The 118595-nt window shown below is 39.2% G+C and overlaps 3 protein-coding genes across 5 annotated transcripts; 2 read left to right on the top strand and 1 right to left on the bottom strand.

Moving 5' to 3' along the window:
- The first annotated feature begins 2587 nt into the window (after window positions 1-2587).
- Window positions 2588-25128, top strand: LOC117434706 (ETS homologous factor-like). 2 transcript variants are annotated; one of them, XM_034057325.3, is made up of 9 exons: window positions 2588-2722; window positions 12942-13050; window positions 13617-13865; window positions 14206-14259; window positions 15742-15804; window positions 15902-15970; window positions 17298-17354; window positions 18741-18936; window positions 20087-25128. In XM_034057325.3, exons 2-9 carry the CDS (start codon window positions 12951-12953, stop codon window positions 20184-20186), a joined length of 888 nt encoding a protein of 295 aa, XP_033913216.2. In that variant the 5' UTR covers window positions 2588-2722; window positions 12942-12950; the 3' UTR covers window positions 20187-25128. The 2 variants fall into 2 exon arrangements, with proteins under 2 accessions (XP_033913216.2, XP_058859235.1); XM_059003252.1 differs by lacking the exon at window positions 15742-15804.
- A 30759-nt stretch (window positions 25129-55887) lies between these two features.
- On the bottom strand, window positions 55888-67335 carry apip (APAF1 interacting protein). Its single transcript, XM_034057247.3, has 7 exons — window positions 67049-67335; window positions 65846-65946; window positions 62330-62378; window positions 59895-60012; window positions 58651-58786; window positions 57793-57960; window positions 55888-56451 (listed from the first exon to the last, which is right to left on the bottom strand). The coding sequence occupies exons 1-7, from the start codon at window positions 67103-67105 to the stop codon at window positions 56352-56354; spliced, it is 729 nt and encodes a 242-aa protein (XP_033913138.3). The 5' UTR covers window positions 67106-67335; the 3' UTR covers window positions 55888-56351.
- A 31-nt stretch (window positions 67336-67366) lies between these two features.
- Window positions 67367-117093, top strand: LOC117435071 (pyruvate dehydrogenase protein X component, mitochondrial-like). 2 transcript variants are annotated; one of them, XM_059002755.1, is made up of 12 exons: window positions 67367-67475; window positions 67718-67886; window positions 73602-73685; window positions 79929-80029; window positions 88492-88685; window positions 90242-90340; window positions 92687-92873; window positions 96902-97049; window positions 98354-98412; window positions 105243-105401; window positions 112984-113048; window positions 114858-117093. In XM_059002755.1, the coding sequence occupies exons 2-12, from the start codon at window positions 67757-67759 to the stop codon at window positions 115120-115122; spliced, it is 1491 nt and encodes a 496-aa protein (XP_058858738.1). In that variant the 5' UTR covers window positions 67367-67475; window positions 67718-67756; the 3' UTR covers window positions 115123-117093. The 2 variants fall into 2 exon arrangements, with proteins under 2 accessions (XP_058858738.1, XP_033913877.1); XM_034057986.2 differs by lacking the exon at window positions 67367-67475 and having other exon boundaries at window positions 67639-67886.
- The last annotated feature ends 1502 nt before the right edge of the window (window positions 117094-118595 follow it).

The raw sequence follows: 118595 nt of genomic DNA, 5'->3' as shown, positions 1-118595 counted from the left end.
TTGCTGTCACATTTTCTGGATAAAAACCCCACTGTTGAAGGATCATTGGTCAGGCTGTGAATCTGAAGGAAAATGAAGACCAAAGAGCATTCTACAAAAGTTAGAGATAAAGTAATACAAATGCATAGATTAGGGAAAGGGTACAAAATAATATCCAAGTGTTTGGATATCCCAGTGAGCACAGTTGGATCAATAATCAGGAAGTGGAAGCTGCATCACACCACCCAGGCACTGCCAAGAAAAGGCCATCCCTCAAAACTCAGCGCTCAAACAAGAAGGAGACTTGTGAGAGAAGCCACAGAGAGGCCAACAATCACTTTGAAGGAACTACAGAGTTCAGTGGCTGGGAGTGGAGTAATGGTGCACCAGTCAACCATATCAAGAGCTCTGCATAACACTGGCCTGTATGGGAGAGTGGCAAGAAAGAAGCCGTTACTCAAAAAGTACCATCTGAAAGCACGTCTGGAGTTTGCCAGAAAGCATGAGAGTGACCCAGCTGCGATGTGGGAAAGGTTTTGTGGTCAGATGAGACCAAGATAGAAAAGTAGTTTGTTCGGTATGGCAATATATAACTATATATTTTTTTAAAATATAAAAATAAACTGTTCTCTTATAAGAAATATACATTTTTTCAATGTATATACAACAGTGGGTTATTTCTTTGTGTGGAAAATAACAGGCTAAAGCTTTTAGACACACAGAATGGCTGTTGAAGACAAGACAAAGGCTACCACATGATAATCTTTTAGGAATTTATTAGGAAATTCTATTTTCATATTGAAATGATGAGTCTCTCTAAAAAGAGTTTAACAGGCATCTCGCTGTCATCAATTTCTTCCCCTTCGTTGTCCTCCTCTCGGCGAGATTGTGGAAATCTGTATATCACTTGTCATCTTTGCCTCAGTCAGTTCACCACTTGAAGGCAAATCATCGTCAGCAGTGACATAGTCCATATTGGTCATGTCTTCCATGTTAAGATATGAAAATAGAAGTGGATGGGAGAGGGTAGAAGTGGTCCAAGATGGGGTGATGGTAGGGGAAGGAGGAGAACAGTTTCTGGAGAAAATCAGGTCCAGTTGGCAGTCAGCGTTGTCCGGGGGAGAGTTGAGGAGAGAAGGAATTGAGAAGGGAGGAAGCCAGCAACCTGTGGAGCTGGAGAGATGAATGTTAAAATCACCTAAAAGAATGCTAGGAATAGAGGTGGTGATAGAAGAGAGGAAGAAGTCAAGCTCTTCAAGAAAGTGAGCAGGGGGAGCAGGGTGCGATAGAGAGCAATAAGAAGCAGACGACAGGGAGAGTGCAGTTCGAAGGCGTGACACTTACAGGTGCTGACAGAGAGGGAGGAGTTCAAGGATGGTGAAAGTAGGAAGCCAGTTCCCTGGCCTCGTCTTGAGGAGCGGGGAGAGTGAGAGAGGAAATAGAGATAGGAGAGCAGCTGGGGTAGCAGTGTTCTCAGGGGTGATCCATGTTTCTGTAAGAGCCAGAAAGTCGACAGAGAGCTGTGAGGTGTAGGCAGAGATGAAGTCAGGACTGGGATAAGAGAAAGCCTGGGATAGGAGCGAAAGTCATAGTGGAGAGAGTGGACAAACTAGCAGTTAGAAGGTAGCAGAGGCAGGGAGCAGTGTAGTACACAGTGGAAGAAAAGGCAGAGGTTATGGGTTGGAAAGAGCCTGTGTTTTGGCAGGGAACTTTTATAGGTCAATGGTAAGTGCAGCTGCCCTCACTTGTGAGAATCCACACAGTCAGCAGAAATTAACTTTGGAACGTTAGCTTAATAGCACACTAACCTCAAAGCTCACAAAGCAAACAACAGTAAAATCAACAGCCTAGCCTTAATGGCACAGTAAGCCTAGTCACAGCTAGAATTAAAATCAAGTTACACAGTCAATCCTAATCACAGCTAGAATTAAAAAGTTACTTGAACCCAGCTTGCAGATCGACTACACAGCTGTTTTGCTACCGGAACTTTATTATAGACCAATGGTAAGTGCAGTTGCCCTCACCTAGCAGCAATTATGACAGTTATGCACATACATGCACGCATATCCAAATTGCTCTCTCATTAACATACCCCCCACAGACACACAGACACACACACACACTGCCCACTCACACTATGTATTACTTGTATAAACTCCTATTTGCAGCACCAAGTGCACAGCTAAACACTAACAGCTCATACATACACATATGACACCTTCAAGGCATTCAGGAAGGTACACTTTCACTCTCACACACAAATGTATTCAAATTCAAACACACCCATACATTAATATGCTTTGCTAGAACATTCCCAAGAGACTGGAAACAATTATTAATTTTGAAGTCTTTCCAGATTATGGACATTCATATTAAAAGCTGAAAGGTGCTGCAGTTTTTTTAGTTTAAAAGAAGGAATGTTTATATGCTAGAGGCTTAAAGATGGCTGTGGTTCCTGAGATGTGTCGCTGCAGAGCTGTTAGATAGGGTGCAGGGAGCTTGAACTGTGCTATGCAAATCGTTGCAGGCACTAAACCTGTGTATGAAGCCAATAAGATAAGCAGGAAGTACACGTGGAAAATTCACCATTGGCTGCTGAATCGGGGACAGCACCCTAGAGCTACAACTGGTAATACTTTCAGCTCCTCACCTGTTGCTCACAGAATTCAGTTCAAGTACATTTGAAAACCTGTTGATCTGTAAATTATATCAATACAACAGTGGATCTGAATCTTAACTGGAGGTAAGATTTTTCCTTATAGTCCATTATTGTAAAGATGATTGTTTTCTTTGTTGCCAGACAATGGGTTTTCAGTTTGTTTTATATGATGGTTTACAGGTATGCTGTGCTTCTCAGACAGTTAAAAGTAGAATGAAAAGGCAATGGGATGTCTAAGGTGGCACTTGGTGAAACAAATCTTTTCAGAAAAGCACATCGTTTTATAATTATTTGGTAATTATTACCAAATCAATAGTAGATCTTTCTTTATTTTTTAAGTATGGCATGTATCACTCTAAATGAACTTTGAGGATATCCTTTAGGATTATAGAAACTAGTACATCCTTTTTCAAGTGAAACTATACTACAAGCCACAAGATTTAATGCAATAACAATAACATTACATTCAAAAGAAATACTCAGTACTAGATCCCTATAAAATAAATATTAAATGCTTCACTTAAAAAACAAACAAACAAGGAATTCTGATCACTTTGCCTCAATGCCTGCGGACAGTATAAATTCAATTCAGTCAGCTTTATTAACATTTTTAACTTCGGATGGACAGGACAGGATAAGTAAAAGATTATTATGTTTAAAGTCATATTTCAGTTTGGTTTGGACATTGAATGTAGTAATTTCATTCTAGATAAAAGTAAACTGTAATAGTCCAGTTATTACGTAATATTAAATACATTCTTTGACCATAATAATAATACAATTACTGTAAAATGAGAGATCGATCAAAAGCGTTTACTTGTTATCACAAATATATTGGGATACAAAAAACACCCATTCAAAGCAGATTTATAATGCCTGAATATTTTATAATTTTAACAATAACATGGCTTTTCTAAATCACCTATATAAATAGAACACATTATATCATGTCTCAGTCATTTGAAACATGCTGGCAAAAAATAGCACAAAATTACATAAAACAGATTCCAACATTTAAAACTAGTATTCCATGGAAAACCTATTTTAACATAAACCTGCTTATGAACAAGAATCCTCTTGTTTTGTATGTGCTTGCTTCTTTGAAATTAAAAATACAATATTGCGCTGAACAATAGTGATACGGGTTTGTTTAAGAAATGGTGTATAAAGAAAAGTATTTCCTACAGTAAAACTACACAACCTTGAGAAGACATGTTGTATTATTTTTCAGTTTATAGTCACTATTGTATTATTATTTGCTGTTTAGTGGTTATATTCATAGCAAATTAGGAAAAACTGAATGTCTGTCTTTTGATATAAACTGAATGCAGATTGTTATCCTCCTGTTGGGTAGCTTTGGGTATTGAGTTGAAAAAGGTTTCATTAACTGCAAAATTGGTATTAAAAAAGTCCTTGACAAAACATTCATTAAAAACAATGTGAATATGACTCAGTAGCTTGTGTCAACCTTATCAATGAACTTCAAAGATAGGCCTTTTACGAGCAGTTACTAAGTTGGTGGTAGTTGGGGAAAAGGACAGGCACAGAGTTCATGAATTCTATATAGTATTTTGTAAAGATAAAGGATTTTTATTTTTCAGATTTTAGTTTTGTCTCATCCTAACTCAAGGGTGTTTGCATAAATGCCCTTGAAAAAAGCTTTAAAATCATTGTAGCAATTGTACTACAGTTTTATGCATCTGAAACTCCATTGCGTATGTACTATATGTTTTTCTATTTTGTACACCGTTATAAACCAGCAAATATCCCTTGTTTCTTATGTGCTCCTGATAAATTCAACAAAGCGATGGATGGCAGGGAACTCACTTTAATCAAATTACGTAAATCTCAAGCATATTTTAGGGACTTCCAATAGCAGCTTAAATCGTCAATTGAATGCTTTGTTTCTTATTCGACCCTCGATAAACAATATGTCCAGTGATCAGCAAGGAAAGGATTTATATCTTAGCTTGATCCACTACATTCCAGCTGTGCATCACAGTTTATTGTAGTAGTGTTGTCTAGTCTTTTTATATAATGTAGGAGGCTGTGTGGTCCAGTGGTTAAAGAAAAGGGCTTGTAACCAGGAGGTCCCCGGTTCAAATCCCACCTCAGCCACTGACTCATTGTGTGACCCTGAGCAAGTCACTTAACCTCCTTGTGCTCCGTCTTTCGGGTGAGACGTAGTTGTAAGTGACTCTGCAGCTGATGCATAGTTCACACACCCTAGTCTCTGTAAGTCGCCTTGGATAAAGGCGTCTGCTAAATAAACAAATAAAAATAATAATAATGTATAGCATGAGTTTTCTGACTGAAACTTTGCTCTGGATTGTCTTGCACATCAAAAAATATAAATTATGGATACAATTTCAATTGAATGTGTATGTTCTCAAAACGGTTTTTCTGTGGATAAATATTAACTTTCTTTCTTTCTGCAGAGGTTGATCTCTAAAATGACGTTTTTGTTCCATGTGAATGCACTACATGAATTATAGTACAAAGAAGCTAGTTGTTCAACTTGTACCAAGAGTAAACTGTGGTACTATATTAATGCAGTGTCAATAGTGGGTCACGTGAGTCATACGTTGTGCATTCATGATAGGCTTTCCACAATAGATAGTAACAGTTTTATAGTTGTAGTTATAAACTAAATTAGACTGAACAATCATTTTGCATCGCTCAAAAGGCACCTTTGGCACATGTTTGAGAAGTATGTTTGTTTTCAGCTAAAACCCAAATTAAAATGGCATAACTCTACAAACCAGAACCTGTCTAACCTGGAATTCAACTGCATTTGTTCATCATCCTGTACCTAAAACCAATGTTAGCTCAACTGTGAACTTAAGCATTGAGTGTTTTTTCCTTTACTATATTAACCAAGTTGCGTTTTCAAAAGCGAAATCAAGACATTGCCTATAGACAAGTGCAGAATGCCAGTGTAGCTTACCCAGAACCGTGTCTGCTGCACAACACTCTACGACTTGAAAGATCATTTGCACTTAATATTGAAGAAGCAGAATACCCTTCAGAAGAGAGTACAACCCAAAGACAAAAGGAACATCACAAGAAACCTGCTGAAAACAATGTGCAGCTGCAGTATTGAACTAGACACGACTCTGTTTATTGAGAAAATAAACCTTGAAATCACGACAGTATATCCTTTGTTAGATTTATACAGTCTAGAGCAAGATAAAAATGAGAGGACTGCAGTGTCTTATGTTTTATTTTTTACTTTTGATTTTAACAGTATGGTACAGAGAAGTCTGTATGTTCACTGTGGCACAGTGTGAGTTTATTAATGTGATTGTTTCACAACATTTTTTAAACTGAATATTCCATTGAAATGTACAAGATATATTATTACTGAATGGCATCTGCAGTAGAGACATTCCTATTTACCTAATGCAAAAAGTAAAAGTAACCCTGGAGTGTTTTCAAGGATCCCAATATTTTTTTTTCATTTTAAAATATACCATTTTACAGTATTCCTATAAACCACCATTCCTATGTGTACTGTTGTATACAGACAGCACAGCAGACTACACAATATGAGTGTGGTGTTTTTACATTAGAAAGAGTGGCATGCGAGAAACAGAAAGTAATAAGAATTTACAATGAGAGAATGGACCAAATTCTGGGGAAGCATTTTCTCAATTTGTGGTTGATAATACATACTGTAAGCAACGTTTAGAAAATGGTGCCAGGGAGCTGTATAACTAATACTGAAGGATTGAGCATTTACTTCAAACAACACAGCACTTGCCTGAGTCACAACAGGGTAAAATATAGGATTCAAATACCAAATGTGTACAGAAGCAGAACAGGCCAACTAAGCCTTTGTTCTTCTAACAGCAATCAGATAGTATGGGGAAGCAATTCAAAAGTGAAACAAAATACTTTATCTATTTATGAGTACAAATTGAGAGAGGTTGTGCAATGCACTGGCAGTGTTGGGGAGCAACACAATTACACGTAACACATTACTGTAATCTAATTACATGTAACTGTAACTTGTAACTGTAATGGTTCCTTTTTCAGACAGGTAACGAACTGTGGGAACACGTTACTTATTATGTGAATAAATAGCGTACTTTTAGTTACAAAAAAAAGAACTATGGATATTGCATAACGTGGAAATCAGAAAATGCTTAAACACTGTAAGTCAAACCTTACATGTCATATGTACTCACTTTTTATATAATCTTGCTAGAAAATAGCATCAGAGGAGAGAGTGAATGGGTTTAATAGCTGGATCTTCAAAGAATGTTTCCAGCTGCAGACTGAACCAAGAAAAATATCTCTTTAAATGTAAACTGTACCTGAGAAGTAACTTTTTTTTTTTTCAAAGTAATAAGTTACTGTAACTAGTTACAATTAAGCAATAGAACCCGAAGAAGAGGGGTTTACCGTCTGCAAAAGTAATAATGTGGACTTATGTTTGACAAGTGTTGTGGAAGAATGGCTGGGAAATGTCTACTCCATGTCTTTAAGAAAGCATATTGAATCTGCAGCCCTGTAAAACACGCATGAAGCAAGAAAACTAATCTTTTTACAAGTGTGCTGTTTAGCACACACCCTTATCTGCAGGTAGCCTAATTCATCGGATCTTTGGGCATTGCCCTGCTATTAGATTTAACAATGTGTTGCTTTTTGCAGGTATTCAGTGAGTGAATTGACCTTCAGACATTATCAGACAACTTATGGGCTGAAAGTCATTTGATTAGCATTTGTTTTAGAAAGAAAATGATGTTGACGACAAATTTGAAGTAAATCTGGCCCATGGTGTTAAACATGTGGAAAACATAAAGTGATTAACAAATAACTGTTCAAAGTGTCTTTTCTAATCCAACAGTAAGATATGTACTTGGTAATATAGTTGAGCACATCCAGCAATCTTAAAATAGGTTGTCCTAGGTCAGGGATTTGTAATTTAACAGTGCACTGAAGGAGTGTTGCAAGGTTGTTGAATTTGATCAAATCTCAAACATTTCCATTAAAGACAATAATTTATGAGGCAAAACATCCCCATTAATATAATAATTGGTTCAAAGGCAATACAACTCCCATCAAACTCTTCAAAAGAACAGACAACAGTGGCTAGTGTTACAATCCAGTGACGTTCTCAGTCCACCACTATATGCAAATAAGTGTAGCTGAAGCTTTCATTTACATAGTTAAAATACAAACCTGACCATCACAATACATTGTATTTCCATATGGAGATTATTGAAATTGTAAAAAAAAAGAAGAGTTACTCAAATATATATAGGACTTTCTGACACTAGGAAATAACTTTTCAGGCACATTACATGGGTGATGATGTCTATTTATTGTGTTACAGTAATTCAAAATAAATGTAGCAGATACTGCTGCTGTACCCACATAACTTACATACAAGTTTATATATTTTTGCATATAAATATTTCTAATTTTTGTATGAATTCCACCTTTTTTGGATTATACCCAAATGTTCTATAGACAGACCCGGTCAGTGCACCCAGATCCACATTGCGAATGAGGACCCTAAACAGCATTTAAATCTTATTTTAGATTAAAAAGCAGTAAAGACTAATAAAAAAATCTACTCTATGTTGAAGAAGCAAAACATGTAGTAAAACTGTAAGATTCAAGTACCAAATGTGGGGTATTAAACAAGGCCAGGACTGCTTCGAAAAAGCCTTGGTGTTGCAATAGACCCTTTGCTCACAGCTACTAGGAAGTATGGAGAAATAACACAATGCTTGCTCATATAGTCAGAAGCGTAGAGTACAAATCTTGAGAGGTTATGATGAGGAGGAAACTCAGGATAAAGCCAGTCAGGACTGCAAGTCACCTTTTAACCTTTTTTCTCTCAACTGCAACTTGTAAGGAACTGATTAAATAATACGCACTTGAATGCAAATAAAAACAAAAATCAACAGTACATGCATAAAGCTATACATGAATCCTATTTGCCCTTTCATCATTGTTCATGATGGAGGACAGTTTGTATTTAATGTGATGTTCACATAGGCTCTGCATGTATACACTGTGCATTTGGAACAACATTAGAAATAAGGGTATTGTCCAAACATGTATATTCACATTGAAAAGGGATCCATGTACAAACAAAAATAATTTCAGTACAACTATGGCTGTGTTAAAAACATAAGGCTTCATTTCTTAAAGCTTTGTCTTCTAAACGCATTTAATAGAAGTCCACAGCGCTCCCTGCTGTATCCATATTGTATTTTACATTTTCTGATGCCACTTGGTGGACTTTTGGTTGTCTGAGCAGCCAATATCGACTTACCTCCTATAAAATGTAATAACACTTGTGGTGCTTCAACACAAACGCACAACTTCGTGGAAGTTTAAGAAAGCTGTACAATATCAGTAGTCGCTCAAGGCCAAATTAGAACTCAGACATAAACATTGAAATGTGCCCTCCCGTATTTTAATATTAATTTGGTAATTTGCATTTGGAAGGAGAATCTTTCAGACAACTACATGGAAACACACACAACCCAAAAGTACTACCAAAATAGACTGTTAACCCTAACCAATACTTTAGGCAAAGTACAGAAACCAGGACCAGAGGAGATATATTCAGTAGTAATACATTATTAAGTCTATTAGGGTAAATTGATTCGCACAGAAATGTGATAGAGCTAGTATTTCTTCAGTTATCAGAACTGGAAGATTCTGAAAAGAAGCAAAATGCACTCTAGTGTTGCTTTGGCTGTGTGCTTGGGGTCATTGTCCTGCTGGAAGGTGAATCTCTGTCCCAGTCTTAGGTCTTTTGCAGACTGAAGCAGGTATTCCTCAAGGATTTGTCTGTATTCAGCTCCATCCATTTTGCCCTCTACCCTAACAAACTTGCCAGTCCCTGCCGATGAAAAGCATCCCCATAGCATGGTGCTGCCACAACCATGCTTCACAGTAGGGATGGTGTTACCTGGGTGATGCGCTGTGTTGGGTTTGCGCCAGACATAACGCTTTGCATTTAGGCTAAATAGTTCAATTTTTGTTTCATCGGACCACAGAATCTTTTGCCACATCTTTTCAGAGTCTCCCACATGCCTTCCAGGCGGGATTTTACATGGGCTTTTTTCAGAAATGGCTTCCTTCTTGCCATTCTTCCATACAGGCCAGATTTGTGGAGTATGTGAGCTATTGTTGACACATGGACAGTTTCTTCCATCTCAGCCATGGAACGCAGTAGGTCTTTCAGAGATGTCATTGGCCTCTTGCTGGCTTCTCTGACCAATGCCCGTCTTACCCGTCTGCTCAGTTTGGGAGGACGGCCTGCTCTAAGCAGATTCTGGGTGGTGCCTTATACCTTCCACTTCTTAATGATCGACTTGACTGTGCTCCAAGGGATATTCAATGCCTTTGAAATCTTTTTATACCCCTCCCCTGATCTGTGCCTTTCCACAACTTAATCCCAGAGTTGTTTTGAAAGCTCCTCGGTCTTCATGGTAGTATCTTTGCTTTGAATGCACTTCCCAACTGTGGTACCTTACAGAGACAGGTGTATTTAATCTGAAATCAGGTGAACCACTTTTATTGCACACAGATAGACTCCATTTAACTTATTGTGTGAATTCTGAAGGCAATTGGTTGCACCTGAGCTTATTTAGTGTCATAGCCAAGGGGGTGAATACTTATCTAATGAAGACTTTTCAGGTTGTTTTTTCACCCCCCACCCATTTTTTCACACATTGAAAGTGTTGAGTAGGTTGTGTAAATCAAAGGAAACAAAATCCCATTTAAATGCATCAAGATTTCAGGTTGTAACACAACAAACTGTGAAAACGTTTGTATGTATGTATGTAAATATATACAGTGCATTTTTGCATATTTTTGACACTGAATGTTATCAGATCTTCAACCAAAACCTAATATTAGATAAAAGGGCCCCTGAGTGAACAAATAACACAAAAATTTGATACATATTTCATTTATTTATTAAAGAAAGTTATGCAACACCCAATGCCCCCGTGTGAAAAAGTAATCGCCCCCTTAGACTCAATAACTGGTTACGCCATCTTTAGCAATAACTGCAACCAAACTATAAATTTCTTGTTCTTCAACCATTGTGATGTAGACTTGCTTGTGTGTTTCGGATCCTTGTCTTGCTGCATGACCCAGCTGCGCTTCAGCTTCAGCTCATGGAAGGATGGCCTGAAATTCTCCTGTAGAATTCTAAGATACAGAGCAGAATTCATGGTTCCTTCAGGTCCTGATGCAGCAAAGCATCCCCAAACCATGACACTACCACCACCATGCTTGACCGTTGGTATGAGGTTCTTACTGTAGAATGCAGTGTTTGGTTTTCGCCAGACATAACGGTGCCCATGTCGACCAAAAAGTTCCACTTTTGACTCATCTGTCCATAGAACATTGTTCCAGAACTCTTGAGGATCATCCAGGTGCTTTTTGGCAAACTTGAGATGAGCATTCATGTTTTTCTTAGTGAGCAATGGTTTCCGCCTTGCTACTCTGCCATGAATCCCATTTTTGCCCAGTGTCTTTCTGATGGTGGAGTCATGAACACTGACCTTAGCCAAGGCAAGAGAGGCCTGTAGAGCCCTGGATGTTGTTCTAGGGTTCTTTGTGACTTCCTGGACGATTTTACACCTTGCTCTTGGAGAGATTTTGGCAGGACGGCCACTCCTGGGAAGATTCACTACTGTCCCAAACTTTCTCCATTTGGACAATATGGCTCTGACTGTGGTTCGGTGGAGCCCCTGAGCCTTAGAAATGGCTTTGTAACCCTTTCCAGACTGATAGGCATCAGCAATTTTTTTCTGGAGGTATTCAGGATTTTCTTTTGGTCGTGGCATGATGTGCCTCTAGAACCTGTGTGCTGACAACTTCACTCTGATGGTAAGGGCCAAAGTTAGTCAGATTTATATTGGGCAGGGCTGGCCCAAATCAGGCCTGGTTCTTAACCAAAGTACTCAAACAGCTGACCCTAATTATCCCTTTAATTGGGTTGAGTTAACTAGGGGGGGCAATAACTTTTTCACACCTGAAGATTGCATGTTTGATTACCTTGCACACCAAACAAATGAAAGAAGCATCAAACTTTGGTGTCATTTTTTCTCTCAGACTCCCTCTATACACTACTACAACCCACAAAAAAATCTGACCAAATACAATGTGAAAAATGTGCAAAAATGCAGAAAATCAGACAGGGGGCAAATACTTTTTCACAGCACTGTATATATATATATATATATATATATATATATATATATATATATATATATATATATATATATATTAAGAATATATATAGTTGATTAAGAATCTGTATGAATACCCATTCAAAAACACATGATTTTAATTAATGCAAGAACAGTGAAAGATACGATCATGCCCCGCTTGAGTAATGAAGATCGTCTGGTTGCTATCGGAATGATATGAGAGAAGTTGCCTAGAGAAGGAGATGTTCTGCTTCAACAATCAGCAGACTAGTCCAGAGAAACCATGAAACCAGCTCTGTGAGGGACAGGCCAGGTCCTGGAAGGCAAAGGGTCACTATACAGGCCCAGGACTGTTATGCTGACTGTTGCGTTGTTCAAGCCAACCACTGGGGCGGTGGAAGTGTGATGATCCAAAAGCCAATCCGGATGTGTCGATTTTCCAGCAGGACAATGCAAGGCCATACAGTGCTAGGATTACAATCAACAAATCTAATGAATCTATTAAGTGTATTTGAGTGTTTTGAACACCTGCATCATACCAATCTAATTTGGTTTATCTTTCTGCAGTATTTGCTACTGGCTTCTGGCCAGACAGGTTTGGAAAGATATTTGTCACCCCATAGCATGAGAAAATGTGTTACATGGTCACATAGTTGGAATAATACATTCTTTGACATTGTATATTTAAGATAAATAACTAATAACTACAAGTTCATGGTTCTTCATGTTAGTTAATTTTTTCTCTTTCAGCGAGCATCAGTGAAACTCATTAAAACAAGTCACCAACCTGGTCTACTTTTTATTCAAACAAAGTTGTTTATCTATCAGAGGTGAAACACCTGCAGTACGCTTTTATTTTTAAAATTAGGGGAAAAGCACAATACAGAATTTGAAGCTATCAGACTCCTTTATGAAAACATTTCAAAATAAATTGTGGAATGTAAAATCTTCAGAAAACAAGGCCATTGTGACAATTACACTTTAGTCACTGAATTTGAAAAACAAAGCAGTACCCTAATAACAGCATGCAATCTCGTCTAAAAAGTAGAATGTCTCCACATATAGGAGTTACATGCTGTCATACTGTATTCACTCCTTTGTCTCTCAAGCTCTGGACCATGGTCAGGCAAACCGGCTGCACTATGAGCATCTCTTCAAGTGTCAGCACACAGAGCCAGCTGCCTGCCGCGTGGAGTACACACTACACCAGCACTGATGGTAAACCCTGCTTAAAACATGCACTGTTGTAACCTACCTGTAGGGCCAAACATTTGATCAAAAGGAAAGAGGCATTACGCACCAGAGGTGGATAGTCAGAAAAACTATGGGCATAATCGGAAATTCCAATACTACAGTATGATATGCACAGGAGCAGAAGAGGGCAGAATTTATCAAGAATGAAATAATCAATGCTACTAGAGAAAAAATAGGAATACTGACTAACGGTATAAAAAACGCTTTAGCTACACCACAGAATACCCACATGAACGTATAACGAGACACATTAAAGAAGACAAAAAAAGTTAAAGAAAAATGGAGCTAAAGGGGTAGATAAATCTCTGGTGTTGCCTCATTATACATCAACACATTTGTTAGCTTTTTTCTAATTCCAGTTGTTTAAATTGTAATAATTCCATAATTTTTAAATTGATTATGTTAAACAATAAGTAGGTTTGTAACATTACTGGTGTGTTTCACAAAAATGGTGCCCTGGACTAAAAAGCTGCCTGGTAGCTCTTTTACTAGACTGGATACTGATTGGTACTGACTTTCCTCCTGACTAGGGTCTACAGCAGGGATCCTGGGGAGGATGTGGCAGGAAACCCATCCTCAGTTGTGGTCCAAGTTCCAGGTGTGGGAGTGGCTGCAGCAAACCTTCGACGTTCACCAGCTGGATGCCACCTGCATCCCCTTTCAGAACTTTGACATTGACGGAGGCCAGCTGTGCACCATGAGCCTGCAGGACTTCACCCGGGCTGCCGGTAGCATGGGCCAGATACTCTACCACAGTCTGACCGAGCTCAAGTGGAATGGTACGGTAGAAGGACCTTGTTGATTTGTCAAACTGTCTCTCTTTTTTATGATGCTGTGCTGCACCTGAATTTGTGTGGATAGGGAAACACAGCCTAAAATCAACCCTCAGTATCTAAGTTTGTCAGATCTGCTGTTATAACTATCAGAACCTCTAACCTACAGTAGATGCAGCTTTTATACTCTACAGAATGAAAAGGTATCTGTTATGGGAAGCACATTTACACAACAGGTGTATGCAAGTCAGGTAAAGGACACTAACACGAGTATGCTACAGATGTTCATTGACTAGGGATGTAGTTGCTTTGTTTCTCTGATATTTATATTTTTTTTCACATTCAGGTCATTGTGGAAATGAACTCTTTTCACCAGTGGATATTAAAACAGAAATTGATGGTAAGTAAATAGATTTGAATCTGATTTGGACTCAAGTCAGGATTTCCACCGCTAGTCAGTGATTAACACAGTTTGGCAATTGTTTGAAGGGAAGTCCTGGTCATCCAGATTTATTGGCTTGTGTAAATGTAATTGTGGTTCATTTCTAATCATTATTATTATTATTATTATTATTATTATTATTATTATTATTTATTTCTTAGCAGACGCCCTTATCCAGGGCGACTTACAATCGTAAGCAAATTCATTAAGTGATACAAGTAATACAATAAGACCTAAATACACAAAATGTTATGTAACTGAAACATACTTATTGGAAAGTAATGTTCATGACTAGGTACCAATAATTGTTTACAAAGCATTTTATAATGCTTAACGGGTACTGAAAAATAAAATATTCACAAATGTACATAATCAATTGAAATAATTATGCACAAGGATTGAAAGAGCTGTCAAGGTCTGAGGCGTGAATAGAGTTAGAAATAATAAAACAAGATTTTGTTCTGGTTCTGCAGCAACCGCTCAGATAGGAAAAGCAACTGTACGTGTCATTATAACCCTAATATAATCTAAATGCAGCATTTCAGGTCATTATCTGCCAAGGAAGGTCTGCTGGCTTAAACAAAAAACCTACTCATATTAAATTAAATCCTAACATACAAATCTGCCACAACTGTAGCCTAAATGAATTTGAAACTCAAAGTAAGAATGATGGATTACAAAGTTCAGAGTCCTGAGATAGGAGAAGATTTGGAAATAGATCATCAGGGAGCTTTTTTCCTCCAGTACCGGTAACCCAATGTGGTGCTGAGGAAGTGAGAGCAACTTGTCAAATAATAGCTTTTCTAATGGCTCTTCACTTTGCATGTATATTGAAAGTAAAATGTGTGCTTCGTGTTTCACCGTTTATATAGCAGAAACACAGTGAAAAGCAAAGTCAGAAACTTTCTTCAGCTCTTTTTAGTTGTGTAAAGTAATGTCATCTCAGTTGCCAAAAAGAGCATATGACATAATAGGCTTTGATTTACAAAAAAGCTTTTGACAGCTTGCTGTATGAGAGTCTAATCCTTCATTTGAAAACAGTGGTAATACACGGAAGTACAAGTAGATATATGTACTCAGTGTAATGCCCGGATCGATGCCAGGGCCCTTGCTGGTTTGTTTCTACATTAGTGAACTAGATCAGGGGATAATTAGCAAACTTATAACATTTGCATTTTTTTTATCCAAAACAAACACTATTGACAGGTAAATCTATACGAAACTAGGAATAGTTTAGGATTGATTATTTTTAGGTTATAGATGGAAGCTTTTTTCACAGCACAGACATTGTGAATTTTATACAGTGTTTAATTTTTCAAGAAACACATTAAACTCTTTAAAAATGATGCAAGATTTCAACTGGAATAAGATATATATTTTTAGCTTTAAATAACGACTTATATTGTGTAATTTCATATGCGTTTTTGTGTGTCTGTTCAGAACTACCATGTATGCTGCATCCCTTTAAGGAAGACAGCTGTTTCTATGACTGTACAAACACAGGTAGGGGAGTTACTGAGGTATACTGTAATAACAAGGAAGCCAAATATTTACTGTTACATCTGCCTTTTCTAAAAAAAAATGTTTGATTCAATTGCAGATCTCTTAGACATCAAAGCGCCCTATCAGGCTTCAATGGGTCAAAGCACATCGAATCCAGTTACTCAGGGTAAGGACAGTAAAAACCAGGCTGAGGTAAACATGGACAAGAGTGGTGTGTGCTTTGAGAATTAAGAAAATAAGACAAATATATTAATGTCTGTTACTGATAAAAAACAAACAAACACAAAAAAAAAAAACATTTTCAATTCCCAAAAAAGATGAGCTTTACTTTTGTGGGTTTTTTTCACATATTTTTTGGCCCATGTGCAGCGTTGGCCGAATGTTCCCTGTGGATAATTTAAATGCTTGGGGAATTTATTTATTTATTTTATTATGCCAGGATCGGTGCCAGGGCCCTTGCTGGCTTGTTTCTACATTGATGAACTAGATCAGTGGATAATTAGCAAACATAACATTTGCAGATGTAACACAGCCTGGAGGGGTGACACGTTTTCAGTTAATCATGAAACCCAATGGGATTGAAACCTTGATGTTCTATTAAAGTAATTACATCATGTCCCTTGTCCTGCTTGTGTGGGATTGCCAAAGGAGCATATGTGGTATCTATCCTTGAGTTATACTGATCAACAGCTCACATGTGCGTAAAACAAACAATACCCTGCACAAGCCCAATAAAAAGTGTTTTTTTTGTATCCAAAACAAACACTATTGACAGGTAAATCTATACGAAACTAGGACTAGTTTAGGATTGATCATTTTAAAGTTATAGGTTTAAACTTTATTCACAGCACAGACACCAAAGTTAAACATTGTGAATTGTATACAATGTTTATTTTTTGCCATCTGGAAGTCACCAGACTTGATGTATACAATTGGTATCCCAAATACCCCAGGACAGAGGCAGTGTGGGGGAGCAGAATACAACCTGGCTACAGACATGAAAGTGCACTATCAAGATGTTATTGGCTGCACGACATTAGTGGCACAAATAATGAGGATGTCTTTTACTCTGCATGTCTGGATTGGAGTTTCACACCCAACAGACTATTCACACTTGCCATCTGGAAAGAGGTGCTCTGCAGTATACTGCCTTGCATGCTTACGTTGGTAAACACCTAGGGTGATTTCCTGCAACTGCTCATTAGACAGGTTGGGCAAGCTATCATCATCCATTGACACCCATGGTGTCTGTTTTGTGAGGAGATGATATAAATAATTTTCAACAAATCAGCGTCATCAGTGTTTAAATTCAGACTAGTATCTGTTTGTCATTTAGAGATTATTCTGTATTTGTGCCAACATTTTACTGTTAATTGCAAAAGTAATGGATGCAGTTCATCTGAACCAAAATAACCATTCCATAATATGAATTTATAAAAAGGAAGCCTGGTTTTACTGTTGCATGAATTTGACACACTTTTCTCTGCTCCCAGTTCCAGAAGTGAAGAGGAAACTCAACAGACCACAGGAAGGGCAGTTTAAAAAACATAGTATGTTTTCTTTTTTTGTTTTTGTTTGATTAAAGCATGATAATATTAAAAGAAAGGATAGAACACTTGCAGGGCCAATTAAAAATTATTTTTTTGATAAATGTTACTGCAAAAAAATGATTTAAGTATATCTGGGTGCCATCAGTATAAAAGTGAAAAGCTTTTCATCTGACCAATGGCGACATACTGGCATCCATCTGAAATTAAAACCACGTCAATGCATCACCAGAAAGATAGAAATTAAAACCATGTCAACGCATCACCAGAAAGGCCAGTAAAAGCATCAGCACTTTGTGACAACTGATGGCCATCATCAATATATATTGCAGCATCCAGGTCAAGCAAGACCAAGGCTTCTAACTAGATGGTAACTTTACAAGTAAAGTTGTGGGGCTTGCTTTATTGGGAAAGTGGTCAAAGTAGCTGATTTGTGTCAAAAGTCACATTGTTTACTAATTGTCTCATGCTTAGAATGTGCTATCATTTGAATTCAACAGTGGGAAGTAGCCTACTGAAAGAAGTTGATGCGGTTACTAAAACAGCTGTACCTCTTGATTGGTAGACGCCATTTCTGTTTTGATTTCATATTTGAATAGCTGAGAAGTAGACGAAGATTTCATTTACTCTAAGTATTTGTCTAACTTGTTGGGAAAGTGGTCAAAACGGCAGTTATTTCTAAAAGTTCACAGAAAACGTAGTTGGTGCAGTTACTAAAAGAGGTGTACCTCTTGATTGGTAAAAGTTATTTCTGTTTTGATTTCAGATTTGAATAGCAGAGTAGAGGAAAATTCCATATAACTTTTTGTCTTACTTGTTGGGAAAGTGGTCAAAGTAGCTGATTTGTGGCAAAAGTTACATCGTTTACAATAAATAGAATGTTGGAAATCTGGGAGTTTTTAAACAATGGGAGCTTTAGAATGTTGAAAAAAGTCCCATTAAAGTGAATGACGATGGACAAAAAAGGACAAAAAGCTTAATAGTTTAAAAAGTATAAAATATATCAAAAAGTTGTATACAAGCACACTATTCCAGACCGGTCAACACGTTTTAAAGTTTGAATGGCGTTTCTAGCTTAAAGTGTAAGAGGAGTAGCGTGAAGAAGAAGAAGAAGAAGAAGAAGAAGAAGAATGTTGAAGATTTAAAGTGGGGACTCTTGCTTCGCAAGCCCCACTAATTAGAATCCGTAACCAGGAAAAGATCATTCCATACTCTTAGGAGAGTTGTCTCAATAATATATTAGGTCCTAAATCCAGACAGAAACTTCTCCAAACTATTGCATCTGTTCAGATGGTCAAAATGAAGGTTTAGCAACAAACTGAGGATTTGATATTGGTTGACAGGAGGGCTGTTATTATAACAATGTTTTCTTCATCTGTCCCCTCCCAGACCCACGAGGGACACACCTATGGGAGTTCATCAGAGACATCCTTTTGAATCCAGAACGGAACCCAGATCTGATAAATTGGGAGGATCGTACAGAGGGGATCTTCCGCTTCCTCAAATCAGAGGCTGTTGCTCAGCTCTGGGGCAAGAAGAAAAACAACAGCAGCATGACGTATGAGAAGTTGAGCCGAGCAATGAGGTAGGGGTCTTTGAAACACTCAGAGGCTACTTTGTGGAGCTATTAATGTGTGATTACATGCGCAGCTGACCTATTGCCATTGACTTGATGAACTTCCATTAAATGTGTTAATTTATTAAGACCATGGACTACATTGAGACAAGAGCTTTCTATCGCACTGTGTTATGTCAATTGTATGAATGGTCCCATCTTAACAACACAGTGCATCTTATATTACTGGTACTTTGTTGCTATTACAGTTATTTTGTAGCAGGGTTCTGAAAAATACAGCATTACACGCCCCCACGTGTTGCTACAACTGTTTAAATAACGTACCTGTAATTTTTCTTTTTTTCATTGTTAACATCCTGACAACTTTTTCCACTTATAACTTTAAAGTTTGTTTCAAAGCTCTTTTCAAAATGTCTGCTCCAGTGCACTGATAGTGTAAGGATTATTGCCCACATTGTCAAACACAGCAATAACGATCCATGATGTGGTATGGAACAGAAAAGCCAGAGCACTTGATTTTTTAAAAAATTTTAATCGCTCTTCCTGCAGTGATTTAGAGGGCAGATCTCAAACCCCACTAGAGCGGACATTTTGAAAAGGGCTTTGAAACAGACTTTAAAGTTATAAACGTAAAAAGTTGTCAGGATGTTAACAATCAAAAGAAAAATTACAGGAACGTTATTTAAACAGTTGTAGCAACAGTTGTAGCAAGAAAAGGGCTTGTAACCAGGAGGTCCCTGGTTCAAATCCCACCTCCAGCCACTGACTCATTGTGTGACCCTAAGCAAGTCACTTAACCTCCTTGTGCTCCGTCTTTCGGGTGAGACATAATTGTAAGTGACTCTGCAGCTGATGCATAGTTCACACACCCTAGTCTCTGTAAGTCCCCTTGGATAAAGGCGTCTGCTAAATAAACAAATAATAATAATAACGTGGGGACGTAAACGCTATATTTTTCAGAACCCTGCTACTTACTCTTTAAGACAATTGTGCCGATGGCCAAAGATATTGCAGGGCTGTGACCTTGATTACAATTTTTAAAAAAATAGATACATATAAAACCATTAACAAATCTTTCTACTCAGAATGATGTAAAAGTGGCTTACTGTTCTGTATTGTCCTAAGTGTCGGTCACTCACATGTTTCTTAACCTCCGCAGGTACTATTATAAGCGGGAGATTCTTGAACGTGTGGATGGAAGGAGGCTTGTCTACAAATTTGGGAGGAATGCACGGGGGTGGAGGGAATCTGACAAGTAATATAGCAAGTTATGCCTTCATTTGTTACGATATTAAGATGTAAAAAAATAGATATTTTATTTATAACCTTGGTATCATGCAGCTATTTGTTAATATGAAGAAGCCTTACTTGCTTTTTTTGAGATTTTTTTTACTTGTGTTTATAGGCAAATTATTATTCAAGTGTGAAACTTGGCCCAGTTGACTGTATTGATCCAAGTGTAAAACAGAATGCCACACTCTGCTCAAGTTACAAAATCCTCCAGTGATGGCAGTCTGGGTAATACGTAATATGAGCATTCCATAGTAAGCGCTCACCGCCATCTCTACATTGACCACATTTCACAGTTGAAGTTTTTCTCCATTGGAATTTTCACTTTACAAATCACTGTTAGTTTTCCTTGCTCTTGGTCTTACTTGACCAGTGATTACATTACATGTTTGTTTTCTAAGTATGAGAACACACATTTCTAGTTTGTTTTGTATGACTTGGACAAGCTGGAATCTAGGTCACCTGCCAGTATAATCTGCATGTACTGACCACTGTCTGATGTCTCCTCCTTACATTTGAATAACCTGCCTTCGGTCTGCTAAACAGGACCTTATCTGTTTTACTAGCTGGCCCACTCCTCCTTATTTGCTAGGTTGAATGAACTTTAATGTTGGTTGTTATGCTGTTTTGAAAACAACTGTTATAGCATGAATTTTCCTTTTAAAAAATATATGTGCTATCAGATTTTATATTAAAACTATTAGAGGTGTGCCAATAGTTCATGTATTTTATGAGTAATTCCCTTTAAGAAGTTTCAGGTTATTAGGATTTTATATAAATGAATTAAAACATCCCTCGGTTGGCCTTTACACAATTATTTAGTACCAATGACAAAAAATCTGACACGTGATTTTATATATATATATATATATATATATATATATATATATATACCCTGTAATTTGTTTTATAAGTTAATACGTCAAGCGTAGGGTCTCTTATTGTATAAAGGCTGCTACACAACAGACGTGATGCGACAAGCGAAACTGTGCAACGATGCGACAAAATTAATTGACCCTATACTTTTGATAAGTATCTTTCACACCACAGGCGACAATATGACAGACGACGCGGGGGCAACACTGCAGCGACGCAAAATAAATAGAATTGAATCGTATTTTTGGCGATTTGTTGTGCGACAACTAGGAAATTGACTAATCAGAGAACAGATCCAGCAGGGTGAAGCAGTATCCAAAATGACACAGTAAAAAATAATACTTGCCGTGGAATAAGCCTGTTATGTAGGATTTATTGCCATATATGTTGCAATGAGTGTATGGTCATGTCGCAGCGAAAGTATCTTGTCGCCCAGTGAAAAATCTTATCGCGTCTGGAGTGTGGGGGGCCTTAAGAGATGTTATGGTCCTGGCGAGAAGACTGGGAAGCTGAGCAGTTCTGGTTGCCCTTATGGAAATGTAATATATACAAAATATATTTTTGAAAATATGTTAAGTAGAAAATACACATTTTAAAATATATGTTACAATATACTGCTGTGTTTTCCTGGTAAATATATTGCTATATGTTGTAACATATAACAATATGTTTTAAAATATGCACATTATTGTCATTTTAAGATATACATATATTCGCAACATATATATATTTTTTTTAAATATGCAAATTATATATCAATATAAATACAAATATATTGCAGTAAATATATTGCAATATATTTGTATTTATATTGATATAAATATATTACAGTATACGGCAATATATATTTAGAACATCAGTATTGCAATTTACACCTTGTTTGTTTTTACTCAGTTTCAGGGAATACAGCTTCTTTTCATCCTGAGACTGATGTATTTATCTTGTAGCCACTACAATATATTTTATATATATATATTATTTTAAAGGTAAACAAATGACATTCTCAAATATACGTATATACTTAAATTTCTTATATGATTTTACACAACTGAAAATGTATTTGGAAAAACATACAAACTGTAAATATATTCTCAAGCATATTTTAAATATAATATAGGAAAACATATTTTGTACTGCATATATTTTCCAGTATACTGAAACATATGTCAACATATTTCCCCAATATTTTGCAGTATATTTAATTTCCATACTGTTCAAAATTTACCCTAAGAGATGCCTTACTCACGACATTTAAATCACTTATTGTAAATCACACAAATGAAGACTGTACTCAGGAATAGCTTTAAAATGAAAAAATATTTTTTCTTTTTGTAAAACTTTTATTCACCCCTCCCCCTGTCATGAAATGGTTCTGTCCCTGACTCATGCATGTAGGGTGCTGAGTCCTAGTGAGGGTTTTTATTAGAAACAAAACTGCAGTGGGAGAAATGTGAGAAATATTTTCATCAAAGTCCATCAAAATTTAGAAAGAGTGAAGTTAATAGGATGGTCCATATTACAAAACGTACCAGGTATGTGTGTCTTTTTTGATTTGTTTAGATTTTTGAAAACTGGAATTAGATGTGGCGTTCTATGCACTGGATGACATCTGTTCACAAGATAAGATGTACTGGAATTTTGGCAAATACTTCACTGTGATTGGTTGATTTCTGATATGTGGTTTGTAATAGTTTTTTAAGACAAATTGCACTATCCCTTTAAATAGTTTGTACAGTGCTAAATGATATTGAAGCCGACAGAGAACACTTTTAAACACAGTATAATACAATAGTTGTTTTGTGGGAGATGTTTGTAAGAAAAGCTTCTTTGTTTACAAATATAAAATGTCCATGATCTTGTCTGTCTTGCAGCACAAGCAGAAACAAAAAGTTTAGAGGCTCAATACATTCAATCAAAGTAGCAAAAAGTTAAACACATTTGACTCTTTTATGTCTGATATGAATCAGTATAATGTTAGTGGATGAATTAACAGTAAGTGCTCCCATGTCTCTTGTGTATGAATACATACAATACAGTGAGGTGCATACTTTACAATTAGACTATTCAATAGAAGAGATAGGATTTCCCTTGTAATAGTTTCCGATGAGCCGCCATGTTTCTACTGTGCATATACCTTGATTTACCATGGTTTTTATCAAGATTAAGAATATGTACTGTATTTATATTGTGTGTAAAATACTTTCACTATGATGCTTTCACTAGAATTTAAAACAATAAATCAATTATTTTACCACGATTCATCATAGCCATAGTTCCAAACAGTCTGTCATACAATATAAAAGCAACACTAAAAGTAAGGCTAGTCCCCTCATACCCATGTTAGTATTAAATAATAGTTATCATCGTTTCTTTTGGTACTTTTTATAACTCACATATCTGAAATGTTAATCCCAGCACACTGTAGGTTCCCATATTAAATATTTTGACAGCATTGGAAACTATTAGAAGGCTATCACTGGAACTGGCCATGGACTGAAGGGAAATCCAAACATGGAGGAATCTATTAAAGTACTTTCTACATCTGCAATTGTACTTGTACGCAATCACTGTACTTTGGATAAATGTCAAACCCTAAGTTGCTTTTGCATGTGTCTTGTCTCAGCACATGAGTTGGAGAGACACTGTCTGGCATTAGTGTACATTTCTGAAAATGTCTTTCATTCCTGTGTCACATTTCCACAAGTACTGGATGTGCATCCTGGTCATGTCAAGAATGAATCATTCTCACAAGCATCATCTTTATAGAAGTTCACTTCCTTCAGGAACTTGATAGTACCCCACATAAGCCCACATACCGTCCTGCAGCATTGCATGCGAGTGTAAGGTTCAGGTCAAGTCTTGGCAGAAACAAGTCTGCATATATTGAACTCTCTTTTTGGATTTCTGGGCATTTTAAAGTAATTGTAGCTTACAAAATAATTTAATAAATGTAACCTGATTTGCACTTCAAATAGCTACACAGCTCTCAAATGTGCAATTTTGATGAAAATACACTCTAGCAAGCATGTGTTTTTAATTTGAAAACATGATATCTGGCACTACTTTGGGTTAGACAGCTTTCAGTTTCTATGCATTATTCTCTTGGGTCATATGGTCTCAGCAGTTCCTTCTGAGTCAAAACATGTCAGTAAATATGGGGAAGCAGCTGGTTAGTTAATGACAAGAAAGAAGCCATTAAAAGGTTGGGAATTGAATCCTTTAGGTGAAATGACCAAGACAGTGCACCTAAAATCATGGCTTGAGTTTCTTTCAGAACTTAGCATTTGAGACAGATACAGATCTGGAATGGGTTACCTAGTCATGTTGTTGAAGCTTTAAGACCCAGCTTGACAAAGTTTTGAGGCCTCCATTAGTAAATGTGCTTATATTTGTATATTCTTATATTTGTATGTTCTTATGTAATGTAATGACTGGAAGTACACAACTTGTAATAGTTATGGAATTATTCTGTTATTGCTTCATATTTTTGAAACCATGCCCAGATAAAGTATCCCATTCTGTCTTAATACTTTCAGAAAACGAAACATTTTTCATTTGTATACAGTGTATCTATTAAACCTAAGTTTGAATGCTAGAACCCTTGTTATCTCTGTTAGTGTGACCAAACCTATTCATTGCAAAGCCCATACAAAGGTACAATATTACTTTTGAAAATATGAAAAATATGTGATATTGTAAAGATAAAAAATATGCACATGTAGAGAGTACAACGTATTCCTTTAAATGGATGTACACAATAAACGCCAGGCTATAACTCACATGTAACCTATTTGAAATCTCCAGAAATGGCTGTTAATGTAAAGTGTGGTATTAGATTGACATGGCTTCTGGGCTGGGATTATGCACAGGTCCTTTCTAACTCTGTGAGGGCACTGCAATGATGGGATGGTGGGGAATTTGCTTTTTTTTTTTTTTTTTGGTAGCGATTTTTTTTTGTGAGAAATGTGAATGCTAAAAAAAAAGATTAAAAAAGGACTTGAAACTTATTTAATTTTCAATAAAACATATATTTTAAGTGTTCTTGTGGTGTAGTCTGACTTTTTTCATATAACGTGGTGTTGTATTTCATAAGCCTGTTCCCAGACAGTGTTTACCCATGATTCTTATTTCCTCATCTCAGATAACTTTAAATGTATTGTTATCATTCAACAACCACCCCCAGATTGAGGCGGCTGTACGTGCCTCCCCTCTTTCATCATAAACTATATATTTTGCCCTTCTACTTTTGCTCAGTTTATACACACTATTATTCTGTTTTGATATGGTTTTGCCTTGAAATGATTTAAAATGAAATAAAAAATGGAAAGGGATTCAGAGGATGCCAGAGGGGCCACATTGATAGAAAAGCACCCTACATGAACACGTGGTCTGCACTGTACAATAGCTAACGTTAGCAGCTTAAGATGGCGTGACTGCAGCAGAAGCTACTGGGCAGTTATGGAGACGACAAAAAACATAAGTTAAATATAGGCTAGGTAGTTGTTAGTTTAGTTTGTTTTTATTCTCTGTTAATTAAATTCTATTCATTGAAAAAAAGCGAGAGAATCAGACCGGTGTAACGTCAATTTTTGCTACCCCGTCAAAATTTGTTACTGGTAGCAAAACATGTCGCAAATAAGCATCACATTTTGCTACCTTGTTAAACTCTGCTACCTAGTCAAAATCTGATACATATACCAAAATGTCATCTAAAGCTATAAACATTATTTTTTTGGTCTAGTTAAAACAATTCAGCAATTCATCTTGGTGGTTATATAGAGAGTAGTTTAAAAAGATAAAAAATATATATATATAGCTGAACTAAAATAATGTTCATACCTTGGAAGTTCTATGTATGAAGGTACCAACATTTCATGGGTGTAATGTCAAAATATCATACTTTTTCATCTCCACCTTGCCGCATTAGTGACTTAAGTTAGAATTAAGGGTGGTGGAATCTATGACTGGCACTCTCTCATATAGCACATACAAGCTTTTCTACTAGCAGCTGTCTGTATTTAATATGAATTAGTTACACATTAGTTACAGAAGACGTATGTATTGGTTTTTGATGAGCGTCCTTGGTCTGCAAGGAAAACAAATCTGGCCATGCGCTGTGCAAGGGGAAAATAGTTTAAGTTAGCAGTTTAATGTTGCTGCTGGGCCATGAACGGGTTTAAGTTAAACACCAACCATAAATAAAATGTTACTGTTATTAAGCACTGGTAATAATCTGAAGCAGTTGTATTTCAGAATAACAGAAGCCCGTTTTTACTTTAGTGAAGTAAGCTCCAATGTTTTTTTTTTCATTATTGAAATGAATGTTCAGCTTTCATATTGAAGCTTGTTGTGTACTAATAAAACCAATTAGTGTAGGAAATTGTTTGGATCGTTTAAGATGTTTTTCAAGTCAAGTAAGCGTATCTGAGTATAAAGACAAGCCTTTGTGTAAAGATGTTGGGGGGTTTTGATGAAAATAAATAGCAAATATTTATAACATTTAATTTTTTAATTTTCTGTAAAAATACACTCGGTGAGAGTCATTGTTTGAGGACTCAAACTTAAGCAACTCAAGTTTGTCAACCATGTTCTGTTAACAGGAAAGTACGACATGAAAAAGTGTAAAAGATGTAGCTATTTTTTTATGAAATGCAATGAAAAAAATACTATTAAAGTCAAAAACATGTTTAACATAATGTGTACATCTTTCATATAGAAACATGTGAGATCTATATTGTTAATTTCAATCTAACTATAATATTGCAGGCTTGCAATCCTAAGGACTGTCTTGTTTAAAAACTCTAAATATTTGCTGACATAGGAAAGAAAACCATATTTTGCCCCTAGCCAGCTGTAGGGATGATGTCAGCATTGCAGACGTACTTGGTCATCCAATGGGACCAGTTCCTGTCTTGCTGGTCATTTTTCCAACCCCGAAGCAGTTGTGGTTAATTCAAAATTAGTCACTGCTCTTTATAGCAACAGGAGGAAGGAGGCAGGTGTACAATGCTACATGCTATCCATGGTAATTGCCTATTCAATGTAAGAGGTGTTGAAGGAAGGGTTGTTTTAAAGAGGCCATGCAGATGCATTGTTAGAGCATTTTCTCTTTCCTGTTGAAAATCTCTTCTGAAATGTTTGCAAAAAAACAAAGTCTTGGTGGATCTGCCAGTATTACCTTGCTCTTGTCATTTCTATTCTGTAAATAAAGGTTAAGAGAAACAATATTTTTTTATTTTATTTCCTGAGTAAACTTTAGTCAACACGAAGGAAAGAAGTAATAAAAAGGTCATTATTTGTATGCAAAACAAGCAAATTATAAGAAAGAGAATCTTTGAGAGGCTAGAGACATCATCACATTAACCATAACCTACAGTAGCAGTAAACTCTTAAGCAGAAAGGTACTGTAAGTGAATGATTCATGATGTATTTCAAAAGAAGAAAACAAAGGTCATGCAGATATTCTAACAGTAGCTTTTGCTTGGGAAATCCCCACAATGCACATGAAAAAAGCACCTTTTAAACCTGCCATGTTTGTATACAAAGACAGCTTTATTGCTTTACCTGGATCTATGCCTTTGGGGTGTGTGTTAATACCAGTATCCCTTTTCAAATGCAGAAACTATGGACAACCTTCTCATATTGTCATAGATGTTTAAAATCCCTGGAAGAAATCATATTATATATAACCAGAGTCTGAAGTCAATTATTAAACAATTTGTGCATGATGTTTTTTTTTTGTCTTTCGTGCGGTACTTTGTCAAAGGCTTTTTCAAAATATCAGTAGATTATGTCATATGCAATGTCCTTGTTGACTCTAGTAGTCACCTCCTGAAAGAAATCTAGTAAATGAGTTAATGATTTCCATTACACGAGAGTAGATGTTAAAACTTCATGCTGATTTGAACTTGGCTCTCACCAAGATAAGCACCAACTAAGACGCAGCTTTACAGTAAACTAATGTGATCCATCTGTGTCTCCAGCCATTTGCGTTTCCTTCCATATGATGATGTAGATATCCTTCTGTCTGGTGTTAATGGCTGAAGTGTAATGCTGGCTCCAGGGATCAGCTTATTTTGCCTCCCTGGCGCATCAGCACACACAACGGCTGCGATGCTGGCTCCGGGGATCAACCACAGTGCGGCCTCCCCAGCGCATCAGCATGACAACCATCTGGACTGAGCTAAGTAGGGTACATCTCTGGGGTTTTCAAGTGGGCACCTTCCATCCTCAGTGTTTCGTCGACTAGCCCACGACACCTCAAGAGGGCTCGACGGTGATTCTGGCGTCCCAGCATCACCCCCCTCCGTCCCCCACTCAACTCAGCCCAGCTTACTTACCCGTACATCAGCGTTTCTTTCTTTCTACTGTGCTTGAGATCCCCAGCCAGAATCTTTCCGTCTCGACCACAGCCAGTTGCTGCTCCTCTCTGCTGCTTCAGATAAGCAAATAAGATCTACCCTTCCTATGCTGGCTGTCTCCTATAATGTTGTTACTATATAAATATTCCTCCATTTTGGTCATTATTGTAGTTTCCATGGTTTTACATATGATTGATGTAAAACTTATAGGCCTGTAGTTCACAGGGTCAAGTTTATCTCCCCTTTTAGACATAGGAACAATATTGCCAATGTTCCAATCCAGTGAAATGGCTCCTTTATTTATAGATTTCACTGGGCGTGAGCTGGGGTGAAGGATAAGGCAGAAGAAGCAGCAAGAAGCAGTTAGTAGGACAGAATGTGGTCACTGACTGAGGGCGACGATGCCTCACATCCCAGGGGCAGAGGACCCAGCAACCGAAACGGGATAGAAAAGATGGTCCCTGACTGAGGGCGACGATGCCGACCATCTCAGGGGCGAAGGGCCCAGCGACCGAAGACATGATAGAAAAGGGGCACTGACTGGGGGCGACAATGCCGCCATCCCAGGGGCAGAGGACCCAGTGACCGAAAACACATATGAGGGTTATGACTCGGAAAGCGCCCCTCGATAGGAGATGAGAGAGGTACCCAGCATCTGAGGCTTCTGTGCTCGTAAAACCCCTGATTGGCCGAGACGTCACGCTGCCTGGGACCTGAAAATAAGGACAAAGCATTGAGGTTAGTATAGGACTCAGCACGAGTGACCACGTCCTGAAGAGAGGCAGAATGGAACAGAGCCTCGAGTGAAATAAGATGACCGCAGGAGCTGCGACAGGACAGAGTTTGGCCGGGGGTCCGCTCTGACTCACGTGGTGAGAACCCCCCTGAAGGTAAGGGAGGCGGATGCCTAGCCCTGAAGTCGGGGAAGTGAGACTCACTTGCCCCCCAAAGGATGGACCCCCGGCACCTCACAAAAATTCCCGCACCGTGAGACAAACAAAAGACAGCACATGCCGACGCATAGCATAAACAAAAGACCAGAAGGACGAACAGGAAAAACAGAGGGAGATTAGTAATTGTTGGTAAGATGTGACTATGTGTATACCTGCCGCTTGGTGGAGAGGAAAAAAACCCTTGAGGCCGATTAGGGGAAAACCTCTGGTGGCCCCGCCGGACAGGTAGCCCCCACTCCGGGCATGCTAGCGATTTTAAAATGGGCTGCAGCTATATCGGAAGGAGATGAATGAACATAGGAATCTACTGCAGAAGAGGACCAGCGGCTCATGGTCTTGATCAGGCTGTGGTTGATGCTGGCTCCTGCAGCAGAGGTAGCTGCACCTATACGAAATGAATGGGGAGAATACAGCTGAGGAGGGAGGCCTGCTCTGGAAAGGAGGGTGGAGAGGTGGGCTGAGAACCAGTGACGAGTGATAATGGAGTGAGAGGAATCGATGAATAGAGGGTCCTTGGAGGGGGTAGAGTAGAGGAGGGAGGCTTGCTCTGGATGGTAGAGAGGTGAGTTGAGAACCAGCGATGAGTGATGATAGGAGCGAGAGGAATCAATGAACTGAGGGTCTAGGGGGCGGGGGGGGGGGGGGTTAAGGTTTCTTGCTGGGGAGATACCTTGATGTTGAAAAGAAGGGGCAGATAGGGGACTCTACTTGACAGCTGAATGAACTAACCATGCTGAAATTGATCCATCTTGGAGGTACGACCGAATGATGAAGTAAATTAGAAGCAGAAGAAACTGCGAGATCTGAGGAGACTGAAGGCGGCTGAGATGCAGATGAGATACCTTGACGTTGAAAAGAATGCAAACGGAGAATGTTCATTGATGTAGACATGCGGGAAGGTGAGGCAGAATGGAAGGCTCTTAAGAATCAGCTGTTAGGCAGATGGTCTCCATGAGGAGATCTTTGTAGGGGGTCAAGCAAACTTTCCGAAGAGTAGAGATGAGTGAATGGAGAATGTCTGTTGATATGGGCAGGAGGGAAGGTGCAGCGGGGGGGGGGGGGTCTTTTGAAGATTCCGCGAAGAGTCAGACGAACTACTGGTATGGAGAGAATGGTGGGAAGAGAAAAAATCCCTACCGTTGACGATGAAAGCCATGATCTGGTTTGATTGAAGAAATAGGATGAATCTGATTCTGGCACAGAACGTTTAAAAGACTGACCAAGCTGTAGAATATGAAGCTTTTGAAGGAGGGAGAGGGCTGCGGATATGAAATGCTGAGCAGATTGAAGGAGGTTGCTGAGAGTAGGATTCAGTCAAATAGCAGCTGTTGACGCTGGGGAGTCTGGGGGGTGGGGGTGCACGCAGCAGACGGGACCAGCTGACGGAACTTGGATACTAAAAGTGGAGGCAGAAGGGGAACTGGAACTGACAGTTGAGGTAGCAGCTAGAACTGAATGAACGTGTGTAAATCGACTGCTGGGGAAGCTCAGCATGCTTTGTGCTCCATTTTCTGGAATGGAGGGCAGAGATGAGATGTTGACTATCCTATGTCAGTTAATACGGGATCGATCTGCGGTCTGCTACTATCATGTCTGCTTGAAATGGAAAAGGTGAACTCACATTGAGAGACTGGGTTTCACAATTCCAGTTATTCTCCTAGTAGTGGAACTCCTTAACTCATAAACAAGACAGATTTCCAGTCTTACACCGCGTCTCTCACCATGTATTAATGCTGTAATATTTGAGAGGATATGTGAACATATGAATAGATTGCTAAGAAAATCAAGCACCTCGTATTTTTGATTAGATGGGGATTAGCATTAGCCTTGACTGCAGAATGCTTCCACGAACTGCGTATTGGAGGAAAGCGGAAGCGTTGGAAGATCTGGAGTAGTGCAGGTACAGATTTAGACTGTAAACTAAAGCAACTTGCATGCTATAATAGTGAGTAGATCTGAAGAGGGAGCAGAGATCTGCTGCAGTGAGGAGCAATTAACAGTAGAGGACGGGATCTGCTGAACGGTGCAGAGATCTGAGGAAGTAAACAAAGAAGTGCTGTCAATAATGAGCAGTAGTCTGCTGTAGAGAGAGAGAGAGAGAGAGATCTGTTATTGTGAATGGTGGATTGCCATTGGTAGAGTGTGGTGGTCTGATGCAGAACGCAGAGATCTGCTGAAGCTCACCCAATGAGGGCATTGCCATGGTAACCATGGTCTGTGAGGCGCCAGTGGAAAAGTTACAGTACAATAGTGTAGTTGGAGAACGTTGCGACCAGTCAAGTCACGAGCCACCACTGGTTGAAAATGGAGTTTGTAATGGGCTGGATACGTCTTTAAAAAGGTTGAATGTAGCTGATGGAGGTCCAGGGCAGGATCTTCTGATGGAACGGGAATTGTGCTGGCTCTGTGGGAGCAGGGGAGGGGCGTCTGATTGCAGGCGAGGAGTAAAGAGAGATTCCGTAGACAAAACTTCATGGTAGAATTAAATAGTTAATGATGTTTGTGTACATTCTGTTAACTTGGGTAGCGTGTAAATCTTCCTTTGTAAATATTTGTATGAAATATTGATTAAGTACATCTGTGATTTGTTTGTCTTTAGTCACTAAATTACCACTGCTGTCACGTAGACTACTGACTTCCTCTTTAGTTTCCTTTTAGCATTAACATATTGATAAACCCTTCTGGATTAAGTTTATTATCTACCGCTACTTGCCTCTCCAATTCCCTTTTCGCTCTCCTAGTCTGTTTCTTTTGGTCTCTACAGGCCTTTCTATTCTCTATTAGTGAGGCTGCTCCCTTTAATTTAATAGAAAGATATACTTTTCTTTTGTTTTTAATACCCATCTTAATTAAGGTGACCATACGGCTCCGTGTTCAGTGGGATAGTTTGGGACAGATCAGGCATTTCAACTCGCAGCCCAATGCATTCTGGTATGCTTTACCTGTCTCAGGTACCATTCTTACCTTTAAGAGAAGCAGGACTACGCTTACCCGAATGCATTGGGTTGTGAGTTGAAAAGCCTGAACTACCCCAAACTGTCCCGCTGAACACAGATCGATTTACCCATCGTGGTTTATTTTTCTTAATTTTACCTTTTCTTATTTTTTGGGATACATTTATTCTGCATTTCTAGCATTGTGTCCCTAAATGTATACCAGTTGTTTTCAGCTTCATTATCTATTAGTATTCTATCCCAGTCTATGTTTAGATGCTCCTGTTACATTCATTTTGTAGTCTGCTCTCTTGGAATCGCATGCCATTGTCTTTGATTTATGTACTGCCCTTAATGTATTTGCCACAAACTTTATCATATTATGGTCACTTATTCCTAATGGCTCTATTGCTTACTGTATTAAGTTGTGTATCCTTGCTTTGTTGTTTGTTAATACAAAATCTATACATGAATTGTATCTAGTCGGGGCATTCACCAGTGATAAGCAACAATTTTGTGACTCTGCATAGGTTTCACAGACTCCGGTTAGCACTGATCTTGGACTACCTAATGTTACCTTGGGTAAGGAAGATTAGTGCTAACTGAAGTCTGTGAAACCACCCCATAGTCAAAGCACCTTAACAGAGACTTATCGAAAAATAAATAAAAAAAACAAACAAACATTAAAAATCACAAACATCAAATAAAACATAAAGGACATTAAACCAAATACGAGAATACAATTAGAATCTATTCACACAATTAAACCAAATAAGAGAATATAATTAGAATCTATTCACACAATTAAACCAAATAAGAGAATATAATTAGAATCCATTTACACAACATTAAAGATTGCCGTTTTTGGACTGTTTATGTGCATATTAAATAAATTGGCAAAATAGTTATTGTTTAAATGTTCACTACACAATATGCAAGAAATATCAGTGAATTAATGTTCAGAGTTGTTTCTCTCTTACAGAAATTGTTAATGGGTTTACAATACAGAAACTGTAATCTGATGTATCCAGCAAAAGAACTATGAACCAAGTAGTTCATTTTTTTTTTTTACTGTTAATCAAAGATGAAATGCTTTATTATCTCCAGACATAAAGCCATTCTTTGCATTGTGACTGCAGCTGATTTGCATAGCACTTGTCTAGATGACAATCTAAGGTCTTGACAGTCCGCAGGTGTTTATATTCACTGTTCTGATTTGGTGATAGAATGTAAATGCAGTTCATTTCTGATAAAGTGAAATGTCAGGGAAGAACGGCTCTGTGTTGTTCATCAGATTGGTCAGCCAGAACAATCTGAGGCAAAGAGTTATCAGCTCTGGTATAGTTTCACTGATAGAAGGCAGGGGAAGTGGGTACACCACAATGACATTGCTCCACGGATTGAGTGCACTACAGTCAATGAGACAGACTGACTAATGGGACATGTCCCAGGCAGTTTGGATTTGCCCCCGCCATTCAGTTCCTGGAGGTACCATGTGAGAAAGGAGGGATCCAGGGTGAGCTGTTGAGGGAGCAGAATCAGCAACCAGCAGGCAGAATACAGTGAGAGGCCAGTGAGGGACCTTCCAGCACGCTTCACAGACTACATAGTGGGGGAGGACGGGGGCAGACTAAGGGGGAGGGTTGTAAAGGGGACTGCACATATAACCCAGTGCACAACAGGAACCCACGTAAGGGAAAAACGGAAAATAAAAGCAGAGGACTGGGATTAGTAGGCTGTTCAGTGTAGTTGTTGTTATAAGTGTTAATAAACCCAGTTCAAGTTATCTGTCTACCATGTGCATTCATGGAGAGAGGAAGTAACCTAACAGCATTACAGTAACAACATTTAGCAAGTTTCTATGGGGATGCCAGTCTGTACATCCATGCATCCGTATGTCACTTACATTTTTGCATATATCTGGATAATCGCTTATCATATTGTCATGAAACTTGGTCATTTTTATTCTTAACTGTTGATCAACCTTTTCATTATAATAGTAGCTCTAATTTTGAATTTACAGCCATGGCAGGTGATGTATCTTACTGACTGTAACAGGGCGAGTGCCCTGCACGTGTATTTAGTGTGGATATAATTTGTATGGGGAAATGGGTTTATTTTGTGTCGTTTTGGGAGTTGATTTTGTTTGATTGAATTATTGTTTACAGACGGGCGACTGTAACGCCATGCCAGAGGGGAGCGGCGTATACTCGGGAGGAGAGGGTCCGCATTGCAGGAATGACAGCTACGCAACCCTGAGACTGCAAGCGCTGCTTGTGAAGGCAATGCCCAGCCAAGGCCGTATGAAGCAGCAGGAGTCGTTGTATAAATACTGGCTCATGAGTAGGTTAGTTAGGGGATTGTGATCCCATGTGATGTATAGCGAGGGTTACGTAGTGTAGCCGGTTCCTGGAGCGGGACGCCTCGTTTTAAGGCAAGCGCTCGCCCTCTGGGGCACCTTTTATTTGTAGTTTTTGTACTGTGTTTTATTTTGCCTTTTGTACAGCTTGCTGTATGTGTCCTCTGTGCGTTACCATGGCTGGTAACGTCACATGACCGCCTTTACTTTATTTTCTGTTTGTTTGTTAATAAATCCTGCGAGGAAGACCCGGTCACACTGACATACTTGTTTTAATGTGTTTTAATTCATTTTTCACTTTGACCAGTTAATACACAACCACGCTTTGTTGCCTTTACGACACAGAACAAGTCCAGAACTTGCTGTTTAGTATCAGACATAATTTGCCAACACAAAACTGCTGTAAGTACCATAAAACATAAATGTTTACCATAACGTGTGTCATTCATATAAAAAGATGTGAGACCTATGACATGACACCTGCTATATCACTTCTAGACTTTAAACCAATTATTATTTGGTTGCTTTGGCCAAAAACCAACTGGGCATCTAAAACTCCAGAATTCACTCCCTACTTTCAGTATTTTCTGTTTTCTACATGTTAACCACTCCCTAATCCATGTGCATGCATTTCCTTGAATCCCTACTGTGTTCAGTTTGAGAATTAATCTTTTATGCGGGACTTTGTCAAAAGCTTTCTGGAAATCTAAATAAACCATGTCATATGCTTTGCAGTTATCCATTGTCGATGTTGCATCCTCAAAAAAGTCAAGCAGGTTAGTTAGACATGATCTCCCTTTCCTAAAACAATGCTGACTGTCTCCCAGGATATTGTTGCCATATAGGTAATTTTCCATTTTGGATCCTATTATAGTTTCCATAAGTTTCCATATAATAGAAGTCAGGCTTATTGGTCTGTAGTTACCTGGTTGGGTTTTGTCTCCCTTTTTGTGGATCGGTATTATGTTTGCAATTCTCCAGTCTGTTGGTACAACCCCTGTGTCAAAATTTCTTTCATTTCTTTGAGTACTATTAGGAGGATCTCATCCAGCCCAGGGGATTTGTTTATTTTAAGAGCTCCTAGTCCCTTTAACACTTCTGCCTCTGTTATGCTAAAGTTATTTAAAACTGGATAGGAACAGGTCGACATGTGGGGCATGTTGCCCGTATCCTCCTTTGTAAAAACTTGTGAAAAGTAATCATTTAATATATTTGCTATTTTTTTCTCTTCATCTATGATTTTGCCATTTGTATCTCTTAGACATTTTACCTCCTCTTTGAATGTTCTCTTGCTGTTTTAATATTGGAAAAACTTTTTGGAATTGGTTTTAGCTCCCTTAGCAATGCTCATTTCTATCTCTCTCTTGGCCTTTCTAACTTCTTTTTTGACGGATATTGAATTAATGATAGTGGACATTAGCATACCTCTCGAGTACAGAGCATGCTCTTTAGATGAAAGAGCAAACATTAGCCTTTGAACCCTGTGGTGGTTTACAATTTGTGAGTAGCCCTTGTCTTTCAATGCAATTGGCTGAGATGCCAATTTGTTACAACTTTGTATATCTTTTTGTGTAATTAAAAAAAAAATGAAACTATGTATGGTTGATAGAAATTATTTAAATTATCTTCATTCGTCTTTAAAAAAAAGTGATGATACATTACAGTTTTTGTTTAGTTTGCAACGAGTTGGGAGTATTAATCTCTGTTTATGGTATATAGGTGTTAAAATTGAGGTATAACCCCAAGGCGTGAAATTCCAGATTTTAAAATAACGTAATGTGCCTTCGCTTTGCATATCTTAATTATGGAAATATTTTGAAATTAGATTTCGATGACAGATTAGGAAAACTGTTAGGCAAATCTGGCCAGGTAGTCTGTTATCTTTCTGGAAACACAGAACTGCTTTCCCTAACTGACCTTCCCTTCTGCAAATAACAGTTGCCCATCTGATCCTCAAACTTTAAGGTCTCCTCCTTTAAACAAATAGGTAGTTTATTAAAAGAAGGACTGTCAGCTGTAACATTGATACAATGCAATTTTCTTTGACCAATTTTCTTTAAACTCGAGAATTAAATTTATTTTGATTACAAACAGCCATTTTGTTTCTTCCATACTTTAAATACAAATCGACCTACAATAAGTATCACACACTAGCATGCTTTATGAAGAATTCCCCTGCTATACTGCTTTTAACCCACTTGTTTGCTTATGAATTTACATCCATTGTAGGTAAGGCACTTTCTTTTATAACATATTTAAACGATACAACTCTGTTGAATTTCTACATAAACTGTTAAAATGTAGTAAAGGGAAATAAATATTGCAAAGAAAATCAATAAATGGTATCACCAAGACAAAGGATAAGTCAAGTAGAGCTTATTTGGAGCCACTGTAATGATCAGCCATCTCTGTGTAGCGGACAATGTTTGATGCAGTGTCGTTGTGGATTCTGTCACAGGACAGTGTTGTTTGATGCAGTGTCATTGTGGATTCTGTCACAGGACAGTGTTGTTTGATGCAGTGTCGTTGTGGATTCTGTCACAGGACAGTGTTGTTTGATGCAGTGTCGTTGTGGATTCTGTCACAGGACAGTGTTTGATACAGTGTTTGATCATTTCTGATGCTGGCTTGCCAAAACGAGGAATAAGATTTCTTTCCCCAGTCAGAGGAGATTGTCACCCTTCTTACTACAGTGAGTGCAGGGAGACGGAAAACTACTAATAGCCGGTGTCGTGGCCCAGACATCAGCCTATTTTCTACCTGGCCAGGAGGTTTTGCAGCAATCTGCTATTGATGTATCAATTCCAGTCCAGATCTAGATAATGTAAAAGCCCACCTACAGCCTATGTAAAGGGAATTATAGATGGAATTGTGTTGTGTTTGGTTGTGCTGTGTTTGTTACTGTTCATGATGGGTGTGTGTGTGAGTGTCGTGCGGTGTGGATTGTTGGTGTTGCCGTAGGTGAGTGGGCATGCTGGTTTACGGCAGAGAGATACGATGCTGGAGTTAGAAAAACACATGAATAAAGCGTACTGTTAGTTTACTGTAACACGTTGTTCGAGTCGTTTGTTTTTTTACAATACAACATTGGCGACAAGGATGGCTGAAGTTTCACTTTCACCCCCGCCGGTCTCCCTGGCTCTACCTGGCGAGCCGCCTGTTCCCTGGACTCGCTGGCTTTCGTCTTTCCAGACGTACCTGCTTGCTCTCGGTCTGGCTGATGTGAGCGATGCCCGCAAGTGTGCCCTGCTGCTGCACTGCCTGGGGACTGAGGGACAGCGCGTCTTTTCAACTTTGGGACCGGCTGACACATACGCTGAAGCTGTCGCTGCACTCCAGGGGCATTTTGCCGCCACACAGAGCGTCCTCCTCCGGCGTTTCAACTTCAGACAGCGGGGCCAGCGGCCGGGTGAGTCCATTCTCCAATATACAGCTGCATTGCGTGAATTGGCGCTGCCATGTAAATTCGGAGCACTGTATGACGAAATGATTCGGGACTTACTTATTGAGAAAACCTCCAGTGCGCAAGTGCGTGAGAGACTGTTACTCGAATCTGATGAGTTAACTTTGGCTAAAGCCATTCAATTAGCGTGCCAAGTAGAGTCTGCTGTTGCCTGTGCTGCTAAAATTACTGGGGCTCACTCTGTTGCTATAACTACTGAACTTACAGTGCAGAAAGTTCAGCCTGCCTTACTGCAACAGGACACAGAACCTGGTTTCCCTGTCCAACAAGCGCAGCAACTTCCTGCTCGTTTTAGGCAGCGTTGTGGAAACTGTGGGTCCAACAGGCATGAGTCCAGAGCCCCTGACTGCCCAGCACGGGGGAAAACCTGCAGAAACTGTAATAAATTGAACCACTTTGCCAGGTGGTGTCGGTCCACCCCAGCAGCAGCACCAGCACCAGCTACAATCCACACTGTGCTCTCCAACCCTACTGGCTTTAAGACTTGTGCCGTATACCTCAGGGATGTCTGCCTTCCCCTGCTCTTGGACACTGGGGCCAAGGTATCTCTGCTTAATTTCGACACCTACAAACAGTTTTTCTCGCACCTGCCCCTTCAGCGCCCCTCCACCACTCTGAGTGGCTATGGACATACTAGAATCGAAGTCCTGGGCTCCCTCCAGCTGCCAGTGCGCTATGGCACCAGGGCTCTGCCAGCCTTCCCATTCCACGTCACACGCAAGGGGGCCAACCTCCTGGGTCTTGACCTCTTCATGGGGCTCGGTTTCTCATTGACCGACAACTCCGGCACGGAGATCCTACTGGTTGCCTCCCCCCAGCAACGCCAGTGGCCGGCGCTGTTTGATGGCTTGGGGTGCCTCTCCGCCTTCACTCACCAACCCAAGGTCGACCCTGCGGTGACCCCAGTGATCCAGCCACTGCGCCGCATTCCCCTCGCCCTGCGGGATGAAGTGTCGACTGAACTGAAGGCCCTACTGGATTCTGGGATTATTGAGCCCATCAACGCTTCACCCTGGATATCAAACCTGGTGATAGCAAAGAAGAAGTCGGGGGGGCTCCGCATCTGTGTGGATCTGTGAACACGGCCATCATCCCGGACAAATACCCGCTTCCAACAGTGGAGGAGCTCACCACCCACTTTTACGGTTCCACAGTTTTTAGTAAACTGGACTTACGCCAGGGCTACCTCCAGGTACCCTTACACCCTAGCAGCAGGGACCTCACTGCTTTTCTTACACACGCTGGTGTTTTCCGCTACACCCGCATGCCCTTCGTTCTGAGCTCGGCACCCAGCTGCTTTCAAAAGATCATGTCCTCCATCTTCGCCGGCGTCCCGGGCGTGTCTCTCTATCTTGATGACATTGTGGTGCACGGCCCCAACGCCTCTACCCATGATGAGCGCCTCTGCCAGGTGTTCCGCATGCTGGCCAAGCACAACCTCACGCTCAACGAGGAGAAGTGCGTCTTTTCCGTGCCGGAAATCGAGTTTGTGGGGTTCCGGCTGTCGGCACACGGCATCTTCCCATTGCAGTCTAATGTAGACGCGATCCACCGCATTCCGGAGCCCACATCGGCTGCACAGCTCGCCTCCTTCTTGGGAATGACTGCGTACTACCTCCGCTTCCTGCCGCAGTACTCAGCCACAACACCACCCCTGCGTCAGCTGCTTAAGAAGGAGGCTCCCTGGATCTGGACTGTTGACTGCCGGGAGGCAGTGCGCCTGCTGAAGCGCCAGCTCACCACTGCACCCATCCTGGCACACTTTGACCTCGCAAGCCCAACCTTGGTCACCTGTGACGCCTCTGCCTCGGCGCTGGGTGCTGTCCTCTCTCAACTCCAGAATGGAACAGAGAGGCCTATTGCTTTCGCCTCTCGAGCATTGAGCTCTACCGAGCAGAAGTACTCGGTTGGGGAGCGTGAGGCGCTGGCGTGTGTCTGGGCATGTGAACGCTGGCACATGTACCTCTATGGCCGGGCGTTCACGCTCCGCACGGACCACCAGGCTCTCACAGCCTTGATGTCCACCTCAGGCACAGGACACAGACCGCTCCGGCTGTACAGGTGGGCGGGTCGTCTGCAACAGTACAACTTTAAGCTCCAGTTCACCCCGGGCCGTGACAACGTGGTAGCAGACCTTCTCTCCAGAGCCGTCATCGCTCCTGACCCTGCCGGCCAGCTGGCAGACACGGAAGATGACCTGATTCAGCTGTTGCACACTCCTCTCCAGGCTGTAGTTTCCCGCCTTGAGCTCCAGCAGGCATCGGCCGAGGACCCCCTATTCCGTACCCTGCGCTCCTACATCACAGGTGGCTGGCCTACCCGGGTGCCTGACGAGCTAGCACCATTCACCCGGATCAAGGAGGAGCTGTCGTGCTGGAATGACACTTGTGTGGCCCGGGGTCACTGCACAGTAGTGCCGAGTGCTCTGCGGGCACGAGTGCTGGCTATGGCACACGAGGGACACCTGGGCATCGTCAGATTGAAGCAGCGATGTCGGGACCTCGTTTGGTGGCGTGGTATTGACCACGATGTTGAGGTGATGGTCAGGGACTGTACTGCCTGCCTACTCAGCGGGAAAACCGGACAGCCGGCTCCACCACCCCTGCAACCACTGACCTGGCCGTCCAAACCATGGGAACACCTGCAGATGGACATCTGTGGGGAAATCCATGGCGTACCCCACCACCAGCGCTTTCTCGTGGTCATCTATGACCTCCATTCCAAATGGCCTGAAGTCTTCCCAGTGGGCTCAGTCACCTCCCAAACCATAATCAACATCTTAGACACTGTCATCGCCTGCTGGGGGCTGCCTCGGGCCATTACCACTGATAATGGGCCACAGTTCGTCTCTGCCGAGTTCTCCACTTTCCTCAAGAATAGGGAATCAAGCACATCCGCACAGCTGTCTACCACCCACAGGCCAACGGGGGGGTCGAGCGGTTTAATCAAACCCTCAAGAACGGTATCCGAGCGCATCTGGCCCAAGGCTGCGCATTCCAAACAGCTCTTCTTCAGACCCTCCTGCATTACAGAGCGACCCAACATACTACCACAGGGGTTTCGCCAGCGCTGCTAATGTTGGGGCGAGAGCTACAATTGCCATTGGATAGGCTGCGCCCACCCCAGGCTCGCCCTCATGCACCCGCTGCTCACACCAGGGTCCGCCAGCACCAGCGCCGCATGAAGCAGCAGTTCGATAGAGCACGCAGAGTGAAACCGCCTGACATAAGCGCCTCGGACTGGGTCAGAGCTAAACGGCCCCACCGGGGAGACAAGCTCCAGTCCTTCTGGTCCTCCCCGCTTCGTGTCAGCCACCGGCTGGGACCAGCTACGTTCCAGCTCCAGGACGGGTCTCGTTGGCACGCTAGCCGGCTGCGCAAAGTGCCGCCTCCTGGATCTCAGCCAGTACCCTTTGGCCATCATGGAACCGGGTTCTGGCCGTCCAGTGCAGATGCTGTGACCGATGGAGGGGGCCCCGCACCGGTTGGGCCGGCAGCACGGCCCAGCCGGGCTCGCCAGTGTCCGGGCTACCTGCAGGACTTTGTGACCTCCTTCCACACCTGAAACTCTGTGCGGGGGAAGGGGGGGGAAATGTTGTGTTTGGTTGTGCTGTGTTTGTTACTGTTCATGATGGGTGTGTGTGTGGGTGTCGTGCGGTGTGGATTGTTGGTGTTGCCGTAGGTGAGTGGGCGTGCTGGTTTACGGCAGAGAGATACGATGCTGGAGTTAGAAAAACACATGAATAAAGCGTACTGTTAGTTTACTGTAACACGTTGTTCGAGTCGTTTGTTTTTTTACAATACAACAAATTTAAGCCACTGTTCTTGTGGATACAGGCTCTAGTGTGTCTATTATTAGTGCTGATTATCATATGCCAGTTCCTGCTTTGCGTAAACAGGCCGTAAATTAACACTACATACTAGCTAGAGCTGTCAACGACCACGTGTTAGACACATCGGGCACAGTTAGTATTACTGTTTGCTTGGGTCAGGACAGCTGGCAGCATGAGGTCTCAGTAGTTTGTGATGCTAGTCAGGCAGTGCTTTTAGTCGGGACGTTTTGTTAAAAGTCATGCTATTTTGGACACTAGAATTCTGTTCTTCAGCTATGGGACAAGGTTATACCTTTTCTTAGATGTCCAGAGTTGGCACCGGAATGTAATGTGTCAGTATTATCTACAGTGACTATGCCAGCATTAAGTGAAGGCGTTGTGCCTGTGTGTGTGTGTCACAAAGACGGCCGGAGTGGGTGGTGTCAGACCAGAGCCAGGAAATAAACAACAGAGACTTGGGGTTTTGGTGAGGCTGAGCGCGAACACGCGCTCAGCATTTAATAATTAACAGACAGAACAGAAAATAAAAGGTTTTAAACAACAAAACACAGCACACGGCACTTGAGGCCAAAATAAATAGATGAACAAAACGGACTAGACAGACAAACAAACACGGTGAGCAGATAACAATATTTACGTTCTTTTATATTTACTTTACTCCTTCTCTCTCCCGTTCTCCACTCACCGAACACCCAACCCCGAGTGACAGAAATGTGCATCTATATATACTGTTGTGCTGGGATTCAATTACTAATTAATTATTCACTTGAATCCCAGCACGTGAATTAATTCTGTGCAACCCCGTGCTCACATATTACATTTAACCAGCACGTGAAGTGATTTGTGCCCTCCTCGTGCCTAAATATAAATCTACACTTATTAAATCACACGTGAAACACAGACCCGTTTATATCCCGTGTACCAATCTATACACCAACATTAACACACGCACGCAACATACAACACATAACACACAATTGAACACAGGGGCGGGGCACATTGCCACAGTGTGGAACCACCGAGTGCAGCTGACAAGCCACTAGACAAATACATTGGTCTGCTGGAACCAAATCCAAGTAACTGTAGAGCTTGTTGTTGCCCGCACCCTTGCAGCAGTGGAAGGAGGTGTTATTATTATTATTATTATTATTTATTTCTTAGCAGACGCCCTTATCCAGGGCGACTTACAATCGCAAGCAAATACAAATACATTCAAGTGTTACAATACAAGTCATACAATAAGAACAAGAAATACAATAATTCTCAAGTGTGACAAACCACAATTCAATAATACAGCAGATAATAGTGAAAGTTACATCAGGATATGATTAAGTAGTGATAGTTACATCAGGATATGATTAAGTACAAAATACTACAGATTAAACACTTGGCAGATTACAATATTCTGAGGTACAGGATTAAATGCAGTAAAATAGGGGGCAGATAAGAGCAAAATAAAGCATATTTAAATGAAGGGTGATAGTGTCCCAGGATACAACAGAGGAGTTCTACAGGTGCTGTTTGAAGAGGTGAGTCTTAAGGAGGCGCCGGAATGTGGTCAGGGACTGGGCAGTCCTGACATCTGTAGGAAGGTCGTTCCACCACTGCGGAGCAAGGGTGGAGAAGGAGCGGGCTCGGGAGGCAGGGGAGCGTAGCGGAGGTAGAGCCAGTCTTCTAGTGCAGGCGGAGCGGAGAGGTCGAGTGGGGGTGTAGGGAGAGATGAGGGTCTGGAGGTAGCTGGGTGCAGTCTGATCAAGGCATCTGTAGGCTAGTACAAGAGTCTTGAACTGGATGCGAGCGGTGATCGGGAGCCAGTGGAGCGAGCGGAGTAGTGGAGTAGCGTGGGCGAAGCGAGGTAGAGAGAACACCAGGCGAGCAGCAGAGTTCTGGATGAGCTGGAGCGGACGGGTGGCGGACGCAGGGAGGCCAGCCAGGAGGGAGTTGCAGTAGTCTAGGCGGGAGAGTACCAGGGCCTGGACCAGGAGCTGGGTAGCATAGTTGGTGAGGAAGGGTCGGATTCTTCGGATGTTGCTCAGGAAGAATCTGCAAGTGCGTGCCAGAGTGGAGATGTGCTGGGAATAAGAGAGGCAGGGGTCCAGGGTGACTCCAAGGTTCTTAGCTGAGGAAGAGGGAGAGAGTGTGGTAGATTCCAGAGGAACAGAGATAGAGAGATCAGAGGAGGGGGAGGAGGAGGGAAAGAAAAGGAGGTCAGATTTAGAGAGGTTGAGTTTGAGGTGATGCGAGTGCATCCAGGAGGAAATAGCAGACAGACAGGTAGAGATACGGGAGGAGATGGTGGAGTCAGAGGTGGGGAAGGAGAGGAAAATCTGAGCATCATCAGCATAGAAATGGTATGAGAAACCATAGGATGCGATGAGGGGGCCCAGGGAGCGGGTGTAGAGAGAGAACAGGAGAGGACCCAAGACTGACCCTTGGGGGACTCCAGTCAAGAGAGGGTGAGGTGTGGAGGTTGCTCCACGCCAGGTTACCTGGTAAGTGCGGTTGGAGAGGTAGGAGGAGAACCAGGCCAGAGCAGTGCCAGAGATCCCCAGGTCAGCAAGAGATGATAGTAGAATAGAGTGATCAACAGTGTCAAAGGCAGCAGAGAGGTCGAGGAGAATTAGGACAGAGGAGAGAGAGGCAGCTCGGGCACACTTAAGTGAGTTGGTGACAGACAGAAGGGCGGTTTCAGTGGAGTGAGCAGAGCGGAAGCCAGATTGGAGAGGGTCAAGCAGAGAGTGGTTGGACAGGAAAGCAGAGAGCTGGCGGTGTACAGTCCGCTCGAGGGTTTTGGAGAGGAAGGGTAGGAGGGAGACAGGACGGTAGCTCTGGAGGGAGGTGGGGTCGAGGGTAGGTTTTTTGAGGAGGGGAGTGATCGAGGCTTTTTTGAAGGCAGAGGGGAAGATGCCAGAAAGTAGAGAGGTGTTGAGGAGGGAGGAGATGAAGGGGAGTAGAGCAGGAGCAGCAGCTTGAAAGAGGTGAGTGGGGAGGGGGTCCAAGGCACACGTGGTGGGTTTGTGACCCTGGAGCAGGGAGGAGAGGTCAGAGTCTGAGAGGGGCAAGAAGGTGGAGAGGGAGGGCGAGTTAGTAGGGGATGTAGTGGGTGTAGGGGTTGGAGCAGGAGGGGGTGCGGGGGAGGGAGAGGTGTTAAAGAGTTTGCGGATATCTGAGATTTTAGAAGAGAAGAAGGAGGCAAAGTCGTCAGGGGAGATAGAGGAGGGAGGAGGAGGGGGGGGAGGGTTTAGGAGGGAGGAGAAGGTAGAGAATAGTTTACGTGGGTTGTTAGTGGAGGCTTGGATTACAGATTGGAAATAAGCACATTTAGCAGAGGAGAGAGTAGAGGAGAAGGAGGAGAGAAGAGTGCGGTAAAGGTCTAGGGCAGCAGGGAGTTTGGTTCTCTTCCATTTCTTTTCAGCAGATCGCAGTGTGATTCTTGCCGAGCGGAGCACAGAGGAGAGCCAGGGATGGGGAGGGGAGGGGCGAGCGGGTCGGGAGGTGAGGGGACAGAGGGAGTCGAGGGAGGAGGTGAGTGAGGAGAAGAGGGTGGAGGTAGCAGAGTCTACGGAGAGTTGTGAAAAGGAGTCGATAGGAGGGAGGTGAGAGAGAGCAGTGGAGGCAAGGACAGAGGGGGAGAGAGAGCGGAGGTTACGGCGAGAGGTGACAGTGGGGGTAGGAGGAGCAGGGAGAGGGGGGAGAGACAGAGAAAAAGAGATGAAATAGTGATCAGAGAGGTCCAGGGGGGTGACAGAGAGGTTGGAGGGGCAGCAGGCCCTGGAGAAGGTGAGGTCCAGTTGACGGCCAGCTTTGTGGGTAGGAGGAGACGGAGAGAGACAGAAGTCGAAGGAGTGAAGGAGAGGGAGGAATCCAGCAGAGTGGCTGGGGTTGGAGAGATGGATGTTGAAGTCACCCAACAGGACAGTCGGGGTAGACAGAGAGGGGAGGGAGGAGAGTAGATAGTCGAGTTCATCCAGAAAGTGAGTGAGAGGCCCAGGGGGGCGGTACAAAACAATGAGCAGGAGTTGACAGGGAGAGGTTAGTTGGACTGCATGAAATTCAAAGGTAGTGACAGAGAGGGAGGTGAGATCAGAGGGGACAGAAAAGAGTAAGGAGGGAGAGAGGAGAAGACCCGTCCCACCTCCCCGTCCGGTGAGACGCGGGGTATTGTCACCAGGTGTTGTCACAGCACACCTAATGAATCCTACAAACAGTCCGCGGAAAACCAACAAGGTATGCCCATTGCCTCGTATCGATGATAAGCTTGATTCTTTGTCAGGTTCAGCCTAGTACAGCTCCTTAGATTTTTCGAATGGCTATTGGCAAGTGGAGGTGTCTGAAGAAGACCATATTAACTACAGGATGAGGACTGTATTGGTTCAGAATGATGCACATGGGCCTCATCAATGCACCTGCAACGTTCCAGCAAATGATGAAACTTGAACTGAGGGGTCTTCCGTGACACGTATGTATGGTGTATCTTGATGACATCCTTATATATAGTAAGACTTTTGAAAATCATCTGCATCATCTGAATGAAATTCTCCAGAATGCAAGCCAGTGGACTGAAGCTCAACCCCAAGAAATGTTTTCTAGCTTGTGACCATGTGGTGTTTCTTGATCATGTTGCTTCTCAGCAGGGCGTCCAGCTGATCCTCGTCACACACGGAGAGTGAGAGAATGGCCTACACCTCACTCACCTACTATCATCCGGTCAATAGCAGGGTATGGTGAAGGACTGCAGTGACTAAAATGTTCCCTCTTGTCATAACAAGTTTTGGAGGGTTCACAATATACATGGGCCCGTCTTTCACGCAAACATTTCGCATCTAATTTCAAGTTGTCTACTTTAGCTGTAAGACCTTTCACAGCTTGTAAAATAAGCTTTTCTCTGTCACAGCACAGGCGGTAGGCCTCTCAGCTCCCATTCCCATAGACACTACTGACTGAGTCATGCTAGGGAGGGGATTAGACATTTTAAGAGCCTCACAAGCATGTTCACAGCGACTGGCAACACAAATTGCTTCTTCCAAATGTGTTGCTCCCGTTTCATAGCATTTAGATTGCAAAGCAGGGTCCAAGCCAGCAATAAAGCACCTACATTTCTATCCATGTTGTGCATTTACATCATAATCAGGGAAAGCCTCCAATACAAGGCTGCTGATGTCTGCTGCATATACTGTGCCTCTAAACTGTCAGTAGATTGACGTGGACGGGCATTACTGCAGGTCTAAAAGTAGGTTATAAATGTTTTTGTCCAAAAGCTTCTTTTAATTTCTGTTTCACTCGCTTATAGTCCGATTGGATTAATACAGTCACACTATCCCAGAGTAGCAATGATGCATCCTCTAAACGGATGGGTAGTAATGTGTCATTGTTATCCAAATTGCGAAATTAATTGCAAAGTTATCCAAATTTGTCTCGTTAAGGCATGTATTGCTACTTCATACTGTCTCACCCAGCTCGAGAAAGCTTGCTTGCCACCTGCCCCTGGTTGAAAACCCCTAATGTAGTGTATTGAAAAAGGCCAAGGATATATATATATATATATATATATATATATATATATATATATATATATATATATATATATTGATGATTTTAAATGCTTCGACCTTTAGTTTTAGTTTCTAAATACATATTTCAAAATTACATGAATCGTCTGAGGCTAGATTTCAAAGCACATATATATCAATGAAAAGGAGGCCTAATAGCAAAATATTTTGTGTTTTGATGTTATTATACTGTTTTGATCTCTATTATTATTATTATTATTATTATTATTATTTATTTCTTAGCAGACACCCTTATCCAGGGCGACTTACAATCGTGAGCAAATACATTTCAGAATCACAGTACAAGTAATAATACAATTAAGAGCAAGATAAATACAATGACTTCGGTTCAAGCAAGTACAAGTGTGACAAAATACAATTCAATAACACAGCAGATAACAGTGTCAGTGATAGTTACATCAGGATATGATTAATTACAAAATACTACAGATTAAACACTTGGCAGATTACAGTACTCTGAAGTACATGATTAAATGCAGTAAAATAGGGGGCAGATAAGAGCAAATAAAGCGCATTTTAAGGAAGGGTGATAGTGTCCCAGGGGAAAAACAGAGGAGTTCTACAGGTGCTGTCTGAAGAGGTGAGACTTAAGGAGGCGCCGGAATGTGGTCAGGGACTGGGCGGTCCTGACATCTGTAGGAAGGTCATTCCACCACTGGATTTCATTTATAATATCAAAAGTTCATACTTAAACCATGGCAATGAATACATTTATAGCGTAATTAAGCATACAGACAATTTAATTCAATTAAACGCTGACACATATCTCAAAATAATGCATAATTCGGCATGACAGCACCACGTCATCACGTGACACCACTAGTTGCTGGATTCCTAGGCAGGCCCCCCCAACAAAGGATCCCAGTGTACAATGGTGAAAAAAAGAGCTGCATGCAACCATCAAATGATTATTTTCTATTATCAACTGTTAATATAAATATTTAGTTTTCTAGAAAAACAAATGTCAAGCCAGCCTTAAAAAGCCTTAGTAACAAACAATGTGTAAAAAAGAGTTAGTTGTTTCAGTTAGGTGACACACTGTGTTACGTTTCTGTTACAGCGAACCAGTTATTACACCATTGATAACAACAGAAGACGTGATTGGTTGTGACTAAAACACCAGATGGGTAGGTTTTATATTGCATTGCTGAAACCCATTAAATTTCTCCCATAAAATTTGAATGAATACAAATAGTTGACAAAGTACTGTTGAGGAAAACAACGGTACTGGAATTCTGCATTTTTAAAAAGGATTTACATCTATGATTCAATTAAATGTACCTATACATTCAATAACAGTGTGCATTTCAAAGCTGCAGTGCAGTGCATACATAGCCTATAGTAAATAAAATAGGCTATTTGAGGCTGCTTTATGTATATAATACTAAGCATTGTAGAGATTTTCTGAAGACTAATAAACTAATTTCAATACAATGTAAGTAGAAAAAGATGTACCATACTGTAACCAAGGTTATCCATAACTAATAAACACTCAATAGCACTGAATTGAGAAATACTAAAGGAAACTCATATTAAATGACAAAGTTTCAACAAACACTTTTTTTTGTAATTACATTTATATTATTCATCTTTTAGCTTTAAGACTGATATATTGACATGTATTGATGTGATCTACCTAAGATCACGGAGACACTTCTTGTTATTGATGTCAACACAATGGTGACAAATGACTGTGTACGGTAAATTAGACACACCACATCCCAAATTAAAACAACAAAAACAACTAGACACCTTTTTTTTTTTTTTTACCTGTACAAGAAACTCTGCTGTGGTTTACGCCTAGCTTATACAAAGACAAAAGAGTAATACAACACCCACACAGATCTCACAAAACACCAAAAACCAAAACAAGGATATGCTAGCCAGGTTTTTAAACAGAAAATAATTATAATAATTGGCTTTAAAGCAAATCTGGAGATTGTGAGACTGAGAAGTTAACGAAAAAAGATGCACAGGATGAAAAAAATGAAACAGGCACAGAAGTACACAGGATGGATTTTGGTTAAAGACATTAAATCCACAAGTAAATTGTTACATATGCAAAATGTGGACATTTTAATGAACATGTCTGACAAGTGAGTGGGTGGTTAATTAGTAGTGCTGCCACTGGTCATTTCTGAGCTTTGAAAGTCGAGTACATGTGTAGAAACTTGAAATCTGTTTTGAATGCAAGTAACCATTAGAATGATCCTTTTTGGCACATTGCTTGGTTATCCAATAATACATGTTTTGGAGTTCCCATGAGGCTGTTGCTAATAGAATACTGTTCAATGCAATCCTGACAAAGGTGGTGGGCAAATGTCAAGAAAAGCATCAGTAAAAACTGTAAATAAAAATTGTGAATGGCCCAATGTCTCAAATACAATACAGCCCTGTTTAAACATACCACCTGAAAACAGTGTTAACTCTCAAACCATAATTTGGTTTGTCTGGACTTGAAGCTATTTGTTTGAAAACTGGTTTTGCCAGAGTATCTGTTCTGTCAGTTCCTTGGAAATGGACACTTGGCACAAGTCATAAAGATTTGGCAGCCTCTTGGCATGCCATAAAACTGGTTTTAAACCAGGCAAAAGTAATTACACAAAAAGATGTTTCGCTGTTATTTCATCCCACCATACTAGTATTGCATTCCACTTGCTAAGGTCATATCTAGTTTCAGAAGCAGTGAAAAACATAAACTCTCAATTCCTATTGAACTGTTGTTCTTAACTATAATCTATTCTCCTAGGGGTTTTTTATGAAGGAGTTTTATTAGATGTAACCAATGGCATGCTCAGAAACAAAATCAGCACCTCTGCTTCAAACTTCAATAATAACGCAGGATATCAAATGTACCGGTGTGTATAATTCTTAAAACAGGGAGTTTAGCTTTATTTAAAATATTAACAGATATGCAAGGTCTCACTCATTCAAAACTTTCCAATCTCCTTTTTAACAGAGTTACTCCTAAAAGAAAGGAAATGATAATGTATTTTAATGGAATATCACAAATGACCTTGAAATCTCTGTATTCATTAAAAGTTACTGATTTTGAGTGCCACTCATAATATATATATTTCATCAAGGGTTTCTGTGACGTCATAAATTACGATACTGAAGGTCGAGTCATTTATAAATTGTCACAGAATATTTAGAATATTTATACAAGAATAGGGTGTTGAGTAACTAATATGAACAGTTATCTATAAGACTTTTTTTTCCTAGTTCAAATAACAAACAAGCACAAATCTACTTGCTCATATTTTATAAGACTTATAATTTTAGCCCAGTTCACTTCTGGCAAAACTATCAAAATACATTTTTAATTGTGTTTCCCCTTAGAAAAGTTTCCTACAGAAATGTGTAATAAGTCATAGTAAAAGCATGGTAAAGCATAGGAAAGTATTGTAAATCCCAGAGAGGTATGGTAAAGCATATTAAAAACATGGCAAACTATGGTAAAACAATTGTACACATATGTATGTAAATATATTGATATATTACATTTCTTACACTTTAGAGCATGTAGTATTCAGAGACTTTCACCCACATGTACTGGTATGTGCATAGGAAGAATATAAAGCACAATGAAATGCCAGCCAGTCTTTGTGAGAAATAATGCCGGGTTGTTTATTAACACACTGGAATGTCTCTAGATCAGTATCTTATTGCAGCACAATACAAAACAACCCTGAAGATATATGATCCAGCCTGCTAAATGTTAGTAGATGGATTTTCTGTGCAATAATTAATGGTAAACTAAGAGAGAGGTTTATACAGGGGCAGCCTTATTAAAGGGCATTCCCCACTGTTTTTACAGTACTATGGGTCTGTGGTTCAACATGTACCTTTATAGACTCCCTGTGATTCGGAATATGAGAGTTCTGTCAATGGCAAATCTCAGGCAAATTGCCCCCCCCCCCATCCCCACCCCCACAGTAAATGCTCTGTATTACATTGGCAATTTCCCCATTGTTTGGGTTACCAGATGTCAGGCAGAGCAGCGAGAGGTTGCAAGCATCCAAATCCACCTGCTTAAAACGTAATGTATTTTTAATGACGATCTACAATTATTTCTTCCTCTTTGTCATAGTAGTAATAAACTCAATATAAAAGTAGCAATACGTATATTACACAATATGGCAAATTTAAACTAATTAGGACACAAATTATACACCCGGGAGTGTACTGAAATTAGCTAGCTTCTTAAAAAAAATAAAAAAATAAAATAATAATAATAATAATAATAATAATAATACTAAGAGTTAGAGGATGGGTATTTAAATAACCATTAAAATAGCCTATATTTTAATTAGTCTTACCAATTATTTAACAATGTGTCCTGGGTTTGAGCTTTGAAAATCTAGTCACTCTACCCATTGTGGAAAAACTGGGCCCAATGAGCTAAAGTGTCAGCAGTTGCTACTCTATACAACAGCTGTTACCATGGAACACACACTGTATGCTAATTGAACAGTATAGCTGTCCAGTTGTTAACAGAATGTGTGGTCGGTCTACTTATATGTTTTAAAATGGGTAACCCAACAGTACCTAACTAGAAGTGAAATATCTTTCTTACAAAACTGTTTCCTGTTTTAGAGTAAATTATAGGCCTGTCTGTTTTCAGTCTCGCCATATTTTGTTTGCTCCAAAGAACTTGTATGCTGCTTATTTAGAGAAAGAAGTAAACTTTAAGGTTTGGCAGTAAGATTTTAGTTTGAGGTTTACCTAAAAGTTTGATTAAGTTTCTTAAAGGTTTACCTAAAACGGTGTGATTAAATGTTTGAAATTAACAGAACTAAAAAGGAATCATGCACAAGGCTATCCCTATGTTCTAAAATTGGCTATTGTGTTCAACACAATTATACTGTAAATAAATTATATTCAGGGTGGCTGGAGCCACTGTGGTTGTGAGGCTGTTTTATTTTGAAGCATTTACTTTGAAGTCAATTACTGCTTTGATGTGTGGTGATGATGTCATTAACATATGTGAAAGAATAACAAAGTTATCTACAGAGGGTGTATGGAACAGAATTACGTGATTAGATTATATACAGTTTTGAGTGAGTTGGCATTTACGATTTATTTCGTTTATTTTTTATAGCTCTTTAATCATATTTGCATTTTGAATATGTAGGATACTGATGGTATTCATGTGTGTCATTTTTCTGTAGTGCAGTCTTACAAAAATGAAAACAAATATCTTTTTGTTCTGGGAAGAGGGAAATTATTTTAGATAGGTGTGAATAGGAAGAGCATTTTGGCCAGCTGCCTGTCACCTAAAACTGTCTGAGATAAGATATTAAAATAGAATTTTAAAAAATAACTCATTTCTACTACTGTCAATGGTCTCTTTGTGATACTCATGTTGAACATTCTCAGAAAGATCCTACTTTGTTCTTATATAATGGAGCTGAAAGCCATCAATATGGATACAATGTTAAGGATCACATGTGTTCTGTTGTAGTATGTCTTTTTTTTATACTGTATCTGGGAGGCATACCTGAAAACATGTCATAAGAGCAGAAGAAAATGTATGAACGAGAGGAGGGCATTTAGCTCATCCGGTTCCTAGTTGGTGATTGATCTCAGGACTTCGTCAAGTTGGGTCTTTTACTCCTTTTAAAAGTTTAGCACATTACATTTACACAGTACTTTTGCATTTTTCCCCTGGGTACACTATGCATTTACCATGGTTTGCCATGTTTTTTTTTTAATATACTTTACCATACTTCTCTGGGATTTACAATGCTTACCTATACTTTACCATGCTTTGACTGCTTTATAACACTGCTATGCTTTTACTATTGGGAACTTTTCATAAAGGACAACATTATTACACTGCAGACAACATAAGGAGAATGAAAGTAATTTGAGCTCTTTAGCATTCAATGTTTCAAAAGCACCTCTGTGCCACAGTGCTCTTATCTTATGGCAAAAAAAGGCATTTGGTTGTTATTAAAAGTGATTTTCCAGCCATATTATTGATGGCAGCGCTATGCAACCAAGTCTTTGTTCCTACCAGGTCCTTAATTATTTAAGTGATTTTTTATTGGATTCATTAAAAAATGAAAGAACTGGAGTGAGAGAGTCAAGTTTGCCTACCTATATAATTAACTAATGTTGCTTCATAAAGTTGAATGAAACATGTTGAATAATGTTATGTTAACATACTGAATTACAAACCGCTTTATAGTTTTCCATATACTTAATGAAAAACTTTGAAAAATGTTACATTTCGAAATTCAACATGAAATACTGTACTACTGTGATGGTTCTGGTCGACTTTTGCAATACCATTTAGCAGTTTGATTACATTATGTTCATATATTTTTTTTTATTATGTCTCAATCTTAAAATTCTAGGTGATGCAAAATTGTTGGCCAGAGCTGTAGATGAGGGAAGAAAATGGATTTGAGAAAATACTGCAGGGTTGCCTCCTGGCTCAGGGAGAGCTACCCTCTCGGAGGTAAGACTGAACTGATCGGCCTCCAAGGCTGGGAAGCAAGCCTACTTCCCCAAGGGGAAAATGAAAAGAAAATGGATTTGAGAAAATACTGCAGGGTTGCCTCCTGGCTCAGGGAGAGCCGTCCTCTCGGATCTCGAACCGATCGGCCTACGAGGCTGGCAGCATGTATGCTGCCCCCAGGGGGAATGATAGAGAGATTGTTAAGATAAATTTGGCCCGGGTGTCCCCTCTGGCTCTCAGAGAACCTTCCTGTCAGAGGTTGAGGCCTGCTCGGCTGGGCCTAAGGTTGGGAAGTGAACGACACTTGCCCCCAAAAGAGGACCCCCAGCTCCCCGCACCTATGCCACCAATACAAAATAAAAAGAAAGGTTAGTGACAATCAATACTGGAAGATTGTTATTTTTTAATATATAATTAAGGACTAATCTCACTGCTCAGCAGAGAGGAAGCCCCCCCCCCCTGCCCCTTGTGGTGGTCCAGGCGGAGAGATAGCCCCCACTCCGGGCATGCTAGCAATGTTCTGTTTGGCCGAACAGATATCTGCGAGTGACTGGTATCTGATAAGGCACTGGTTAACGTTTACTTTGTTGCCAAATTTTTCTTCATAACATAGTCAGTCTTATACAAATGCACACAAAAAAACACCAAGAGCAACACCTAACTGATAGCGCTCATCAGTCGACACTTCATGCCTTTTTTTTGATAGACACAAACTGTTTCGTTCCAACTAATGATACAAAATATATTTGTCCTGTAGTAAACTATATGCATTTGTTTAAATGTAAAGAATAACTAAATGTACATTATTAAAACACTGCTCTTTAATTCACCGTTAGTTTTCTTTCTTTTTTCTCGCACTCGTAATGTGCTGTCATAGGCAAACGTGAAACCCAGTTTATCTGTGTATATATATGTGAAAACAAGCAATGTGATTGGTCAAGCAAGGTTCCAGCTGACCGTATACTGGACGGATACGAGCCTTGTCACATAGTCTAAATCACTGCGCTGCCTCACAGAATTTAATGTACCGGTAGCCATCTTGTTTACAGTTACAGATGTACAGTAACTATAAAACAGAATGACCAATTACCACCAAAAGTAGTAAGTAGACATGCTGATTTGGATGAAGAACAATTAAATGAACTGAAAGGTAGCAAAACAGAAAAAAATATGTTTATATTCACTCATCCCGACTTCATTTAATGTATTTTTCAAATAATGTATTTTTAGTGGTTTGTAAACGCTACAGAAAAACACAAAAGAACACCTGCACATTATCCACACCTCTCCGAGACGGACCTTGAAAAATTACTGAAATCCGAGACGCCGGTATTATTATTTTTTTACTCCTGTTCTGCTGAAACAACAGCAACGTCTTGCACTCAGAAAAGAAAATAATTCAGTGCCGTCTCAACTCCGCCTCCTGGTGGATCTTTTCAATGGCAATGTACAATTCAATATTTACTTACTTTTGCATGTTTCAAGTAAATCAATTTACTCAGCTTAACTTAGTGTGTAGTTCAAAGTTATAATGGGACTACTTTTGTGGTGCCTTTATTGGCGTAAGGATATTTAATAATTATTATTTATTTATTTTACCTCGAATATATTTACTTCTCAGGGGTTGGAGGCATACAGACACCCTAATGGGCATTACTGCACACACACACACACACATATATATATATATAGACACACACACACACACACACACACAATCAACCTCAGTTAACTCGACACCCCACAGGGTTGCCATTTAGTACTGACTTATCCAAGGTGTCGAGTTAACCACGGGTGCACATGAGTCATGGCATTAACATGCATATAAATAACAGAACTCACACATTTACAGTATCACAGTATTTACAAGTTTATTTTTAGTTAAATGTCCTTATGAAAACGGTCGAAAGAACTGCAATGAATGAATCAATTACAGTATACAGTACTGTACAAACTCGGTACAACTCGTACAGTTCAATTGAAATAAGAATTAATAAAATAACTACAACATTATTTTTACGAAAACAATCCAACCACAAACTGTTGACTATACTTTTAGGGATTGGCTTGTACTGTCTAATTTGATGGCTTAAATAGCAAAAAAAGTTAACAAATGTACATTATACAGAATTAACTCTGTGAACATAAACAACAATAAACAAACAGTTTCACACAGAAATCAAACATTGCCGAGTTATCCATTAGCCTTTTTACCTGTGCCGACCTCTAACATTATATATATTAGGTGACAGACTGAAGCTGTTAAAATCAATGTGTTTCAGCGTTTCATTTTTGTTTCAAGGTTACACCCTCCCATTTCATACGATTCCTTTCTCCTCGGCAGGGAGCTGGGATGGGTCCAGACCACACTGCTTCATCTGGACAGCAATATCAAAGAGGTAGTCGTAGCATTCACACCTGTGGGGAAAATAAACAGGCAGGGGTGCTCGTATTAAATTAATGGGACACTAGGCTACATGTTGCTAGAAAATGTAGAACGAAATCTGTTGCTTCTGCTTTCATGGAACACCTTTCTAATTTATTCAACTTGTAGAAACTGTACAAAGAAATTTTGAAGTCAACAAAATATATATATTTTGTTTTAAAACTTAGAGAATGATCACTGGTGTATACTGTTTTGCTAAAATGACACATTCTTCTTAATTTTTCCCAAACTGTTTTCTTTAAACTTTAAAAAGATCAGAAAAATAGCATTCAGCCAGGAAACATTAACAAAAAAACACTAACTGCCCCTTCCTACAGTGCTAGACACAACAACCTTTACCCAGCATCAATGATTAATATTAAGGTTATGTAAATATATTTTTTCTAGCCAAAATCATGTAAACCCAGACATATTTATATTTATGCACCCCCAAAACACCATACTACCCAATATTGAAACTGCTTGCCACAAAAAACAACTCAATTGATCTATTTACTACCGCTAGAAAACAAAACAAGAATAATTTCACACGGAAGCCTTTATTAATTTAACTGAAGCATCTGTGTTAGTTTCTACTGGAACAGAAATATAAATGTTCTCTCTCTGTCATACTTTAAATGAATGTTTTATCGTATCCTTTGAGACATACTGACTGTTGCCTTATCAGGTTTCTTTTGTTTACCTTCAATTATTTGAACCGCAGTGCATTTACAGCTAAAATTTAGATGGCTTTAAATTATGGTATTGTTAATAGAGACCAGCAAAGTGTATCCTAGTTAACTATAACTTTTACATCCATACATCTATACAATACCCACCTTGGAAAAAAACGATCAGGAGACTTTCCCTGACGACATCCTACACTGGCTTCTCCGCAATTTTTTTTCAGCCTTTTGCCAGCGAGATAGCCAGTCACGTGACTTTTCTCGTAACTTTCATTGGTTGACTAATCCTATGATGTAATGTTGCTTAGACAAAATCAACTTTACTTTGATAAAGTTGCCTGAAACTTGTAGTTTGCCCATCACTTTCTACCCTTTCAACAGTTTTCGGCAACATGTAGACTAGTGTCCCCTCAGCTTTAGATTAATGGGACACAAGGCTAGACATTGGCTATTTGTTTACTCTTGTAACAAGGAAATGGTAGGGGAAAGTACAAGGGAGAACTTTACTGACACGTTCACAGTTTAGAGTTTTGCAGTCCTGAAACAGCAACCTGACAACACTGCCAACCTGTACGCTGAGTTTAATTTAGATGCCTGGCTGAAAACACTGCACCAGCAATATGCACCCCAGCCCACATGTATACTCACATGGTCTTGGCCTTCTCCCAGGACTCCCCCCAGACGTATACCCCGTGGCGTCGGACCAGTACTGCACAGGACTCTGGGTACTGGTCCATTGCTCGTGCCATCCTGTCCTTCAGATCCCTCTCCTCAGGGGTGTTCTCGATGATGGGGACCACCAGGGTGTCATCGTACCTGGCAAAGAGAGAGAGACCGAGACAGAGATTGACAGAAGAAAAAAATCCCTAATATTTCTCGTCACAGACTGAAAAACAAGCAGCTTGTGGAAAAGAAAAAAATGTAATTTTCTTTTGTACTTCAGTGTGGGTATGTACTTTGTTGCACAAGTTTAATAACTGACTACACTGTCTCAATTTCCAACTGTGTCATCTGGTCCTAGTATCTGAGCTGTGCTTTAAATAGTGACTATGGTAAAGTGATCAAGTGCTGTCTAACCGCGGCATTATAAAACCTCAACATTAACTTGCTTGATTTGTACTTCACACTTTTGACTACATAGCCGAGCATTCTGTTAGCCTCCCCACACTGACTGGTTGCTGTCAGTGACAAGTCTACTGCAACACCAAGGTCATTCTTATAGCAGGCTTGTTCTAGTTCAGTACCCAACTATTTGGTATCTGAATCCTCATTTTTGTGACTGGCATGCATGGGTGGGTAGGGTTCTATATGACAAACCTCACAAGTTATTGAGAGCACCAGAATCTGGGGGTATATGGCGGCATTGTTCATCTGTATGGGGATATGCATACAGTGAATGTAAGTTGTGTTAATCTACTCTTTAATGTCCCTGACAGTCCTCATTTTGTATTCATAGCAGTGGCGTGGACGAATGTCACTGACATGCTTGTTTCTAGGTTCCTGTACCTGTAGCTGGTCCCCGAGCTGCCCTTACGAATGCCCTTGATCATCTCCTGGTGAGTGATGCGGAACTCCTTCCCAGGGAAGAGCAAAGTGGCCATCACGGCTGCCTTCGAGTGGGTGTGGATCACTGCACCAGCCCCTGGGGGAGGAGGGGAGAACCTCAGAGAACTTCACCAAGATGCAGACTAGCTCTCTGATATTGCGGCATCAAAGTAACCTACATAAGCCTGCTAGGCGTGCACCTCACCCTTATTCCAAGACTGGATCGGATACAATTCTGCTATATACTCTCTGCATTAACCCGGTCTATGATATAAAATTGATGTGCGCCCATTTTAAGTTTCTCTGCACCCTTACCCCAAACCTCTCCACCATTGTCTTGTTTCTGAATTAGGACTAAGGCGGCTCAATATGAGAATTGTTTGGTGGATGAAAAAGTTTAATTATGGAGAAACAAAATAAAATATCAGTAATTTACCTCACTTTCATTTTGTGCATTTCAATTTACCAAACTGAACACTGAATGAGTACAGTACTATAAGACAGTGTTCCCTCATTATAAGGTGAAACAGGTTATTAAGGCATGGTCCTGGCTCCCATTTGCCTTATTATGCTATTACACTAGCAGTTGTATTCTTGTTATAAGGCGGAACACAAACTGCACGTTCTCTTGCCTATGGCTCCCGACTATAGTGCTATAAAAGGGGAACACTGCAGTTAAGAAAACTGCCATCAAAAAATGACTTCTATGGGGCTCCCGAGTGGCGCATCCAGTAAAAGCACTCGCTAGAGTGCAGGATGCGCTCTATAGCCTGGACGTCGCAGGTTCGAGTCCAGGCTATTCCACAGCCGACTGTGGACGGGAGCTCCCAGGGGGCGGCGCTCAATTGACCGAGCGTTGTCCGGGGGTGGGAGGGTTAGGTCGGCCAGGGTGTCCTCGGCTCACCGCGCTGCCCAGAGCTGCGTTGTCCTCCGACGCTGTAGCTCTGAGGCGGCTGCACGGTGAGTCTGCAGAGTGTAAAGAAGCGGCCGGCTGACGGCACACGCTTTGGAGGACAGCGTGTGTTCATCTTCGCCCCTCCCGAGTCAGCTCAGGGGTGGTAGCGGTGAGCTGAGCCTAAAAATAATTGGGCATTTCAAATTGGGGAGAAAATAATAAAAACTAATTGGCAATGACTAAATTTATATATATAAAAAAAAAAGACTTCTACTTCCTGAAACAATTCCCCAAGGTTGTTCTAGCCTACCTCTCATGGTGTAGGCGTTCATAAACAGGGGAGTGCACTGGCTCTTCTTCAGCTTCTTACAGGCCGGAGGGCAGCTGATATCCCGTTCCTCCACATCACATACAAACATGTCTTCAGGCTGGAGAGACAGAAAAAAACAATAAAAAGAAAAAATATACAAAGAAAACGTTAGATTATTATCATAACCCTGGTTCTCTGAAGCAGAAATGTAACCATTACCAAATGGGATATATCTCTGTGGCAGGGTGCCCCGCCCCTGTGTGTATTTTGTGTTTTATGTTGTCTGTTATATGTATTATTGTAGTGGTGCACAGAGTGTGGGTTATGTAGCACAGGTGATGTAAAATGTATAATTGTATTTAGACATGGGGATTGCACAATCACTTCACGTGCAGATTAAAATGGGTATTTGTATGGGGGCATGGGAAGTGCGCAATTAGTCCACGTGCAGTCTGTGCCGAGATTCAAATGAGAATGATTGATTAGCTGTATAAAAGAATGAATCTTTTTGGGTGTTCGTGAGTGGGGAACGGGAGAGAGAGAGAGGAGAAAAATAATTATAAAATCATAACAATTGCTACGCGTGTTGGGAGTAGAAACAGCACGGTACTTGTTCTGTATCTGATCGTTTGTTTCGTTCACTGTTTGTTTGTCTGTCTGCCTGTTTGTTTGGCCAATGTGCCGTTTGTTTTGTGTAAGTGTTTTGTGTCTTAAACCTTTTATTTTGTTCATTTAATAAACGCGCAAGCTGCGCATTTATCATTTCACTCGCAGTACTGTGTTCTTCCGGGTCTGACAGCACCCCTACAGCAATCCTTGTCACAATCTCTTGTAGCCCGAATTACCTGAGCACTTATGTCAAAACTGCTCCTTTAAGAGCCCTGTATGCGTCAGGCATTATCTCCGCTCCCAGGAGAATAAAGACTGATGCATAGGACTCAGTGGCATTTTTCTATTTCAGGGAACCAGGGTTATGATAATGCTGCTGTTTAGACAGGGCAAGTCTGTGGAACTCAGATCCGAAGCAAACAACAATTGCTCGGACTGCCGCCAACTCTGTGTGCAGACAACATAATACGCCTCTGCCCTAACTGAACAGAGCTTATGAGCTTTCTCTCCCTGTCAGACTGGAAAGGAGATGGATGGAAGGCCTCCAATTCCACTGACTGGTTGATATGGAAAGCAGAAATGCTTTTAGGGAGGAAAATAGTTACAGGAAAGAGAAAGCGAGTGCTTACAACTGGAAAAAAAGTTGGAAATACAAACCAGTAAGCTTGAAGCTATGGAGTGCTTTCAGAGAGGATCGGACTAGCTGGAACAGCAACCCGAAACCGATCCGACTCAACTTTTGCTTGTTTGGTCTATGATAGCAATGGCAGCTAAAAAGAGTACTTTCAAACAAACTCGCATTCAAGACTTTGTTGGGCCAACACTAAGTAGTGCACATTTAATTTCTATTGTAACTTCGGTTTTCTACTTTCCTGCTTTTTTTTATATTGTTTGGAAAATGGACACTAAATGTATGGGGAAATATTGAAGGGCAATTCTCATACCTCCCATTAAATTTGCATTGTGCGACACTAGCTCTAGCATTCAGAGACATTTCTTTACAGTTTGTTACATATTTTGACTCGTAGACATTTGGCTCATTTAGCAATGTGTGTTTAAATTGTACCAAACTGGTGTTTTTTCTTTTTTTCTTTTTTTAAATGAAAATTAGTATTACAATAGTCCTAAACTGCAACAGGCCGGGATTCAAACATAAAGCAGTAAACCTAATTTTGCCGATCACAAAACACGCTCTCATCTTAAAATCTACAAATAATTCCTCAATTGTAAAACATTAGATGAAGCTCTGATCCGACTCTGAAGCAAGATCAAAGTAGGATCAGAAGCCGAAACTGAGCTCAGGATCAGCGCTGATCCCTTTAGTACAACCCAATATATCACAGGAGCAAGATGGGAGCCTGGATCCAGGATCGGATCCCTTTACCACCACCAGCCCCTGGGGCGGAGACGCCTGACGCGTACGGGGCTCTTAAAGGAGCAGCTTTGATAGTAGTGCTCAGGTAATTCGGGCTATAAGAGATATATCCCATTCGGTAATGGTAACATTTTGTACTTGAAAGGGAAACACACAGAACTTACATCATTTTGTAAACAAAAACAAAGTATCCCTGGGTGCATAGTGTAAAGGGATGCTGCTTGCTGATTAAATAGTTTGAAGTTAAATGCTTAAGTGTTTATTCCTTTGTTTAATGAATTGTATCAATGTGGATACTGTGATAATGGACTTTGCTAAGCTTCAGACTTAGGAGTTTCTGATACACACAAAAAAATTTCACTTTGAAAAAAGAATATAAAGATTTGCCTATGCTTGTCCTAGAGAGACTGTGATGTCATAAAATATGAGAAGCCAAGCTATCCCCTCCTACCTGGATCCTCTCCTTCTGCACTCCTGAAGGGGCGATGAAGATCTGATCTCTATAAAAAAAAAAAAAAAAAAAAAAAAAAAAAAAAAAAAAAAAAGATAGTAGCAATTACTGTTACAGAAGAAATGTCTAGTATAGGAGACAAGAAAGTGAAACATTATGTTAGAATAAGAACCTTCTTTAGTTTAAAATTAAGCACAAACTCAAATTTTATTTTAAAAATAAAGTTTTTACGCTTTTTGGTGCTAAATTGCAAACAATTCAACATTTGACAGGTACAGTTTAGATCTTTGCTTGGTTTTGATAATTGAATATGGAATATAAATTAAAAAATGTGCATTGGCTTCCTGGTGCCTAATCAATTTATGTATTGTCAGAAGCTTTTAATAGAATATTAACAACACATCTTGTTTATACTGTAAATTAGAGGTAGCACCTAATAGTCGAAAACTCAACTAGTTGAATAGAAAAGTGGCAATCGACATCAGGAACTGGTAGTCCACTAGTAATGTTTTTGTGTGTTGAAAGTGAATACTAGTAATGAACTAGAAATGCCAGTATTTTATTTATATTCAGCTGTTTGAATTGAAATGGAAAGTAATTGAAGTGTGTGGTTTTAGATGGACAGTGCAGTTGCGGTTACACATACAGTAAAAGGCATTTTAGAACACTAATAAATAGTTTTAAAAAATTCCAAGCAGTTTTAAAATAAACAGCAAAGTGTTACAAACCTGTACGTACACATCGAGCACTAGATATTTTCAAATATGATTTATTAAAATATTTCATTTAAGTGGTGACTATTTGACGCTGGCAAAAAAGTATTCTTTCTGCCCCTACGTAATTAGAAATTAACCACTGGCAGTTGCAATGTAAATTCCCTTATATTTTCACTCAATTTTCTCACAAAAATGCCACATTTATAAACTGGAAAACCGTTGGAATGTTTTACTTTACGGTTACAGCATGCAAGTTGAGAACAGTATAGAATAGCAGGCTATGACACAGATAAAAAAAAGACTTGTTTTTCTTCTAATAAATGTAATAAGTAGTACAGCTCAGGTTTCATGCTCAGTAAGTTTTGTAGTTTGATTGTAAATAACTTGTATTGGTCAGAAACAAAGATACACGGAGATTCCAACTGCCACAGAGCCTATGGATTAATACTTCTAAAAAGGAAATAGACATTCTAACAGATTGATTGAACACAGATTGATTGAACTGATCTGTTGAGTTAATCTGTGCCTTATCTCCCAATTCCTGCCACTTTGGCTGCACTCACCAACATCTGGTTTGTGTGAAACAGGAGAGTATGCAAAGGCAAGGGGGTTCACAAGGAGAGGGATGGCTTTGATTGCTCTTTTTATAGAACAGTGTTTAAAAATCCAAGCTGTCCCCTATCTGCAAGTGCCTGCTCTTATTTAAAATGATCAGAGCTCCAAATGCATGGGCCACTCTGAGGTTAATCTGTTTTTTTGGCCAGACGAAATGCACTTTTACAGATATCAAAAGAAGCTTCAATAGTTGAAATATATACGGTATAACAGATGGGAAAAAAAAAAAAACAGTACAGTGTATTGAGATCTGACCACATGGTCACATGGACTGGTACACAAAGGCTCACAATCAACTGATCTGTTTTAAAACTGAAGGCCACAGATTCAGATTGCTTGGGAATGGTAATCATCTTCTAGCAAGCCAACATGTGTTTGTAAGTTATTACTAGCCAAGGTTATACCACTGGTAGACAGCAAAGGTCCCGGTTTTCCTTTTTTTATCTCTAAACACAGAGAACACAGCACCCCCTCTTCAACACAACAATGTGGGTTCTGCTAGAGAGGCTCCTGGCTACTCTCTGAATTTGTGATCTTTTGTTCCACATTAGGTGACTGTGCTACAGAAGGCCAAGATGGCAACACAATCTAGAATTAAATGGTCCCTAATTAAACAAATGGCCAGTTTTTTTATGCTTTTTGACAGTCAATTGAAGCATACATTTAGACTATAACAACAATTATCAATGGCTACTGTTCAGCAAGGCTTGATTAGGTAAAGGTTGCACTACACTAAAGTCAGTTAATATACTGTTTTTATTATTAAGTACAGTATTTGAAATAATTCCACTAATTTATATACATATTTTTTGCCAGCCCTACAAAATCATTTATCAAACACTTTATGTGAAGAGTAACTTTTCACCGCACGAATGAACTGTATCACTTTGCTTCTTGGCTCTTGTGTAGTTGTGGCGTTTCAATACGTTTTGTGTTGAGATCTTGCTGGCAGTGTTGGCGTATGAAGGAGTACAGGAAAGCATGCGTGTGTAAATGTGTAGACAGATGACGATGGGCTGGGTGGTAATTGTGTTAGGTCACTTTTCTCAGAAGATTAGTGCAGAGTGAGTACTAGATTCAGTTACTGTCTCACCTTTAGGGACCATAGTGTTTCTGAATGTATTATTAAACTAGAATCATGTATTACGGTATCTGCAGCCATTACCTTAAATGAAAACCAGTGCAGGCTTATAGAGATGGTCCCCATATATTAGTCTAATAAGTGCACTTTAAGTTATTAGATGAAAGTCTAATGCAATCTGTGGGTGAATATTGATACAAAACCAAAGCTAGAATCATGTTCACAATGTAGTATGTGACAGTTAAATAGTTAAATGAAATGTACAATGAAAATTATAGTAATACTTATCACCTAGTCATACTAGATACTACTTCATAGAACACTGATTCTATCCAAGTAACACTAAATGTATATGCATTATATTGTTATTTTATAATTATATATTTTCCTCATTGAAATGTATTTTACTATACCGTAAAAATACTAATGGTACTCTTAAAAGGCAATTCACAGATTTATTTCAAATGCAACAGTACCAAGTTCATACCTAACTCTTTAATTCTACAAAAATGCTTGTTTCTAACAATGTTTACAAGCAGATCTAAATTTAATAACTGGAATAACTTCACATGCTGTTAGGCTGTGTGGTCCAGTGTTTAAAGAAAAGGGCTTGTAACAAGAAGATCCCTGGTTCAAATCCCAGCTCACTCACTGTGTGACCCTGAGCAAGTCACTTAACCTCCTTGTGCTCTATCTTTCAGGTGAGACGTTGTTGTAAGTGACTCTGCAGCTGATGCATAGTTCACATACGCTAGTCTCTGCAAGTCGCCTTGGATAAAGGCGTCTGCTAAATAAACAAATAATAATAATATTATAAAATCATGCTACAGCAAATTCAAGAAATTTCAATCAGCAAAAAAAGTAATTGTGGAAACACTTCAGTTGCTTAGCATTTATAGAATGATTCTTCATGAAAGGCAATGGATATACCTAGTGAGTACACATTTCTTTACGACAAATTATTCCTTATTAACATATGTGATAACATCATGTTGACCTTATCTGTTTGGAAAGCGTTCTTAAATTCCTGGGATCAAGAATCATGCATTACTGGCAGGAGTGTGGTCTGTACGCCCTTGTGGTTTCTAGTTCTTTGCCACTCACCCATGCTTGAGGCTGATGCCTCCTCCAGTGCCCGTCACCCAGCCCAGCTGGTAGAACTGCCTGCAGAGCTCAGGGATCAGTGTGCGGGGATGCAGTTTATCCTGTTTGAAAGTTTGAAAGTTAAACTGAAACAACAGTCTACCTAGCTACCTCTACCATGCTATCCGACGAAAGCAAAAGCCGCAACGTTGTAGCGAATTATTAAAATAGTGAGTTTTCAGTTTATCAGTTACTTTTCTTCTCTCTCACAATATGTATGTATACAAACAGAATCCCTGCACATGTTTGAATTGACATACACTAGGGGCAGTGTGTTACAGGGAGGAAGAGTAATGATTTAACTCTGGCATGCAGTACTTCACAGAGCTGTATTGAAGCAACAGAGGTGGCATGTGCCTGAAACAGAAAAAAATAAAGTGAATCTAAACAAGAAAAATGTCCTTAAAAAGTTTCTCTTTAATTTAAAAATACATAATATACCAAATGTTTAGACAAGGGCTGATTTTACGTGTTTTATGTTTTTTATTCACTGGGATCACATAGTAATGAAAGACAAAGTTAAAATAAATTACAGTACAATACACATTTATTTTTCTATAGTGCCCTTCACACCATGGCACCCCAGAGTGCTTGAAAGAATCCATGGTTTCAACCTGCCTAACCCTTTAAGGTAAAAGCGACATGTGAGTCCCACAAATACAAACGATGATAACTTTCTTATTTTTGCAATGAGGTGCACGAAACAGGTTTAAAATGTACTGACAGGTTTTACCTGATAAACCAAATCGTCAGTTTCCTTGTGATACTTGTCACTCTCAAATGTATTTTAAGAAGAAACCATTTGAACAACCACTCAATTCCTTGTGTACAATGATCAAATTCTCACGTGTACTTTTGTTAATGTTGCAAAACAGAAAACTTGCAAACTTTACCCCAAATTTATTCAAGACAAAAAGCTTTATTTTTTATTTTGGTCCCGTGCCAAAGTTGACGAAGAGCATGAATAAAGCATGCAGCAGGTATCACATTGCTGTCTGGTCTTGGCAGTCGTGTCATGTTGTTAGTCTGTGAAAATGCAACTACCATCTTACCTATTTTGTATACTATGTTCTTTATATTTTGTTAAGCAATAATAATAATAATAATAATAATAATAATAATAATAATAATAATAATAATAATACTTCTTACATATTACAGTACCTCATAATGTTCTGTGTGGTGATCAGGACAGTCCCCATTGCATGCAGAAGAGGTCATGGTGAGTGTTGTGTTACTACAGTGCAGCCTAGGCAGACTAAACTATCACTACTGAACTTTTTACCTCTCTGACCAAACACACACGACTACGACTATTTTACGACTGACGTAAACACGTCACTGAAGCCTATTCACTTTTGTTAAACACACTGTAAATTATGGGTCCGGTTGTAACAATATCCAGCCTGCCAGTTCAGTCTACCCTCTTTCCCAGTACAGTAAACCAGCTATGGGACAGCAAAATGCTAAGGCGACGGTATGAAGAAAGGGCCGCTTCAGGCAGTCTGTATTGGGACCGTCAATACACTTGTCGCTGTTGCAAATGACACACACCCACCAGTTTTCTTGAACTCGCTTGTACTTGAACAAGGTGAACGAATTCGAGAGTCGTGATGATTATTTGTAATAGAAAAAGCTTTTGGCATTTAAAAAATAGTTGTGTGCCCCCGTTTCTTGTTATTAAAACCACTGCCACATCTCGAAGCTTTATTATTATTATTTTATTTCAAATGGGTCTCAGAAAATACAATGCAATTATAATTTCATAGTACTGTCTGTCATGTATTGACGAGTTATAAAAATATTTCTTACGATCGGGCCCGTACTTTTCAGGCGGTATTGGGGCAGCCCTTACTCTAGGAGGACACGAACATGGCGGCCTCCTTGAGACTGGGGCATCGGGGGATCCTGAACGGGATAAAATTAATTCGACCATGTAAAGGAATACCGCAGAATCACCATGGACATTACAGACTTTTTTTTCAGTCACAGTCTCTGTTTGGTAAGTGATGATAAAAAAAAAGGTTGGCTGCATTGTGTACTGCCTGTGTTACTAGCTACTATCACATCTAGTTTACCTTATTTACACCCATTATTTATTTATTTATTTATTTATTTATTTATTTAATAAAATAAAGTTTACGCCGTGACTGTTCATTGATATATTTATTCCTCGTTATTGCATGTTGTTCTGGAAGTACACATTATTACGGTGTGCATATAGGTCATAGAGCTAAGTGTGCCAGTAGTACTGTTAGCGAGTACACAGTAACTGTCATGTGTATCCTGTCTGTATATAACTACAACGAAAGGCCAATAATCTGGGCGCTTTTTAAATATAATACAGAATAATATGCATTTAATGAAGATGACACGAGTTTCTATGTTGATACATTATGAAATGTAGTACTTGTATTGACTTGAAATTGTTGACCCGAAGGTTGTTTGAGGTGACTACTGTAGATATGTGATGACTGCCTTGGAATTAAATAACATTTTGAGACCAAATTATTATCTGGGGCCCAACCAAGAACAGAGGTTGTATTGCTTCACATATGTTATAACTGTCAATAATAATTGGTAGGTTTAATAGAGGGACCCCAGATATTTTCAATTTAGAGACATTGCATTGAAATTTGAGTTCTGGTTTTACTGGGACGTTATACACACCAGGGTGCTTCTCCGTGTTTTTCCATTTCCACCCCTCTCCATGAACCATTTGAGAACTTCTTGACTGCAGGCAGAGGAATCGGGCACTGTGGTTCTTCATTTCCCAGTTGCATGCAAACCCTCCCACTAACAATCTTTTAAAGTACATTCAATCTTTGCTCTAGTCTAGGGCACAGTTTCCTAATGTATAGTCCATGAGTAAATCCCTTAGAAATGTATTACACAACTTCCAATACCCACACAGCCAATCTGTTAATGAGCTACAGGTAGCACTTTATCTCAATTCACAAACTATGCATCAAAAATGTATTATACAAAATACCCTAGGTTGTCATCTTTTCTGTATATTATGAAAAGGCTGTGTGGTCCAGTGGTTAAAGAAAAGGGCTTGTAACCAGGAGGTCTCCGGTTCAAATCCCACCTCAGCCACTGACTCATTGTGTGACCCTGAGCAAGTCACTTAACCTCCTTGTGCTCCGTCTTTCGGGTGAGACGTAATTGTAAGTGACTTTGTAGCTGATGCATAGTTCACACACCCTAGTCTCTGTAAGTCGCCTTGGATAAAGGTGTCTGCTAAATAAACTAATAATAATGAAAAATGAATATTTTTTTTAAAACTTTTTTTCTGAGAGTAATAGTCTTAACAGTAAGCATAAACTACTGGTACGGTACCTGTAGTTGTGCTGCAGTTTTTAGCATCATGGTGGTTGTGAGAAAAAACCCTAAACACAGAGATGGTTCCCTTGTTGGAAAAGGTGTACTAGTGTCTAGGGTTTGGAAGCATGCTGCCCAGCTAATCATGTGACAAGTGGTTCTTTCTTATTTGGTAAAAATATTGCCATTTCATCAGGTTGGGTGGCCCTAATAAAGAAGCTACATCATACAATTAGATAGCAGCACAGTATTTAGTTATTACACTGGAAAAACAGTGGAAATTGTTAATCAATTCACATTGACTTTACCCCTTTCCATTAAAAAATAAAACCCACTACAAATAAAAAATATATATACATTTTCCAGTGCAGCTGGGCAATGTCCCTCCTTCCTGCCTTGTATATATCATTGATTCATTCTGAATAGTTTAAACCCACCCCAACTACTGAGTGGCAGCACATTCCCACATTTCTATTGGAGACTCTGCTTTTGAGATTTAAAACGAGATTACAGTTAGGAATGGAGGGTTGTTAGCAGGGTTTAAAGATTTATTACAGTTAAGATACAGAGGATTTAAAACGAAATTGCAAATTGTGGCAAAATGTAAAAAAATGCCTACACACAACAATCCCAGAAGAATGTGTCCGTGACCATAAGGATTTCATTGTGGAACACAGCAAAGGAAAGAGGTACAACTCAAGTGTGCAAGTACTGTCGAGTTATTACTATACATATTTTGACAGTAAAAAAAAAAAAAACGCTCAATCATTTTGGAAAATAACTGAAAGCACTCATTTCATACAGTATATCAAAAACAAAAGCCCCGAAAAAAAACAATTTACATAACTTGAAAATAGCTAAAAATAAGCACCGAAAAATAAAACGAATAAACACTGAAAAACAGCTTCCTTTCCGTAATTATGTAACCTTTCTACGGACCACCTGAATGGAGCAAGCGGACCAGAGATTGAGAACCACTGCTCTAAAGGACACAATTTTTCTTGTATGATACTTAAGATTGAACTTCCAAGGTAAGGTAGAGATGAAGTTACAAGAAAGATATTTTTACTGTTTTACTGCAATGATTCGACAGTACAATAAAATAAGATGCATTTGGGTACAAACAAATTTGAATAATAAACATTTTAATTTAGCACTAAACAAGATGGCTTAATCTTCAGTTACAATTTTCTACTTACTTGTGATACTACAGTATATGGATTGGAATTCCATCTCTACAGTTAATGTTTCTGCCAGTTGCCTCATAATTCCTTCCTTCCTACTATCCAAGCAGTGTTGCCCTTAGCTGTCAGCAGGGGGCAGCAGAACACACTGTCTCCCTTGCTAAGTGGAGAAGGCCATGTTCTGGTAAACTGGGCAGGCTGAGTTTTGAGTTGATTTGAGATGTGTGTGTCTGTACTCCGGGAGGAGGAAGGGGGTGGTAGATGTACATACAGTTACTGCATACATGCAAGCAGTTCATGGAAAACAACACAGACTCCATGTTTTCTAGTTCTGGTCCAACAGCACTGTCAGTTGTTTTCTGTGATTGGTAGTGATGACAGTTATGAGTGTTTTAGTTTCCACTCATCTCTGAACGGACTGCTACTCTGAAGCTGATCTCCTGACTACCAGCATTGTGATTTTCTTTATTTTTTTATTCACGTATTCTCGTTCAAATTTCCAGCATTTTGTTATATTGAAGACTGTGTGATATTATTTTTCCCACAACCCCCCTTGCCCAAAAAAACAATTTTAACTACTCCATAAAAGGTTAATGAAAATGACCCCTATGCCTAGCAGTATAGAACAAGAGTGGCATCAGATATTTATGACATGTATTCATTCTTAGAGGTCAAAGGCTTTCACCTTTTAGTTTTTGCACTTTCACATTGCTAAACTGGGAGAGCATAGCAACCCCCCCCCCCCCCCCTCCCCCATTTCCAGTCACTAATAGTTTTTGCTATAGACTTTGCTATACACATTTGAATAAACACACGCTTCAGCCTTCCTCCTGCCAATTACCAGTCTTGCCAGTGACGCTACCCTTTCACAGTTTATAATGCATAAAGGTAAATGGTTGCCTGCACAGGGCTGGCTGAAGATCTGAAGCAGCTTGCATGAAAAAAAATCTATATGGACTGCATGGCACAATATATTTTGTATTTTATGCCATATTTTGACCCTTTGAATAATGTACAGTCTTCTTGTTTGCTGCATTAATAGAAACAAACAAAGCTGGGTACAATGTTAATTCAAATATTTCAAAAAAGTACTATCTTTTTTTTTATATAATGGTCAATGGACAGGTGTTTTTATTAGCGTTGTAGTGTCATTGATCTACTTACAAACACATGCCACATTTTATTTATGAATGGATTAGACATACACTACCGGTCAAAAGTTTTAGAACACCTCAATTTTTCCAGTTTTTATTGAAATTTACGCAGTTTAATGTCTCAATGTACTCTGAAATTAAAGCATAGAACAAATAAACAATTGGAGATAAAAAAAGAAATCATGGAATCGTTTTGTTTAACAAAATTTAATCTAAATTTATGACTCATCAAAGTAGCCACCTTTTGCAGATATAACAGCCGAACACACTCGTGGCATTCTTTCTACAATGGAAATCAAATATTGTTCGGAAAGTTCTTCCCAACACTGTTGCAGAAGTTCCCACAAATGTGTTGCACTTGTAGGTTGATTTGCTTTCACCCTTCTGTCCAGTTCATCCCAAACCAGCTCGATGGAGTTTAAGTCTGGAGACTACTGGCCATTCCATAATTTGATGCCTACCGTCTTGTTCTTTTCTTCTAAGGTAGTTCTGACATAGCCTGGAGGTATGTTTTGGGTCATTATCGTGCTGTAGGATGAACCCCTGACCAACTAGGCGTATACCAGAGGGTATTGCATGGCGCTGCAAAATGCTGTGGTAGCAGTTTTGGTTCAGGGTGCCACTCACTCTGTGCAAGTCGCCGACTCTGGATCCAGCAAAAGAGCCCCAGACCATCACGCTTCCTCCTCCATGTTTGACAGTTGGTGTCACACACCGAGGAACCATCCTTTCGCCTACTCGATGGCGTACAAAAACCCAGCGTGATGACCCGAAGATTTCAAATTTTGATTCATCGGTCCATAAGACCACCTTCCAGTCTTCAGTAGTCCACTGGCGGTGCTTCATGGCCCAGGCAAGCCTCTTTTTCTTATTTTGCCATCTTAGCAATGGCTTTCTTACTGCCACTCGACCTGTCAAACCTGCAGCTCGAAGTCTTCTCTTCACAGTTGAAACTGAGACTTGCTTACTTCGACCAGTGTTAAGCTGTGCTTGAAGCTGTTGTCGTGTGAGCTGCCTATCACTTGTCTTCTGATTCTGTTGTGGCTTTGGGTCTGCCAGACCTCTTCCTGTCAGAGTTTCCTCCAGTTTCCAAGTGCCTTTTGATGGTGTAGGAAACTGTACTCACTGACACCTTGGCTTTCTTTGCAATTTCTCTAAAGGAAAGACCAACACTTTTAAGGGTTATAATGGTCTGTCTGTCTTCCTTTGTTAATTGCCTTTTTCTCGCCATTATGAGAGCAATATACTACTTCCTGCAGTACAATACTGTCCAAATAATGCTTAAGAGGGTGTAGTAACACAGTCTGTTCCAACACTGCTTTTATACAGACAGAGGGTTTGTAAGTAATCAACAAAAGTTGGGACACCTGTAGGAATTGTTAGCATCAACTTTCAAGGCTTAATTTACTTCCATTGCTTAAGAACAGTTGTAAATTGTTAACCCATTACTTGTTCCCTGAAAAAGGCCTTTTTGTATAACTCTGAAATGTACATTATTTTTTAGATTTTGGTAACCTAAACTTTTTTTTTTTTTTTTTAACCTCTGGCAGTTTACCGCTTGCCTTTGTACCATTTCAGGTTATTCACTGGACTTGAACTGCTTAAATTTCAATAAAAACTGGAAAAATGGGGGTGTTCTAAAACTTTTGACCGGTAGTGTATGTGCAACAACATTTATATATTGTTCAGTTGAAATAATTATGGCATGTCTGTTATACCCTAAGTAAATATGAAGCCAGTTTATAAATGTTATTGATTCCAAAAAAGTCTGAAAGTACAATTTGAAGCCACAGATGGTAACTTAATGGCTCCAACTTGGATTGTCAGGATTACTATAAAACCCTCAGCCGGGCACACAGCGTCTCTTTCAGACTGCCTTGCCTCTTCTCTTTGTAATACAATAGACTATCAACTTGATATTCTCTTAGCATCCATAATCATCTATGTATATAGCAGATGCTGTGTACTTCAGCATAGCCATAACTGGCTACATGTAGTATGTCTGTCTCTGTTTCTTGTATTGAGGTATGTCTCTCGTTCCCTTCTGTGTTCCAGGAGCAGCTCCGATGAAGGTGATGATGCCAGCCCTCTCCCCCACCATGGAAGAGGGCAGAGTCCTCAAGTGGTTGAAGAAGGAGGGTAAGGGAGCTGTTGGATTGGTCTGGAAACAAACCTTGCATGTTGCACAAACCACACAGTGGTAGCCAAAACCAGCTATAAAAATGTCGAAATATGGCGTTGTTATCTGTTAAAATAAAAGTGAACACACAAGTATCATCTAACGGAAAGTCATGATTCCAACACACTGCTAGTTCATTTTTCAATCTGGGTAATGGATGAAAACTGGACCAATACAAAACTGTCAGAACTTAACTAAATCAATGAGAAACATCTTACAAACTATACCACACAATTTAAGTATGAAAACTCAAAATGTAATTTAAATCGGGTTACTTTTAAGGCAGTCCAAATGTAAAGCACCCTTGTTATGTATAATACAGGTGGAAAGTCTGACAGAAAACTGTGAGAGTATCACTCCCCATTTAAGAACAAATGTAAGCATGAACATTTCAGAAAACATTTATAAAGAAAATTCTGAACACCGACATTTTGATGAACAGAGGCCACTATTGCAAACTGACCGATACTGATGGAAGCAGAACAAAATGGATTAAATTGCAGATAAAAAAAATAAATAAAAAATTAGGAATTCAGTTTCACTTTTGACATGCTGTCACTTACGTGATTGCCCAGTTTGAACATGTTCAATAAAAGAAAACAAGAAAGTAAGGGAATAATAGTTACTGTGCCATTATTACAAGATTTTTCCAGTGCCCCCCCCCGTTTGTGTCCATGCTTTCTCAGGTTAATAATATACGTGCATTACCGTACTGTGATGTTTTGACACACTGATGCATATATTAACAAATACAACATGGACAGGAATGTATAATCATTTGATACACAGTAGTGAATCGTTATAGCTAGAAGTGTACAAGCACTGTACCAGTAGTACACATGCATATGCATGCTGCAGATCATTTCACATTCTTGCTGGACTGATCATCTGCTGTGCGCGTAAAGGTTGTGTGTAAGCATTTTTTATACAGCCTGCTACATTGAGTTTAGTTCAGTAATTATAACGCCTCCCATTTGAACGAGCTTGAATAGTGAACTCCAAACCATGTGCAGTTTAGCAACACTCTGGCAAAATGTACGATTGTCTTTAAGTCCTCAGCGCTTCCTGTTTTTTATTAATGTATTTTCTGCACTCTTTTGCCACCTGGTGGCACGACTAATGAAGCTCAGCGGATTTAAAATAGTCAGAAAAAAACACGATTGCAAAGCTGCGACAATTTTGCATCACGACAGGTGAAAAAAGCTTGTTTTGGCTACCACTGTATCTGTAGTATAAATGATAAATCACAAAATAAATACACTCATTGATTTTCACCCCCCTGCCGAGGTCTGCAGTGCATATTTGTTTTACGAATCACTCAAGAAAGTAAGTGAGGCAAGGTTATGATTTTATATATTTTGTTTTAAATATAGCTGTTGCAGAACAGTAAATAAGAAACATCAATAAATAAATACCATGAACATAATTCATAAATATTGCATTTAAATAACATTGTACTGAAGTACATTGTACATTATAATTAATAAAGCTTTAGTTTTAAGTAGTACATTAAACATTGTCATGTAACATTTTCATAGAACTGTCCATCTGACTTTCTCACTGCGGCATAGAATTCTCGGAGGAGTCCGTTGAGTTTGTGAACGTTTTATATATTTACATCGTCGAGTTGGAAATGTTTGAATTTTAGGAAGTCAGAAAGCATTGAAAGCGAAGTTTTAATGACGAATTTAGTGTTTGCAGCATCTTTGTTTTGTAGTATATTTTGTAATTAATTTTCTGTTACGTCATAAAATCACATACCAATCTTTACCCAGGGCCCGACTGTTCTATTTATTTATTCTATATATATATATATATATATATATATATATATATATATATATATATATATATATATATATATATATAAATAAAAAAACGTTTAAAGTGTTCTGTAATTTTTAGGTCGCGTTAACGCAAAATTTTGGGAAAGGGACACAGACATGCATTTTCATGGTAATGTATTACACTGCAGCAAAATGACTGTTAAATTAAATTAAATTAAATTAAATTAAATTAAATTAAATTAAATTAAATTTAAAAAACAACAACAACAAAAAAACACTGTTCAGCAGTCCTGTAGGTAGTAACAATAAGCCTCATTTGGCGCAATACGCAGCAATATTAAGGCTATTTACTTTTAGGCCCTGTCCACACTACATAACCGATTTTGAGAACCGTACTCAAACATTTTAATGAATCCAGCTCAAAGCCTCCACACTAAAGTACCGTTTCATGTTTATTCGGGTGTAATGCGTACACTATTACTATTAAAATTGTTCGGTTACAGTTCCTTGCAGCGCAATAAACAGTGGAAATTAATATGATAGTATCCCACCATGCACTGTATTTTAATTTAAAATAGTATTATGCCCCATATTAACATAGGTCCATATTGCTAAGAAACAAAACAATTATTTTGGAAAAAGTAAATATGAACACACACACACAAGTAGGGCTTGAAGTTTTGGGGTTTTATTTTTAATAAGGTGACATCCCTTTAAACAAATTGCTTTTAACTTCATGTCAATTCTGGTCCCATTTAATTTTATTTCCAACAGAGCTGACAAATTATGTGAATCGTTCATCCCTGATCCTACTTTTAACTTGCATTTAATTTTTGCAGTCGTCTGATTTAAATTTAACGTTGTGCTTTTGTTATTTTCCCCACTAGTTTAACAGGGATGTTTTTTTACCATAAAAATTAATACCTAGTGCGGAGTGTACACTGATAGCAAGTCAGTTGTCAATGGGAAGTGAACTTAGTTGTTCACACTACACTGCAAAGCCCCCCTCCCCCCCCCCCGCCCCCCCCATATAACAGTCTCAGTGTGAACACAGCATGTAACTCCCATGCCCCACAATAATAACACTGTAAAATGTCCTGTTCTAGTTCAAAAAGCTTGAAGATTCTCTTCCATTCCCAAGTTTTGTCAGCAATAGTGACATCTTCACAGCTCTAAGGACATTGCACCACCTTCAGTGACAGTCTCTGATAATATGCTAAAACAAATGGATATTTTAAGCTTTCAGACATTGATACTTGATTGCAGAGTAGAGCAGAAATCCCGCAGAGGTGTGCAACCTTTTTAGATAAGTCGTATTGATTACTAGGTAAGTAGTATGTTACCAAGCTGAAGAACATTCCTGAAAGTGGTACAAATCACAGAATGACCCTACCCCTACAAAATGTATTCTTTATTGTGCATATAGTGTAATTTAAGTTTAAACCGTATAACAAGCTGCCATTGTCATATTTACAGAGAGAGAGAGATTCATCTTAGATTGCGGGCCCTTATTTTAGTTTGAAGGTAAAAGTTGAGCTAACTGTCCAACTAACTTGATTCAGCTGTGGGTGCTTTCTGTCAGAGCAGAGACAGACTGTTGCTTCCTGCTATGGGACTCCACTTTAGGCGGATAGCTCATGTTGGGCTTTTTAATTTCGTTAGGTTTTTCGCAGTTTAGTTTTAGTTTTGGGTTTTTGTGGGAATTTCTATTATTGTGTACAGATATGGCGGTATTTTATTAGTCTTGTATTGTTAGAAATGATTCCAGGGTATTTTGTTAATGGCAGGAGTGATCCAGACTGAGTAGGTCATGCAGCTGGCTACAGTTTAAACTGTATATTAATGGGAGTACTATACCCAGGACGAGAGGTGAGTGTTGGACTTCACAGTGTAGCTTTATTTAATTAATTTTTTTTGTATTTCTCACTCTAGGGAAATAACTAAGGAATCAATATTCATTAATATTTCAGCTACAGGACTGACCTTGCCATAATTAGGCTTCTCCGGGAGCTTGTATTTCTAGTCCATCGCCGCCCCTGCAATTGCTAATATCTCATAAACCATTTCATCTAGCAACGTATATTTTCAGTGTTATGGAAACTCCTCAAGCAAAATCTAATGGCATTCTTCACTTTGACCTGTGACCTACGTTTTATATAAACCCTGTAAGCTAAATCTTTGACCTCTGGCCTAATAAGGCTGTCATATTGACGTCTTGTGACCTTTTTAGGGTTCTGCTATGTAGGGACTGTACACTTTGAGTTATTGTCTTAAATTAGTTGCAGCTAACAAAATATTTTTATAAAATCTCTGCCGTGCACATCCATTCTATATACAGGTCTCAAATGTGCAAACATGTATTTTATTTTTAAATATGATATTTGGTACTACACTAGGTTATAATCCATGCTTTTAGACTCTTGCACTTCTTTGATCATTTCACCAGCCTGCAAAGTTTGCAAGAAAAGCATTACGTTACCTTTGCTGTTTCTCACGCTGTCTGAATTGCAGCATTATCTTTGTAACATAGTGCCGACTCTTGACATTTTAATCACCCATGATTGGTTATAAGTCAGCTGGGCAATATATCTCTCAACATTTACTCGGGAGTGTTCGCCAGGAGAAAAAAATAAGATGTCTACTAAGAATCCCAGTGTATCCCCTCTACTACAATGCTGTTTTTCTGTTCCCACAATACTCCACTAGTTTCAATCAGAGCACCAGCTTTGTTGCAGGAGGGAGCATGAACTAGATACACTGCAATGTGTAGAAGAAATAAATGTATTTCACTAGGCATAGGTTCCTGAGTAAAAGCTGAAAAAAAAGTAGTTCCCTATTTTATTTACCTATGATGTGTGAGTAAAATAAATCTATATGATAATACTATTTAATTAGAAATATGTTTTCCACATATAGAAACTATTTAAACTTAGATAAAAATACCTACACCACATAATAAATAATTTGCATGTGATGCAAGGAAATTCATTCATTCATTACTAAAGGAAATAGCAAAACCGAGTGTCGCTCTCCTCCACTGTCAAGGTGGCAGTGTTACAGGGGAAGGTCACAGTTTGAAATACCTGACAGGCAGATTCTGAATATTTCACATTCTGGGGCTGCTGTGGACTGCTGCTTGAGTGTGTGGTGTAGTATTTGTAACTGCAGAGGGTGGTGTTGCCTGCAACATTATATCTGTCAGTGGTGGCGTCCGATATCGGATGTTATGCTAGTGGGCTCTCAGAACCAACTAAAACATGTGGGATTACTTGAGTTAGACTTTAGCAGTCTCTCATTTGAACTAGAAATGAGAAATTTTGGGGTCATCTTTGACCCTGATCTATCATTCGAGACTCATATTAGGAAAGTTACTAAAGTATCCTTTTATCATTTGAGAAATATGGCTAAACTTAGACCTATTTCTACCTGATGCTGAAAGACTAATTGCTTAAGTGTTTGGTACTGATACTGGGGCTTGGGAGCCGTAAAACTGCCTGGCAGGTCTAGCTGTAATGCACTTTTCTTTGGTATACCAAAACGTGTGGTGTCTTGCTAAATTATGGAATGCTCTGCCTTCTTCTGTCAGGGAAGCTGGGACTCTACAAAATAGATTTTTTATCTCTGTTTTCCTGTTTTTACAATCAAAACTGCATTTTTTTTTTTTAAATTCCAAATGTATTAATTTTTGTAGACTCTTAATTGTTATATTTCTACAAACTACTTTTTTCTTAGTTTTCCTAATTGCACAATTAAAACCACATTTTTATTTATTTTTATTAAAATTACCACTGCCTCCACTGCACTGCTAATATCTTGTAAACCATTTAAGCTGTCAACTTTAATTTTTTTATGCTGTTGAAACTAACGGCACCCTGCTGCCATATTGAGGTTATGTGACTTCTGAAGTTACAACAGCATAGTTCTAGTTTAGTTCATTTTGTTCATGCTAAATAATCTAGTGTTAACAGTCAAATTCCTACAATAAATGCACTTTGTATTTGCATTAAACTCTTTTTAGGTGGTGTTAGTGACTTTTAATGGATGTTCAAATATGCCCCAAATCCCCGTATTGACAACAAACCAGACAAATGATATATAAACAGTATTTGAAAAACGAAACTATTCTCTCAATGTGTGGTAATTGTTTAGCATGGGGGTGTCCAATCACAGTCACGGAGAGACTTTCCACTCCAGGATTAACTGGACCAGGAGAGAAGGGCCAACTTTGGACACCCCTGGTTTAGAATTATTTAACATTTGCACAATTGTCCAAAGCACCAAGTTTCACAGAATTTCTGAAGTCAAAACTTTGGAAAAATTATCAATCCCTTAGTCCCTTTGGAAATGTAACAAAAAACAGTATCATAAGTGAACATGGTTCTTGCACAGTTAGTTATCATTGATGGTTCCTTACAGGAGAGTCTGTGAGTGCCGGGGACGCACTGTGTGAGATCGAGACAGACAAAGCTGTGATATCTATGGACTCCAATGAGGATGGGATTCTGGCCAAAATCCTGGTGAGTAAAGGAGATGAGAAAACTCAGGAGATTGATTAATTATGTTCATCATAGAAGAACTGAATTTGGTGTTCTAGTAATTCCTTCTGTGCTTATTAGTTTTTTTCATTTTTGTGTATTTATTATATGCTGATCCCTCTTACTGGACATTTTTCACATTACATGTGTGGGCTAGATATATTACACTGCCATCTACATGTCCCATGTTTGGTCACTTCTGTACATCAAATTGTAAAATGTTAAGGGTATAATATAAGTACATGATTTTGAAATGTTAATTTCCTTTGGGTAGTAGTTTATCATCCCAATTGTTTGGTACCTTTCCTTTGCATCTCTTGGAACACTGGTTTTCTGTCTGCAGTAGGCTTGTGTACATTGTGGTTTGTTGTGTGTATTAGAATAGGATCTGAAGCATATGACAGCCCATCTGTGTTGAGCGGACAATAGAGGGTGATGCAGGACTGTATTTATTTTTCTATGTATGAAGCACGGTGATATGTGCAACCAAAAAACAATTGTACTATGATACTGTATGTTCTATTTAAAAACACTAAACATCCTGACATGGAATATCAGACAACAGTGTTGGTGGAAGGGTCCATCAGTCATTGAAAAAAGACTCTTAATTGCTGCTGGAACAGCAGCTAGCTGTTTCCATGGAAACATAGGTGGATAGACAGTACAGGAGGAAGAAGAAGAATATATTGTACTGCATGCTTAAAAGGCTTTGGTTATATTTCTTTACTATGTATCATTTTGTACAGTATACAATAACCACAGTTTGGAAATGGGTGGAATGATGTTCTTTCAACATTTAGAGAATTTACAGCTGTGTGGGATCAACGCATTTGCACTCATACACTTAAAAATAATCTAAACTCTAGAACTTCCAGCCTAGAGAACTAAGAAGCATTGAGATGCATACATTATTTGTTTTATCTAGTTTTTAATGAATTGTTGGGGTGGTAGTAATAGGAGCTGCTCTTTAGGAGTTAAAGGGACAAGAACATGTCATTCTTAATGAAAAATGCTTTGTTTCTCATGAGGGAACAGCAGCAAGTCATTAACAACTTTCTATACATAATAATATTCAAAGCATTGCAAGAAGGCAAACCATTGTGCCTCCACAAAGTCTAACTGTGTACGAAGGACACTGCACAAACTATTACACATCACTGAGTACTGGAAACTACTTCTGAAAACCTATAGTTTTGTTTTAGAACTTAAATCTTGCTAAAGATATTCCTCTTGTATGATAGCACTATTTGTTGACTGTTTGTAGATGAATTATAATATATATATATATACACACACACACAAATTAATTTTAAAACTGCCATGAGAGCGGTGGAGGCCAAGTAAGCGGTGGAGGCTTCTATGTATTCAGAGCATAGAAGAGAGGAACTGCTTCAGATTAATTTGGAATTTGATAAAACTAAACTAGCATATTATACTTTCTTTGCAATGTCAGGATGGCAATTCATTTAATAAGTGAAGCTGTTCAGTTGTGTGTGTTGTTTTTTTTTTTTTAATTTAATTAAGGGCAGATGAAACCTAAAATGACATTGCAGATGTGATATACCAGATGTATCACCAGAACGATCTGCTAAATGGTGTGAAAATAATTAAGCAGCATTTTGCAACTATCTGGAAATGCCACCCATCAATTGTGAAAAACACCTAATTGGCATGCAGCTTACTACACCATTATGTCATGGGTATGTAATTTTCTTTTTATGTATAGATTTACTGTCGGGTAACCTTGCTTTTACTATTGCAGTATACAGTTCTGGCTTGAATTTTTCATTTTTCAAGTTTTACGGTAATAATTGTTTCTACAGGATAGAGATCGAGCCAAGCCATATCACAATCTGAAAACTCTAATCACTGTCTCTTCCTCCTGTGAGATAGTGCTGCCTCTTCATTAAGCCTCATTGTCTCACCAACAATGAAAACAGGCAACGTGTTGCCTGAAACGAACACACACTTGCGATAAATCAAAAGAAACCTGTCATTATCTGTCAGCTCTCCGGAGTAATTAGGCAGGTTTCCTGTCCCAATTAGGGTTGCACATAGACTTCATTTTGTGTAATTACATTTTTTGAAACTGAACCTGATATGTGGGTAGCTCTTGGGAGAAACCACTTTATTAGCAGACAAACCAGAACTGCTGCTGTTCCGCAGGTCAAGTCTGGTCCCTCTCACTGACCAGGAGAGAGAGAGGTTCATCCTTTTTGTGTAAAATCCTTCCAATTTATTAGAAAAAGGTTTATAAAGAAAGTCTCTGTGTCAAACACTTTCACTTGAGAGCCTAAACCCCCGAGTAAATTAATAGCAACATTTTAATCTGATGGACATCGTTAATGCTTTGTAAATAATCTCTGATTTGATTCGAATGACTATTAAAATGAATTAAATGGATACTTTATACCATCTAGAGTTCTGTGTGTACACAGGGGCTGTTTGTGGGGGAAACAAACCTCATAAAAGCTGAATTTCTGAAGTGAGGTGATTTTAGAAGTCTATACTAGGGGTTGTGTTGTGAGTTAGTACATGGGAATAGAGTGGACAGAAACATCAGCTGCACAACCCTACACCCCTAGTGGTCGTTTTTCAAAACACCTCACATCAGAATTTCAGTTTTCTGGAGTATCTTCAGCGGTTGAAAAGATAATTCTTTGCTGGTAAGCTTGGTAGGCAGAAACAACAATAGAGAATGATGGAAACACATGTATGATATAGGCCTAGATAAGATGGTAAATGGTAAGACAATGAAGATGATGCAGTGTATCCCTGAAGTAATTAACTATTTTGCGGATCTTTACTGTCAATCCTCTAATGATACAGCAGATTGTATAATGTCCAGCTTGTATCCACTCCACCCTATCTGCTGGAAAATCAACCACAGAGGATCTCCACCTGAGTTGCTGCCATTCTGAAGTTTTTGATACAGTCCAATTCTGGTACTGAGACACTTTGCTTACTAGCTGCTGGTCTATAGTGAAATAAGATATGTCTTTTTAATTCCTTCTCAACAATGGAAAGCTTGCATTTCAAAATGTCCTCCAGAGGGTGATGCAGTGGACTGTTGTTGACCCAAAGAGTTTATTTCTGGGGAAGCCTGTGAGCAGTTGTTCCCAGCCCTACCGGTGCTGTGGGTGTCACAACTAGACAAGGGCAAACAATACCGTAGAACAATCCCTGATCCTGTTATACACTGTTCTGATATACAGAAAACAACAGCAACACATCCTATGCACTAAATAATCCATTTCGGTTTGGTAAGTTCCACATTCATTGTCACTATTTTTGCTTTGAAAAGAATCGGTTATTTTTTTAGTAGTCATTTTAACGTTTCAGCCTCTCTAAGTGCTTAAAACGGAAAATCCACCCCTTCAGCTCTCTGATTGGTTAAATGTAGTGTCAAGCAACACAGCTGTCATGTGCTTCCGAGATTATTTTTTTCACACAGCGTGCAAGTGATCTAGTCTGCTAGCAGCACAATCAGTCCTTATCGGTAAAGGCACAGTAGCATCGGAAAGACGGACGACTCAGGGTTTATAATCTGGCTCGCCCGTCTGGCTGAAAAGTCCTGAGTAGAACCCTATTGTAGTCATTGATTTATATTGGAGTGCTTCATGGGATGAGCGATCTAAGTGGTTACAGACTTTCCAAATATATTAAAGGGTAAAGATTTAATCTTGCTTAATCTTAATAAACATTTATTAATTGGAATGTAACACCCCTTGAAGCCCCTCTTCTGTGGCAAAAGGAGAGCATCCTGGCTGTTGGAACCCAACCCTTCCAACCTTTTGGTTTTGAGTGGTAATTGTAAATGGCTCTGGGAAGCCTGGTGTTTAGAGAGTTGGAAATGGTGGTTGCAATATTACAGAGTGCCAGATGATGGCAAGCTTGTGTTCTCAGAACAATCGAGGAAATGGAAATGATTTATTCTAGAAACCACACCCCATCACTTGATAGTAATTAAAATACTTTTTTAATATGAAAATGCAAATATGTTTTTAAAGCGTGGCTATAAATACATTCACTGTGACCTGTTATTCCTTTCAGTGAGTAATTATTATTATTATTATTTTTATTATTATTATTATTATTATTATTATTATTATTATTTATTTCTTAGCAGACGCCCTTATCCAGGGCGACTTACAGTTGTTACAACATATCACATTATTTCACATATCACATTATTTTTACATACAATTACCCATTTATACAGTTGGGTTATTACTGGAGCAATCTAAGTAAAGTACCTTGCTCAAGGGTACAACAGCAGTGTCCCCCACTGGGGATTGAACCCACAACCCTCCGGTCAAGAGTCCACAGCCCTAACCATTACTCCACACTGCTGCCTGTATTATGTGCTACTGGCATGAGTAATACCGATGCGGAAATTGCAAGTTTTTTTTTTTTTTGTGGTTATTAAAGTCTATGCAGATTCGCTGCTTGGTCCAAGGAATTTCTCTAGCCGTGTACACAACCCCATTTCATGACAAGGCTTGGAGTGGGTTTAGCCAGGGAACCATGGTAAATGCTTTATGCTTTTATTCAGTAAGCATTTAGCACATATATACTGGATCTGTTTTACATCTTACTTCAAAGATGGTCCTTTAAAAGCCCAAGTGCAACACTTTTCAAGAAGTGCTTCCTCCATTTGTGGTTGATACATAACAGGGGTAGAACGAGTTGAATAGTTGAGGTAAGAATAGTTGAATATGTTGACTAGTCGCCACTTAAAAAAAAATAAATAAATAAATAAATAAATACATAAATAAATATCATGTACTTGACCATGTCTGGTGCTCTATTTGTGAACACACTGTTTTGTAGCAATGCTGTTTGTGCACTGTTTATTATTGTCCTAAAATGTCATTCTTCGTTACTAGATTGCAAACTTCACAATCCAGTCGACTGTCACTTTTTTCTATGCTAGTCGACTATTTGGTGCTACCCCCAATACATAACCCATACAATACTGAGTAAATGTGTTGTGTGCTTGGAAAATGAGAGCTTTGTAACATGGTCAGAACAGTGTATGAAGGTAATAAAATTGACAAATTTGATGCCCTTTGGTCAATTTTTTGAGTCAGCACTGTTTGTCCTGTTGATCTGTAATAAACCCTGGGTTATGGTTGAATAAGCAGTAATGTATTCCTAAATGTAATCCTAAATACAGCAGTAAGCAAGCTTTGTGTGACTGCAAAGAATCCGATACAAAGCAGAGCTCCCCTTTAAGAGAGTATGGTGTTGGTGCCCTTCTGAGGTGTTCGGAGAGGCCGTGCATATCAAGCTCTGCACAGATGATATCATTAATCAGAGCCACAGAATGCTGCCATTTAACTGTAGATTTGCCATTTAAATTTGGGGTATGTAGACTAATTGTTACACTCGATTTATACAAAACCTGATTATCCAAAACTCTGTGTCCTACTGTATTTAAATTCACAGGTAAGTTAAGATTTAGGGTAGAGAAAAAGACTAATCCGACAGGTGGTTTATAGCCTGCTACTGATTCCGTGGCATGGTACTGCGATTTTTTTATTTACAGTGGTACTGATCTTGTTGAACTGGCAGCCTTTTGACAGATTTATTATGCTGTTGGTGTAGAAACAAATATTTGCATTATAACGCAATTATTCTCAGACATCTTTCTAACTTTTACGTTTGTTTTTAGTACCACTATACAGTTAAACCAATATAAATCTGGACTGATTTAGAAGTCTCCAGACCTGTTGCACTTCCTACATTATGAGGTAAACATTTAAAAAATGTCATACTATTACACACAAAAGCCTTCCTTTTAGCATGACTTTTAACTCCAGGAAAAACTGATTTCACAGTTCCCTTTGCCGTGGGTGAATTGTATATAATTATCAATCCACCACCACTGACACTAACTGTATCACAACTGATTTCTCAGTTGCCTGACCAGTGTTGTGTACATCTATTCGTTCAGTCTCAGATGTCCAGTTTTGAAAGAAGCACATGGTAGTTAACTTGTGTTTATTTTAAAACATGGTATATGGTGCACCAAGCGGTGAAATAAATCTCTGTTTGCAAGCCATGCCTTTATTTCGTGTTGCATTTGCTTGATCTTTCCACTTGGAGGTGATATTGTACAATCTTGCTCTTATTGTATTACTTGTATTGTAACGCTTGAAATGTTTTTGCTTACGATTGTAAGTCGCCCTGGATAAGGGCGTCTGCTAAGAAATAAATAATAATAATAATAATAATTGTACCCACCCATTCACTAGCCAGTCAGATGCTGCCCCATGGAATGACATGCTTTCAGCCAGTAACATGCTTTGACCCTAAAGACACTGTTGAGGTTAAATAACCCAGGAAGTGCAAGATATCATCATGTTAAAATGAAAATCCATTGTAGTAAGTGTTTCTTTCAGATCAGAAGGGTAGACAGGTGTTTGGTTTACCAATTTACTAATGTAGAATGTTGTAAAGGAGCACAGCGAGGATGCAAGGAGAGGCGGGATGAAAAATAGGTGACACATGAAAAGTATGAAGTAATAAGTCCGTGTCCTGACTGTTCTGTGTTATATCGTCTGGACCCTGCCCAAAGAAGCAAGTAAGCATGACTGAAATGGAAAATCCCCAGACTGAAGGGAGCGGTTTCTCTTTCCATCAGGGAAATTTCCACTGATGTGTTTTTTTTGTTTTTGTGGGTTTTTTTTTTGTTTGTTTTTTTTCTTAAACAAAGCAGTGTAAAAAAATAAAAGGTAGTCCACTCCCTGTGCATTCATCAATCCGTGTTGGCAGAATGCAGGAGTGCAGGGTCACTGAAAGCACAGGGCAGTGGAGGAAAGCTGTCTCTGAGCTGGGGAGACCTTCTGGAAATTGCTGTACTATACAGTACTAGTTGATTAGAAAACATTGTGTTGTGTAATTTATTAGTCTGCTTTGTGGTCAGGCATGTACTTGTGGGGATATTTGAGAGAAAAAAAAGGAAAGTGTTTTAGAAGCATTCAGGACAAACATTCCCTGTCAAATATTTGTTTTAATGATGTATTTTTTCTTTAGATTTCGTTTTGCTAACCTAGTTTGCTATTTGCCCTATTTACATATATATATATTTTTAGACTTGAATGCTACTTTGGAATATATAAAAATGATTGTTTTTTAACTAGATTTGAACAGAAGCAATATTACTTTATTTATTGGACATGCACAGTCAGTCGATTGTGAAACATGAAGATTGACAAATATGTTTATTATAATAAAAATAGAATGCTTGCATATGTATCTGTACAATATTTTATTATTTAAAAAAAGACTGTAAATGGGTAAGCATAATGCATTGTGTATTTTTCAGTGAGAGAAATATTGCCTGGGAACAAGAACAATATGCTTTGGGTATTTACTGTCACATTTTCATTAAAGACAAAGCCTTTTGTTACCTCTTGTCGTGTTTTGCGATAACCGGCAACTTGTTTATCCACTTTCAGGAAATGTTGTTTTGTTTAATAAGGCCTTCTTATTGAATGTATTGAAAAGCTCCTAACAGTAGTATGGAATCATACTTGACTGGGACTGTATTAAAAGCCTTCACTGAAGGGTTATGAATGCCAACATAATGCTTGAAGTTGCACACTGTAGTCCACTAAAACCTCAAGATCACTCTGCAGAAAAGGGGGGCTGTATCAAGTTACTGTACACACAAATCATACTTTTAAGTCTGTTACCTTTTGGGATGTTTATCGTTCTGAATTGCTTTTGATTGTTTTTTCCCCAAAATATTTAGAAAGTAAGGTTATTACGAATCTTTTTTCTCAACTATGACCCTTCTCTTTCTGAGGGGGGTTGCATGTTGAAGATAATGGAAAATTGTGATACCTCCTTCAGCTAATCAACGCACATGAAAACCGAACGCAGAGTGAAAATTAAACTGTGTTTGATGTACCCGGAGTTGCTTTACCCTTTTATAAAACACTTTTAATTCAACTGACTACCATTACTGATTCAAAAATTTAATAGATATTAGAAAATGGATTTGAAATTTCCTTTAACCTGATTGGTCAATATGAGGGCTTTAGTCTCTGGTAAAGGACCTAGAATCTTATCTTTCAAACTATGTTTAATCCGTGTTCCAATCGGCCGGAAAATACGTAAATACAATATTCGTGTATTTGACCTTTTCTCTGCTTGATGAAAGCTTTGGTCCTGTACACGCCCTCTGAATGTTGTCTGTCAATGTAGACTAATTCTTCTTCCTTGCTGTCCTATTTATTTAAATCTAGTATACTGTAACAAATAAAGTAAAAAATAGAACTAGTCTCCGGTTTGAATGACGAGTTGAAGATACGCACATTGGTGGGACTGTATAGTACCACCTGTTTTACTTCTTCAGCTTGAATTCCTTATTTGAAAGATCCCATGTGTTTTTGGACAGGACCTTTTTAAGGCTTTTTTTTCTTTCTTTGCAGATCGAGGAGGGTAGCCGGAGTGTGCGTTTGGGTACTCTGATCGCCCTCATGGTGGATGAAGGACAGGATTGGAAGCAGGTGGAGATTCCGGCACCAGAGAGCGCCCCAGCACCTCTGCTGTCAACCCCCCCTTCCTCTGCAGCACCCACAGGAGGTGTCTCGCATAAAGTGGAGCCACGTGTGGGGACTGGACAGTGAGTCCACAAGGACAACCTCCTCCCAGTCCCTTACCTTTAACAGTTAAATCATTCTACATCCCCACTAGACCAGCCAGCCCTGAGTTCCTCAGTTTAACCACTATGACACATTGCCTCCTAGTCCACCTGCTCTAAGTATCTAGCAACGTTGTCTCCCAGTCCCCCTGCTCTAAGGACATAGCCACAATGCCTCCCAGTCCCTCTGCTTTAAGGACATAGCCACAATGCCCCCCAGGCCCTCTGCTCTAAGGACATAGCCACATTGTCTCCCATTCCCTCTGCTCTAAGTACTGCTGTTGACCATGCCCCCCAGTCCTATAGCTCTAAACATTAAGTTCTAAGGTCAGTTCTAAGGCACTGGGTTTACAGGCCCATGGCCCCTTGACAGAATTAGAGAGGTTGTGTCTGAGTTGGTGAGGTTAAATGAGTTGCATGTTTCTTTTTTTTAGCTCCTGTCAGGCAGGATTGCATACTCCGTTTTGACAGCGTTAAAATGGACAAGGCACATGGAAAGTGTGCTGGAGTTGCTCAAATGTAGTATATTATGACCTAGCCCAGCAGGCGTTTGCGTTAGACGAGTGGAAGCTTCCCTGCCTCTTCCAGTAGGGAATTGTGTATCTCCTAGAAGAGTGGCTCCTATTCCATGTTTTCAGATGTAACTAACACTCCAGGTATGTGTATCCCCACCGGGGGATTTAGTGGAGGCGCCCTTAGGTGTATGACTGTACAAATGCAGTCTGTAGGTCACTGTGACAGGGAGACCCGGTCGCTGGTTCTTGAGTGCATGTGTGCCTTTGTGGAGGCAGCTGGGACATGCAACAGGAAACGCGTTGCTAAGGAACTAATTGTTCCTTAGCAAGTTGATCGGGAGGTCCTGATTGGCTGGGGGGCGTGCTCAGGGAGGCTGTGCCACAACCCTTCCACTTCTAGACGATACTCGAAGGCATTGCCCAGCCGAGGAGTCGCCATTAGAATGCGGGACTCCGGGAGCCCAGACGTAGGTCAGTTTAGGGGATGTTGATCCAAAACAGTATAGAGAGGGTTTGCGTAGTGTGGTAGGTTCCTGGAGCGGGACGTTCCTTTTAGTGAGACTAGCGCTCGCCTTGTGTGGCAAACTTTTATTTTTATTTTTGTTTTGTTTTCTTTATTAAATCCGGCACTAGGATTACCATTGTTGGTACCCTAGCGTCGGGACTGTGTTGGTAATTAGATCTGCGTGCCTCTGCGGCATCTCAACACCCAGTGCTCTGTCAGCTTCACTATTATTCAGTGACAACCCACGTATGTAACATCACCCTGTTACAGTTACACTTCCATTTTTTTTCATGTATCTAAAGAACTCCTTTATGCAATACTGATGAAACTTGCGAAGAACATTGTTTTTAGTACAAGCTATTGAGTGTATCATAATCTGGAGATATATGGAAGCTGTTTTTTTTTAGCAAGCATAAGCTTATACTGTTTCCAGTCATTAGTTGGTGTTTTTGTTTCAGTATTTTACAAAGACACAAAACCAAGAGATTAATATTAGTGTCTTTTTCCTTCCCTTCCAGACTAAGGCTTAGCCCAGCTGCTCGGCACATCCTAGACACTCACGGACTGGATCCAGGACAGGCCAAACCATCTGGGCCCAGAGGCCTCATCACCAAGGAGTAAGTTGCTGCCTCATACACCTGGGTTGAAGAGGGGTAGGCAAGAGTGAAAAGAATAGGGCGCACATGTGTGATTCTGACGTAACCATATAGAGAGGCTGTGTGACCTTATCTTGACCCTCAACTACCTATTATCTTCATGGCTAAAATAAGGGAAGCGGTCAACCTTAGATTAAATCTATCCTTTTAATAACAATGTTTTACTGCTAAGGAAGGTAAACTGACAGATCACTTTCCCTTTACGATGCTTCCTGTGGTTTAACTCTTTACAAAAGTCCAAAGAACTAAAGCCATTTCCATGAAATCTTAGATTATTGTAGCTATGTAGAATTAGTAGGGTGTTCAGTGGTTTGTAGATCCCCACATAGCTTCAATGCTGTTGAATAGTGTTACTGCCTGAAATCCAGCTGCTGAACTCTGTACATCACCTGTAATAGCTGCCCATTCTCACTTAGCTAGGTGGGTGTTGAATATTTTTCACATTCTACAGCTGGTGTCAGATCCCCCTCCTCCACTACCCAGCGGACCCTCTAGCTCTCTCATTAAGGCCTGTTTCCATGGGAACTTGCACTTCTTCCTAGGGCTCCTGTGGTGCTGAAGAGAGATGTGGGGAAGGAAGCTTGTTTCTAGTCTTGGAGGTGATTCAGTATCTGATTTAACAGTGACTCAGGTTCTCTGCAACTGCAGCTTTATATTAGGGCAGCAAATATAAATATCTTTCCCATTTGAGAGAAGTATTGAATTTCAATGAACTCTTCTAATAATTGGGTGACATTATTCGTAGACATGAGTTTCATGTTCATTGTTACATTGACATCGTTACCTTATATCCATCTCTCAGAGTGACACCTCTGCTGCAAATATTCTTAGTACTTGTCTTGCTGACATCAAACATGTTAAACTCAGATGAAACAGAAGTGATGATTCTGGGATCTTAGAAACCACAAAATAAGATACCTTAGTTTCATTTTTTCCTTTGTGGCTTCTCTCCTGAATTTAAAGCCGGAATTAGACATTTAGTTGTGCTCTTCGACCCAGATCTTTCTTTTGAGCCACACATTAGAAACGTTACTAAAATATATTTTTTTCCTCTAAGAAATATCGCCAATTGGAGAAGTATTTTTCCTTACCAGATGCTGAGAGATTGATGCATTCTTTTGTATATTCTAGGACTTGTAGTCATGTTCTATCTTACCTGCAACTTGTACAAAATGCTGCTGCTAGAGCTTTAACAGTAACTAAAAGACAAGAACACATTAACCCTGTGCATCTTTGCACTGGCTTTCTGTCTCATTTTAGGATCGATTTTAAGGTGTTGCTTTTAACTTCTAAGGCTTTAAATGGCCTTGCTCCATCTTATTTAAATGATCTTTTAACCCCATATGTTCCCAGATGGTCACAGGATGCCGGTTTACTTACTATTCCCAAGATTCAGCTAAAAGAACACAGATGGTAGAGCTTTCAGCTATAAGCCCCTAAACTATGGAATGAAATGCCTAGATGTGTAAGGGAAGCACCAACTGTTGCTGCTTTTAAAACTAGATTATTCTAACTTGTATATCTTAATGTGTGTGTGATGTGATATAAAGTGTGCAAATATATTGGTAAAGATAAAAGTGAAATCGCAAATAAAGAAAAAAATCTTCAGTCTTAAAAAGCGGTAATGGCTGCATTTCTGTTTCAGGGAAAGTTTTGTTTGTTCTTAATGTATTGTAGGAGGATGAGGGTTTGTACAATGCTGTGTCAAACTTGTGGGAGTGCAGCATTTTGCATGTCCTTCATTATCTAAACAGATGTATTCATGATGCCCTACTTAAATTCTGCTAAACCTTTTCAGCATATTTTCAAGTAGAAAACTGGGCAAGAATTCATGTTGTCCTTTGGCTTCGTTTTAAAGAGCCCTGCAGGTGTAATACACACCCTCGAGGAATTTGATGGATGATCTTTCCTTTGATCTTCTGTTAAGAACAGCGGTCTAGCAATCATCTTGTAGGATTGTGTTGTAATTAGTCATTATCTTTCATATTAATGATATAACCTAATTACAGCAACTGTGCATATTCTTAACTAGACTACCTGTATTTAAATTCTACTTTCATTTACATTTCTTTAGCCGATTCCTAATTAGTTTGCTTTACACGTCTTACACCTTACTGGTGCTCTTGAATGAATGTGATTGTATCATAAGCCCATGTGTCTATAAGGTGCAGTAACTGAATGTAATTTGTTGTGATACTTTCCAAGTTGTGCCATCAAGTTGTGCATTATGCAAGCTCAAAAGAACCTAAGACGTTGTATACTCCCAGATATATGTCGTTATTGCACTTTCTTTTGTCTCTCCTCCAGGGATGCCCTCAATCTGCTGAAGCAGACTGGGTCCAGAGGGCCAGCAGCACCCAAAGCAGCATCAGTCCCTTCTCCAGCTCCCCAGCCCCCACAGCCCTTACAGCCAGCACATCCAGCATCCACCTCCCAGGCTTACCCTCGGCCTTCCATTCCTCCCATCTCAGTCCCAGGAAAACCAGCTGCACCAGTCAGTTATATTTTCTCCTCATTCTTGCTGAAAACTGCCATGTTAAGTCATTTTTACACATCATTTTCAATGATCCCTTTCATATTTATGTTCATATATTCAGTAACATGTATATGTAAAAAAGAAATCAAATTTTGATTTCATACAAAATATTAAAAAGCATAGGGCTGTATTCTGATCACAGCGCAAATGTGATTGCAAGCACAAACGGCGCTTGCCCCCGATTCTGTGGCGCATAAATGAAGACGTAAAAAAAAAAAAAAAAACTCTGAAAGAAGAAATCAAAGGAAGAAAAGTTAAAAAAAAAAAAAAAAAACTCCTTGGATAAATACCATTTAAAAAAAAAATACTCAGAATCGGTTAACTTTTCTTGTTTAATGTTCACATGACAGCGATGTTTTAATCAGCCTATCGGTGTGTCTGTCCTGGCTTTTCTGTGACCTGTACTGTACAGTAAGAGGTGGGATTTAGGTTGCTAAAATCTAGTTCTCAGCATTGGAGGTAAAATACCAAAAATGGACAACAAAGCAAAAAAAAGCAAGGTATGTTTCAGCTGAGGATCATGTCAAGAAATTTCCCAAAGAAACTTTACATACTGATGGAGGCAAATTGTTTTGTAAGGTGACTTTAGAGAAAACACAATCTTTCACTATTTAGCTTCAGAATCATACATTAAACGAAAGGTTGCTAAACAGAATGTAAAACAAACAACAGCTTTCAGAAAACAAACTTGAAAGTCAGCGCTGACAAATAGTATTCCTCTTGGTTGTATCCAAGTTAAATTAGCACTACAGTTACGATCTAGCACAGCCACCTCGCTTCAAACAACCTAGTGCTGCTTACTTTTTAAATGCCGTTAGAATTGTAGACCCGATTAGCATGTTTTCTTTCTTTTGACTGTACTAATAAAATAAATTCCTGGATGGGACAAATAATATGACAATGAACATGCTGCATATATAGCCTTTATTAAAGAGTGCCAGATGCCCTGAGTTTTGGGAATGTTTCTAATCCATTTCCACATCTGTATAACTTGGCAAAGCGTTGCCTTACTGTGGCGGAGTGTCCCGCCCCTATTATTATTATTTGTATTATTGTTTGCGGCGCGGATAACAGCGCCACGTATTTCTTATTATTTATATTTAAAAACCTCGTGAGGATGCATGACTGATCAGCTACTGATTATGTAACTAGCTGACAGTCATGCATCCTTACCAAACGCGTGCAGACTCTGGCCGAGGGGTAATAAGATAATTAACAACTAGTTAACCCCTCAGCCAGAGTATAAGAACCTGCAGCTGTCCGTTCTGCGGGGGTGGAGTGTACAGAGGAGAGTACGGGGAGCGGAGAGAGCGAGGAAAAATAACAACATTTAAAAACGACTGCTAAACAGTCTTTGTTTATTCGTTTGGCCCTTGTGCCTTTTTGTTTTGTGTGTTGTTGTTTTGTTTAAATCTTTTGTTTTGTTTATTTATTAATAAAATCACCTGAATGCCGTAGCATTCAGCTTCACCCGCCCATCCACTGTTGTGATTCAGTTACTTCCTGGTCCGTAACGTCACCACTGCGAGCCATCCTGTCACACTTACACTTTCAATCAATTCAGTTAGTGCAGAACGTGCAGTCTCAATGTATGGTCTTCACAACAGAGAATGTCGACAGCAATTGCTGGGGAATGTTGCATGCTTGCCTTTAACAAATGATAGTACTCTGTTTTAGTAAGGAAGCAAGTACCACTATTTTTAGGATTTTGTAGTGCTCTGAAATATCATATATAGGTTTATTTAATGTTTAAATGTCCACGAAATCCTAATTGTATTCAATAACCTACCAAGGAAAAATATGTAAATTCTCCACGATTTAAGTAGACCCCTAATAATCATGGATGATATGCTTGCTATTACAGTACTATAATTTCATCCATTGAGAGGAAGGGTATATCAGGTATTGTGACAGGAATGGCTGGTGGTGACGTCAGACCAGAAGAAGGCACAACAAAAACAAAAAGGTATGGTGCAGTGGCGCGGGCGCCGTTTTATTTAAAGCAATCCAAAAATAAATAAAATATTTAAACAGAAAACACTCGCTCACAGAGCAAAATAAAAGGTTAAACAAAAACAAATCACTAACAAAAATAAACAATAAATAATACGATCCCAGGTCAGGCTGGGCAGTTGCTGTCACTGTTCCTGGAATCGTTATGTTTTGTTTTGTTTCTCGCCTCTCGTTCTCGCTCTCCTTCCAACACCCCACCTCGAGCTAGAGAGCTGCAGGCTTTTTATAACAGGTGACCATCTCCCGATTAGCAACAAATTAAATCACCTAATTAATTCGGGAGATGGCCACCTTCTGCACGAGTTTTAATTATGTTGTGGATGGGGTTACCCATCCACACTAAACAAAACAATCGGCTACGCCGTCAAAATACAAACAAATAAAACATATGGCGCTCGCCGACATAAATACAATACAATACAATAAAAATAATACAAAATAAATACACTGCACAGGGGCGGAGGGGGAGACCCCGATCTAAAAATAAACAAAACAATGTACAGGGCTGCTCGCCCTGTTACAGGTATGTAATATTATTTTCATGAATGCATTACAAAAGAAACAGCGTAGTTAGGATAAATTGGTTTATTGAAACAAAAGTATGGTACATAGAGCGTGTAGACCTAGTCAGCACATACAAGGACAGGCCATTGGGAGAGAATACATAAACCTCACATTATGACACAACATGTAGGGCACAGCTAATAGCCAGGACCAGAAGTAGGTTACAAATGAATCTTAACAGATATTAATATAGCAATCTCCTGTGTCCTGAAGCGTGGTTTACGTATTCTCTCGGCGAGTGACCTCCTACTTGCTGTTCTGACTTGCTCTGTTTTTTCTTGCTCTGTGCTACTGCCGCTCGACATGATCGCCACTTCTACATTCAAAACGGAGCCTTGCCTGTGATGCAAGCGCATTCTGTCTCTTAAAGGGATTGTTGCTTGGCCCTGATTGGATAGCAGATTCCCCAACCTACTCAGCATTGATTGGCTGGGCACTGTCAGTGCACCACTAAACACGCTTGCACTGGGTGTTTTATTTCATCAGAATCACACTTTTGGAGAAGCCACTGTAACCACTGTGTTTGCGATTTGCACTCTTATCATCAGAATAGGGCCCGTAATCTATATGTCATCTGCCTTAATTAAATATGCTACAGATATATCTAGAAAGCATACCTTCAGGAAAATGTGTTGGACCGGTTGGGGGGAGCAGGATTATGCCCCCCCTCTGCTTTCACAGGCCCAAATTTCATTGACACATTTACATTTCAAAAGCTGCATTTTAATACTGTTGTTTTCAGTCTTCGGGGTTATGCAAAGTCACACTCTCTTGATGATGATGATGATTATGATGATGATTGTCTTCAGAGTAAAAATGGAAAATATATTGACTCTTAACTTTAAGCACACTGGAAACAGAATGAGTTGAGAGCATTCCTCGGGTGTCAAAGGGGTAGTTGTATGCTGTGGGGTAGGACCCAATTCCACAAGGGAGAAAACCCACCAAAGGCTTGACAATTGAGCATGCTGAGCCCAATATACATGCTTATAAGGAGTGCTTTTATGGAGATTTTATGGTGATCCAAGTATTCAGTGCTCTTGTTATTTTTTGCTACTTATTGTAGTAACTTTCAATTTACTCTTCAGATTCTGAATAGATCTAACACCAGTCATGACTTACTTTGCGAACCAGAAGGACATATAGTACTGTCCTGTCTTATTTTTCTTTACTGTTGAATCCATCCCAAGGTGGTTCTTGGAAAGTTTGCCAATAAGACGTGTATAAAGGAAGAAAATTAAAAGATTCCTTAATTCCCCTAAATTCTGAGATGCTCAGCTACGCTCGGTGCCTTATATGTTTGTTTAATGTACCACGCTATACAAATCAAAATGGTATTGCATTTGATGGTATTCTGCCCTATTATAAACCTGCTGCATTGTTGTGCATTGTGTGTGTTTGCTCCACAGGGCACGTTCACAGAGTTTCCCTCAAGTAACGTGCGACGTGTGATTGCCAAGAGACTGACAGAGTCCAAGACCACCATCCCCCACTCCTACGCCGCTATCGACTGTGACCTTGGGGCTGTGCAGCAGCTGCGAATGGATCTTGCTAAAGGTGGGGGCATCATGCCTGGCTATACCAATGCTTACTGTCTTCAAGGCATAGTGGACGACAAAGTGCAGCAATATAAAAACTTACTCAAACAAATGTAAACAACACTTTTACAATTAAACACTTTAAATGGGGGTTATATCAAAACTATAAGAGGCTTGTATCAGACCTTGGCCAGAAAGCCGCCTTTCTGGCTACCAGCTTTCCTAGCTTCTCTGAGCTACTTGTCACTATTAAGCGCAGAGTCAATAACCTTAAGAATGTCAGCTGGGAGCTGACCAATCGGCACTCCTAGCTGACATTCTGCAAATGGGTATTGACATGAAACGAAATATCTAACCCAGGTCCGCTGATCATGCATTCTTACGTACTGATCACAAAACAAACTACTCCAGATGGAGCATATAGCATAGATCCCAGATTGTCAAAGCAAAGGGGTGTCACCAACTGCATCAAATATTGCAGTCAATGCTGTTGATTGGTGTTGCATTTTCACATAACACTTTATTTTTTTGTTTTAGCTTGTTTGTGCTCGTGGCCAAAAAACTATGGGGACTGCTGTTATCTTAACAATGGCAGCACTGCTTGAGATAAACATTAGCCACTAAGCAGTTACAGAAATATCACTTAAAAGAATAGGACACAGCATATAGCTTTTTGTCCTGGAAGCCCGGGATAGGGCCCTTGGCACACCAGGACAAACAAACCCTCTTTGGTAATAAAGAAATCTCTTTCCATTTGAACAAGGAAATTAAATGAAGAGGTCATATTGGAGGGGCCAACAAAAGGGCTGACATTTCCCCCAATCAGGCCTTGAAGTGCTCTGACTGGAACCAATCATTAAATTGTCTGGGCAGCCTGCAGCCCTTTGACAGAGTCCTCCTCCCTCTACCTCCTGTTAGAGCTGCTATAGAACACAGCATGTACAAATGCCAGCCGTGAGATTTTCCACCTAAAACCCACACTCCCTGGAGGGATTATGCAGCAGTGCCCTTTTCCTGAGCCGTGTAGATAAATGTATTCTTAACCTTTTGCCCCCTTGCTCTTCAGAAAGAAAATGGAAAGTGGAGCAGAGGCCATCTCCTGCTGTGAACAGTAATCCCCTCCTGGACATATCCCTGTGTAGTTGTGTGGAGGACATCGACTGCCAGAAGAGTTGGCTGTCAGCAGACCCATTATTATTGATTTCTCAGATTGATCAACTGGGATCCCATCCTTGCCTGAGTTCAGGCAGCTTGTGCACTGCAAATCAAAGGCTGTCTTGCAGGGCCTGCCATTGTAACTTGCACCTCTTCCTTGTTTTACAGATGCTATCAAGGTGTCTGTCAATGATTTCATTATCAAGGCAGCTGCTATTACATTAAAGGTAAGTAATACCAGTACAGTATTTGTTACGTTTATTCCAGGGACAAATTGAAGAATCATCATCTTACTGAGACAAAACAAGACTTTCTGATCTTCTGTAATTGTGTTGCAAATCTTGTGTTAAGGAATGCTATCTCACAAAAATAACGAACGGTCCAATGAAACTCAGTATTAATCTCAACCTGGGAAAGGGCGGAGAAGTGCAGCAGTGCATCATCACAGTTGTTAATAGTACATTCTCAGGCATTTCACAACAAACTTTCCTGAGTAAACATTTTAATCTGTTTGTACTTTTACTTATAAATATAAATTACAAATACAGCTGAGATATCCACAACTCCAGCGGAATGCTCTGTGTAGCTCAATCATAAAATCATTTGATTGTCGTCTCTAAGCTCATAGTATTGATCTCTGTTGAAAAGAATTTCAGTACTTACATACTACTACTATAATATAGTACTGATCGACTTTCTTCAAAAATGGTGTTGGTTTAGAGTTAAAAATTGAGCCGAAGGCATGTGCGCTAATGGAAGTCCACAGTAGAGCCTTTGAGAGGGCACTATTAGAAAATGATTTTGATGGTTCTTTTCTTCTTTTTTTTTTTTAACTTTAAAACCTAAATTTACATTTTACTTGTAATGATTCGTCGTGTACCCTTCCGCTTTTAGGAAAATAGTCCCAAAAATGTTCATAGAGGATCACTCACATTAATTAGAGGGAAAAAAAAACTTTATTAAACAAATACAATTTGTACTTGTCAGAGCTGCTTTCCCCATCCCTAACTACAGCTGGACGGCTAAGCCGTTTACCAGCAAACAAAACAAAAATCACACAAACACAGTACCTCATTGTTTTAAATTAGTCTCTTCAGCAGCTGACTTGTACTCAGCAAGTCTACCTATGGCTGCTACTCCATCCACCTCGACAACAGGGTTTCCTCTGCCCTTATGCAGGTCTTAATTGGCCTCAGGTGCTTAACATTTCCTCAGCATTCCTGGGGCATTTATACTGATAATACTGGAAAAATGTAAATAGCAGAAAATATAATAGGGTCAGTCCATGACCAATCACCGACAAAATATTGGATTTAACACTCTACCATTTCCGATTAACACCAAACTCGGTGCTCAGGGTTGTTCATTGCAAAAAAACAAAACTCATTTTAGTTTTCAGCCTGATTGGGTCAAGGGGTCAAAAGTTATAGAGGGGTAACATTTTGGTTACTTTTGGGCCCCCCAACCTTTAATCGATCTTTAACTAACAAATTATTTGAGCTGGAGACTTGTGTTAGGTGTCTTTTTGGGGGGAATTGTGAAAATATTTAAAGTTTTGACCTCTTGGAAAAAAATCCAATAATAAAAATCTGAAAAAAATTATATGGAAAGGTCAACATCTCTCATTCACATATACAATGTTGCAGGAAGGTAGTATTACGTTACCCCCTTCCCTTCCAGAAAATTCGGTGCATGCTGTCCTGTCAGGTTCAGTTCTTAAAAGGAGAAATGATGCTAGTAGCTGTATCTGCAGTCCTCTTATGCCCTCGGGGCACGTGTCGCAGGCGCTAGCATGCAGCTTTGGTATTTCTCTTCAGGTTTTGGGGTCTTTACATGTAAATACCCATTCAGTAATGGTTACATTTTGTACTTGAAAGGGAACATGATCTGCTTATAACCACTTGTTTCTTGATATTTATAAATGTTGTAATACAGATATATATTAAAACACATGACAGAATACATGCTCTAGAAGTCAAATACATTGGATTTACAGTGTTTTCCTGTTTTTTTAGCTGTAAACAAGTTCCTGTGTCGTGTTTTGTTTCTGCGTGCTGCTGTAAAATTTCTTCACCCTTAAAAAATTAAATGCCCGTCTCAGTGACGTCACACACACAAAAAAACATTCAGTGAAGTTCAGTCCCTCCCCTATCCAATGACATGCATCTACACAATCGTGATCCTTAAAGGGTTAACGGTTAGTGTTGACTTGAACCTGTGTTACAGGTTCTCAGGAGTGAACAGTTCAGTGCTGTGGAATGCAGTCTTGCACAATGAAAACGTATCTTCTGGTGTTAAAATCTGGTCATCAATAGGACACAGCTTATTTTTGATGTTTTTCTCTTGGTGGCAAGATTGGTGAAATTCTACTGGTTTTTGTATGGCCAGCCTAGCCAGCACTGAAGTAATGATTTTGTTTGGGACAGTTTTTCCTTCTGTTGTGGGAAGAGTTATGATTGGGAGGAGTGCACAGCTAATGTTAAAGAGATCATGGTCAATGCTCAAAACCCAGGACAAAGGTTAGGGTTAGGATTGATCATTAAAGTGATTGTAGATAACAAAATAATGCCTCTTCTATTCATATACTTGCACTACTCTCTTGGTTAAAGACATCTCTGATTGCAAGCCGTGCTTTCAGAGAGTATTGCACTTGCTTGGTCATTTCACCAAGAAATTGTTGGCTCATAGCTTTAATATTATTACTGCATGTAGGACTGAGTTAAATTTATTAAAAAACAATATACTATCAAGATAGTCTACTTTTTGCAGTACTGTATATGTTTTGTCTTGAAGTTAATTGTCACCCACCTACTGAAATGGTTTTCTCTTCTTTCATGTTTTTTTCATTGTAACAAGTGACATTAAGCAGTATGTAGAGAGCTGGAGTAGAGAGAACAGGAACAGGTATCATTCTAAAGTTCACCATGCCCATATTAAGGGAGGGCGGAGAAAGCTTTCTTTGATTCATCCTAGTGATCAAACACAGACGCTGATCAGTTTTTATGTGCCAATTAAATTGAAGGTATGAAGTAACATGATTTAGTAATCCACATTTCGATTAATCGCCCAAACGTGCCGGTGCAAGGGAATGTGACGCTGGGATGGTTTTTTGGTTGTCCTGGATTTTCCAGAATCCTTGTAAGCTCACTCCGGGGCATACACAGGATCACAGAAGAATGAACAGGTTTATAACTATGCATAACAAGCCCCATCTCTTAGACACAGCATCTTTCAAACACATTGTTGTCTATAAAAGATGTATGACTCAATAGGGTGTATCTTGTGACATTTAATTAGATTTCTTTTATTTCTTTTTTATTTTTTATTATTACAAAATCATTACAAAAATACAAATACCTCCTTGAAGATATACTAAAAGATGTACGATTCTAATATCCGTTAAACTAAATGAGATCCTGAATTGAAGCAGGCTCATGCTTTGTAGGATTTGTCGCTCATTTCTATCAAAAATAAATATTGTGTGTGTGTGGCAAAGTGGTTGATTGGGTACAGGTGCAGGAGTGATGCAGTGCGTAATTAAGCAGACAGAGAGGTTTGTAATCCAGTTTGGAAAAAGGTTTATTTATATCCAGGTTTGGTGACCCAATAATAATCTGCTCTAGTGCAATGATTATTGCCCACATTGTCAAACAGGTAACACAGCCATACCTATCTTCCTGCAGTGATTTAGAGGACAGATCTCAAACCCCAGTGCACTAGAGAGGCCACTTTGAAAAGAGCTTTGAAACAGACTTAAGTGTAAAAAGTTGTCAGGATGTTAACAATGAAAAGAAAAATTGCAGGTCTGTTATTTAAACAGTTGTAGCAAGACGTGGGGACAAATAACGCTGTATTTTTCGTTATCCCACAGTATTTTTCAGTATCCCGTTACTTACTCTTTAATGGAGTAGCTTTGATAGTAGTGCTCAGGTAAATCGGACTATAAGAGATATATCCCATTCGGTAGTGGTTACATTTCAATGCTATAAAAGAGTCCAAACACGTATGTGGCTTCTCCTGGTGAGGTATAGGTTGTTCAAATTGTTTTATAATAATAATACTAATATAAATAGACACAGATTTCGTTCATTTGGTTTTTGTTTCATGGTTCAAAATCCAGACTTGACGTTTTTTTTCAGTCCAGCAGTTCTTGTCCAACTCCGTGATTCCATCTGAAGGATGATTGAAGCAGACCATTTCTTACTGTATTTGATAGCTTGCTATGGCAGGCTGCATTACCACGGGCTATGGAGTAGTCTATTTCCGGAAGAATCATCACAATCTTTTAATATCATAGCTCTCTGTATTTTTGCAGCCAAGATGTTCTTTATGTAACTACAACAAATGTCAGTCCATCAAATAGTGTATTAGATGGAATCCCTGATCCCAATAAGCAGGTATGGAAAATAAGATGATAAAGAATTATTTTAAAGACTCCAATCATGTCCCCCCTGATTCTTAGGCAAAATAGATTCAGTTCTTTCCCTCTTTCTTCAGTCATTTTAAGTCCTGGGATTAGTCTGGTTAGTCTTCTTTGGACTCTTCATGGCCGCAATGTCCCTTTGGTGTTGTGGTGACCAGAACTGGACACAATATGGCAAGTGCAGTCCACCTACTTACTGCTACTTACTTTTATTATTTTATTGCTCGCTTGTAATGCTTATTGTTACTTCTTTCAATGTTTATCAGTGTTTTATCTATTTAAAGCACTTTGGGGCAATTTATCGTGAAAGGCGCTATATACATAATAAAGATTGATTGATACTTGGATTTGTACTCCACGCTTTTGAGTAGATATCCAAGCATTTGCCTTTTTGATTGCTTCCCCGCACTGTGTGGTTGCTGTCAGTGATGACTCTATTACAAAAGAAGCTCTTTCTCTTGGTATTTGCATCTTACATTTTTTGACTGGCATGTAACACTTTACATTTGTTGACATTGAATTTCATTTGCCACCTTTTTGTCCGTTTTTGAACACGGTTGTTTGCAATTTGATAAGTTTGCTAATTATCCCCTGATGTAAATAAGAAACAGGAGGGCCCTGCGGCACCCCACTGAGTACACTTCCCCAGTGAGAGGCTTCCCCTCTTAGAAGTACTCTCTGCTTTCTGTGTTTTAAGCAAGCTTCGTATCCACTTGCATTTACTACCTTATTTTACCACAGATTGCAGCTTGAGAATTATCCTTTCATGTGGAAGTCAACGTATATGCCTTTTTTGTGTCTATCGTTGCAGTGACATCTTCGAAGAAGTCTAAGGAGCGCCCCTTTCTGAATCCCTGTTGACTGTCTTCTATGATGACATTGCTGTATAGATACTCCTCTAGGTTCCCTCTTTTATGATTTCATGATTTTACGAGCTATGGTCAGACTGATGGGTCTGTAGTTTACTGATTCTACCTTATCTCCCTTTTTATGGGTATTCCATTTGCAATGCACCAGTCAGCTGGGACATCCCCTGTCTTGATTGATTTGTGAAAAGTCTTTGCCAGCAGTTTTGCGATGATTGGCACTTCTGCATTCCTTTGTTGTCATTAGTATGTTAAATGAGGTTTACACGATGTGTCAGGCCATAGCAGTACACAGTATATACACTGTAAAAGTGTAGAGTACAAATTCAAGGAGGTTATGATGAGGTTGTATAATGTGCTGGTGAGACCGCACTTAGAGTACTGTGACCAATTCTGGTCACCACAGCACCAAAGGGACATTGTGGCCCTGGATAGTTCAAAGAAGAGCAACCAGAGTAATCCCATGGTTTAAAAGAATAAGCTAGGAAGATAGGCTGAAAGAACTGAATCTGTTTAGCCTAGAACAAAGAATAATTAGGGGGACATGATTTAAGTTTTTAAATTCTTAAAAGGACTTGACGTAGTTGACCCTTACCCAAAGTGCAGTACAGAAACCAGGACCAGAAGACACAGTTGAAAATTAAGTGGCGATAGACTCAGGAAAGAGGAAATTAGACACTACTTCTTCACACACAGTGTTGAGCGTATGGAATGTCATGTTACCTAGTCATGTTGTTTAGGCAGAATCACTTGGATTCCTTAAGACCCAACATTTTGAGTTCAATCAGCTACTAGGAATCAGACGACCTTAGATGGACTTCCTCTCGTCCGTAAATTATTTTGGGGAATCAGTTACAAATGTGATTAACTTGATGAGAACTCATGCCAACCCTCCCTGTGACACAGAGGACTTCAGTGTACAGGCTCCCGCAATCAGCAATGATTTTACAAATATATGTATAATATATTATAATAAAAATATGAAAAAAACTGGTGCATTGTTTATGCTGGTATATACAGACTGCTATTGTGTAAATGTCTAGCTTAACTTTAATAGGATTTAATGTGGTGTTGACAAGGCTTAGACAGCATTATCTGTTTACTGAATTAAAATAGCAGCCTGGAAGTTCATGGTGCTCTTATTAAAGTTTACTTTCTCAGGGGATCACTTGGGGTTCAATAAAAAGAAGTTGACAATTGTGTTTTTAAACTCTACCCTTAATATACACAAATAGGGTGTATTTTGCTGTGTTCTAGTGTGTTATAAGTCAAACATGACTAGTTTATTTTGTATTTTATGGGTTTTTATTTAGTATAGTATGGAAAGACTAAACACAACCGTTTTTCCTTTCATATTCAAATAACTATGAAATGCAATGCCCCAAAATAAACTAGCCTGGTTCATTACAACTGATCATTTTCCAGTTGATGGTATGGTCCCTGAACTTTAAAAACAGAACCACCACAGATGTGTATTCACAGTTGAGAAAAAAATGGTTCAGCTGTACAAGAAGAAATACAGACACTAGGGCCAACTGGCTTATTATGGCTTTGTTTTATTAACCACATTGCCCACATGTTAGCTTCATATCTTAATTTTTTAATGCATTTTAGCCAATGAGAAAATCATATAATTATTTTTTTCAAAAATGTTCATAGCAAAATGTAGTGCTGCAGACATTTCTTTAATGTCACGTGCATTGCTTTAGAATGAAAGAATCTCAGTGGTTTGTGCCGCACCTCTCTCAATCTCTCCACTCTCTTGCAGGAAATGCCGGAGGTGAATGTGACTTGGAGCGAGGAGGGGCCACAGTCATTGGGCTCAATCCACATCTCCATCGCCGTGGCAACCGAGAAGGGTCTGCTCACACCCATCATACGGGACGCCGCCACCAAAGGGGTGCAAGAGATTGCAGCTAATGCCAGGGTAAGACTGGACTCTGCCAAAGAGGAATGGGGTGGGACATGAGATTTCACAAACTCACATTTTCCACTAATTATGCACATTATTATATGTTTTATAACCTACATTTTATTACCTACATCTTCTTAGATACAGCTCAGGGAGACCTAGTATCACCAACTTACTGAGCTGTTAAAATTAATCATACAGCAAATCTATCAGATTGTCCTTGGCTGTATTGGCTTATTTGGATGGTACAGTAAAAATGGTCATGGCCTAAACTTTCATGACACATTCGTTGACAACCATACATTGATGCAGCCTTCTCTCCTGATTTATTTTATTACATATATGGCATGATTGGGTTTGGCTGTATCATAGTTTGTTTATTTCACCCTTAGGCACAGTATAGATTATCACTCAATACAACAGCATCTAATTTTGTTAAATGCCATACAGTGAAGGTTATTACATCTTTTTGCAAACTACCAGAACTATCTAGTAAGCTAGTTGCAAATTCTGAAAAGGTTGAAATGCATTGTTCCCTTTCAAGTACAAAATGTAACCATTACCAAATGGGATGCCTTTTAAATCCCGAATTACCCGAGTACTTGTATCAAAGCTGCTTCTTTTAGCTGCTTCGTTGTCTCCACCCCCAGGAGATATCGGTGACCATCGCAAAGGGATCAGCGGCATTTTTCTTTCAGCCTGCCTGAGAAAAAGGCGAGCTCTGACTTCTCAGTCAAGACCACAGAGAGAATAATAATTTCGCTTTAATATTAAGCGTATAATTCTATTTTAACCTAGGTTCTGATTGTCTCACTGTGGCCTCGTGTGCTGTGTGAAGCAGGGAACCAGGGTTATAATAACTGTGCTGTAAGAAGACATTATTTTGTATGATTACCATTTTGCGTTTTCATATTTCTTTTACTCTAATTACATTTATTTTCATTAAGCACATACCGTAAACTGGGATATGCAGTGCTGCTTGGATATTTTGCTGTTTGTCTTGCACATAAAAAATGGGGAAATATTTACAACAGTAAAGGGCCCTTATACTGTGTTTAATATAAAGCTGTGTTCATTATGAGTATGACCGGAGCAGTTTCATTTAATACCCCTTGTAAAGCTCTGCTGTGAAACACACTCATCTGGTATGCTAAAGCACAGGGGTAATGCACAGAATAATACTTGGTAGGATCAATCATACTTTAAACTGTGTTTATATATATTATATTATTAATGTATCAGTCAAGCATAAACTGTGCACTGGATAGAAAGTCAAACAATCCCAATATAAAGTCTTTGGTTTTAAATTTATTATTTTCTTAAACATAAATAAAGGCTCAATTGTAAAACGTGCTTTTGCGGACAGCTACAAGAAAAACAGGTTAGTATTCATGTAGGTTGTGACTTTTGATACACATGTAAACTGCACTCAGGTACACAGCACACCTCATATATAACGCACATCCTGTGTATAGCGTGCTGCAATGCTGCTAAAATATCTAAACGTGCGCATAATATTGGAAGAATTACAGTAAAATGAAGGAGCATTTTCAACATGGTGCTTTTTTCAATGCTACATACACCTCATTTCACTTGTATTAGCAGTATTTGCAGCAGTGTGGAGTAGTGGTTAGGGCTTTGGACTCTTGACCGGAGGGTTGTGGGTTCAATCCCCGGTGGGGGACACTGCTGCTGTACCCTTGAGCAAGGTACTTTACCTAGATTGCTCCAGTAAAAAAAAAACAACTGTATAAATGGGTAATTGTATGTAAAAATAATGTGATTTCTTGTAACAATTGTCAGTCGCCCTTGATAAGGGCGTCTGCTAAGAAATAAATAATAAACACCGTATAAGACCGTAAACTGAACTGGTGGGCTTAAGGCCCCTGTATTTATACTACTATTTATATTACTAGAAAGTTCTAGAAATGACTCCAAGTTTACTCAGCACTGAATCTATCTGGAATGTTCTGGAAAATAGGTACATTTCAAAATATCACTGTCCTGGTCACAAAAGCAAAGTTTGTGGGGAATAATAGCCATTTTCTATACTTTTGAGGCATAAGCAATTAGGAAATAACACTTACTACCCAGGAACAAAAATTGTGTTACATAGTGTAATAATAATATTACAACCCAGATTGGTGTGGGTGAATCTTCTAAATGCACTACCACAGCAGCTGTTTGTGGGTTGTTCTTTCTGTGAGATATGGTTGCATGTGCAAAGATTTTCCTTGTTCTTTGAAACATATTCCATATTCTTTGTCTTCAAGAGATAAACGGTTGAAAGTATTATTGTCTCTGAGACATGCTGCGGCAGGCACGTCCCGACACTGCATCCAGACCTGAATCGTTTAAAAAATAATTATATCCCCTTGGAGCTGATCCAGAGTAGCTTAGTTTAATATACTGCTGACAGCATACTCGATTACAGGCTCAGTGCTGCTGGTGTGTAGCTCAATCTCAATCCCATTTATTCTCAGAGATATTGAGTTTTTTATTGCTGAGTTTTTTTTATTTTATTCATACTTTTATATACTTATATTATGTGATTCTCTAGGTCAAGGTTGATTTTTAAGGGTTGATTTCGATTAAAAAAATAACCTTTTCCTGACTCTGCGCTGTTTCTCAGTGTCAAGCCATGTGTTCCTGCTATGACTTCCATATTGATACACAAACCAGCTTTAGAGGAAATGGTTGGAGATAGACTTAGAACAGAGGGAAGGAGACACTGATTCACACAGAGAGTGTTGAGGGCATGGAATAGGCTAACTAGTCATGCTGTTGAGGCAGAAGCACTTGGATTCTTTAAGTCCCAATTTAACAACTTAAGTTCTGAGATCAATGTTAGGAACCAGACGAGCATAGATGGGCTGAATCGCCTCCTTTTCATTTGTACTTTTTTATGTTCTTATATTGCCTTTTGCTACAGCTGCATTGGGGCAATACACTTTGAGTTACTGTCTTAATGTTTGGTACACAGCTGTATGCTTATGTCTTACTTAAGTCCCAATACTTAAGTCCTGTAAAAATGTAGCTTTTCATTGCCTCATTGTGTTAACCCCTGGCCATTCCAATGATACAAACCACGTTCTTTGACACCTGGTCTTTATAGTTGGTATGCAGTTGTATTCTGTCATGCCCTCAATAAACTCTGTTACAGATATTGTGTAGTAAAAATGTAAATTTCCACTGCCACATGTCTTTAACCTCAATAATTTTTCACATTTCTATATTACTTCATATTTACAAACCATTCAGTCAGATATGACATGCTCATTAGATTATTGTTCTGGAGTGCTTTGTTTTTGTTCACTAAAACTCCTATTTCTAGTTGTCCTTGTTTTTTATTCAAAATTGTTATTTGCGCTGCTTTTATTCTGTATATTTAATGTATATATGTCCTAAACTAAATTGTTTAATTATTATTATTTCTGTAATTATTCAAAAATGTATCAATCTGAACAAGGTGAAATACTAGAATTATCTGTTTTTTTCATAAATCCCTGCATTGATATTTATTCTTTTCAATTTGAGAATATCTCATCATAAATTGTAAAGTGATGAGCCCGGCAGTGTGGTTCAGACAGTGGGGCAACTGAATAATTATAGCCCTAAATTATGTATGCGGTTGTCCTTTCCATTAGCTTTGCATTGAGCAAGTTCTGAAGTTACATCTTGTCTTATTCATGGTTTCTAATTCTGTTTCTTCAGCATCCAGCCTGGTTCTAAGTAATAATTTAAAATCTGAAACTAAACTATGAGAAAGTGGTTTGATCTACCTTCACCCTGCCAGGAGAAGCCATGGCTGTATTACCCTAGTTAGACTTGATAAGGGTTTTATATTGTGATTGTCTGACTTTAGAACAAGTGTACTATTTATGCTTAATTGATCTATTGCAAATATGCCATATATAAAGTATAATTGATCCTACTCAGTATTAGCCTATTTGCTTTATCCCTCTGTTTTTAGAATTCCATAGGGAGTGTGTCTTAAGGTTCATTTACATACTTGAAGCATCCCTGTGAGGTGCTGCTGTTTCAAGTGCTCTTATCTAATAACTATCTCAACTTGCAACTGCATGTTTTCAGTGTTCTGGAAAAATCTAACCTTGCACTTTGACCTGTTATCTAAGGTGGCTGCCATATTGTGGTTATTGAAACAATTGTATGACTTATTTATTTTCTCCCATGATTGTAAATTAAATATTTACGTTTTTTTTTTTTTAGCAATAGCTGGAAACTGTGTTACATAGTCATGTGACCATATGATAGCTTTTACAATTAAAATCGGACAGTATGTTTCATGCAGAACCCCCTGTCTTTAAGTGGTCCCAGCTATTTCAAGAATTCCATTAATCTTACCTATCATGCATTTCACTATGCAGGTCTTACATGTTTAGTGTTGTTATGTTAAGCAATAAACCTGAAGCCTGTAAATGCCCACGCTAACTCATTACCCATTCACCTGTAGGGATTCTTCACTATAGGGCCGGTTTACATAATTGTAAAGGAAACAATCAATCCATGCTTAAACCGGATGGCATTTAGGGTGTGCAGAGAAAAACAATGGTTATTTAAGATGTATGAAAACAAACAAATCCTTGTGAATGAATTGAGCTGTGTGAATCAGAAGGTGCTCCCTATCCCAAAAGATTCCAGCACTGTGGGTAGGGCTGCATTCCCATACTGTTCTTTTGTTCCACAGAATGCAGTGTCATCACCAAGACAGGTGACAGTCTGGGAGCTTTTACAGGGCAGGGGTTCACGTGGGTTATGTCAAGGGAACGTTGCTGAGAAGTACAACACATTTGAATGTATCGCAAGGTTCAAAATACTGTGATTGTGATTTACAAAATGACAAAGGAAATGCCTCCAGCTTAACCTTAAAGTCAATGTAATTCAAGCATTTGAAGGTCAATAGTTACATTGATTTGTTTCTGTTTTGTTGGCTGCATTGTGTATTGAAATACAGAAAACTAGAGTTATCTGCATGCTTCCTATAAACTGTTTAGACTGAATGTTGTGGGGTGTTGGGTTGACTGGTCGGCTCGTAAGTTTGGTGTTCATAACTCTGAGGTTCTACTGTGTGTAAAATGGTCACACATTTGAACATGCTTGACTTCCATTAAAAGATTTGATAATGTAAATAATTAATGTGTACAATTGAGAATCTAACAACATCATTTCAATTTTGTGATTGCACAATGCTATGAGAATGGGCTTATAATGGTCTTATTCATGTTTGAGTAATTAAATAAACAATCCAGACAGTGAGAATATCCTAAATGAGTTAGAAACAAATTGCCTGCCTGTCTAGATGTGACTTCATCAGACTCCGCTGTCTGCGTTTATCTAGAAATTCACATGGGTGGAGCATCAAACACATGGTCATGTCATTGAAACTTGAGCGGTATCAAGCTACTTTCTAGTTTTAAATACTATATTTATGGACAGGATGTGCAAGTCTCTTGTAACCTGGTCAGGTTTCTGATGCGTATGAAAGTGCAGTTCACAATGTTAAAGTATGGTAGGAGGTTCATATTTAATGGTTTTATCCAATAAAAATACATTTCTAACCTCAAATACAATTTATTGTTTGTGTTTTTTTTTCAATTAGTTATTAACCTGACAATCCCTTTACTAATGTTAGGTTGATATTATTATATACATAAAGGGTATTTACTTAAATGACCTGTATTTTCTAAAAGCAAAACTCTGATGTTTTGGGGAATGATCAGAATGCACCTGAATTCACCCTACTGTGTATATTCTGATTTTAAAAAACGTTTTCAATATTTATCTAAATTATGAAACCTACAAATCCAAACATCTAGTTTAGCCTGTGGAATGGACCTTGTATCTCTTCTCCTGTAGTCGTAGAGTGCGGGAGACTCCGACTCAGTTTGTCTGGTCTAGTCCCTACACATTTTCCAGTTAAAAGATCAGAATTCACATCGCAAAATGACTGTGGCCAACCCTAGTACATAGTGATTTTATTGTGTATTGTACATTTTGGATGCTTTACAACCAAACAACAGTTAGAGGATAACTGCAGAAAATATGCTCTGGATTTTTGGGCATTTTCAGCTCTTTTGGGAAAACTCTTTCTCCAGTGCCAGGCGACACCACCTGTTCTAGGCAGATGTCTCATGATTGTTATAGTTGAGATGCTGGTAATTATAAACATCAGATAGAGGCAATTCAGTTTAAGTGTGGTTTCTACTGATGGGAGTATGTGAGCATGGCATTACAGAACATTCTAAGTTATGTATTTAAATGTAATTCCTCAGGGACTGTGTATTAAAGTCTAATGACATGCATAGAATAGCTACCACATACAGTATTAACTGGAAAGCAATTCATTAAGGCGTGTGCTGGTTGCTATTTTGAATAGCCTAAAAGATGAATTGGTTTGGTATGGAACGGAGTTCTGTCATTCAGAATGTTTAAATTAAAACAACACTTAACATTTATTTGCCAGAAATATTGTACATTTAAGGCTGTGGTTGTAAGTTTCTGTAAGCTATTGTATATATGCTTATTTTGGTTTTAAGAAAATAAATAAAACCACTTGCAGTTTTCTATGACCGTGGTTTTCAACTTTTTCATTTCAAGTACCAGTGTTTCCAGCAGGGACCACCAGGTGTACCAGTAATTATGTCCAATCTTAAACTGCTGTTGTAAAACCGAGACCTACCCCATTACAGCCAGGTTTGTGTCTGTACTCGCTTGTGTGTTGCCTCATTCTGCTCCATGGTTAATCTAGCCATGAACTCAGCATGTTTATATGTTTTATATTTTGCAAGTGTTGTGCATGGAATTGGTGACCGCACCTTTCATTGTGTAGAGTTGTACAGTAATATGGAGACAGCATGCTGCAGCTGCCATGCTCAGTGTTAGTGACATCCTGATCTGACAGCATGCAACACAGACAGCTCTTATGATTTACATACTGTTTATTCTTCAGTAAAAACACGTTTAAATTGCAGTGAGTTTTTTTCTGCTATATTTACGATATTAATATTCTAAAGCTCAAATTGCAAAAAGAACACAAGGTACAGAAGAAGTAACACACAACAGGTTGTTCCAATGTGGTCCAATACCCACATGCCCGGGTAAACAGCCTAAACCTGCGGATTCTGACCATATTTTGTCTCTTAAGTAGTCAGCATTGGTTTGAAGGCCCAACAAGTATGATTGCAGGAAAGAACTGTACATCTATAAGACCACTGTTCAAATAATTAAAAACTAAAAACAAAACCATAAATCTACAGTTCAGGTACCATAGTCCCATGATTTTTTTTCTGGCATGATTTTGGTGTAGTCCTTATTTATGCTGAGATTCCGACGGGAGCGTCACATTGGCTCTGGCGCTACTGAAAATCGGGGGTAAAATAATTGGGCACACAAAATGTATTAAAAAAAAAAAAAAGAAGTTACAGTATAAGGTTTGTTTACACTCAAGTGCAGCTGAGCTGGGCAGTTAGTCTGGGAGAGTCTACCTGAAGAAGATTTCTACTCTGCTTTTTAGCCCCAGAATATAGGGCCACCTGGAATTGGATCTGAACTGTTTTTTGTTGTGCTGTCTCCTCAGGCATTGGCCCAGAAAGCTCGGGACGGAAAGCTGCTACCAGAGGAATACCAAGGTGGCTCATTCAGGTAAGCTGGGCTGAGAGAAACAATATGCTGAGGAGAGGCTTATTCTAAACAATACCATATTTCACTGGAGGTGTCTTTTGCAAACCAAGTGAAAATGACAGCCATTTCTTTTACCCCTCTCTTTGGCTTTTGACCAAAGGCTGCAATATTGTAGTCATGTGATATTTTGGTTTCCGCATGACAAAGACTAAACATTTTCTTTCAGATTCAGTACACAGCTGATTATCTCACTTAAGTTCCATTGTGGGTGTTGTGCAGTAAATAGAAACCGTTTCACTGCCACATTGTACCTTTGTTCTGTGATTCTCATCCATTTTATGTCACTTTCACAAATCATTCTACTCCCGGGATGCTTTATTTGTTCTAGTTCTCTTTGTTTTTATCAATTCTAGCACCAGGTAAGGGGGATTGTGAATTCTTTGTACTGTTCAGTTCTCACAGCCTCTGTAGATCTTAAAGACAATAATAAATAACAGAAACATGACACCTAGATCTTCAAAGCTCATTTTGTTTTTGATTTAGTATCGGATCACTAGCGCGATTAGGTGCCATCCTCCCTATTTTCTATTAACAGCAGCAAGTACTCAACTCTATTAGGAAATTAAGAACACTTTGGGGTCCTTCTCATTTCATTGCAGGCAGGCTGAGTTCACTAGATCTATATCTGTCCTGTTGCTTTAGCAATGTGCACAACATGAATTTGATTTACGGAGGGGAGAAATCATTTAGAGTTTGTTCATGTTTTGATACTCTGATAAATCTCTCTACAACATTAAACATTAAAAGCATTTGTATTAAGCATGTCATGCACTGACACCAAAACAACAAATTATATAAAAAATCTTTTTTTTTTTTTTAATTAGCAGTAAAAGATTATCATTTATATTATCAACAAAAAAAAGTCAGTTTGAGTACAGTCAACCATGATAATACTGATCAAGATCTTAAAGAATTGTAGCATTACACGTCTCCAGCTGTTTAATTACGTACCTGTTATTTTCCTATTCATTTTAAACATCCTGGCAGCCTTTTACACTTACAATTTTAAAGTCATGTTTTCAAAGCTGTTTTCAAAATGTCCACTGATAGTGTAAGGATAATTGCCTACATTGTCAAACAGGTAACACAGCAATAACGATCCATGATGTGGTACGGAACAAAAAAGCCAGATCACTTTAGGGCTGCTACGATTAAATTGAAAATCGATTTTTCAAAGTGGGCTGCATGCTCCTTCTGCGTTTCCTGCTTGATGACCACATCGATCGTCAATGCAAGTACAATCAGTGCCACCCACAGGTGATTAAACTAATGATGTAGTCCGATTTCCGGTTCCCAAACTATTTAGAAAAACATCATGTCCGCAGAAGGAGGGGGAGAGGGGTTGGCATCGTATATACATCTAAATAAGCACTAGTGTTACAGTTCTACATCAGCATAAAAACATCAGAATCACAGAGCAAAATATAAGTAAAAAATAAACTCATCGCAGCCGCGATCAGACAGTAGTCTAAAACAAGGACAACAAAACACAAATATATAGTCTAGCTAAGTGCATTCCCCCCCTCCACCCCAGCACTAGAGCAGACATTTTGAAGAGAGCTTTGAAACAGACTTTGTTATAAGTGTAAAAAGTTGTCAGGATGTTAACAATGAATATAAAAATTACCGGTACTTTATTTAAACAGTTATAGCAACATGTGGAGACAGTTGCTACTTATTCTTTAAGAACATAACGGGACATCCTGTGAATGATGGCTGTTGTATACATGTGATATATACAAGTATTCTCCATGTCTCTTCCTCTTGTAGCATCTCTAACCTGGGGATGTTTGGGATCAGCGGCTTCAGCGCAGTGATTAACCCCCCACAGGCTTGCATCCTGGCAGTGGGGCGCTCACGGCCCGAGCTCTCTCCCTGCCTGGACCCTGACGGCAGTCCTGCACTGCGGCAGCAGCAGCTCATGACGGTGTCACTGTCCAGCGACGGGCGCCTGATAGATGACCAGTTGGCTGCGCAGTTCCTGGACAAGTTCAGAGCCAACCTGGAGAGGCCCCAGCGCATGGCACTCATCTGAATATTCCCAGGATGGCTTAGAAAAGAACAAAGTGAACTGGAGAGGAGGGGAGGAGGACCATGTGTCATCCTCAGTTTACTTCATGTAATAAAGTTCCAAACCGATATAAAGGGAGCTGATATACTCGGTTGGCTACTTTGCACTGCTGTTGTGGAAAAACCTGTGAAATCTGAAAACTCTGAACCTCCTGCATTCTAGTATTTTTAGTCTTAACATCTTGATGTAAACTGTCCTTTTGGTGTATGTGTGCATCTTAAGCAGTTAATGATATTATGCTGTAGTCCCAGAATGCTATCTGTATTGCTTTATGATGGTCATCAGCAGCACAAAGTCACCAACTGACTTGATAATCACCTCTATCGATGTTCACAGGACGGGCCAAAAATCGTGCAAAATGGAGATTGTTCGTTTTTAGTGCAGCAAATCCTCACAAATTGGTGTCCTTGTTCTTTTAAACACATCTGAACGCGTCTGCATTGAGCACTATGAATATTACCTGAAAAGAAAAAAAAGGGACTGACAATGTTGCAAGACTTTTGGTTCACCCTGTGCCAATATATTGTTTCTCAGTAGCGTTCTGTGATTAAGGTATTTGCCCAAACATTTTATCTTTTCCATATTACTGAAGAAAACTTAAATGTTACACTGACCAGGGGAGTTGTGAATGCAGTCTGTTACAAAAGTGTTTTTTTTAAGACCACAGAATGGACAATATCATCCTTATTCTTGATGTATTTATTTTGTGTTCTGTCCATTCCCTTAGTGCACTTTTACGATTGTTTTCAATTAATAAACACTGCTCTAGGTGGCCAGTATCTTCTGTTATGATTCTGCAAGACCATGCAGTAAATATGTTTAGAAAGGATGAGTGCCTATAAAATGGGAGATCAGGCATTTTTGCCAAAATGTGCCGTTTTTTCTTGTATTTGAACCGTTAAAGCAATATTTTAGGAACCCAGCTTATATTTGCAATATATGAAGTTATACTCCACCAAATTACTAACCTTGAGCCAAAGGAGTATCTGTACATTTTATAACCGTGAAAGCTTTTTCCCATAAAACAAATGTTTGATGCGCTGCTACAAATTAAATATCGCCATTGAATTATTATTTTCAAAATATCAGGTGGCTGATTTCCCACCTTGCACGTACTTCCTATACAGTTGTATTTCCTCAGCTTACCCATCGGAATTCTATATGAAGAGTAGTGAATCAGTGAAGGGCCCTTTCACAGTTGATAGAACATGTGGACCGTGAGTAAGCACGGTATATTGCAGCTCTGTGTACGACACATGTTTCTAGTTTGTTGTACACCCCATGTGTTGAAATGGTTTTATTTTTGTGAAAGCCTGTGATCAAATCAACATGATTGGTTAGTTCATACCCCTTCTCCCCTTGTTTTAGTGGTCCAACACATGACTGGAGACTTGCCATTGGTATCTGAGTTACACAGAAAGCTGCTGTGTAGAAGGGAAAAAGGTCTTGGTTGTATCACAGCTATTTATCATTCTGGGCTTCACCAGCTGAGAATGACATCATCACGACCACGCATTTCTTCTGGGAAATCATCCAGGAGAAATATGTATCACAATTTCACATTTATTTCCTATTTAATTTGCTTTTGTGCGATGGTACAGCAGCTTCGCTCCATCACACTGCCTGCTGGCAGTCTCATTCTTCTGGATACTGTGTTGTTTTTGTCTGGTCCCCCAAGGGTATTCTTTATTTGACTGCATCACAAAGCTGGTGCTATCTCCAACAGTTGGGGTACTGCATAAGGGATGCGGCTTTCACACCTCCAGTTCCGACTGTTTAACTTCAAGAGGTTCAAAGTGACGCTAAAGGGAAGGAAAGGCATTCCTTCCCTGCTCTGGGATATTATCCTACATGGTTCATGTCTGAATATTGTTTTGTAAATTATTAAAATGAATCTATTATAATTGAGATAAATAAAGTTTAACTTCCTGATAACCCTGTCAACATTGTGTGTTATGCTTCAGTTTTCGTGCTCTTTATTAGGAGGGGGAAACTGATTATACCACTCCAGTTTACATCAAGAGATGAGGATTATACCGACTCCAGTTTACAGTAAGAGGTGCTCCACCCATAAAGAGCCAGTATCATGTCTATAAATTATAATACATGTCAACAAGATTTTTTTTTTTTTTTAGAATTGTCATCTTCATACCATCATCGTACTGTATTCTTCTACTTTTTGGAGCACATTCACATCCTGATCATCTGTAATCCTGTTGCAAATCTTTTGTCAAGAAATTATCACACAGCATCAGAACAAATAACACAAATGTATTTCTAAATGTAAAATTAAAATACAGTATATACGTAACTACACAAAATCGCTGATAAAAACACTGAAATCTCACTAGTGTGCTGAGCTGTCCCTGTTCCTCAAATGATAAAGCGTTTGCTTAGTCAAAATACATAAACATTAATAATTTGGCATTTTAACATATTGTTTGTATTGCATAGTTTCTTTATTGGTAACTAAAGGTAGTTACATATTGATGGCCAGGTCTCGCCAAGTCATAACCGTAAGAAATCAGTGTGCTCCCTTTCAAGTACGAAATGTAACTATTAACGAATGGGTATTAACCTCTTTAAGACCCGAATAAATACATCAAAGATGATCGCAGAGCCTGTGACACAAGTATGGCATGCCCCAAAGGGCATTACTGGAGGTATGACACAGGCCCAGTTTTTGGGATGGAACCGCATAACAGTCTCACGTTTTGATTGGTCCATGTCTGTCACATGAATATGTCGTCACACGAGTGGAAACGCTTGCAGGCATTTTTAACATTGTAATCAGAGAGAGAGAGTGTGATCTGCTTTCCACAACCTTACCATTAAAATATAATGTGGTATTACGCTGTACTGATATAACAAACTATGGGTAATTACTTTATATGAATTATCATGTTATGCACGAATGTAAGAATTGGCTTACTGTGGTGGTGTACTTTTTTCTTTCAAGTAGCATATATCTATAATCGTTTTTGCAATATATTTTAATGTAAAATGTATACACTATTGCAGTTTTGTTAGAGGATACATTAGTTTATCTCTAATGCAATCACAGTTGTACATATAGACTGCCCCTGTTTTCATTTACGTCGCAAATTCTGGGCCGCTTTGCTTTTTAGAGAACGTCCCAAATTCTGGGCCGCTTTGGTTTTTAGATAACGTCCCAAATTCTGGTCCGCTTTGGTTTTTAGATAACGTCCTAAATTCTGGGCCGCCTTGGTTTTTAGATAACGTCCCAAATTCTGGGCCGCCTTGGTTTTTAGATAACGTCCCAAATTCTGGGCCGCTTTGCATTTTCGAATTCAGCCCAGTTTTGGGGACTCAGCTGACGAGTTTCTAAGTCATCCATGCACAGTTTACCATAAACTGGATCGTGAATTCATTTGAGAGTAACCCTTAGTACATGAATCAAAGTTAATGTATTTTTT

This window comes from Acipenser ruthenus, chromosome 28 (assembly GCF_902713425.1).
Source record: "Acipenser ruthenus chromosome 28, fAciRut3.2 maternal haplotype, whole genome shotgun sequence".
NCBI classification, from domain to species: domain Eukaryota; kingdom Metazoa; phylum Chordata; class Actinopteri; order Acipenseriformes; family Acipenseridae; genus Acipenser; species Acipenser ruthenus.
Note: the sequence above shows the minus strand (reverse complement) of the source record. Positions and strands in the feature narration are given on the sequence as shown.

Excerpts from the sequence above, each read along its gene's own strand:
- LOC117434706 (XM_034057325.3), top strand. The coding sequence starts at position 12,951 with ATGGTCAGGCAAACCGGCTGCACTATGAGCATCTCTTCAAGTGTCAGC. Across the intron at positions 13,051-13,616 it reads ACACTACACCAGCACTGATG|GGTCTACAGCAGGGATCCTG; the intron begins GTAAACCCTGCT and ends CCTCCTGACTAG. Across the intron at positions 17,355-18,740 it reads AGGGCAGTTTAAAAAACATA|ACCCACGAGGGACACACCTA; the intron begins GTATGTTTTCTT and ends GTCCCCTCCCAG.
- apip (XM_034057247.3), bottom strand. The coding sequence starts at position 67,105 with ATGACCTCTTCTGCATGCAATGGGGACTGTCCTGATCACCACACAGAA. Across the intron at positions 65,947-67,048 it reads ACCACACAGAACATTATGAG|GATAAACTGCATCCCCGCAC; the intron begins GTACTGTAATAT and ends ACTTTCAAACAG. Across the intron at positions 58,787-59,894 it reads GAACGCCTACACCATGAGAG|GGGCTGGTGCAGTGATCCAC; the intron begins GTAGGCTAGAAC and ends CTCCTCCCCCAG.
- LOC117435071 (XM_059002755.1), top strand. The coding sequence starts at position 67,757 with ATGGCGGCCTCCTTGAGACTGGGGCATCGGGGGATCCTGAACGGGATA. Across the intron at positions 90,341-92,686 it reads AGAGGCCTCATCACCAAGGA|GGATGCCCTCAATCTGCTGA; the intron begins GTAAGTTGCTGC and ends TCTCTCCTCCAG. Across the intron at positions 98,413-105,242 it reads CAGCTGCTATTACATTAAAG|GAAATGCCGGAGGTGAATGT; the intron begins GTAAGTAATACC and ends ACTCTCTTGCAG.